We start from the raw sequence: 141,999 nt of genomic DNA on the forward strand, positions 1-141,999 counted from the left end.
ACGGAATGATTTGATGATCTTTTTCTTCATTGGAATACTTTTATGATACGATATGAGACCTTGAGGTGTCATGGAAGGAGGTCTGAACTGGAGATCAGAGCTTAAGTACCTAAATTCAGCAGATATTTATTTCATACCTATTATATACCAGACCCTTAAGCTACTACATGCTATGCTTCTGAAAATTGAAGTAATTTTAATTATTATTTAGAGAGGAAAGCAGTTAATGAGACCAAGAGGGAGTATAGTATAGAACAAGAGTCCTGAATTGGCATTAAGGGTCCCTGCTCTGTCCTTCCTTGTTTGTGTATAATTTTAGACAAATCATCTAACCCTTCCTAAACTTGGTCTGATTAGGCTTTGGGGGGTAGAAATGAGTAATGGATTGGGAGGGGTAGGCATTGTCATGGGAACAAAGGAAAAGTAGGAACAACAGACCTCTGGAAGAGCAAGAACTGGATGGTGGCTTTGATCCCAAGGCAGCCCTAGTGAGGGCCTCTGCTGCTCCCTGTGCCCACTTGCCTCCCTACCTACCCCATAGCTTCCTTCCCCTCAGTAGTATGCAAATTCTGCAATTCCATGCAAAGTTTGTTTATAAAGGGGTTCTCTTGCTGGGAGAAAAATGGTTTGAACCAATGCCATCCTCTTACATAATTTCTGCTGACTCAGACCTCTGCCCCCCTCCCCCACCCCTGCCCCTCCAACTATATGCCAGCATCCCTTTTCTAGCTGCATCTGGGTGGCAGGGAAGTGGGTGAAGCAGGCTGGGAACAAGAGAAGTAGAGAGTAGGGAGTGGCTGGGCTTGTGGCAAACTTAAGTGCATGCCCTGTCTAACAGGAAAGAAGCACCGTCACACCAGCTAATTGTGGCTGTGCAGGCCTGCACCATGGACAATGCCAGGTCATCCAGAGTTTTCAAGGCAAGCTGAAAATCCACAGTTTTGCATGAAGTTTGCTGCTTTTTACGTGTTGGCAAGTAATTTAGAAAATGTTGACACCATGGGGTTCAAACAGTATACATCTAATATATATCTAGTTAGTCTACAGACAGTTTTTAGAACCTAGAGTTCAGATAAAGTCATGACCTATCAGCTTTTGTTCTGGATACTAGGTACGTGTGTGTGTGTGTGTGTGTGTGTGTGTGTGTTTTCACATTCCTGAAATGGAATCTGATTGGCCCAATGTACCTTTTCAGGCCAGAGTTTCTCAGAGTTTATCACAGAGTTTGGCTGCATTTGGGTCAGTGACCACTGGGGCTGCCTAAGGCCTACCCTTTCAGCAGGAACCTTGATTGGGCCAATTTCCATTTCAGAGGCTGTAGCCATGGTAAGCTGTGTACCTGATATATCTAATAAAGAACTAGAATTTCCTCCTCCATAAATGAATATTTAAGTAGCATGATCTGTATTGGTTTCTTCTAAATAAAATTCTATTTCTTAATAAGAAAAAACAATGTTCCACTGATATTTAGTTAGAATTTTGGTAAAAATGTGGGTGGTAACAAGTATAATATATTGGTATTACCGGTCCTTAGAGCAAAGCTCTGATTTGCACCAAAATGTTGGCTCTTTCTTATTTTAAGAAAATTCTGTTCACAAAATTAGCAACCCTTAGGGTTAGAAGAGAGTTTAACCTCTTTAAAGCTCCCTTCCAATCCTTGAATATTCTTTTATGGCATCCCCACCAAGCTGGCATCGCCTATATTGTGAATACTTCCCTTTACAGGGAGTGTAAAGGGAGCCACTTTTAGCCTTGGATAGCCTGGTGATTAAGTTTTTTCTTATTGCACAGAGCCCAACCCACCACATGCAGTCAGCATGGCATAAATGTGCTAAATGAAATCTATTCATGTATTCTTTCATACGATATTTACTGGGGAGATACTATAGGCCAGGAACTCTCCTAGGATCTTGAGTAATATCAGAGCAAATCCACGTTCTTGTAGGGCTGATGTTCTAGCGCAGAAGCAAGAGGTGGTGGGAGAGACAATAACTTTTTTTAGAAAGTAAATCACATACAGTGTTACAAGGTGATAGGTACAATGGAAAAAAGACAGAGTAGAGTTGAATGAAGGGGGTTGGGAGGGAGGAGTGAGCTGCAATTTTAAGTAGACTGAATAGGGTAGGCCTCATTGAAGGAAGACTCCCTTTCCACTTCCCAGACCTGCAGGATAATAATAGTAATAATAATAGCTTAGTATCTGTTGAATCCCAGCAGAGATTCTAAGCACTTTCTCTGAATGAAATTCATTAAACCCTCATAACAACCCTCAGCTAGCTACTAATTTTATCTCCATTTTCATAGGAGCACACTAAGGGGTAGCGGTTAAGTAAGTTGGCTAATATCATGCAACTAGTAAGAGATGGTGGTCGACTAACCTTGACCTTCCGGCTCCAGGCTTTGGCTCTCAAATGCTCAGCACAGCTGCTTTTCAAGGCATCTCCCAAGTCTCCTCGTTGACCACTGCCCTCTCAAGCATTTCTTTCCCAGGCACGTGCTTTGTCCAATGCCTTTCATTGTCTGTGATTCTTGGGATGAGGTTTAAAGTCTCTATCATCCTGGGGTTTGTTGAGAATACTTTAGCTTTATCTGATATCACTGGACAAGGTGTGGGGGGGCACCCAGAGCTTCACGAAACCCTCCTTGGGCACACTCTGACCAGCCACCCTTACATCGGTTTTGTAAGGTCACAGTGATCAAAATAAACACGAATTTTTTTTCAGAGTTTTGACATAAAAAGACATCTTTTTTCAGCAAATGTCACTGTGGTTTCAAAGCCTAAGTGTGATGTGTGAACGGGCAGCATTTGTAAAGTATTTCCTGCTCAGCCATAGGGTGAAATTATGCAAACCAGTGAGTCCTGAAAACAGCTGCATCAAATGCTTAACACCTGCAAAAAAAAAAAAAAAAGGTTTTGAAAATAATTTTTCATTGTTTTTAATTTGGGGATTGGTTGGTTTTCTGCTGTTTCAAACTCTGAAGGACACTCCAAATCACTAAACCTTCCGTTGGAAAGAGAATTGGGGAATTTTAAGAGAGTTTTGCAAATCTAAGGGAGAGACTTCACTGGAATTAGCCTCAGGACTGCTCCTTAAAGCAACGACAAAAGCCCCAGGCTCTAGTCCTCTAGTGCGCCCTAGATCACTCCCTTGGCTTCTTGGTAGAGTTTCTCTTCGTAGGGGTGGAGGTAGGTGGGGAGTCTCGTCTTGTGCGCGGGGAACGCAGAGCCAAGCTCCCATGACCTGTTGCATCCTCCCCAGCTTTTCAAGTTAAAGCGCTGGATTTCCTGAAATTGTTGAACTGGATCTAAGCGCAGGCGCCCCCTTTCCCCTGCCCCCCTCCCTAGCAAGGTGAGGGCTGCTGCTGGGGAGGAGAAGTGGGAGGGGGTGAGGTGGGGCTGGGCTGGGGGCTGTTGGAGAGAAACTGAAGCGATGAGCACAGGACAGGAAAAGTGGGAGGAGGAGGAAGAGGAGGAGGGGGAGGAGGAGGTCGTAAGATGAGAGAGGAGGGAAACGTGTCACCAGCTCGGCTCCGGGAGCTCCGCTGCCGCCGCGTTTGTGGACTCGCGCGGGAGAGGACTTGAGTCTGGACCGGACCCCGCGGAGGGCAGAGCCGGGAGAGGAGGGAGAGAAGGCGGCTGAGCAGAGCGCGGCGGCGAGAGCCATCCAGTTCGCTCACTGCTCTCGGGTGAGAAAACTTTCTCGGGAAGACCGGAAACTTTTCCCTGGGCGCGCGGAGTCTGGGGCGGAGGCGAGCTGCGGGTGTGCGTGACTCGAGGTGACTCAGGAGGGGCTGGAGTCAGGCTCAGCAGTGGCACGGGATCTAGAACAAAATCGCCGGGCACACCGGGCACAATCCGGCGGGGCACGGGGAGGGGCCTTGGGGAAAGCGTTACATTTGGGGGCAACCGGGTGGGGGACCCGGCGTGGTTAAGGATCCTCCGATCGGGCGCTGCAGGCGGGTATAGAGGAAGGGGCTGGCGACCACCGTGGGGGGCGCGGGGGGGCGGCGGGAAACGCGCCCAGCGTCCACACCTTAGGGTGGGCGAGGGATCGCTGTGGGGTGGAACGCGGGACGCCGCCGATCCTGGGACCCAGGCTGTGCCAGGAGATCGAAAAAGAAACTTTGCTTGTCGGTCTTTCTCGTTCTCCTCTTTGGCCTGAGGGGCAAATCTAAAGAGCTGACCCTACTCGGGCGCGGGCGATTCAGCGCCCCGAAACACCCCATCTTTTCCTGCCATTTCCCCCTTTTCCGGAGAGAGGCGTGGGAGGGGAGGCCAGAGAAGTGAGCCGCTTTGTCCCGAGCGCCGCTGGACTTGCGCGCTCTGCCGACTGGGGCGGGCCCGGGCGCAGCTTGAGGAGACCCGGAGGGGCGGGCGGCTCTCCTCGCTGGCGGCATCCCCCTTCTGCTTCACCTTTCCCGCCAGACCTCCTTTTGGAGAGGCTTTCCCCTGTGCGCCTACTGTGCGCGCGCAGACCTCCTTGCGCGCACAGGGGGCGCCCTGGAGCCTCCGCCCCTGCAGCCCGCACCCTCTTGTCCCCAGCTTTCCGCCCCTTTTCCGAGGGGCGGCCGTCCGAGGGCAGACCAGGTTGTGTTACTTACAAACCGTGCTTCAGGAATCGGCTGTGGGGTGCCTCTGTGGTTGGCAACAGGGTTTTCCCCTTGTTCTACCCACCTGCCTTTGGTCACATGCCACCGCCTCTTCCCCCGCGGTGCCGGGAGCCCGCGTTTTGTTTGTCAGCAGTAAGGCGGTGAGTATTTATAGACGCGCTACAGTCTGCGGAGTGCAAGGTTTCAATTACTGCGATGCGCCCCACAAGACGGAAGGCTCACGCGAGGCCGCTCAGCGGCAGGTCTGCTTCGGAGACTCGCTTGCAAATAGTTCTGGGCCGGAGTCTGCGGGCATCCCTGCTGGGGCAGAGTTCTGGACCTGTTGCCCAGACGATACGTGCAAATCCAAATGACCCACTGCAAAGGACCAAAGCAGTCAAGGACGCCAACTCCAGATTGTCTCCATCCCCTGCCCCTCCCCCATCAAAGGGTGCTCGCTGATCAAGCCTCAGAGACTGCCCTTTAGTGGCCACCGTGGGTGCAGTCATGACATTTCACTGGCCTACATGCTGCAATATTTCACGGTGCTGCGCTCTGGTAAATTGCTCTCTGGCTGGAAGGCGCTGTTACTGACAACATGAAGCAGCAAGAGGGTCAGGAGGAGAGGTGGAACTTGCAGAAACTAATTTAGCCACATTTTAAATTTAGCCCCTGATGAGGCTCCTAGTGCGACCGAGGAAAGTGCAGCCCTCCTCTCGGGGGAACCTGGCCGGCCGGTCTTCTCTGGTTGCATTCAGCCCAAGAATCTGACCAAGGGTGCTGTTCAGAGTGTTTCTGTAGAATGTAGCAGATAAGGGAAACAATGCTTGGTCAGTCCACAAAGTTGCCTTTCGTTTTTTCAGCTCCAACCATTGTCCTTTCAATATTTTACTGAAGCTTCTAACAGCCAGAACCATTAGTAGTGTAAAAAAGAAAGGCATTAGAAATAGGCTTGTTGGACTGGGTTCTTTCTCAAGGGCTTAGTTTAGACAAAATTGTTTCTCGAGGAAACCTCGTTTCTTTCAGATCCAGAGGGTCATGGACGTGTATTTATTTCAATGGGTGAAATTTCAATAATGGTCTGTGTTTGAACATTACAAAAGTGTTCCCTTTATTTTAAAAAAGGGGAGCGGGCAAGCGCCTATTGTGGTCTTAATATGTCTTAAACTTTGCATTAACAGACTCTGATAATATTATATAATCTGCACCAAAACAATGATGAAATAGGTACTATCATATTCCCATTACATAGATAAGCCCACTGAGGCTTAGAGAACTTAAGTAATTTGTCCAAAGCAACACACACAGGGGTGGAGCTGAGAATGGGTTCCAGATCTGTTACTCCAGCCTTGTAGTGCCAGCCTGTTCTGGAGATGTCTTTCCTTTCAGGGCCTCAGTTGTTAATTAGATCATCTTATAGTTGATTAACTTGGTGGCTTTTTTCTTTAAATGTCGCATAATATCATACAGTGGCTCAATAACTGAAAAAAATAATCCCAGTCTTGTCTTTAGAAAACTATCACACTGCTATCTGAAAATTTCATGCTGGAAATCCAGAGCTAATGTCATAATCTTCAATTCGTTCATCGACAATGTATGTGCAACATTTAGACCATTCATCTGTAGAAAATTGAAATCAGTAAGGGCTTTGTGGATTTCTTAATGATTTCTCTATCTTAGGGAATTTGTAGGTGTGCATGTGTATAATCCGCTGTGGTCATTCCTTTTGTATTGCCCTTGTACAAGGTAAAATATACTGAAATCTTTCTTGAATTGTAGCCTTTTTCATGTTCATCTTTTTTGCAGAGCTAGACCAATACAGAATTGATTTGAGAAATAGAGTGTGAGGCCCTGTGAAAGATCCCTACTGTGTTTAGCATTCATCATTGAAAGTTTATTCCCTAGAGTTGCCTCTGTATGTGCAAAATGTAAATGCTTGCTAAAAGCAATGCTTATAGAAAGTATCATTTGTGAACAAGTCAGTGGGAATTAATATTTCAGTTGCTGAAAGTTGGGAATAAAATATTTTGTGGGCTTTGTATGGGGAATGAGGTTAGTAATTTTGTAACAGAGACAGTGGTACCCCATTAAGCAGAAGGTACTGTTTTACAAGGGAAGATTCCCCTTTGGAGCTAAGAAGGAGGTTGGGAGCATAGATGATACAAAGCAATAATGCGGCATCAGAGATGAACTTGAGTTATTTACGCTTTTGTCAGGGGCTGAAGATCCAAGGCAAGGTTTACCTTGAAACTGGTACAGTTAAACGAGCCAACTTATTTACTGAGCAGTAACTGTAAGCCAGGTCCAGCCATGGTAATGTTATTTGAACCTCCCAGCAACTGTGCAGGTAACTATTCTTTTCTCTATTTTAAGATGCGAAAATAAAGGCTCAGAGAGGTTAATTACTTTCCTGATGTCACACAGCTATTAACTAAAGCCCCTTGTTCTTTCTAGTTCATTTTGATATTTGCCCTTGAAAGCCTTCCATGAAGAACCCAGGGTCTCAAGTACTCAAGAAGGTCCTACTTGTTCACATGGAAGTTTCTGGAAGTTTCTGGATCAGAGCAGTGTGGTAACACTACAATGAGGGCACAGGAGTTGGGTGAACAATGGAGGAACTAAAGGGACAGTCTGGATAATTCTGACAGTAGTTATCCCATGGAAGAAGGAAAGAGGCCCAGAAGGTATTGTGAATATAAGAATTACTGGCATTGGTCTGGCAGGGGATGGCTGTCACATTGCTGGGCAAGACCTGGCGATTAGCCTGCCCGATAAGGTGCTGACGGGGGAAAATGGGGGAGGAAGTACTGCCACCTCCCTTGGCATGGCTTCTGTTGTGAAGAGGCCTTGTTAGAAACCCCAGGTTATAGTCGATATAAATTAGGGAGTCCATGAGACCTGTTTCCATTTTAATTGGACTTGGCTCTTTGAGGTAACAGTCTCCCAATCTCTCTCTTTATTTTTTTCTTACGTTTTGCCAGTTTATGGCCTTTGTAGATCAATCCTTGGATTTCATTTAGAGGCGAGAGAGAGAAAGAGGAAGAAAAAAAAAAGCAAAGGTTAGTGATTATCTAAATTGGATTAAGCTCTGTCTAGCAGCCGTTTAAAGAAATACTACTTGCTCTCTAATTACCATCAACTAGGAATTTAAACGGTCTATTAAATTTAAGCTGACTTTCTTTCTTTCTCTTTTTTTTTTTTGGCCCTCTGATAGTTGCAGCTTGAACATATTCTGGAAGTTTGGGGACTTTTTATATATTCTTCAAATGTGTGGAGGACATTCTCTGCCTCCACCCTTTAAAAAATATTACATTTCGGGGTTTCCCTGGTGGCGCAGTGGTTGAGAGTCCGCCTGCCGATTCAGGGGACACGGGTTCGTGCCCCGGTCCGGGAGGATCCCACATGCCGCGGAGCGGCTGGGCCCGTGAGCCATGGCCGCTGAGCCTGCGCGTCCGGAGCCTGTGCTCCGCAGCGGGAGAGGCCACAACAGTGAGAGGCCCGCGTACCGCAAAAAAAAAAAAAAAATTACATTTCTGTAACAGAATAATAAATGATATTATTATATACTGGCTTGGTTAAAAAGCAGAAGCTCATAGCCAGGTTCAGCCAGCTCTGGCTGGCTGGAGAGCGAGTCAGTTAACCGAGTTCTTTGTCAGAAATGTAGAGACACCTATGTTAGGCTTTCAGGGTGGAGTATGGCTCGCTTATTTTTTCTCTGTAGTAAAAAGTTAGGCTTAGAATCAAAATCAGCCACCTTTACTCTGTGTGGAAGCTTTGAGTCAAAAATATGAGTGTTCTTTATCAAAGTGGGTGGTATGTGTGCTTTGGGGCTGGGACTAAGGTGAGGCGAGTGAGGCACTGAGAGCGGGGCCCTGAGAGAGATGCCTCCCTCGCCTCCCCCTCTTCCCAGCCCTGCTGTGCTTATGGTGGCCTGTGCCCAGAAGGGTTCTGGAGAGCAGTGGAACTCACCAAAAGATCTCTCTCCCTCTTGACCATGGCCTATGGAAAAGCCAGGTCAACAGCTACCCCTGCCACTGCCCAAACAGCCTCTCATAATTATTTGTACAATTTATTTTGCATATAATCATACGTTACAAAAAGCATGTATTTACCTCTAAGCTTTCATTCTCTTTCCCTCACCTCAATTTTAGGGTGTAAATATGAGATTTCTCTCAGGCACTCATCAGTGTTCTGGTTTCACTTTAGCTGATCACCAAACACGAGCAGCACCTCCAGTTTCTTGCTTCTCTCATTTCTTACAGAACTTCCTTCAACTTTGCTGGTTCTTTTGGACACAGGCTGAGTTCTGTGTTTTGTTGAAGGCATCTGTGACAGCGGTTAGGTTTCTAGCAAATACTAGGATTAAGGGGACACTTAGGGGCTCCCTTGGCCATTCAGGAACTAGAGTATATGTCCGTTTAAGCTGAGCCTGGGAGAATACGTGAAGGAATTTGTTTTCCTCTTCTTCCCAAGGACTGGGGGCAAAAATCCAGTAAGGGCTCTGATGTGTGTCTGTATTATTCTGAACTAAGCTGCCTCAAACCCTGTTACAACCTGCTCGTGACCTCAGCTGCGTAAATCCTCCGTGTAAACCCTTTTACGCTTGCTGTTGAACTCTAAATACTCCTCTGGAACGGGTTCAGCATCATTCCCCAGATGTCTTTGGGGGAGACCACGTCAGCTGCTACTGTCATTTTGGAGAACTCCACTACAGCTTGCTGGCCACTGGAGTCCACCACTGTGCAGCTGTATCGCCACTTTCATTGTAAAACAAACATGGTAATCCTTTGCAGTGTTCTGAGATAATTAAAAAAAAAAATTTTGACCAGCAGGATAATCGATTCCTTTCACGCTTCAGAAAAGCCCCCAAGACACCCCCAAAGGTTGGAATCAAGTCTGCAGAGGGGAGAGTTTTTCAGAGAGGGCATGCATTGGTCCTAACTGGCATCTTGGAGACAACACAGGTCAGGGATTTGAGATCTGGAATCTGATCCCGACTCTGCTGTGGGCAAGCTGTCTGACCCTGGGCCAGTTGCTCAGTGTTCCTCTCTACAAAATAATGAGATTGGTCTCCTGTGAAGGTTCCTTCCTATTCTAAAATTCTGTGATGGCCAAGGAAGTGTGGTTTAGAGCAGTGCTTCTCCAAGTGCATACGAACCACCCGGGGATCTTGTTAAGCCACAGAACTTTATTCAGTGGGTCTGGGTTGGGGCCTGAATGACTAACAAGCTCCCAGGTGATGCTGATTCTGCTGATTCTCAGGTTGCTGGTTAAGTAGCCAGGCACTAGAGTCTGGACCAAGGTCTCTCAACCTTGGCCCTATTGACACTTGGGGATGGACAATTCTTTGTTGTGGGAAGTTGTCCTGTGCATTGTAGGAAGTTTAACAGCATCCCTGACCTCGACCTGCTAGATGCCTTTGGTACCCTTCACACCTCCCCAGTATGGCAGCCAAAAAAGACCTCTAGACATTGCTGAATGTCTCCTGCAGGAGGAGAGGAGGGCAAAATCACCCCTGGTTGAGAACATTTGTTCTCCCTAGAACAGTGTTATCAATCCTGGCTGTACATCAGAATCACCTGGAAGATGTCTAGAAAATACAGTAGTCTGGAGTTCTTCTCTTAAATTCTAGAAAAGTACTAGTCCCAGACTTGAGTCCTGGTGCTCTTATCCTTCTATAGCTGTGGGACCAGTTGTTCCTCTGGCCTCCGAACCAGAAACTCTTCACTTCTAAAATAGAGGTCATAATGATGCCTACTTCCGAGGGTTGCTGGGAAGATCAACTGAGATGACATGAAAATGAGCTTTAGAAACTACAGTCATCCCTCAGTATCTGCAGGGCACTGGTTCCAGGACCTCTCCCCGCTTCCCTATACCGAAATCCAAGGATGCTCAAGTTCGGCCCTCTGTGCCCGAGGGCTCAGACCCCGCAGATGTGTAAGGCTGAGTGTATAAAGTGCTGTGCAGATGTCAGTGGTGAGTGTTATACCACAGGCCCCTGGAGTTTTATTTTATTTGTTCAATTACTTTATTTATTTTTCCCAGGACTGGATTCATCTTCCCACAGGTCTGCCTAAGTGACCTCTACACTTTTTCCTCATTATTCCTTCAGCGCTGGCAGTTAGGAGCTGTGCGTGTTTTTCTGCAGTCAAAAACTGGCAGCCCGGGAGCCAAACTTTGGCATCAGAAATGTCTTGTTTGGTTTGAGTCGTGTTTTGAAAAAAAAAAGATTCTTTTTTCCAGTATTTAAAAATTGGGAGATTTGACATATAAACACAGGTTTCCAGCTTTTCTTTAAAAATACAAAAAGAAGACTGAATGTTCTCTTTAGTTTGGTGTGGTCCCCACCTGGCCTTCTAAGCGTGGTTGTGTTTTCTGCCTTGGGCCCTGTAGGCACTGAGTTTGCCATCTCAGCTTTAGGCCTTCCGGTGTTTTTCTTTCATCGTGACCAAATTACTATTCCTTTTTTCTCTTTCCTTTATTACTGGTAGGACGACATCTGGCTCATCTTTGTATCCTGGGTAGTGGGTGCTCACTAGCTATTTATTAAAATGCGATATTTTGTCCCATCCTTTTCTGTCACAGATGAAAAAAAAAAGGATACTTGTTGAGCTTTACCTATGAAAGCTTGCTTTTCCTTCCCCAAATTTCCTTTCCAGTGTCCAGCGCCCATATTCTTTAAAGAAACACAAGAAAATGGAGAGCATGTATTTTCGGTTGACCTTTCATTAACTTTACTTTGTAACTGGAGAAGGTGATTTAACCTTTCTGCGTCAATCTTGTCTCAACTGTCCATCTTCAGTTACAGCCCTCAGTGTCGACTTGCATTTATAACATTACTTCTGAGTATTTCCTGCGAGCCCCTGAGCCCCTTGGGGGCAGATACTTTATTCTTTGCCCCATATGGCTTCCTCTACTTAGATCCTGGCACACAGCGGACCTTCTAACATGTGGTGGTTGCATGAACTTGAATCGAACTCATGACCTCCCTGAAATGATCAGATCCCCAGAGCCCCTTCAGGCTTCTGACTCTCTATCCAGTGCTGTTTACACTTGGCCCCATGACATAGGAAGAAGTGCCCTTTCCCTTCATCTCCTTTTCTTACGAAAAGGCGCTCCATCCTGTTTCCGCAATGGGAGAGTGAAGCTAATTTTTAATAAATCGCACATGTTAATCTAGAGCACATTTCCCCACACTGAAAACTCTTGTTGGCTGCCAGACAGTAGCTTTTGACCGCCCTGTCACCCCCCAGGGGTTTATGTATGTTCCATGTCAGCAATGTAATTGCTGACATCACGGTCCGTCTCGGCTACTGCTGGTGTCTAGCCTTTTGGTTTATCATCTGGGAGGCACTGCAGAATTGCTCTAGATGGCATTTATAGGCCACACCCAAACAATTTGCACTCCAAGAAACTCCCTCCTCAAAGTGGGGCTTATAGAGGAGTAGATAAGATGTGTGGTTATTCCCCACAGTTTTGCTTGACTTGTATCACAGGAGGGGATTTTTCTGGTGATTATACTGTGGTTTGCAGGCCTGGGTGATGATGATGATGGGATGAAATAATTACTTCTAGATGGATCTGAATTGTCAGTGCTCTGAGTCCTGTGGACATTTAGCCAACACTTTGAAACAGGGAGAAACATGCGCCTGCATCCTGTTTGTGCCCATATTTACTCTTGCACAAATTCAGACTCCCAGACTCTTCTGTCTGCGCTTGGTTTCCAGTGGAGTGCTGAGAAAGTTGCCTCATTCTTCCTGTTGAGCCTTTTCCATAGTCCAGACTTGACCCTTAACATTTTCTTGTTTGTGGGAGTGTCTGTCTCTCGGCTGTCTTTTGTCTCCTCAAAGTTGCGAAGTTTGGTCCTTAATCCCAACAAGTGTGCTGTGCTCTGCAGCAGTCACCTTCCTCTGCTGTGTTTGTAGGATCCACTGACCAGCATGCAGACCCAGGACTCTGTGCCCGCGTGACCCAAGTCCAATAATGCTTAGGCGGACCCCAGTTCAGGCAGAAAGAAGGAAGGGCATTTTTCTGGTTCCCCAGAAATGGGAGGGCTGCTCTTTCTGCTGGCTTGGAAGTCCACATTTCATCCCATCATTCAAAATGATTTACTGGGCACCTTTTATGTGCCCAGCACTGTGCTCATAGCGGGATACAGCAGTGAACGAGACAAGCAAGGTCTTACAGGTCTTTAAGGAACTTACGGGCTCTCAGGGCCAGTTAGACAGTGAACAAGTAAACACAATGACTTCAGCTCGCTCGAAGGTACCATGAAGAAACGAAGCTTCCTTCCTGTAAGGGACAGAGCATACAGGCTGCCTGAACCTGGTAAGAAGCTGTTGGTGATGGTTGAGAAGGGAAGGCATGGGTGGTGACTGTGTGGCAGACGGGAATGTTGTTAAAACAGAGGGTTGGGAGTTCAGGCCCTGGAATCAGGTAGGATTTGACTTTTGGTCCCACTTAGTAGTCTTCTGACCTTGGGCAAGTTAATTTCCAGGCTTCAGTTTCTTCCTCTGCAAAATGGGAATAACAAAACCTACTTCCTGTAGGTTGGTTTAGGGTGGAAATGAACTAAGGTGATAGATGCCTGTAGAGGCTCGGCACCATCCCACCGTCATGACCAGCCTCTGATGATGGTTAGTATATTCTTAGCAACAACGGTAGTAAAATCGGCACGGTAGGCAATTGGTTTGCAAAATGGTCCCACTGCTCTTAAAAACCTACTTCTGACTTGGTTTCCATCCCATGGGCGGAGGCTGGGTAGTTCAAATCTGGGTTCCTAGGTTGGCTTAGAGGGTTCTGTTTGGTGTGTGTTTCTTTTAGTGAAATCCCAGGTGCTGCTGGCTCTCCTTGGTGAGAGTATACCTGGGTGTGTGTGTGATACGGGGGTGGGGGGTTGCTTGTGGCTCTACCGAGGAATCGATGATGGGGTAAGAGTGAGATAAGAGAGAGAACTGGTTGGTTAAAGAGGCTGGTCAACCAGATGATGTGGCAGGTGGGAGTTGATACATCGACTGAGGGCTGGTTCTGTGTATGCACTATGTCAGGGTCTGATCCCCCTCCAAGTCTGTCAAAGGCACCCGGTTTTGTGTGGCTTACAGGGTAGGGACTGAATGCATGGCTGGTGATGCTGAGAGGTTATCGTAGCCATCAGCAAAGCCAAACTCTTAAGTAGCTGAGAAGTCAGTAGATCTAGGGAAGGGAAGTGACTTACCCAAGGCCACAGTGGCTGGGTAGTGCTGGCTTATGTTACACCCCCATTAGGCTCTGGGTAAAAGGTGTGAGAAGGTTTGGTGGTCATAGCTACGATGGGATAAAATAAAGGTCACCAACCTATATGTGAGGCCCCCACAGTGTTAGCCGGCCTGGTGAATTAGTTGCCAATGCTTATATATCAAGTGATTTCAACATTTTAAGAAGTCTGGATTCGGGACTTCTCTTCGAAAATTCAGATCTGGGACTGCTGGGCTTTTATACTGAGATGGCAAAAACCAGATTGGATTGAGCAATGGCTGGCTCCTTTAGCCTGGGTTGGTCCTGCCCAGTCTCTGGGATGTTCCAGGCTCAGCCCTTTGGGCTTGTTTGTGATGCATGATGCAAAGACAGAAAGAAATTGGTTCTTCCTTTCATCTTCTTTTCTTACCAGGGTGTATTTTCTGGCCCATGTATCCCTAACAAGGCAGCTCCTTTTAAGAGTAAGTGTGCTGAATAAATAAATTTGCGTTGAATGAATGAGTGAATGGATAGTTATGGATAGAGGACTGCACTGGGGTCCGGGAGCCAAGTTTGAATCCTGACTTCCCCCTGATAGCTGAGTGACTTTGAACAAATCATATAACCTCTACTGGCTTTTACTTTTGGAGGAGGGAGGGAAGTAGGAGGCGGTCACTGTTGTTTTTACTTATTTATTTGAATAAGTAATACATCTTCATGTTTCAAAATTCAAAAGGTACAAAAGGGTTTATAGAGAAAAGTGTTCCCCTCTGTATCCCTACCACCCAGCTCCTTTCCTGGGGAAAACCTGTGTCACCAGTTCCTGGTTTGTCCTTTCAGAGATACTTTATGCTCATGCAATGAAATATACAAATACTCTTTTTCATCTTTTTTTATGTAGATGGGAGCCTAATATACAAATGATTCTATGTTTAGCTTTTCAACACGCTTCACTCAGAGTGTCCCCTGGAGAGCATCCCTGTCTCGCCCCTTCTTTCTTAGATTCCAGAGTATGGGATACCATAGTTGACATAGTCAGTCCTCTGTTGCTGAGCAGTTAAGGTCTTCCCAAACCATTGCTGTTATGAAGAAGGCTGTAGTAAAAACCCTGGTTCCATAAGCTCCTTGACATGCCTGGAATAACATTACTGGGAGTAGACTTGCTGTGTCTGAGGGTACAGCCGTTGTTATTTTGGTAGACCTTGTCAAGTTTCCCTCCATAGCAGTTGCCCCAGACTGCTGTCCCTCCAGCAGGGCGTGAGAGTGCCTGTTGCCCCACACCATGGCTGGGTGTCACCTTTTGGGACCTATGAGGGCTTCGTGAAAACCAGTGTTCTATAAAAATTTTAATACTAGCTACAATTTGGGGGACCCCTACTGTGGGCCAGGCCATGGTCTGGGCTGTTGCATTTAATGTTAACAACATCGAGGTGAGTATCACAGTCATTTGACAGATGAGGAAACTGAGATTCAGAGAGGTTGAGCCATTTATCCAGGTCACCCAGTTAATAAATTGTAGAGGCCGGATTTGAACCCAGGTTTGTCAGATTTCAATACCAGGATGTTTTCATACAGTAAAGCCGTATGTAATTTGAGGTGTCGGTATCCTCAGCTGACACTTGCTTATAGTTTCTGTGTCTCCCAGCAATAGTACCTCTCAGGGGGCTGGTTCATTTGCTCATTTATCAAATATCTGTGGAATTCCTGCACTATACTAAGCTCTGGGTATGTACCTGAGAACAAGATAGACATAGTCCCTGACCTTATGGACCTCATAAAAACAATAAGAAATAATTCTGTAGTGATTTATTGAGGTAGATTGTGATACGACAACAAAGGAGGTGAGGAGGGTGCTCTATGGGGTGATGTGACCTGATCATGGGGGAGGGGGAGGGGGGCCTTTCTGAGCAAAGGAAGTTTAGACAATAAAGGGTGTGCAGGTTTGGGCCTGGAGAAGTGAGTGGGAAGTATTTCACACAGAGGGCACAGCATGTGCAAAGGTCCTGGGGCAGGAAAGAGTGGGTGGTATTAGAGGAAATGAAGGAAAGTCAGTGAGCTGGCATGCAGAGTGAAGGGAGGTGAAAGTGTGAGGTTGGGGTTTGGGGATTTATTCTAAGACCTGTGGGGAGCCTTTGAAGTCATTGAAGCAACATCGGCCATAAGCATAAGGCGCTGAGCTGTTGGGTTCTTGTCCTAAGCAGCACGTCCATTTCCTTCTCTGTAAGATGGGGATGGTGATGGCACACAGGGCTTTCCAAACATTTTGAATGTTACAGACAGTAGGAAATACTGGTACATTTAGACTCAGTACGAGTACACGTGTAATATACACGTTTCTCCCAAATGCAGTGCACTCTGATATTTTCTGTTCTAATCTATATCATTAAAGGTTTTTGGTCAAGATCCCCTAAATTTATTTTAGACACACCGAGATAATACATGTCAAGTGCCTGCACCTTACTTCACCCTCAGCGAACGTGCTATCATTCTCCGCTCTCATCGTTATAAAGACCTCTCTGGCCACAGTTAGGGAATGGATGGGTGAAGTTGAACGACAGTATCTGAATCCTGACGCTGCTTAAGGACGTTGCCTCTTCATTTCTGTGTTTGTGTCCCAGGGAAGGAGCTCCACGCTGGGCTTCCTGCCTGCAGGGTCTCCTGGGGGCGGGCGGGGTGGGGGGACGTGTCAGATGGGCTTTCTGTCTGGTTTCCCTGGGAACTGGTTTCTCCTCGTTTTCCATTTTCTGGGCGGCCACATCAGAGTGAGTACCGTTTTCTTTGACTTCTTTGTTATTTACACGCAGAATGGCTTTTTCCTGGAAGCCTCAGAGTCATTATAAGCCACCCACTTCTTTATTTTAAGTTGTGCCATGGTCCTACTTCCCTTTTCAGAGTCGAGGGTTGGAGCCTTAGTAGAATTCATTTGCATTTTCCACTGAGTGTACCACCTTCTTCTGCCCACTGGCCCTGCCCGTAGGCTGCACCCCCTCCCCGTGCCCTGGCCCTGGAAACTGGGAGGAGAAGGCAAGAAACCACATTCTTTTTCTCCAAGAAACACATTCTGGATTGTGAGTGCAGAGGTTTCCAAAGAGACCCCTGTGCAGTGAGCCTGGGAGAGCAAGGCCAGTGACAGCACCCAGTAACCCTCTAACTGCCTCACGCTTCATGGACACAGGACCCCGGCTTTCCAGATTACTGAAGTGAACGCTTCCAGGACCCAAAACTTAACCCCTTAAACCATCTTAGAAGCACATTTTTCTAAATGTTAATAACCTCATCGGTCCTTCACAAGGGAATATCTACTGAGAGGCTGTGGCTTCTGTAACTCAGAGACTTTAGGCAAAGAAGGTTTTGTGGTGGTGACAATGAAGATGGTGGTGGTGGTAGCTGAAGTGTGTCCCCCCCAAATTCATATGTTGAGACCTAGCCCCTAGTACCTTCGAATGTGACTGTATTTGGATAGGGCCTTTACACAGGTGACTGAGTTAAAACGAGCTTGTTAGGGTGGGCCCTGATCCAATCTGACTGGTGTCCTCATAAGAAGAGAAGATTTGGACACACAAAGAGACACCAGGGGATGCACATACACAGAGGAAAGGCCACATGAGGACACAGGGAGAAGGTGGCCGTCGGCAAGCCAAGGAGAGAGGCCTCAGGAGAAACCAACCTTGCTGACACCTTGATCTTGAACTTGTATCTCCTGAACTGCAAGAAAATAAATTCCTGTTGCTTTAACCATCCCATCTGTGGTATTTGGTTATAGCAGACTGAGCAGGCTAATACAGCAGTGATGGTGGCAGTAATAAAAATAAACAATAGGTAGCATATATCAAGCACTTGCTGCATACCAAGACTATTTTAAGCCTTACTCGAATCATCTCATCCAGCCCCCCACCAATCCTAAATCGCCTGCCTTGGCTGGAAGTCGTGACATGGGGCCTGGCTCTGGCCCCTTTGCTCTGAACTGCCACTGCACCTGTGGTAGCACCTGCATAGTTCCAGGAACCATGCCAAGCACCTCGTAGATAACCTTTCTCGTTGGCACCACAACTCTCCAAGTTCCTGTGTTTTAGATGTAGAGACTGCTGTTTAGAGTGGTCCAGGGACACAGAGTGAGTATATTCTCTTTCTGTTGGCTGCAATAACAAATTCCCTCAACCTTGGTGGCTTAAAACATCAGAAATGTATTCTCTCACAGTTCTGGAGTCAAAAGTCCAGAATCAATGTGTCACAGGGTCACACTCCTTCCAGAGGCTCTAGGGGTGAATCTCTTTTTCTTTTTTTCACAGTATACCAACTTCTAGCTACATTGGGAGAATCTATTTCTTTCCTCTCTCAGCTTCCTCTGGTGGCTGCCAGCATTCCTTGGCTTGTGGCTGTATCTCTCCAGTCTCTGACTCCATCTTCATATCTTCTCTGTGTGTATCTGTGTCTTCTCCTCTTCTGTCTCCAATCTCCTGCATCCCTCTTTTTATTTATTTATTTATTTATTTTTTTGCGGGACGCGGGCCTCTCACTGTTGTGGCCTCTCCCGTTGCAGAGCACAGGCTCCGGACGCGCAGGCTCAGTGGCCGTGGCTCACGGGCCTAGCCGCTCCGCGGCACGTGGGATCCTCCCGGACTGGGGCACGAACCCGTGTGCCCTGCATCGGCAGGTGGACTGTCAACCACTGCGCCACCAGGGAAGCCCTCCTGCATCCCTCTTATCAGGATACATGTCATTGTATTTAGGGGCCCACCTGGATAATCCAGGCTAAGCTCCTTCTCTCAAGATCCTTGACCTAATCACATCTTTTGTCACCCGAGGTAATATTCACAGGTTCTAAGAACTAAAAAGTGACTCTATCTTTGGGGACCAGTTTTTCTGCCTCATACAGTCAGTGGGTGGCAGAATGAGCATTGACGCCAGGGTTTGTCTGATTCCAAAGCTTCTAGTGACCACGCCTCCTTCAGAACTACAGGCATTCGCATTAATTTTAATGGTATGTTAACTCTTCCATTTAGGGGGTACCATACTTGATTTAACCTCTCCCCTCTGGGTGGATATTTCGGGAGTTTCCAGTTTTTCGTTACTGCAAAGAATGAGCACATCTGCCAGTCTTTGGGGACATGTGACCATGTCTGTAGGGTGCATTCTTAGAAGTGGTACTGCTGGGCCAAAGGGCTGGTAATTCTTAGCTTGCTTCACTCTGTGACCAACACCCACCCCCGCTGCAGCCCAGAAAGAACGCTGCAGGAAAGGAGTTGAGAGGCATCATGCCTCAATAAATAACATCGTGAGTTACCAAAGACCCTAATGCACTGTGACCACCATGGGCGCTCAGAGGCCTGGCCTGCTCCCAAGTGGAGTATTTTCCAGATGTTTGTGAGGTCGCCATAAGCTAGAGGAAGTGTTGCTCTGTGTCTACGGCTGTCATTGCTTGGAGATTTAGAAATAACAACAAGTTATTTTATTTATTTAACAAGCACTTATGAGGCATTTGCTCTTTGCCATGAGCTGTTCTATCTAAGGGCTTTACAAATATGTACTCATTTTACCCGCATTCAACCCTGAGGTTGTCATGTTAGCAAGCTCATCTCTCGCAGGGGGAAATGGAGCCTCCGAGAGGTCAAGAAACTTGCCAAGGTCACGCAGGTAGTAAGGGGTGGGGTGTCTAAGTAAGGCAGTCGTGCTTTCTCTTTTCATTTTCTCTCCTTGTGCTCCTCTTGTCCGCATCAAACGTGGTCTTAGAGCTCCTTATGCCTGTTTATCTTCTGGGCATGAGATTTGAATTTTGGTAAGAAATCTTGTGACTAGATGTTCCTGACTAACTCGGTAGCCTCGATGCTGATTTTCTGGCTGCGTTTGGTAGCCTGGCAAAGGCAAAGTGGGAAAGGGCCGTAGAATTAGGCCATTTGTCAGTCAGTGATTTGCCGCTTATTAGCTGTGTGACTTAACTGGCAGGTTACTTAACTTCTCTGATCTTCAGATGGCTTGTGGCTGTATCTCTCCAGTCTCTGACTCCATCTTCATACCTTCTCTGTGTGTATCTGTGTCTTCTCCTCTTCTGTCTCCAATCTCCTGCATCCCTCTTATCAGGATACGTGTCATTGTATTTAGGGGCCCATCTGGATAATCCAGGCTAAGCTCCTTCTCTGAGATCCTCGACCTAATCACATCTTTTGCCACCCGAGGCAATAGTCACAGGTTCTAAGAACTAAAATGTGACTCTATCTTTGGGGGCCGGTTTTTCTGCCTCATACAGTCAGTGGGTGGCAGAAAGAGCATTGAGGCCAGGGTTTCCCTACTGAGTAAGTTTCCCTACTGGGACAGAGCTCGTCTTCACGTCAGGCAGGCAGTGATGCCTTATTAGTTGCTGTCCTTTCCTTCATTTTTATCTTGAGCACTGCGCTTAGGCTTGAGGTAACAGAGGTGAGTAAGTCCCGATGTCCATCTTCAAGGAATTTACAAATGGCCTAGGTGGGAGTCAGGGAACCTGAGTTCTAGCCAGTCCTGGCTCTCTCCTACCTCAGACACATTGGACGTTTCCCTGCTCCTCTGGGCCTCACTTTTGTCACCTGTAAATGGGGGCCTGGACCGGCCTCACCCCAAAGCCCCATCCGTCTTGTCACTTTCTGATTTGTCCTATTTAGGTCAGGACAAACCCAGGTCCGAGGAGGCGGCGCCGTAGCAGGTGGATGCAGGGCATGTCAGCTTTTCTCTTTAGACCACTCTTGTCAGCACGCCCAGCAGCTTCCTCTGCGTGCTCTGGGGAGTCCTCCTGGCTCCGTCCAGAAGTGAGAATGGTAGAGACCCAGACGGCTTTGGATTGTCTGGATCTGAGGGTGGCAGGTTTTGCCGGGGACAAATGAGTCAGAGGTGCTCCTGGTTGTGTGTTATTGTGGGGCTAATGCAAGGCCAAGGAGGCTGTGGTCATCATCCCTTTGGCTGAAAATTACCCTTAGTTAAAAAGGTCACGTGTGTGCATGGGTCTGCCCGTGCATCTTGCTGGATGCACACATGGCTTGGAGCAGGCGGCCTGGTGGGAGGCGTTAACTGAGAAGTCGGGCGGGGCCGGGGTGGGGACAGGAGCCCACCATGGGACCCTCAGTGTCGCCCAGCCTCCTGGAGAAGTGGTGTTTCAGCAGGAAGCTGGAAGCTGAACCCCATGATCGATCCGTTCTGCTCACCTTTCTACTTCCCTGTACAAGTGCCCCTGAGTGGGAGGCAACTGCATCACCTGGAGTTTAGGATGCTCATAAAAGGAGTTAATAGCCCGTAATTACACAGATGAATTGCACTTAGCAGGCCCATTTAAAGAAGTGCAGTGAAACAGAGCCTCTCTTAATAGTGTGACCTTTACCGGACAAATCAAATCCCAAAGCCGGCTAGTTTCAAGGCTTCCGAAGGGGCTTCTGTGGTTGTATTACTTCTTTGCCTCACTCACTGATTTGCACAGATCTTTCCACCTTCCAGGGGCACTTGGGGAAGTACTGAGACCCTCTGAAACTGAGCGGGCTTGGTACAACTTCCCCAGCATTTACTGGTAAAGTTTAGTCACTATTTGCTCAGTCTGAGAATGGGTCGGAGGGCAGGAGATTGGCAAAGAAAATGGGACACAAGTCTGCTTTCCTTTAAAAAAAAGAGGTGGGCCGAGTCATTCCTTTTTTGGCCCTTGGTTTTACAAGTTCACTGTCACTGTGCCCATTGTCTGCAGACAGTGCTAGCACCGCCCACACCCTCTGGATGGACGGCCTCTGTGCCCATCTAGCAGCCTCACGCCCCTTCTGACCAGAGCAGCGTGTTTCATTAGAAGGAGGCACCTCGGTTCTGACGCTGCAGTTGGACCTGCAGAACCTACCCCTCCTGCCAACCTGAAAGTTGGCATGTATGGCTGGAATGTCTTTTTCTTTCAGCATTGTTTTCGGGGTCATAGCAGAGTAAGCTGGTGAGAGAGGTGCCAGTGAGAATACTTCTGGGCTGAACCTTAAAGCCTTGGAAGGAAAAAGTAACCATGACCTTGGTGGATTCCTTCTGTCCGTCACTCTGACCAGTTTCAAAACTCACTTTAAGTCGTCCATTTGGACTTGAGAATCACTAAAGATGAAAAGACTGAAATGACAGGTTCAAAAGGGCCGAGGAAAGAAGGAGATGAGTCTGAACAGAAGCACCTGATGCTTGAGAGCCTTGGGTCTGCTGTTCTGCTGGGCATGTCACACCATCTCATTTCCTCTCTCATCAGTCCTGGGAAGTTGGCAGTGCTAACAGGTCTGGACTCTCAGACTTAATGAGTCCAAAGTCACACAGCTTGGGAGTGGCCTTGTTAAGACTCAAACCCAGATTCACTCAAAGTCACTGCCATTAACCATGAAGCCTTAAAGGTTTCCAGGAGACAGTATCTTTGAACCCAACCCTTCAGGGTAAATTAGATTTAGACAAGCAGAGAAGAAGAGGGAGGGGGTTCTGGGCAAGGGAAACGGGAGATACAATCAAAAGCCTGGGAGGGAGTCAGCCTGGCATGGAGCATTGCCTGCCAGTTGTAAGCTCCATGGGGCAGGGACCACATTCTCCAGGGCCACCATTGTATCCCCAGTACCTGAGTGCCTGGAGCATAGTAGGTGCTCAATAAATATTTATTGTGTGAACAAATACATGACCAGTCATCTTCCCATACACCATGAGCCTCTGGAAGGCAGGGACTAGGTCTTAGAAATCTTTGGATGCTCCACAGCTCACATGGTTAATAAATAGTAACCAATAAATATGTTCTGATGGAATGAATGAATGAACAGCAGGTAAGAGAGGGTGAGGAGATGAGCCTGAGTGAAGAGGCACTGACGCTTTGGGAAATACTGAGCGATACACGTGGGCTGCTGTGGTCAGGGCATGTCATGGATGGTCTTCAGTGCCAGGACAAGGAACTCTTGTGTTCTCCATTTTTTAAAAAGCCATCTCTTAACGCGCAGCATCGTGGGGTCTACAGAAACCCAGCCAGCACCCAAACTCTGATGAGCGTGCATGGGAACCACCGTCAAGTACAGCTTAGAAATCACTTTTCTGTAGGGCTGGCCTCAACCCACTGTCGCTGGCTTCCCATTTTGGGAAGCGACCAAAACTAACAAGAGGCCTGTAAACACTTGTGAATGGGACCCTGCAGGGTATAGATAGTGCTGTGGGGTCCTGGAATTGTTTTTAGGATAGTTTGGCCAGGAAGCCCCAGCCAACTTCCTCCAAGATGGGGTCTGCTCAGCCTAGGCGTTTTCAACAAAAGCTGCCCTCTCTTTTCAGGTGTTGGCTAACGTTGTGGTTCTGAGAAAGCCTGAGGGCCAGAAAGCAGTCCTGGGAGAAGCCCTCTGGGTGGGCAGTCGGAACCTTCAGGTCCAGAGGAGAAGCCGTCCCCTCACCTGGACTTATGACCCGCGGCTTCGCCCCCAGCCTGCCTGTCGAGTTCCCCAAGATGGGCTCTTTCCGCAGGCCCAGACCGCGCTTCATGAGCTCTCCGGCGCTCAGCGACCTGCCCCGCTTCCAGGCAGCCCGCCAGGCTCTGCAGCTGAGCTCCAACTCGGCCTGGAACAGGTACAGGAGGCACGGGCGGGCAGAGGGGCACTGCCAGCACCAGAGCAGGGCCAGGGGCTGGCTGAGCTTCAGCATCTCCTGAGATCTCAGCTCCAGAAGGTTGTGAGTATACGGGTGATTGATGAAGAGAGTGCTTTTCCCTACCTCAACTCTATCCATTAGCTTTCCTTTTTTTAAAAATATTTTTTTCTTTTTTTATTGAAGTATAGTTGATTTACAATGTTGTGTTAGTTTCAGGTGCACAGCATAGTGATTCAGTTATTTTTTTTCAGATCGTGTTCCATTATAGGTTATTCCAAGATATTGAATATTATTCCCTGTGCTATACAGTAAATCCTTGTTCCTTATTTATTTTATGTATAGGAGTTTGTGAATCCCATACTCCTAATTTGTCCCTCTCCCGCTCCGTCTCCCCAGCTTGCCTTGTTTTAGTAGAGGGAAAGCGGACCCCTGGGGGCCTCTGGGCTCCCAGAGTCAGTTAACCAGCCCGGGACAGTTGGATCAGAACTTACAGTTACCATTCATGCCCATTAGTCACACGCCAATTGTAAGAGGATCCGGGGGTGGGAACATATAAGTAACCTCAAGTCACCTGTTACCCCTTTGGAGAGCTAAGACAGTATCTGTGAAAAGCTAACTAAGCAGCGTAAACCATGGGTGATCCATACCTGGGAGCCACAGGTGGCTGGGAGAGGAGACACTTAGCCTTTGTAAGGCGTCCAGCTGAACTTTTGTGCACCCAGCACTGAGTAGAGACTGAATCCGTTCTATGTCTCACCCTTCTCTGAGCTGTTTTTCAAATCTGTGTGGTTCCTTTTTGGACAAATCAATGCATCATTATTTTAAAGCATTATGGAATTCTTTGTCATTTAGATTATTATGGATTTTTTCAGTGAACGCCCAACCCTTATGATGGGGAGGGAGGAGGTGTCTGAAATGTTTTGACGTTAAATGGAGGCTTGTTCATTTAAAAAGGCCTGGAACCCTTGGTAAAGACAAGCTTGTGATCAGCTCCTTGCTGAAATGTTGGGCTGGGGTCCAGAGAACGTGGAGTCAAGACTTACCTGGGCCCCTCAACGGATTAACTCTTCTGCCTAGACAGTGGCAGGAGTGGGAGTGGAAGGGGAAGTGAGGCCAGCCCCTCTGGGGTTCTCCCCAGAGGGTACTATTAAAAGGCAAGGACAGGGCTTCCCTGGTGGCGCAGTGGTTGAGAGTCTGCCTGCCGATGCAGGGGACACGGGTTCGTGCCCCGGTCCGGGAAGATCCCACATGCCGCGGAGCGTCTGGGCCCGTGAGCCATGGCCACTGAGCCTGCGCGTCCGGAGCCTGTGCTCCGCAACGGGAGAGGCCACAACAGTGAGAGGCCTGTGTACCGCAAAAAAAAAAAAAAAAAAAAAGGCAAGGACAATTAAAATCCATATTTGAAAAATTTTTTAAATTAAAAATTAAAAAAGGCAAGGACTTATCCTTTCCTATTGGCCCTGGGTCTCTAGGCTGCCCTGTGAAGACAGGTCTCCTAAGTGAAAGAAGCCCAGACCTGAGTCGGCTCCTGCTTGCAATTAATGCCACTGGGGATTCTTTCAGGCCCAGCGGTGGTGGCCACGCAGTTTCCTGAGAGTAGATCCCACTGCCTGCCCTTCATTAAGGCTGCTCCCCAGCGGGGCTGCCAGCCTGCGAGAAAGTGCGGCAGGGGAGAGGGCCTACTTTTGGGTCCTCCTGGCCTCAGTCTCCCTTCCTCTCCAAGGACCCTCAGATGGAAGTGACGGATTCCAGGGATAGAAAACGTGGCTGTGTTTGTGCCACAGGCTTCCCGGCCCTTCCACCCACCTTCAGCTCGGAGCTCCTTGTGGAAATGGCCCCGGGGAGACAGATCCACTCACCAGGGGTCGTTTCTATTTCCCTGCAGTGTCCAGACTGCCGTGATCAATGTCTTTAAAGGGGGCGGCTTGCAAAGCAATGAGCTCTACACACTGAACGAAAACATCAGGTATGTGGCTGGCCAGGCCGGGACCCTCCCACCGTGGGCCTGAGCTGGGGTGGAAGGAGCTACCCCACCCCCAGGAGCTTTACCTTAAGTTCTGTTTTCTGCTTGGTTCCTATTGCTGCTTCTGTTGGCTTTAATGAGACTCTTGTAACTGTTAAGTTCTGAGGTCCTTATCTGTCTAGACTTCTGCTCCAGAGAGGGCTCGTCCATTTGTCCATGTACATAATGTATGTTTGGGTCACTGGGGTGCAGGGGGTAGAGGGTTGACATCTGGTAGCTGCCATTTATTCTGTAAACATTTCTTGTGCCCTGCTTGATTTTTAGGTGCCATATTAGGCCAGGATGGCCTAGCAGTTGGTAGCAGACTGCTTGGGATTTTATTACTATTCTTCCTTTTACTAAGTAGCTTGCCAACTTCTTTGTGCCTTGGTTTCCTCTTCTGTGAAACAGAGATAGGAAATGCACCTACTTCCAATGCACAAGATTCTTGTGAGTTATTGAGTTACTACATAAATAGTGTGTAAGAACAGGGTTGGAACACACCCAGTATTTGGTACTTGGAACTCTTATCATCATCGTTACTGTCATTGCTGTTAGGTTTTGGTGATGAAACCCTCAATAAGACATGGTTCTTGAGTTTAATGTCTTCGAGAATCTTCCCAGTAGTGTCCACTACTTGTTCATTCATTCATCAAGTATATGAGTGCCTCCCTATTAGCCAGGCACTGGAAAGACAACAATGAGCGAAGACAGATGTGGCCCCTGCTCTCCTGGAATTTATATTCAGTTGAGGAGATAATCATTAGTCAACTGATCACACATGTAAAATGTAATAATGCACCTGTGATGGCTACTACACCACAGCTGATGTGATGAGAGTGTATGTTAGTAGGATCTTGATCTTGCCAAGGAGGCCAGGAATGGCGATGTGATACTGTGCTGTCATCCGAAGGATCGGTGGGAATTAACTAGATGAAGAGGGCTCCAGGTGGGGGCAACTGCACTTGCAAAGGTCCAGTGGTAGCATTGAGCAAGGAACTGAAAGAAGGCCCACGTGCGCAGAGTACTGGAGGTTGGGTGGTGGTGCGGTTGGGTTTGTGTTTTGGTGAAATGAGGGCAGAGAGGCAAGCAGGGGCCCAGAGCCCCGAGGTCTCCCTGGACAGGAGGTTGAACATCAGGTCTTTTAATGCCCTGGTGTTCATTCCTCTTGGGTGTGTTAAGTGCAGAACATCAAGGGTGAAGACCTTAACCCTGAAATGGGCAGAACATTAAAGAAGGTCATTATTCAGGTCTTGTTTACATTTAGTTAAGACCTGTGTTAAGGATCAGTGAGGTGTTTTAAGAGCTCTGCTTTCATTAAAACGTTTAGAGCTTGGAAGCAAACAGAGTTGTGTTAAATTTCTAGCCAGGCACTTGAATTTCGCCTAATAATTACACAAATATGGAAAGAGACAATAGAGATCATCTCACCCAAGCCCTCCTTTTACAGAGGAGGAAACTGAGGCCCTGAGATGTTGAGTGACAAGGGCAAAGCTGGGTCAGCCAACCCCCCAGCTTGCAAGAGCTGAATTTTACTCCAAGAACTAAGATCTCGATCTTTTCCGTGAACGTTCCTTAGCTCACAATAGACGTATAAATAAATAAAACGGTGACTCAGGAACGTGCTAATTGTTCCTCACATCAGGGGACTGATCCTGAAATTGTACTTAAAACCTTTGTGGGCAGCTAGGAAAAATACGGGCCACGCTAGATTTCAACAGCCCTGTTAACCCCGGGCTGCTCACTCAGAAGGCCACAGGTACCCAGCAGGTCTAAGTGGGTGAAGCCGGCCTGGAGAGTGGAGGTGAGAGCTCACCCTCTGTCCAAGGGGATCCCCCCTGCCCAGAACAATGCAGATCCAGTGACATACCATCTTATTTCTCAAGAAGAACCAGAAATTGAGATTTTTATGTGAAATTTTCTGTCCTTTAGATGTTGATAAGTAATCCAAATGTCCCCAAACATTGGTACAGGCCAAACAAAACACATCTGTGGGCTGAATTTGACCAACAGGCTGCCCATTTATGAGATCGGCCATAGCATACATGGGGCGGCATCGTTGATGGGGTGTCGTGTCCCAGATTCTAACGCTAAGGACACCCAAGTGGGAGAGAAGGGAACTGACGTGGATGGAGGTGCCAGGAAAAGTGCCAGGCACCTTTCACATACATCATATTCCGCCCTCCTCACAGCCCTGAGAGACAATCATTGTTTTCAGTGCATAGTTTATCCACAAAATGATGGGCAAGAGAAACAAAATAGCTTGTCCAAGGTCACGCAGCGATGAACGATAGAGTCAGGATGTGAACCCCTGTCTGACGTAGGCACCTATATTAGTTTGCTCAGGCTGCCGAATGGTTTTTGTAACCATAGACTGGGAGGCTTAAATGATAGATGTTTATTTCTCACTGTTCTGGAAACTGGGAAGTCCAAGGTCAAGGTGCTGGCAGATTGGGTTCCTGGTGAGAGCTCTCTTCCTGGCCGCCATCTTGCTGTGTCCTCGCACGGCCTCTTTGTGTACACGATGGGGAGAGAGCAAGCCCTCTGTTGTCCCTTCTTATAAGGATGCTAATCCCAACATGAGTGTTGAGGGTCCTACCTTCATGACCTCATCAGAACCTAATTACTTCCCAAAGGCCCCATCTCCAAATAGTGTCACATTGTGGGTGTAGGGCTTCAACCTATGAATTTGGGGGGTGAGGGGACACAATTCAGTCCCCAGTGGAATCTGTGCTCTTTGCACTATATCGTCAGAGAGAGAGTTTCCAGGCTGGAAGAAGTGTTAAGCCAATGGTCTTGATCTTTCTTTCTGCCACTGTTCCTTTCCCAAGGCCTCCGGGACTCCATCTCTACTAAGTGCTGTGATTCTTAACAACCCTCCAAGGATCACAGCACTCCTCCAACACTCCTTTCCAGTATTGGGTTTAGCGGGGGCTGTTAGATGTTCCTCTCTATGTTTTGATCAATTTTCAGGCTAGTGAGAAACACATATGGTTGGGGTTTGAAACTAATTGCCTGGATGTGAACTGAGCCCAGAATAACTCAAAGCTGTCAAAAACCAGAGCTTCAATGACCATGTCCTGGACCGTCTCCCCTCTGTCCTTCTTTAGGATGGTGGTTAGAACGGAGATGGGCTTTCCCAGTGCAGACACTCAGAGTATAACTGAGAACATGAAACACATCCCAGGCATATGTATGACCTGGTCATCCCAAGTTAAATAAAGTGAACCCACGTCTGCAAGAGCCAACATGGGAATAAACACAGCTGCCTTTATTTCAGTAACTAAAACACCAAAACAGGCATACTACTCTCTGGTTACATTTAAATAGACAGGTTTTGGGTTTTCTTCACTCTCTTTTTTCTGTGAAAAGACCTGTTCGCAGAACACAGAGGCAAACTCGCCAGTATTGAGGCCCGACCAGGTGGGGTGAGGAGCAGAGGCGGTAGGGATGAGGGAAGAAGATGCCAAAGGAGAGAAGGCTGTTCATCTCAAGCCCATTTTTCAATCAATTATGACAGTTCTATGTGCAAGAAGATCCCTGCCAGATTCAAGAGAATTGTTTAACTTGTTAGGAGAGTAGCTTTTGGATTCAGAGAGACTAGGGGTCAAGATTAGACCAGCTGTGTGACATGGGCAACTTACTTCATTTATCAATCTCTGTTTTTTCTTTTATGAAACAGGGATAATAATAACACGAACATCATAGTGGTTGGGAGGTCTGAGATAATGCTAAGAATGTCATTATTACAAGGTCCGGTGCCAAATAGATGTCAGCCATTATTATTCCTATTATGAAAATTGAGCAATAATAAAGTGATAAATGCTGGCTGAGTACCATGCGTGAGAGCACAGGGCAGTGTGATGAATTGCCCCATAAACAGTACTGTATACAAAGTTCTCTAGCTGTTTGGATGAGGTGAGCTGACTTTGAACTAGAGAGGTCTAGGACAGGCCCTTCCAAGAATGTGCTGGCCTGGAAGTGTGGGTGAGGCTAAGTTCTTACAAGGAGAGCCAGCTGTTTCTCCTTTCTGCAGAGGAAAGAACAAGAGGAAATGACTCTCTCAGTTCTTCATTCTACTCCAGCCAAACAGTAATAAACTTTGATGGATTATCCAAGTCCAATGTCAAAGCCTAAATCAACTTTCCCAGGTCACCCCAGCCAGCCCTGGCCATCTTTCTAACTGTAGAGTTAGTGTGTTCCCTGGGAAACATGAATTCATGTAAATATTAGCCAATGCAAAGGATGACCAGGAAGGTAAGTTATCTATAACTGGGTTCTGAAATGCAGTCGTTACAAACAATTGATCTTTTCTTCTAAGACGTGTCTCCATGTCTTAAAAATGAACTTCCGTTTAAACTTAAGCAGATAGACTTTGGGGTATCTCTGAGGAGGAACTCTGGACTAAGGATGTTCAACTTCTAAAACACATTACTAGATCAAGAGAAGGATGCGGAGACCTTTTTTTTTTTGAAAAAAAGACTGGAAAGTGTCCAGCCATAGTTTGCATTTTTATTGAAATGAAAATTATTGGAGGTACAGAGATAATGCCTTTCCATGCACTTGTGTGCACATTAATTAGCAACTTAAAGGATACAATATGCTTGTGTATACTATGTGTTTTAGAAAGCAAGAAGACTCCTTATATAGTGTTCCTCAAGCTAACAATGGAAATGTGGTTCTCACGCTACCCGTTATTATTGCCAAGAACAGATATGCTTCTGAACACAACCCTGGAAGTGGTGGTCTAATCTCACTGGTATATTTATATAGCTGTTGAAAGAACATAACAGAATATGCTATTGATACATTGTCCACACCCTATGGATGGAGCTAAGAGTCCTTCACTATTGCCTTTGCTGTTAATTGCACATATTTCTGGATCACCAAATTTACTCAAAGATTTTTTACAAAAAGAATAAATTAAACAGGTTAAAAAAATAAGGACATTTATGATAACATGCATGGTAATTATGGTAAAATTAGCAGTCTGAAATTTCATGCTTTTTCTTAAATATTAATTTAAAAACAACTTTTGCTCACAGTGAGCCAGTTTACCTCCTGATGCAGAAGCCAGGATATAGGATTTTTGTCATCTAACTCCACATGATCTTAACCCCATTTCTCATTAGCATTTATTTCCTCATTAGTCTTTTGTGGTTTTTTTTGAATTTTATTTATTTTTTTATACAGCAGATTCTCATTAGTCATCCATTTTATCCACATCAGTGTATACATGTCAATCCCAATCGCCCAGTTCAGCACACCACCACAACGACCCCCTGCCGCTTTCCCCGCTTGGTGTCCATACATTTGTTCTCTACATCTGTGTCTCAATTTCTGCCCTGCAAATCGGTTCATCTCTACCATTTTTCTAGGTTCCACGTATATGCGTTAATACACAATATTTGTTTTCCTCTTTCTGACTTACTTCAGTCTGTATGACAGTCTCTAGATCCATCCACGTCTCAACAAATGACACAATTTCGTTCCTTTTTATGGCTGAGTAATATTCCATTGTATACATGTACCACATCTTGTTTATCCATTTGTCTGTCGATGGGCATTTAGGTTGCTTCCATGACCTGGCTATTGTAAATAGTGCTGCAATGAACATTGAGGTGCATGTGTCTTTTTGAATTATGGTTTTCTCTGCGTATATGCCCAGTAGTGGGATTGCTGGTTCATATGGTAACTGTATTTTTAGTTTTTTAAGGAACCGTCATACTGTTTTCCATAATGGCTGTATCAATTTACATTTCCACCAACAGTGCAAGAGGGTTCCCTTTTCTCCACACCCTCTCCAGCATATGTTATTTGTAGATTTTCTGATGATGCCCATTCTAACTGGTGTGAGGTGATACCTCATTGTAGTTTTGATTTGCATTTCTCTAATAATTAGTGATGTTGAGCAGCTTTTCATGTGCTTCTTGGCCATCTGTATGTCTTCTTTGGAGAAATGTCTATTTAGGTGCAGAGACCTTTTAAGAACAAATTCATCAGAAATGTCACACCTCAATCAAGTGGCCAATTTTCCCCAAATTAAAGTCAGGGCTTATGGTCTGTCAATATGAAGACCATAAATCAGAATCTTTTCTATTGAAAATGACCCCTCAGAATAGACATATTCTAGTGAAATCCCTCATCATCACAATCTATAATTCCGCCTGCCCCCAGTGTCCGTCTGCACTGGTGTGGGCTGGACCTGAGTGTCTTCTTGGTTTAAATTCTCTATGGGGCATCGACGTGGTTTTGAACGCCCCTCTCCAGCCTCAATTCTAATGTGGCTGCATTTTGGCAGTGGGCACAAGTCTCTGTTAGAGGTTTGGGTTTCATGAGCTTTCCCAGGAACAAGAGCGGCCAAACTCTGACACAGAAGCATGCTCTTGCTAAACATGCCTTTCGGCAACTATTCCACTGATGATAGAAAGTTCGGAAAGCGTGAGAAAGCCATGATTTATTTGTACTGGTTCTTATAAGAACCTATGCAAATAGTTTCTTAAAAGTGCTTTCACTTTTTGGTTGGCTGGTGGGAGTGGGGGGGTACGTGTAGAGGGAGGGGTCATTGATGCTTTTCTTCATTTCATCAGTGAATGTTTGTGGACTCTGCCAGGTACTGGGCCAGGTTCTGGGGCAGCCATTGAGGTGGGTTGTTCTTGCCCTTGGGGGACTTATGGCAGAGTGAGAGTGGGGAACTGAACAGGCAGTTATCATATGATGTTCTAAGTGGGGTGGTGGCTGGGGAATGTGAGGGGCTGGGCACATGATTAAATTTGGGAGAAAGCCATGCCTCCTTTGACATCTGCAGGATGAACAGGTGGGAATCAGGTAGAAAGGGCAAGTGAGGATATAAAGATCTTGCCTCTCCATACCCTTTCACCCCTCCTTCTTTCTGGGGGGGATTTTTTTTTTTTCTCAGCAGAAATAAGTGCTCAGAGATGAAGTTTCCGGAAACCAGAGATGAGTTATCTGCAGCTGGCCTGAGGCAGGAAACTCACATTTTCCTTCTCTCTCCAACCACCCTGCTTCTGTTCTTGTTGGGAGGGAAGTGTCATGAAGGAAACCCCAGAGATTTTCAAGGAAAGAGGAGGTTCCAAGAATTGAGCTCAGTCTCTGACAGGTCGGAGCTGAAACGTCCTGGTTCTGAGTCAGTTGGCTGTCTGAGGCCCGGAAGGGAGCTCCACCTCAGATGCTTCCAGCTCTGTGAGGGAGTCTGTTGACTGTACTGGGACCCACAGCTGCGGGCAGAGCTGGGAGGGGAGGAGAGGAGAGGCCGGATGGAGCCCACAGGCTGGCAGAAGGGACCAGTCTGAGTCAAGATTCTGTGCGGTAATGATAACAGTAGACGTCAGCAGAACATTTATTTAGTGCGTGCCAGGCTCTGTGTGTTAACTCTTGTAAAACTCACCACGCCCCTGTGAGCCGGGTGCCACTGTATCCCTGTCTTACAGATGAGGAAATAGAGGCACAGGGGACTGGAATAACTTGCCCAGAGTCGCAGAGCTAGTTAGTAGCTGACCTGGGACTTGAACTTGAGCCTCCCACGTTCCTCAACACCCAGTAAGTGGGCGGCAAGAGACACATGCCTGGCATTGTCCAGATTTAAGCCTGATGCCCCTGGATGTAGATTCATGAACAGATCATCAAATGAGTGGGGCACTGTCTTCTGAGGACCCTGGTTTGGGAGGCCTGCAGGCGAGATCTTCTCTTTTTAGCCCAGGTCGCTCTGCCTGGCCGTGTGTTGATACCTTGTGTCTGCTCTAGTTGAGAAACAGACTCATCTGTGGGGACAGGAAGAATCGTTGAAGGGAAGCAGTGAATCAGAAACCTCTGGGGTTGGCCCATGAAGTGGTCGGCCTGCACATTTGGAAATCTGGACATCCCACCTAAAGATCCAGGCCTCTCTGGAAAGTCTACATCGGGCAACGCTGCATCTGGAACTGGTCAGTGGGAGCGAGCCCTGGCTGCTGGCTTCAGTGGAGTTTGCTGCAGCCCCGCTGTCTGTGCCCGTCTGCTCCCCTCACTCACCTTACCTGCCTGCCCCTGTGGGGATGGGGGTACCACTGCCTGATGTTCAGGTGGGCCTCTGTTTGAGTTGGGATCTGCCCGTGTATGGCCTCAGGGAAGGCTCTGAGCAACAGTCGCCTCATCTGCAAAATAAATTCCTACCTTAGAGGCTATTGGAGAATTCAAGGTGCTTTGTGCCATCTGCTTAGCACAGTACATGTGACATAATTAGGAGCTCTGGAAATGCTTTTTGTTGGTTTTCTCCATCTTTTTCACTGTCCCCACTGCCACCCACTGGGGTGCAGAAAACAGAGAGGTGTGAGAATCCTAGAATTTTATCTGAGTTATGCACACAACCTTTGATGGGTCCCCATAGAATGGGCCAGCAGAGGAAAGGGATGTTTCCCTGTGTTACTGCTTAAAAGACGCCACCTCCTTGAAACGTGTCCTATTGCAGAAGCGAGGTGGGTGATCTCAGGAGGATTTAATGATCATGTTGGACAGGCGCTGGCTGACGAGCTCTAGCATCAGGCACAGGACCCTGAGGCCCCCTGCTGTTCCTAGACCATGAGGACGTCTGGCTAGATCCCCCCAAAAGGCCTGGGTACTTGCGGCAGCCCCTGATTGCCAAATGGCACAGAAATACTTCACAACTGATATGGTTTCCCCACTCGTGCTGGCTAAACTTTAGCCCTGTGGCACCTGTCTCCAAGCTGTTGCATTATCCTTTGGGATTTTGCTGCCTTGGGGCTTTCCCTGTGCACAAGACAGATCGTGGCTCGCATCTAAGGTGATTTCTCTACACCATTTCTGCCACTCCATATGCCCTGCCTGCCACCTGGTCCTCCCTGTACCTCGTGACCAGCTAGAATCCAGCTTGGGCTGTGCCTCGTTTACCTTCAAGCCCACACAAGTGGGAAGTTGAGTTGACAAGATGGTGTGGGGTGAGTTGATGGTCTGTGTAATAACAGGAAATCCTGTCATCTGGGGTGGTGTCTCACCCAGTCAGCCTGGAGGAAAAGGGGGTGAGATAGTACAGATCAGCGTGTGAGTGGTTCCTCATTTCTCCTTATTACTGCCCTTTTGGCTTCTGACTGAACTTCATGCCCCATTTCCCTTTTGAGTCCCACATAAGCCTTCACTTCCCATTACTCTCAGGTCCCCACTTCCTTCTCTTTCTAGCTCAATGGCTGATGGTGGTGACGGTGGTGATGATGGTGCTGGTGGTGATGGTGATGGTGGTGATGATGGTGGTGGTGATGGTGGTGGTGGTGATGATGGTGATGATGGTGACGGTGGTGGTGGTGTTGATGGTGATGGTGGTGGTGGTGATGGTGGTGGTGGTGGTGGTGGTGATGGTGGTGGTGGTGGTGGTGATGGTGGTGGTGGTGATGGTGATGGTGGTGATGATGGTGATGGTAGTTGTGGTGGTGGTGGTGGTGATGATGGTGGTGGTGGTGGTGATGATGGTGGTGGTGATAGTGGTGATGGTGGTGGTGGTGATCATGGTCATGATGGTGGTGATGATGGTGGTGGTGACACTTGCCGAGCCTTGCTGTATGCCGGGCACTGTTCTAGGAACTCACCGTTCAAGGATTAATTCGTTTAGCCCTTGCAATAATCCTGTGGAGTGGCTACCCTTACTATCCCCAAATTCCAGTTGAGGAAACAGGTACAAGGGACTAAACTGTACAGTTAACGTGCAAAGGTTACTGCTGACCACAGGCTTCAGACCCAGGCAGCTGCCTCCAGACCCTCAAATTCAGTGTGAGACATCTCTCCTCTCCATCCTGAGCTTGCTGCATGCCCTCCTCAGTAACCTCTGCAGTTCCATTTTCTTGTGTATAAAAAGCGGTTTTGTTTTATGCTTAAATGAGGAAATACATATACATTGTTGACAATGGTGCCTGGCACTTAGTAAGTGCTCAGTAAACTTTAATTGGGAAATAAAGCTAGGCTCCATCCTAGGAGCAATTTGTTTTTGTTTATTATTATTATTTGCTCCAATATGTAATTACTTTCCTGTTTCCTGGGAAGAGACCCTAGGAAAGGATGGAAAAAGTGGAAAGAAGGCTGCCGGGTTCTGTGCCTCTGTGCCCAGGAGGAACATCTGTCCTAGGTTTTGGGAATCAGGATTTCCATCTCTTCCGTATCTAGGGAACCACAAGGCACGGGCTCTTCGATTCTGTTGTCTTTCTTCTGCTTTTCTCTTCTTTCTCGTGCTTTACAAGCTAAACTGGCAAATGTAGTGAGGAAGGATATAGGGTGAGTGGTCCCTCTGTGAATTTAGGTCTGTGCATCCCTAATGCCTTGACACTTTCCATTCTTTGGGCGAGATGGTACCCCTGCCTCCTGAGAGAGGGGTCCCGATGGGCAGGAGTCATTGTCTGAGCTCTTGCATCCTTCTCTCCTAGCACCTCACACCACATCTGACACAGAGCAGGTTTTCAGTAGACATTTGTGATTCGATGAATTAACTCATGGGGTCCCGATGTTCTATCAGTCACCCGTTCCTGTTTTGGAGGGAAGCTACTGATGAGTGCCCCCTGGAGATGGTACCTCAAGGTAGAGGGGCGGGAAATCCCTTTCTCTCAGTTCAGCTAAGACCAGGGTAGAGTTTTTGAGAAGTACCCTTTCCTTGTAAACCAAGTGCAAGCAGAGCAAACACAGAATATAGACATAGATGGTGGATCTTGCACTGTGACTCAGCGGCAGACTGTCCTCAGCTTGGCTGAGCCAGCTCAGTCCTCTCCTCAACCCCCTCTCTCTGCATTAAGTTCTCGGGTTACCAGCCTGGGGTGGGTTTGCATTGGCAGATTCTCAGGACTTGTGGGATTCTCTGTTCCCCTAGGACAGTCTGCTTCCTGATATTGTGCCCTTGATGTGGGAACGCACTCCCACAATTCCTTCTTGGCCTCAAGCCATCTGTTGGTAACCCTGATGGTGGTTATTGTTAATTCAAAAAAATTTTTTTAATGTTTTTGAGTATGATGTGTTCACAGTGTACTAAAAATTTACATATACAACGAGATATACATTGAAGAATCTCCCTCCCTTGTACTCCAGAAACCCAGCTCCTACTCCCCTGCCAAAGATAACTTTTATTACGGTAGTTTATTGGTTATTCTTCCAGAGGTTCTTTACGCATATATGAGGAATATTTGTGGAAAAGCAGCTGGGGATACTTGACACTTTATACGAGGTCCACAGACTGGGGTCTAACGAGGTGGTTTGGTGTCTCTAGCACAGCGTTTCCCAACTTCAGGGGATAAAGTTTGCTAAAGTGTTTTGCTGCCCTACTTAATTTCCAGTAACAGCTTCAACCTTCTCCAGCCTCCTACTTGGGAAGATGGAGAGGAGGAGACACAACCCAGTGCATTTATATATAATTTTGAAAATGCATGTGTGTTTTGTGTGTTTAAAAATTAAGATACCGAAAAAGAAATCAAGGTACTGTATATTTCAGTTCAAAGGGCCTCTTGGAAACCAAATCATAGCTATGACACAACAGCAAGTTAGAGCAGATTTGACAAGTGAATTTGTTGCTCTCGTGTAAATAAAAAGTACATATATTTTCTCTTCCCTTCTCACAAGGTAGCACATTATACACACTGTTCTGCATCTTGCTTCTTTCTGACTTAACATAATGTAGATATTTTCATATCATTACTTAAGAGCACTTACTTATTCCCTTTTGTTTTTTTATGGCTACTTAGAACTTCATTGTATGAATGAACCAGGTTTTTATGAGCACTTTATTGGTGCACATTTACGTTGATTCCATATTTCACCGCAGAGGAAGTGCTGTACATGTATGTATTGACCTTGTCTAACTCGTAACATGTTCAGACAGAAATAAGACAGGATTTTGTAAGGAACAGGGTAGCTTACTAATTTACCCACCCAGGACAATAGAATGTTGACTTAAATGATCAGCTAGGGTCTATTCTGTTCTGATAATTCTGTACAACAATACCTAGTAGAGAGGGTTTTGAACATGGAATTCTCTTACAATACCTGGTTATAGTCTATTACATTTAACATATATAAAGCAGATTGCCACACCTGTGTCTGTTTCCGCTTCAGTAAAGGACTGAGGACTACTCTTAATCAGTGTGGTGGAAGCACCTCTTCGTATCCCGCTTCTTTATTCTTATCCATCACCATCTTGCTACCCCTGGTATGGCTGCTGCTAGCTTCTGGGTCCTTTTTGCTATGCCTTTGTTTTGGCAGTTGCAACAAGTTCACTCCTTTATCAGCTAATTTCTACCTCAAGCTTTGTCTTCCTGTAATGCTCTGCAGAATTCTGGCCTTGGCCGGGGCTTGCTGCAGTTCCGGCTGTAACATAAGGGTGATGTACCATTGCTGTCACTGCAGTCTGCAGCCTTTCTGCCCTCCCTGATAGGTAGAGGAGGAGATCTCTTGGATTCCTCAGTTGTGTAGCATCACGACGCTCCCAGGGTACCACCTGTCTAATCACGTCCAGCCCCAGTTTGTTACTTCTCTACCTTGCTCCCAGTGGGTTTCCATAGCTCTTGACCCTGAAGGCTTACCTGTACTGACGACCTCTGTCTCTCTTTCCATTTTACCTGGAGCGTCTACATGAACACAGCGTCCTCCCACCATGGCTTCCTCGGGACACCAATTCCATAGCCTGCATTTTAGTCTCAGAACTGTGTTGACCCCTTAACATTGTAAGTGCCCAAGATAATGCTTAAGAAACTTTGTTAGTAGTAGCCCATTATGACTTGTTTTTCCACTTTTTTTTTTTTTTTTTTTGCGGTACGCGGGCCTCTCACTGTTGTGGCCTCTCCCGTTGTGGAGCACAGGCTCCGGACGTGCAGGCTCAGCGGCCATGGCTCACGGGCCCAGACGCTCAGCGGCATGTGGGATCTTCCCGGACCGGGGCACGAACCCGCGTCCCCTGCATCGGCAGGTGGACTCTCAAGCACTGCACCACCAGGGAAGCCCTGCTTTTCCACTTTCTGATGAAGCTTGGCTTCTTCACCTATGGTTTTGAGACTTCCCAGTGGCCGTGAAGACTTTGTTGGGAGGTGCTTCTCTTTCCGGCAGCCAGAAGCAGCCTCCCTGCCTCTTCCTGTTTCAGGGCCTCCCTCTGGGCCTGCCCACTTGATTTCTGTGTCCCGTCTGAGTGACGCCTCTGGCCTCGAAGACCAGCCATGACCCACCTGCTCTTGGCCCAGTGACCGATGAAGGCTTCCCTGTCTCTGTCAGACCCACCCACATCTGGGTGAACCCCTGGGTTCTGTGGATGGAATGGCCTTCTGAGAGCCTGACATTCGCTTGGATCTCAGAATGCAGTGTCCACTACAGACACATTTTCTGTCCTGGGAAAAGGAAGGTATCTTCCTTGCTCAGCATGAGTTTTCAGCTTTCCAGGGCTCTTTCTGGTGCAGAAATTTAGATCATGGGTGTTTCTTCTTCTTGTGACTCAGTCTTATTGTGTCTATCTTCTGCACCTTGTGACATCTTGTTGTAACTTCCTGTTTATCCTACAGCGACACGTGAGAATGCATTTTTTGAGGAGTTAAAACCCAGCAGGTGTTGTCAGAAGCTTGAGTGTTTGCTCTTCTGTAACCGGGTCCAGTGGGATGAGTAAATGAAATTATTGGAAGTCCTGAAGACTTTTTTTCCCTGGATTCTTGATTTTAGCTTCCTCAGCTTATTTGGATCAAATTAAAGAAAGAGCAGTAGGGATAGTCCCATGATTTCTCTCAGGGAGAAGGAGGTCTGGTGCCAATACCGCCATTTTTTATTTTTATTTTTTCAGCACTTAAGACTCTTTGCACTTACCTCGGGAGTGTATCGATTAACCTGCTAGCTCTCCATACCCCTCCCCCCAAGGATGTAAGCTTCTTGAGAGCAGAGACCTCACCTGTCTTGTTCACTTCTGCAAGCCTGCTGCTAGAATAACGTCTGGCTCATAAAGAACAGCAGAATAAATGTTTGTGCTGGATAAGTAAAATCGATCTGGTCTCCTTTGAAGGACTCTTAAGTCCCTTTGGGATGGGCAGTAAGGCCACCGAAACCATGGCACCAAGCTCAATGTCTCCGATGGATTTGGAGGTGAGACTGGGTAGGGTTATGCAAAGAGATGTTGAATTTGCAGAAGGTCTGGGTTTGAATCTTAACTCTGCCACTGACTTATTTGGGAGACCTCTCTGAGCCTCAATTTCTTTATCTATACACGAGAGATAATAACTGCTCCCCAACACACACACACACTTTACAATCCTTGGGTGAAGAATGTATGAAAAATGCATTTTAAACCGTAAAGTCTGCAAATGAGGGGGAATTACAAAACCATGGCCTTTCTCTTCCTTATTTTTTTGCTGCATGTGAAGCCAGGTGCCCCTGCCTGCCTCCACCTCTGTTAGAATTGGGATCTCCTGTGGCTGAGATGCTTTATCTGTAAAAGTGAACTAAGGAGCAGATGCCTTCTAGGAGTTCCATCCGCCCCAATTCCTAATGACCTTGGTGGGGGTGGGGTATTACTGGGGCCTAGGAAAGCACACTTCCGGCTCAGGCCTGGCCTCGGCCCCTGTGCCACTGGTGAGCACGGCAATTCACCACGCATCTGTGAACTCCAGGAGCTGTAGCATCAAGGGCTGCTTGACGGTTTTTCTCTCTTTCCAGGAGGCTGCTGAAGAGTGAACTTGGATCGTTCATTACAGACTATTTTCAGGTAAGCTGTGTGGGTCTGAGCATGTGTTATATTGTGCACATGGGTACATGTACCTAAAGGGGTGAACGATACTGTACACCTGGACATGCCTTCAACATCCAAAATTATGTATCCTGAGTTCACACTACATGCTGGGCATTGCAGTGCAGCCCTACTACGTGCTGGGCCCTGCAGTGCAGTGGCAGTGGAGGCGTACAGGGCAAACGTGGTCCCTGCTCTTATGGAGACTATAGCCTCAGACAGCGGTTCTCAGGCTTTTTGGTCTCAAGGACCCTTTTATGCTCTTAAAAAGGATCATTTATTTGGGTTATCTCTATGTATTTTCACCGTATTAGAAATTAAGCCTGAGAAAATTTACTGTGTGCCTTAATTCATTCAAATAATAAACCTACTACATGTTAGCATAAACAGCATTTTTATGAAAAATAACTCTCTGAAAATAAAAAGATAGGAGAGTGGTATTGTTTATATGTCTGCAAATCTCTGCCTGCAGACTGGATCCTCGTATCTGCTTCATAGTCAGTCTATTGTGATATTGCCCGTCTGGAAAATATTGCACCTAGACTCTGGAAAATTCGACAGTACACTCACGGAGGATGCAAGGCAAATAACAGCTTAGTGTTGTTAAGGAAATCGTTTTGACCATGAGGAAAAGGTCTGGGTGATCCCTCAGGGGACCCCAAACCACACTTTGAGAACTGGTTTCCTAGTGCCATTCCCTCCCACTTCCCTCCCACTCCGTGTATGGTACCTAACTGAGTGTAATGCTGTGTCCCTTTAGCCAAGTTCTTTCTTGTCACTAAGCCTCTCTGTTCTGTTAAAGATAGATTGAATCAGATAAGCTAACATCCCTCCTGCCTAGACACTGTTGTTATGCAGCTAATGAGTTCAAGATTCCAGGTGCAGTCAGGATGGTTTCTAATCCACTGACACGAGATGCCTTCCTGACTCCATCCAAAGACACGTGGTGGGAAGTCCCCACACAGATTTTTTCAATAGTCATACTATAGTACTGCAGGATCCATGGTTGGTTGAATCTGTGGATACAAAACAACCTCAGATACGGAGGGTCAACTATAAATTATATGCAGATTCTCGACTACACGGAGGGTTGGTGCCCCTAACCCCTCGCGTTGTTCAAGGGTCAACTGTATACATATTTGTTATTCTAAAGTGTAATCCATCCCTTTTAATGGGAAGGTGACATAAAAGTCCATACTAAATTGGTTTCAGGTTGGTGATATTATTCTGTATCCCAGGTGAGCATACTTCTAAGACAGTTTAAAGAGTTTTTAGCTTTTAAAAACAACACAGGCATCCTTCCAGTTTCTTTCCATAAATCAGGAAGCTTAAACTTTTATGTGCACTTTAAAAGAATGACAAGTGTCAGTTGTTTCTCTCTCACATGCCCACACACCCACACACCCCAGAAAATGACCACTTGGCCACTCTAAATCTGGACAAAGCAAGACCCAGCAGAAGGCTGGAATTCAATCAGGTCAAATGTCTCAGCTGCTTGAAAGAAAACCCCTGTCCAGGGAGAGACAAACAAAGATTAAAAAAGAGATAATTAGTCACAAATGTGAATCATTTCAGTTGCCCTTGACTCAAAGGTCAGTCTTGTCCTCACTCTCTTCTCTTGCTGTCTCTAGTGATTGAGTTTTAAATCCAACTACAGAGAAGTGGTTTTTCAGTCCCTCCTGGTGAAACCTGCCAGCCCAGCTGCCTTCCTCATTGACATTTAAAATAGACAGGGTTCTGTGTGGTTTCGGTCAAGTTTGAAATGTCAGTCATGTCTTGGCTTTGGGGGCTACCCCTCGGATGGGTGGGGAAGGGCATTTGGGTGGGGATTTATTTATCTGGAAAGCCCTGAGGTTTGGGGGGCAGTAAGTGCTGCTTACAAAGTATGCCAGACACTTAACAGCTGGTAACCACATGTCATTTTTTATCGAGTGCTTAATCAGAGAAACTGCTTGGTGAATATTGAGTCTCTTTCTGGGGGTGTGGGGTATGAACTGGTTTTCACAGTTTTGAATCTGGGTTTTTCCTTAGTTTAAGGTGTTAGACTGGAGAAAAGCCTATCCTAGACACTGTTTATTAAACTGTAGGTTTTAAGTCTCATGTGGGCACAGAGCCTTTTTTAAAATGTGTTTGGTTCTCCAGTCCCTAGAAATTACCCAGCACATAGTAGATGCTCAATAAACTTTATTGGGAGAGAGGGAGGGGTTGTCCACCACAGATACATGAGAGATTTTAGGAGTTGCGCACAATGGTATTAAATAACATTCGCCTTTGTGCTAAGTGTTTCCTTTCCTTATTTTCCTTTAGCACTTCTGATCGTGCCAGGGAGAGTCTTGGTTTGTGCCCTTGTGTCTGTTAAACTTCTGCAAGGCTTGGTGATCTCTTGTTTAAGGAAGAGAGAGCAGGTTTCAAAATTAGTGTCTTCAGCTAGAAGCAATGTCTAATTAGGATTACATAACATCATTTTGTTGACATTGAGTTGATCCTTGAGTTACATTCTATTTATGGTAAATGGTGTTGCTGTGGTTTCTTTTATAAACATATTTATGTTTTTAAAAAGTGGATTGATTGAAGAAAAATAGTATACAAAGAATAATAGTGTATGTGGCCCTGGCTGTGACCAAGTGGTGAAGGTGGTTCAAGAGAGACTCAGGTTTGGAAAGTCCTTCCCTAAGCACCCTTGAAAATGGGCTGGTTTCAAAGCCACACCAAGAAGAGCTTTTCAGATGAAGAGGGAAATCCAGGAGGCAAGGCTGATAGAGGTGACCTCAGCCTTCACACTCAACTATCGGATGTAGTTTCAAGAGGGAAAGTCACAATGGGCTCCAGAAAGAACATTCCTCCAGCAAGGAGGAGGGAGGAAGGTCTGGGGACAAGTGAGGAACAGAACCGGGGGTGGGGGGGGACAGGTAAGACCCAAATGCCATGGACGTGGCTGTTGGGGAAGATGATGAGTGGGTTCCTCCGTGTGGAGGATGAGATGGCCACCCCCCCACCCCCCCCACCCCCCCACCCCCCCACCCCGCCTGGACATCTGGACTCAGCAATGAGGTCTGTCTCCTGGGACCCAACCCCCCACCCCAGAGATTACTACTTGTAAAAGCCATCACCGGGCTTCCCTGGTGGCGCAGTGGTTGAGAGTCCGCCTGCCGATGCAGGGGACACGGGTTCGTGCCCTGGTCCGGGAAGATCCCACATGCCGCGGAGCGTCTGGGCCCGTGAGCCATGGCCGCTGAGCCTGCGCGTCCGGAGCCTGTGCTCCGCAACGGGAGAGGCCACAACAGTGAGAGGCCCGCGTACCGCAAAAAAAAAAAAAAAAAAAAAAAGCCATCACTGTGGCTCCGCTTTTGAAAGTGAACATTCTCATTTTGCAGCTTTGAAGAAAGACTCACAGAAAGATTGTCTTCAGTGAAGAGTAATGAAAATGACCCGAGGTGAGGGCAGGAGCAGAGCAGGCGGAAAGATGCTGCTTATCTTGTGTCTCTGCACACAGAGAAGACAGGCTGTTTGACTGACGAAAGCACAGATAGATTTCCATAAGACAGCGGCCAGAAAAATCGTTGACATTTCCAGTATTGATTTACCTTTTTCCTCCAGCTGTTTTGAATTGCACCCGGAAGGAAAATTGGGGTTTCCCACAGGAACTCTATATCCTAGAGACAGCTCTGCGGGGATCATTGGTTCCTTTTATCTTTGGAAATGGTTGACAGGAAATGCTCTGCATTTTTCTCTTACCTGATTAGGTGCCTTGGTGGTCTGGGGCCTGGGGATGCGAGAGGTGGCAGATCATACTTTCTGTGCTTCTGCATCTGCTGGTTGTGTTGTGTCTATCGAAAGCTTTTCCCCAAGCCCAGGAAGTTAAATTATTTTTGGTGGAACTAGAGTTTCGCTTGATACAGAGACTCAGTGTGTAGTCAGTGGCTTTGAATAAGATAGTACCTAAGGGGAAATTTGGCCACCATACTTGTCAGTAGGGCACGGATGATGTAAAGTTTGATGTAAAGGTTTCCATCTACTGCTCGTATCTGTGGCAGTCACAAGAGGCCACTTTCCCCTTAGCTCATCATTATCAGAGAAGGTTCATTAAGGGCGTGTGGCACGTGGCAGGGAGCTGAAGGGGAGACCCATGGAAGCATCCTGGTCACCATGGAGTTTGAAATTGGAGTGCAGGGAGGTAGATGCATCCGTATAGAGAACACACGGCATCGTGTTAACCGAAACCCTGAGTGGATGGTAAAGGCTTAAAAACAGGCCCAGTATAATCTTTACTATTCTTTAAGATTATTAATCTTTATTATTAATAATAATCTTATTATTTAAGATTAATAATAATCTTAAAGATTATCTTAATAATCTTTAAGATTATTAAATAATAATCTTCTTTAATCCACCTGGGAAGGCTTCTAAAACAAACGGGATTCCCAAAAGGGGAAAAGAGATGATTAGGTGAGCAGAAGGTAGTAAGGCACAATTCCCATATACTCTGCTTTGAAGGTAAAATTGGGGCCAGTATATAGAGGGGCTTTGAACAAGAGGACCTGGGCTCCAGTGAGAAGACAAGCAAGAGGGGAGAGGATGATGTCTTTAGGTGAGAAGATCGTTAGAAGTTGCATCTTGGATTTGGCCAGTACTTGGAAGAGAGGCCTTGGGGAGTCTGTGAACATTGGGGTAGCTTAAAGCTCCCCTTGTCTGTTGAGAGGGGAGAAAAAAGGTGCTAGTCTGGGGGCTGCCAGGAGGACCCCTGGATGCTTCAGGCTGCCCTCTTTGCCATACTTAATCTCCTCGGCAATTACTTGAATTTTATGCAATTATTTGAATATATTTATTGGACTTTCCTGCAATTTTATGAAGATAAATGGAAAAATGAGTCTTGAAATTGATAACCACAGATCTTAATATAATTGAGAGAAGGATGGAAATCAATGGGTATGCTGAAATGGCAACTCTTCAGACTCATTGGACCGAGGTTATTACACATTCAGTTGTTAAGGAGGGAACATGTAGGTACCAAATGCTGCAAATATATCACCTGAAGACTAGCTCTGAAAATGAGGTGTACCTAGGGATTTTATCATCCTTTTTGGCTCTGTGGGAACAGAACTCCCCCTGATATCATGTAAGTGTCTAGGTCCACATGGGTATGTGTTTTCAGGAACCCACTCTGGATGAAATTGGGTGACTTCCAAGTAGACTAGGCCAGAAATGGCAGGAGCCAGGTTTAGGGAACCATTGGGGGAAGGGATGGAAGGCAGGGGTAGATGCTGGAAAAGTGGAAACATCCAAATACATGGAAACATCCAGCAACTCAGTGGCCATAAGACGTAAAGACCGAGGTGGGAGGTCTGAGAAATACTTGTTAGACTTGGAAAGCAACAGGCGACCTTTCTTGGAGGCTGTTTCACAGCTATAAGGAAGACAAAAACAACCATCATTGTAACAACAGCTAATATTTTCAAGCATTTATGTGCCAGGCATTGTTCAACAGTTCTGAGCGGTTGGTTCTCAAAGTGTGGTCCCTGGACCTGCATCTTCAGCATCACCTGAGAATGTGTCAGAAAAGCAAATTCTCAGGCCCCACCTCAGATGAACTGAGTCAGAAACTAAGGGGACTGCGGCCCAGCAGCCTGTGTTTTCGCAAGTCCCCTGTGATTCTCATGTGTGCTCAAGTCTGAGAACTGCTCTAAGCATCCTTCCTGCACTAAGTCATGTTTTCCTCCTGACAGCTGATGAGGAAAATTTCATTATTACCGTTTAGCACATACTGCAGCTGAACCTGGGTAAAGGAAGGTTATCCACAATCATACAGCTAGTAAAAGGTAGAGCGGAGATCAAACCCAGGCCATCTGGCCACAGAAGAAAATCTTTTGGATTATACTTTAAATGTTAAAAATGCCCTGAAGATATCCCCTGAAAACCCCAGAGAAGTTTCAGTGCTTTTAAATTTTATTTTACTTTATTTTTTTAGTACCCAGCAAAACAGACATGGGACTATTTTCCTGCTTCCTTGTAAAATAACTTTGATAAAAGCCCCAATTCACCCTTTTAGTGAATTTTACCCTTTTACCAGTGAAATGGTGCTAAATGAAGATTAAACTTGTACCAAGTTTCAAATTTTCTTCATTCCCCATCTGGGGCTTTCTCCCTGGTCACATCACACCCACACACACACCCCCCAGGACTGGTTTATTAAGAAGTCTCTGGTCCTGGGGGTGAGTTGTATTTATAAGACTTTTTGTTGCTTATCTAGGAAGGCATCCAGGTTCACAGGAAATGTAGACATCCTAAGAGATGATGGCTGTACTTTCAAAGTTACAGAAGAGAAAAAAAATGGAGGTGGCCCATGATTTCCATCACTGGCTTGGTGCCAACGACAGCAACTTTTGCAGACATTGCTATCCCCAAAAACAAATGCCTAGAATGGAATTATTGGTTAATACAAGTTCTCAGTAGGCAGAGTGACATGCTGCCAGACACCTCTGGGATGGGAAAGAATGTCTCCTGTGGGAATAGCATCCACCTGGGAGCCAGGTGTATGCCTTGCCAGACATCACATATGGTAGTGGAGAGGGAGACCCCAGGAAAGTACTTTTGGAGAGGCGGAAGTTGAGAAGCTAGTAGCAGGATTGGGCAGCAGCAATGACCCAGCTGGATGGAAGCTTTGGTGGAACCCAGTTACATGGCCTGAAATTGCCAAGCCAGCTGCCCCCAGCGTCTGAACAGAATGGATCTCATCTGCTTTCCCTTGTGGGCAAGGGCATTGAAAACCTCTCCAACTGATAGGGCAGAAGAGTGTGATGCCTACCTAAAAGCACCAGCCTTTCTGCCAGGAAGGTCTGGATCCCAGTCCTTGCTAGAAAACTTACTGGCTGTGTGACTGTAGGCACGTTACTGAACCTCTCTGAACCTGAATCTTCTTAGTGGTAATCTAGTTGTAATCATAGGACCTACTTCAAAAGGTTGATGCAGTGACTAGATGAGATGACATATATCAAGTGCTTTGTACAAAAAGTGAGCCATGAATGAATGATAGCCGTTCACCTTAGTATTTTTTTAATCATTGTTGAAGTAAGCCAGAGTAATATCCTGGGGGAAAGATTTGGGCTTTGGATTCCAGCCAACCTGGGTGCAAATTCTGGTCTCACATTTGCTCGTTGCTTCTCTGAACCTCAGTTTCTTCATCTATATAAAGGGGATAAGTTTGTGGCAAAGGTAGAGCAAGATAATGCATGAGAAGGGTATAATACAGGACCTGACAAAGAGCAAAAACCAATAAAAAACTCCACCGTCCTTCTTTGTATTCTCATTATTATCATCACTGCTAAAGCACAGAAGCGACAGGCGGCTAGCAGCCTTAAGCATTTACAGAATTCCTACCTTGTGTGGGAATAGCATCATTCTCCTCACCCCCTAGCTTGTTGGTTCCCCATTTTCCTGAGTCCTTCTGGCCGGGTCGAGGAGGAGCCTGCTTGACTGGAGATGCATGTGGTTGACACTGACAAGCCCTGCACTACAGCGGCTCACCCTCTCCTCTGCCTTCCTCGCCACGTCCTGCCCACCCTCCGTGATTACCCAGGATGAGCTCGGTCTTTCCAACCCCCTGAAGGCTGCATGGTTTTGGATGCCTTTCCACAGACATCCTTGTTTTTTGCATTTTTCCTTTGAGCCTTGTTCTTCTGTTGGCAGCCCATTTTCGATGTCTTAATAAAAACAGATAGGTCAGCTGTTTTTTACTTCCGGATCCTCTGCCATTTCCTTAGAGTGCTGTGTATTCCCCGTCCAAGTTCATTTATGGGGGCTGCATTAAGTGACAAAGGGCCCATTTCCTAGGTGGCTGCTATTGAATGTTAACTAGTAATGTTAGCTAGTTACGTTCACTAGTAATGTTAACTTGTAATGTTTTTTTGGCTTGAAGCCTTTGGGCTGGGGAGGTGATGCGGTTGGTGCCATCAGGCAGGGAGTGGGACAAGAGAAATGTCAGGATCTTCTCCAGCTCTGTTCCCATACATTTTCTCAGCACCTTCTAGAGTCAGGCATTTGTCCGGGGCTGGGAATACTGGCAGGTGAGGCCAGAGGGAACAGACACTTCGAAAGACAAACAGTGCAAGATAGCTGTCTAAATCGAGGCTGGTTTTCTTTTCTTTTTTCTTTCTTTTTTTTTAGGTCTCAGCAGCCTTAAGCCCCACAGATGTCCAGTTGGCGTGTCCTTAGGTGAAGTGACCAGCAGACAGGGTGGGCTTCGTAATTTGCAGGGCCCAGTGCAGAATGAAAATGTGGCTCCCACCAGGGTGAGGAAGGCACTCCCCTTCCCATGGACCTGTGACCACAACCCGTCGTGGACAGGGGGCCCCCAAGAGATTGTAACCTTCATGCTCTCGGTACATAGCTCAGGGGTGGTCGAGAGGCCCCCAGCTGAGTCATCAGCACTCAAGCCAGAGCTCTGCCAGCCCAGGGCAGGGTGGGGGGGCTGCCACCAGGCCTCTCGCCAAGATGCCACAGAGCACCAGGGCCTGGGCCCCTGCCCACGCAACCCTGTCACCACCTTGGGAATAGAAGGATGGCAGTGGTGGGGTAGGGCAGGGGAGACCAGCAGGGTGGAGAGCAGCGGGCGGGCGGGGGGAGCAGGGGCCTGAAAACCCCTCCTGGGGTGACTGTAGAAGGCAGGGCCATGAGTGAGCTGAGGCTGAGCCCCTGAGGTGTGTTCCGTTTCCCCAGCAGGCTTCACTTACAAAACACAGATTCAAAGCTAAAGCTATTAAGAAGTGAAGATGGCAGCTGCAGAGCATTAAACCCCAAGCATGAGGCCCTTCAGAGCACCGGGCCCTCAGGATTACAGGGCCCTTTGGGGCATAGGGGACCTGTGTGACTACAGATTCCCAGGGGAGAAAATGATTGGCTCAGTTTGAGACCCAGGTGTGGTGGAGGGCAGGCACCAAGCCAATCAGCTAAGCTGAAGATGTAGGCTGGATTCAAATGGTTCGAGCATGCAAGATGGGGCACAGCACCACTGCGTTGGTAGCGGGCGATTCTCCAGAGAAGTGGGGCTGTGAGCCAGGCTGGTCCAAAAGATCCTAACTCACTTAGCACGTGCCAAATAAAAGATGGAGACCGTACTTCTAGCTGCAGTTTATTCAACTGTAAAATAAGAGCAAAATCTACAAAGCGTAGGGGTGTAAACATTTTCAAGATGCTTTTGAAAGGTGCTTTAGCTTCCTGGAAAATATGTCCACCTAAAAATTATGGAAACTGTATGTGACCAGCTGATTTGGACCACAGGGCTGGGGAGAGGGGAGAATGACTAGATGATTCTTAAGGCCCCTTTTAAGTTTTTGTTACTGTTATTTTGGCCTAAGCTACAGAATTTCTATGCCGTGTATCATGAGAAAGTTTAAAATGAATGTTTTCCATTTCTCCATAGTACACAAATAACTTCTTCTCCTTGAAAAAAAATTTTTTTTTGCCCCCCAAAAAATGAAGGGGAAAAACATAGAAAAGAGAAGGAAGGAGAACCTAGGCCACTTTTTAAAGTTTATGTCTTAAGATGCAAAGCAGTTTTTATCAAATGAAAATAAATGCCATTTGTAAAATAAGAGCAAGATGTACAAATGCATAGGGGTATTAGAATTTTAAGGACCTATATCACTTTCTCTCCTCTTACAAATATTCTATCTCTTATCTTGATTTCTTAAAACCAAAGAATGGTCTGTAGCATCAAAACAGGCAATATATACTCAATATTTATTAGCTTCTGCTATGTTCTAGACACTGTTCTCAGAGCCAGGAGGACTAAATTAAGTGGTCTTCACTCCTAAGGACCTAAAATCCTAACACATAGGATATAGGGTGTGAATTAATTTCCATTATTAACTCATGATATAACCTGGACTAGGCTTTTATTTCTCTCAGTGCCTTGGTTAGCCCCCCATACCTTTAAAATGTAGATAATTACAGTGATGGAACAAAATTATGAAGCCGGCATCGTAGGGAGGAGTATCTCTTACATTTGTAGGTGCATCTCAGAAACATGAAATTAAGGAGGGTTTGTAGATGTTTTGGAAGAAGGCTGAGGTGTCAGTGTTGGCAGGAGAGGTGGTGACAGAGAACAATGCATCAGGAGTCCTTGCACGGAGTGCCAAGGGGACTCCCTGAGGCCCTCATCTGGGCCAGTGAAAGGGACCCGGGCAGACACTTCAGACCTCAACTGGGATTTTTTCTCAGAACCATTCAGGGGGAGTGACTGCCATCTGGAAACACCTCCACCATCCATTCCTGCCCAGCTCAGCTGGCACAAAGTCTTGATTTGGATCGTTTCAGTTTGGTGCTGTGGTGTTTTCTTGCTGCTGGGATTCATGTGCTTGGCTAGAAAGTAGAGAACACAGAGTTTCACCTTCAGTACCTGTCTGTTCCATGATTCCTAGTAAAGGAATTGATTTTTTAAATTTTTTCCTTTAACAGAGTTGGTAGACTCCTATAGGATGTCACTCTAACTTTGAGTTGGGGTTCCATCTTGAAACTAAATGGTGGCCAATTACTTTTTAAATTTGGTTATAGCTTGTGAATTTTAATAGGGTCTATAAAATTTGGTGTATATGTATTAGTCACAGGAATGTGATAGTACCTTTGATCAAATACTTTAATATATTTGATGTAGGTCCATTCATTACTGACTCTCTTTACCTCCCACTCCTTTTGTGAAGATAGTTGGGCTAAAAGAGCAACGTTTGTCATCCCTACCCATTTCCACTGATTACTGGGAACATAAAACACTGTGTGTGTTTGTGTGTGTGTGTGTGTGTATTTATAATGATTAATTATTATAAGAACTTTATGATATTGCTGTTGTGATGCCATTTTGTAGATGAGGGACTCAAGACTCAGGGAAATGAAGTCCAAGATCACACAGCTAGAAAGTAGCTGAGCTGGGACTTGAACCCCTGTCTGATGTCCAGGTTCTTTCTTCTCTGCCATGTATGCTCTCATCATCACTGTAACAGGGTTTTAGGGTTTTATAAAAGAGAGTACTAAGAAACGCATTAGGTTTTGGGGAGGATATATACCACTGTGTATCCCCTACCCTATAAGCATAGGCCTTTGCTAATCTAAAGATGTGAGGTGAGTGGGGCGGCAACCTTACTCTCTGGGCTTCTGTGACCTTTGGAGAGGCTGCCCGCGTCCTGTGGGACCAGCTGTAGCCTTCTGAGGGAAGGAGGGGTCTGGGTGGGAAGACTTGCTGGAAGGCAGCAAAGCAGAGTGGGCGGAACATGGCTTGTGGAGCTAGGAAGACCAGCTCTGTGTCCTGTGTTCCAGCCTCTTCCCCGACCATCAGTAAAGTCAGGGTAATGGCACCAACTTGACCGGACTCTTGGGAGGGTCAGAATTAGATGAGCTGAAGAATATAAACGCTCTGATACATGCAAAACACTCAGCCATTGTTAGTCGTAATTGCAAAGGGACTTCCTCTTATTCCCTCTTTCCCCAACTTTCCCACGCACACGCTCATGGACGGACACCCACTCACTGCTGCTTAAAATCTTGCGGGCAGTCTCTTTCATGCTAGCATGAGAGATTTATCGTTTTTATAAAAAATCATTTTTATAAAAAACATCCATGATTTCTGCATAATTTCCCATTGCCTCCACGCTCCCTTTTCTGGTTTTACACGAAGGGCTTGAAGGACATTGGGTATCCACCCTAGTCCTTCCAGAGAATTCAGCCACGCTTGGGGCAGCCCACTCCCTGGTCGGAGGGACGGGGATGGCACTTGGGTTTGGCTCTCATCTCCTTCCTTTGCTTCGGGCTGTCTCACTGATGCCTCCAGAAGCCTCGGCCTTCCTAGAGGATAGAAGCCTTCTTCAGCCTGGAGGCATGAGCAGCGCCCGAGTGCCTGGAACCCTGTGCCCTCGCCCACTGGGAGTGGATCTGGGTTTGTTACTTGGTGAAGTAGCCCAACTCTTGTGTCCTTTGTTCTCTTTCGGCAGAACCAGCTTCTAGCAAAAGGACTGCTGTTCGTGGAGGAGAAGATTAAGCTGTGTGAAGGCAAGTACAAGGCAGCCCCCGTCCGGCGGGCCTCTGACTCAGCCTCTGATGCTTGGATGGCTGGAATGCTTGTGGCCAAGAGAGGCAGGGTGCAAGCGCGTGCCTCACCCCGGCCGCCCCTTCTCCAGCTAGGGGGCAGCATTTCCACCTGAGTTCGCCACTCCCAGCAATGCAAGTCAGACTGTGTTTTGGGAACTGAGGGGGAATTAGGGTGACCTCTTTGGAGACCCCCGTTAAGGGGGGTTTTCATGGGATGCATGCTTGTGGTCTCCTTTGAAGGGACAACTTATACTGCAGATCCTGCCATGCTGTTCCCTCTGGTTTGATCCAGGCTATTTCCTATTGGCCTTTGTGTAATACTGTTTCTTGAGGTGGTGCATGTCAGGAGGCCAGCCCACTTGAGGGACAGGAGGCTAAGCAAGCACCTACTCAATGGGGGGTGATTTAATAAACAAAGAAAAGGGCTTCCCTGGTGGCGCAGTGGTTGAGAGTCTGCCTGCCGATGCAGGGGACACGGGTTCGTGCCCCGGTCCGGGAAGATCCCATGTGCCGCGGAGCGGCTGAGCCCGTGAGCCATGGCCACTGAGCCTGTGCGTCTGGAGCCTGTGCTCCGCAACGGGAGAGGCCGCAGCAGTGAGAGGCCCGTGTACCACAAAAATAAAAAATAAAAAAATAAAAAACAAAGAAAAATTTCCCAGCCTTAAAAGATGTTAGAGTCAAGCTGACAGGATAGAAAGGCACTGAATGGATCGGGGAGGTGGCCAAAGGCAAGAGTCGGCCGACCCCATGGCTCCACTAACGGCTAATCTCAGCTCCCACCAATGTGGATCCTGATGCAGCTTACCACCTACTTCTTGGGTGACTTTTGGCAAGTTTCTCATTTCTTTGAGCCTTGGTTTTTTTGTTTTTGTTTCTGTTTTATTTTTGCGGTTCGCGGGCCTCTCACTGTTGTGGCCTCTCCCGTTGCGGAGCACAGGCTCCGGACGCGCAGGCTCAGTGGCCATGGCTCACGGGCTCAGCCACTCCGCGGCATGTGGGATCTTCCCGGACCGGGGCAAGAACCCGCGTCCTTTGCATCGGCAGGCGGACTCTCAACCACTGCGCCACCAGGGAAGCCCGAGCCTTGGTTTTTTTAAATAATTTTTAAAATGATAAAATGGGACTAGGGATCGTAGGGAGTATAAGAAGTATAACTGGCGTAGCTCCATACCTGGCACATGGTAGGTAAGCAAACTGGTTCCTTCTTTTTTTTTTTTTTTTCCTATTCCAGCCTAGAGACCTCTATCTGTAGGTCAAGTTTACTTCTAGATTCAGCCTTATCAGGCAGTAGGTCATTCCTTTTTTCTTCCCCTTCCCTGGGAAAGACACTTGTGTCCAGTGAAGTGTCTCCTAGGAAGACAAAATAGGAAGAAAAATGAGAAATTGCCACTGGAAGGTCCCAGTGCCCAGCACACAGTGAGTGCTCCCCAAACCTTTGGAAAATGAGAGGTTTGAAATTAACCTCCGTCTATTCAAGAATTGACTGAACCTGCAGCCTTGTTTCCCTCAAATGCAACTACGTTGAGATTTTTCAACCTTAGAGATACCCAGTAACCCGAGGCCTTATTTTTGAGTGACTGGCTTTGACAAGAGCTTCGTGGCCCTTTTGCATGTTGGAGTTAGGCTAGTACACCAGTGTGAAAGGTGGCTGCCTGCCCGGTAGTAAGTCATTTGGAGGTATTCCGTGCTCCTGGAAATGCGGAAGGCCAGCATTATGAAAGAGATGCTGAGCAAAACCAGAGCGTCAAGGACCCTTAAAAGGGAAAGTTGACTGTCTGTCGTCCAAGGGACACTTAACATAGCTACGTTCAGAGTGAAAACTCAGGCACAGAGCTAGACGGGATAAACAAAGGGCATCCAAGGTTTGGTGTTTCTGCCCCAAAGCACGACTAGAGAGCAGTGGGCCGGGATATTCTTGCTGGGTCCCTTCTTGTCCTGGGGTCTGGGTGGCAAGGTTCTTTCTGCACAGTGAAGGGCCAGGTGGGACCCTGTAAGGGTCTTTCACATCTTTAACCAGAACGTCTCTACTTTTTCATTTTGTGTGTTATAACTCCAAGAAAGATTTTATTTGGATAAAAGGATTCTTTTGCTATAAAATAGAGTTTTGGATCCATCCTATCACTGAACAACCTTTGCTTTGTTGACCTGGCTTGTACACAGCCACTCCACCTGACGGCTGCAGAAGGAATGGAGGTAGCCCCTCGTTATGTGGTGCCCTTTCGTGGACAGAATACGCCTTGTTACTTTCCGTAATCTTTTCTAGAGCTTTAGTGACCTTGGCTTTAAAGAAGTTTCTCATACCTATTCTATATACCTCTGGTGATCTAAACTTCTATGGCAACTAGAGGACAGTTTTTATAGGACAGTCATCTAGAACCTCCCATCCAAACCCCTTTCATCTTTGCAGGGGGCTAAGGCCTTGACTTGTGGGCTGTTCTTGGAGATGGAGTCACCTCCTTCCTTTAACTCTTTCTTCCCGGGGCTGCTCTGTGTTGTTAGCCTGTGTCTCTCTGATGTTCTTCTCTGAACACTTCCCCAAACCTCCACTCCTCTCTGAAATTTGCAGCAGGCAGTTAGACCCAGGTTCCCAGGAGAGGCGCCTTCCTGCTGCCCGGCTGAAGGATGACTTCGTTGCTGATGAGTATTCCATCTTGGAGGTGAAGGGGAGTAAGTCGGCACCAGCACTGAACAGCAGGCTTCTCTGTCAATTCCCTCCAGTCGGGAGGGCCTCTGCTTGTCTTTGTGATGGAAGACTTAGGATAAGGGCCATCAATAAAGGAGCTGGCATAGCCTTTTCTCCTTTGAGATATACTCTTCAGGTGTTGGGATTCACCTTGGTTTTAGGTACCAGGATGCCCTAACATTTCAGACCATCCTTTTGACTTCCTGACCTCTTCTCTGCAGTGAACTAGCCTACCTTTGAAAAGAGAATGGTGATTGATGCATTCATTCAAACATTTATTGATTATCTACTTTTTTTTGGCTGTGTTGGGTCTTCATTGCTGTGCACGTGCTTTCTCTAGTTGTGGTGAGCGGGGGCTACTCTTTGCTGCGGTGCGTGGGCTTCTCATTGTGGTGGCTTCTCTTGTTGCAGAGCATGGGCTCTAGGAGCACAGGCTTCAGTAGTTGTGGCACACGGGCTCAGTAGTTGTGGCTCGCTGGCTCGAGAGCGCAGGCTCAGTAGTTGTGGCGCACGGGCTTAGTTGCTCCATGGCATGTGAGATCTTCCCGGACCAGGGCTCGAACCCGTATACCCTGCATTGGCAGGCGGATTCTTAACCACTGCGCCACCAGGGAAGTCCCTGATTATCTACTGTTTACCAGGTACTTTGCTAGGTGCTGGGGACACAGTGGTGAACAGAACTTCATAGGATTACAGGTCCTCGAGGCCCTCACTACCTGGTAGTGGAGACAGGTATTAATCAAATCACCATCAGATATAAAACCCCAACTGGGACAAGTACTAAGAATACAATCCATAACAGGGGGATTTGGCCAGTGGGGGAGACTTTCTTGTGGAAGTAACGCTGGAGTTGAAAATATTAAGATAAACAGATGTACGTTAGGCAAAGAGAGGAGAGCGAGAACAGTCTAGCCAAAGGAACTAGCACATGCAAAGGCCCTGTGGCATGGAGTGGGGGGGCATGGTGAGCATGAGGGGCTGAAATAAAAGTCGCACACAAGGGGAATACAGAAGAGGATGAAGACACAGAAGAAGGAAGCAGACTCTCCCCAGCCAGGTTGCCTATGCTGTGGTTTCTTTATCTAAGAGCAAAGGAAAGTGCTGGAGCTAGCTATTAAGTCCTCCTCTGTCCTGTCCCATGGGTTAAAAGGTAACCTCCTTCTACTCACCAGCCCTAGTGTCTGCAAAAACCTATGCACTCAATACTTGCCATTCATTCATTTAAAGATTTCCAAACATTGACTTACTGATGTGTCTGGCTAAGTGCTAGAAACAGAATGGTGAGCAGGACCGACAGGGCCGGGGCCCTCACTCCCATTCTAGTGGAGGAGACAGAAAAAGAAGTAAATGAGCGATTCCAGCAACATGTAATTAGCACACGGTGAGGGAAAGTAGAGGGTGCTGTGGGTTTGCATTTCTCTCCAGTGTATTTCACTCTGACCTTTCAAAATCTGCACAGCTTTGGCCCTGCTAGCTACTAGTCATGCCCTCATTCTGTTTTCTCTCCCAGCCACTGCTTTTGTTGTCCATTAAATTAAGAGATGGACAACACTAAATGAATCTTTCAAGATCAATTCAGTGGAACTGGCCGTGCATTGCCAGACGCATCTCTCAGGGTCTAATCTTGGCTGACCCAGTTTCCCTGCCTCAGCTGAGCAGAGATAGTGCCCAGTCAGCTCTGTTATCTGGGTCATTAAACAGCAGCCACCGTGCAGGCTCTGCTGTGCCAGGGCCTGCCTTTCCTGCAGGTGCAAAGTCCCTCGAACAGCCTTCTGGTGGCGTTGGGTGCCCTATGTCCATCTAGCCTGGGGGTGGCGCTTGGCCAGGGCTCGGGCTTCCTGATCCGGGGGGTGAGGGTAGGCGTAGTGTCAGGAGGTGGGTCCTGTGTTTTACAGGTGATTGTTCAGAGAATGATGCCCTGCCGGTTACAGTGGGTGGAGGTGATAGGTTCTAAGCCCTCTTTCTGTCTCTCTCAAGTGACAGCTCAAATCTAGACTGAAAAGCCAGTGTCTTAGTGATTATGAAAACCAAAATAATTTATAACTGTGCACATGATCTTTCTGGATTATATGGGCAAGAGCACGGGTTCTGGAATCCCAGCTTGGCCTTCTACCTGTGTGACCTTGAGCCCAGATACCTGGCCTGTCTGAGCTGTAAAATGGGGTATTAGCATCTACTCATGAGAGAGCTTATGGATAAATAATCTAGCACAGGGCTGATAACGTTGTAACCATTCTCGTGACGATAGCAGTTATGGCGTGCTTTTCAAAATTCAGCTCCCTTTTCTGGATTAAGGGAGAGAAGGCATATTTGCATGTTTTCGGTCGAGTTTTCCCATCCAACCCCATGTTTACTGTAGTAACACTTCTGGATCAAAAGTAGGTAATGATCTTCCTCTCACGACCATCCCATGCTCCATTTGACGTGGAACTGTCGGCCTCTCCTGCAAGTAATGACCAAGTTCTTTTCTTTCTTTCTCCCCTCCCATCTTCTCGCCCTCATGTAGGTGAAAATCGCATTGAGGTTCTGGCTGAAGTCTGGGACCACTTCTTCACTGAGACTCTCCCCACCCTGCAGGCAATATTCTATCCAGTTCAGGTCAGTCTTATTGGGGAACATCCTCCTGCCGGTCTGGGCAGTCTGTCTTATTCCTTGGCCTTTGCCCCCTGGGGCCTGCCAGCAAATGGGGGAAAACCAGGGGATTGGGTGCTGCCTGAGCTGGCTCAGGACCTCGGACATCTTTGGAAGGCCACTCTGTTCTATATTCAGCATCTAACCTCAAGCAACGAACAGTGCCTGCATACCTAGCAATTTGTCGGCGCTCTCTTCCCTCTTGGTTTTGAGTATGTCTGTATATTCTTGGAGTGGTTTGTTTCTTCTTACTTTTCAGAAGTAGGGAAGATGGGGGAAGGAGACTTTTTCTTTCCTTTTCTTTCTTTTCTCCACCCCCTTCTTTGAAGCACAATTTTCCGGCACGTTTTCTGGGGCTCCCAAATTGTGGGAAAGGGACAACGTTCCTTGCCCTTTGTAAGGGATTCCTGAATACGAGAAGGCCCATGATGTCGCAGAAAGAACTGGGGACCTGGAATCAGTAGCTGGGTTTGGGCAAACTCATTTCCTGTTTCTAAGCAGAGCTCTGTTTCATCTCCTGCAGAATGAGGAATTTAGAGTCAAACCGAGTAACATCTCTTAGGCTTCTTATTCTGTGAGCTCCGCTCATTCTACCACATGCGTTGGTTTCCCTCTACCTTCCTAAAGGGGCTAATAGCAGGACTGGTCAGTGCCGGGTCAGAATGGACAGCCCCTCAGGCAGACTGACCAATAAATATTCTTCTCCAAAATATATGTCTCTGTCACACGCTTAGGCTGCTGTGTGCTCATGAGCGCTCCTCCCACGGCGGTTAAGACATCATATCTAATCAGGTTTGTTGAAGTGCAGGTGTGGGCCCTGCAATAATACAGCCATTAGCAAAGGTAGGAATTATCTTGTACCAGAGGTAAGGGCCCATGTGCTTTGTTTGCTCTGAGTGGTATTTTAAAGGAAGTTGGAATTCTTTCAAATACATGTCAAATATTTAAAAATTGGGAGGTTATGCCTTCAGAGTCCATTTCCCAATTCAGGTTTGCCCCTAACAATTCCAGGAGAAGTGTCTGGCCTGCAGCGCACTGCTCTTTTCATCTCATCTTCAGCTCCACCCTGCACCCCTGCGAGAGGATTTGAAGCATTTATGTGGATGGTTCACTCCCTGTGTCCACAGACTTCTCCCTTCTCTGCAATACTCACTCCTCGGCCAACAGTGGGTCTTAAGAAGACACACCAGGGAGGTAGGGTTGCCAGATTTCGCAAATCAAAATACAGGATGCTGAGTTAAATTTCAGATAAACAATGAATAATGCAGTATTTGGGATATACTTATGCTAAAAAAAGATTCAAATTTAACTGGACAGCCTCCGCTTTATTTGGCAGTCCTACTGGAGAGGGGGTGTAGACCTAGGTCCCCCTTAGGACCATTTGGGCAGGGAACTCCAAGTTGCAGATACCCGGATGGATTTAGAATGGGGAGGGAGGGATCTGAGTGGGCATGGCCCCGTACAGTCATTGGAGGGCCAAGAGGGGCCCTCTTAGCCTCACATCCAGGCAGGAGCCCAGTTGCATGAGTCGCAGGATGATACTGTCCTGCTTCTCTTGAAAAATTCTAAGATCTGGCAAGAGTTGCTATTGCCCCTGTCTGCCCCTACCCCTACAATTTCCCAAGTGCTGCTGCTGGTCCAGACACCCCACTTTGAGAATCCCTGAGCTAGGGACTCTTACTACTGGTAGTAACACCCCCAGAGGTGTCTGTTAGTCCAGCTGGGCCCTTCTCACAACTCGCTGTGTAAATGTCTGTGTGAGACCTGCTTCCTCACTGGACAGTGTGTTTGCGTGCCCACTGTGTTCAAGGGTGTGAAATTTTGCCTGCCTTTTTCTGTCTTGTAAAGTGAAAGGAGTCCTGGTGATGAAGCCAGGGCACAGATACCTACGAGATAGAAAGTCAGTGCCGAGTGCTGGGATGTGGTGCAAAGAATAGAAACTGTAGGACCTTGAGAAAAGTTGGGGGACCACTGTCATTGGAGGTGGTGGGGGAAGGCAATCAAGGGGTGGTTAAACGGAGCCTGTGAAGCATGGGTGGCGTGTCTCTCTTGGGACTGGAGGGTAGGGAGATGCGGGGATGGCAAAACCACTCTTGCCCATGTTTCTGTAAAACCCTAAGGAGTTGCAGGAAGTGCAAAACTTCCTTAAACCTTGGTCAATGTGAGGGATGGGAAGCTATGTCGTCTTTGGGGGGATACCCTAGTGATACCTCACCTCTACCAAGGTGATTTGTGTTGGGTGCTGTATGTATGTGTGCAGAGGAGAGTCCAGGACATGGGCCCTCCTTTCCCTTTCTGTTTTGGGAAACTTTAGGAGCTCTAAAATCAAATAGTTTAGGTTTAAGATCCAGCTCTATCTTGGGTACATTCCTGTCACTCTGGGTGTAGGGTTTTTCATCTGTGGCGTGGGTTTTAGAGTAGTATCTATCTCAGAGGTGGTCGTGAGGATTAAATGTGACGTTTACATCTAGGATATTGAGAATCAAGCCTAGCACATGCTCAGAGCTTAGTAAGGGTCACAGCTCTTATGAGGATTAGTTACAGTTTTCATCCTCTGCCCCCAGCCTACATGGTTGAACAAGTTCCTTTCTTCTACTTTCCCAGTGATGTTTCTTCCTGTGTTTCTTGCATCTGCAGAAGAGTCTAACAGGTCTTATGTTTCCTTCTTTGCCTGGCACATGATAGGTGAGCAGGTATTGAATGGGTGAAGCTGAGGAAGCAGCCTTGACCGTAGGGAGGCGCTGTCGATCTTCCCTCTCGTTTCTCCTCGTCTTCCTCCTTTCTGACCACTAGCACACCACGGCCCCCACTCTACGTGTCTTGTATCACCTTTGGGTCATCTAGGCAGGTTGAGTCACACCTTATCTGAAGTATAATTGATTTACAATATTAGTTTACAATGTTGTACAGCATAGTGATTCAATGTTTTTATAGATTATACTCCATTTAAAGTTACTATAAAATATTGGCTATATTCCCTGTGCTGTACAATCTATCCTTGTATCTTATTTATTTTATACCTAGTAGTTTGTACCTCTTCATCCCCTACCCCTGTGTTACCCCTGCCCTCTTCCCTCTCCCCACTGGTAACCACTGCTTTGTTCTCTGTATCTATGAGTCCGTTTCTGTTTTGTTATATTCATTAGTTTGTTTTATTTTTTAGATTCCACATATCAGTGATAAGGTACAACATTTGTCTTTATCTGTCTGACTTATTTCACTAAGAGTAATACCCTCCAGTTTCATCCATGTTGTTACAAATGGCAAAATTTCATTCCTTTTTATGGCTGAGTAGTATTCCCTTGTGTGTGTGTGTGTGTATTTATATACACACACCACACCTTCTTTATCTGGCGATCTGTCTATGACATTTAGGTTGTGTTCACATCTTGGCTATTGTAAATAATGCTGCTATGAACATTGGGGTGCACGGATCTTTTCGAATCAGCGAGTCACACCTTATCGTAAACGAAGCTTTTGTTCTGCAGGACAGGGGCCAAGTCTTTGACTGTTTGACAGCCCCCCTGGGCCTTGCAGACACCTCGTTCCCCCGACCATCCATTTGTTTTGCTGGCCCCCATGTGGTTGGTGGCAGATCCTGCCAGCTCTCACCTCTCAACGCTGCTGCTTCTCTCCTGCCAGGGCCAGGAGCTGACCATCCGCCAGATCTCCCTGCTGGGCTTCCGCGACCTGGTCCTGCTGAAGGTGAAGCTGGATGACTTGCTGCTGCTGGCCCAGCCCCAGCTGCCCTCGTCCATTGTCCAGATGTTGCTCATCCTGCAGGTGAGGCCGGGCGGAGACATCACCGCAGGTTGAGGGGGAAAGGGCCCTGTGGCCAGAGCACCCTGGCTCAGTTTAGCGTCCTTTAGTGTCATCGGTCACGTTCCAGTTCATTTGTCCATTTGCTGTGTGTCCACTGTGCACCGTCAAGGTCCCTGGCGCTGTGCTGGGTGCTGGGATCCCGGGGGAAGCCAGAGGAACACTGCCCCGTCCTTCAGGGAGTGGACACCCTTCTCCCCGATCCTGTCATGTCAGGGAGCCTCGTGTTGTAAGTTATGACCAGAACCCACTTCATCCCAGCTCAAGCCAGACCAGGAACCCACAGGAAAGGTCCTCAGGGGCTACAGCCACAAGTGAGACCACGTCAGGCCACAAAGCTGCCAGCCTCTCTCCACTTACTGGTCTCTACTCGTGTCTGGTCCACCTGGCTTCTCTGACGCTGCCTCTTCTGGCCTTCTTGGACTTGGTCTCTCTCTCTCTCTCTCTCTCTCTCTCTCTGTCTGCAGAGTTGCATTCAGTGCTTCGGTTTGCACCGACAAACGTGGCATCCCACGGCTTGCATGTTTCCACCAAGAGATGACCCAGGTGGCTGCCTAGCATCTCTTAATCTCAATTCTAAATCAACGATAGGAAGATGAGCTAACCCTGGCTGGTTCCTGGCTACCTGCCAGGCATGGGCCAAGGACTTAAAGTGTGTTGCTTTCTGAATCAAATAATCCAAACCTTATGAGCTGGACCCTGTTGTTAGTGCCATCTTACAGATGAGGAGACTGAAACCCAGGAAGTTTGTGTGTTTGCCTGAGGTCCCGCAGCACGAGGTAGTAAGATTTAGAACTGTGTACGCTCAGGGGAAAGACTGATTGGCCCAGCTCGGGCTACGTGACTCCCTTTTGTGCAAGCGGCTATGACCTTGAATAGGTTCACATAGAATAAACATGGCCTCCGTGAGCCCGGTTCTGTGGATAGGGGTGCACAATTCCAGGAAACAAGGCTTGTGGCCTGAGGACATCCCCAAAAAGGCGGCTGCTATGCCTCTCCGACCTCTGTACCAAGTTCAGATGCTGCGGCCTCAGCTCTGAGCCCGTCCTCAGGGAAGACAGTTTCATTCTTGGTCAGGCTGGTGAGGATCCCTGGCTGCCGTCTCGGTAGGGGTGGAACGTCAGGTGTGGAACCCCTGATCTCTCCCTCCCCACTGGCTGCTGTTTTCTTCCGGTTCTCTAGCTGGGCCGTCCTTCTGGGCCTTCTCCCCCTTTCCTGAGGTCAGAGAGGAGGAAGAGTTACCTAACAGAACGAGAGGGGGTGTCCTTGGCTAGAATACCAGGTCAAGTATGTTTATGAAAAGGAAGGAGAAGGAATGGGGATAGAAGAGCATGCGTATGCAGCTCAGGTCTGTGAAGCATAAAATAGGGCTTGGGTCCTGAAGAAGGAGTCTAGAAAAGGAGGCCTTTGGGATCCGGAGAGGAAGATTAGGAAAGGCAAGTTGGGCTTCCACACTTCCATTTCCATTTATATTCTGGGAAGTCAGGCAAGGAAACAGCCTCTGTTTTCTCATTTCACAGATGAGATGGGGGTTCAGAGAGGTTGGCAGACTAACTCAGGGTCACGTACTGATGTGTGAGAGAGCTGGATCTGTCACCCGTTCCTCAGCTCTTGCTCTTTCTACCTTCCCACCTAGCCTCTCCCGGCTACCACCGCCTCCCCTCCCGCAGTCTCCCAGGGTACTTGGAGACGCCCCATGAGCTTCTGAGATGGTCTCTTTAACACAGGACATTTGGCATCATTTCCCCGAGGGCCTCCTGGGACTGGTTCCCTGGTCCATGTTCTTCTACACTCTGGGAGCTAGGAAGCCGGAGGCGGGAGTGTGACAGTGACAAAGGCAGGTTTTTGCCCAGTCCAGGTCCAGCTCCTTGGGTGGCAGGGGCGGCAGCTTCTGCATCTGAATGGAACGTGCAGGTTGTACTACCCTGGGACCATTCCCGCTGCAGGAAATTTAGGCCCCAGTAGTTAGAATTGCTCTGTTGTCTCCCTGGGCCCCTACGTCCCGCAGCGCCATGAGATCTGGGGCTGGTTTTTCCCTGCCTAACTCATATGGAGAAAAGAGCCACTTCTCAGGCCATCTCTCCCTTTTCCAGTGCTTTTCCAAAATGTCCCTGAACAAACCCCTCCCTCCCCAAAATATACAAGGGGTTCAAACTTTCCTACTGTGGGCCATGAGCTCCTGTCCTTAGGCTGTCCAGGAAGAGGCTGAGCCGGAGATTCTGACCACTGTGGAGATCTGGTTCCCCCTGGCAGGGGCAGACAACCATCCTAGAATGGTCCCTTCCTAGGGGACCTGCCAAACCAGGCAGGTGTGCTCCCTGCCGGGCCGGCCCCCAGGGCCCCCAGTCTCAGCAGGGCCCCGTGCTTGGTTTAATTGTCTCCTGTCGCCATGGGGAAACTCTTAACAATGTTTGAACCAGGAACCCCACGTTTTCCTCTTGCACTGGGCCTTGCAGATACGTAGCCCGTCCAGCGGCCAGGCCAAGGGCTGAGGGCAGCTCCCTCCTAGAGGGCTGTGTGCAAGTCAAGTTCTCAGCCCGGGGAGAAAACCATCCAGCTCCGAATCAATGCATTTGTTAGTTAAGCATTTTCTTCCCGCCTCCTTCCTCTTTTCCGTATTCTGCCATCCCTCTCTGTTTAGTGCTTCGGAGTTGTAGAGGGGGAGAGGCTTAGGGAGAGAAGGCAGATGAGAAATATCAAGGCATTAAAAAAATGAGAAAAAAAAGTTTCCTCAGCTCTGAAACCCAACCAAGGTGGTTTTGGGGCTGAAACTGGTCCGCTTTTGAGGCCGGGGGTGGGTCTCTGGGAGCCTGAATAAGGCTCCCCTCTCCCTTCTACTGCCTGGAGGATCCCCTTCCATGTGGGCAGATTTGTGTGTGAAGCATCTTACTTCCACTGCTGGCCTTTCCCAATGCTTCAGCTCCTGCTAAGCAGTCTTGGAACCTGGGGGCGTGAAAAACCACCAAGTTGTCTCTCCGTCATCACCCCCTTCAAGCGCCAGGCAGCCCCACTTGCATTTTCTCTTCATTTCTTTTCCAAGCCCTTCCCAGCCCTAACTCCCAAGTCTTCTGCACCATAGCCCCTCCTCAGCCTCCTCTGTGTTTCCTTAAGCTTCCACCTCCCTCCCACTGCCCCCAGCCACCTCCTTCACATGGTGATAGCACTGACGAGGGACCACGTCAACCAGTTTCCTTGGGGGCTTACACCTCACCCAGCGATCTCCAGCCTGTAGGACTGGCCTTTCCTGCTTCATGGCCCAGCCTCCAAAACTCCAGTGCAGTGGAAAGTTTTCACTTTTCAAGCGAGGGTGATATAAAATCTCTTCCGTGTTGAGAATTTGATGGGACAACCCTTTGGGCTGAGCATAGCCCCCACAGAGCCCTGTCTCTGCTCCCCCGCAGCCCCTCAACATGAGCACCTGGCTTCCAGGCCTTTCCAGTGAGAAATTGAATTCCCTTGGAGTCTGCTGGTTTTCTAGAAAACCTTGGTGGCTTTCTGGCTCCTTTTAGCTCTGAGGACTCCTGTCACGCTGGGCTTTTGAACGGATCCTCCATCTTGGTGCTAAATGTGTGTCTAGTTCCACAATGACACTCCCTTTCTTCTACTGTTCTGGACTTCTCCATATTCTGTTCCCCTTTCTTTTCTAGCTGATTCACAAGGGGCAGTAACATGGGCTTGGAGCCAGACAGCTTGTGTTCCAGTCCTGGGTTTTTGCCACTTTCCAGCTGTGTCTCCCTGGGCAACTTACATGAGCTTTCTGGGTCTTACTTTCCTCATGTGTAAAAGGCAGATGATGAGGGTTGTTGGGAGGCCTCCGTGCTCTGATACACGTGAAGTGCTTATATAAAGCGCCTGTGTGCCAGGTGTGAAACGGTCTTTGTGACAGCGAGAGTGAGAGTGCTATGGTTGGAACCACTCAGACCTCAGCCCCGGAGCTGGGGTGGGGACAGTTCCCACGGGCCCTGCATCGGGGTGGGATCCAACCGCAGAGGCCACGGTGCTGATCACCGCCACCCACGACAAGTGCCTGAGGCTTCAGTCCTGGCTGTCCTTCCTTTCAGCCCCAGGGATGCGGCCTGCCTTGAATATAGTAGGAGGGCAGTCAGAATCAGCTGGCCATCGTGACTCTGACTGACCTTTGTCTCTCTTGGGTGTTTATTTCCAGAGTGTTCACGAGCCCACAGGCCCAAGCGAGGGTTATTTGCAGCTGGAGGAGCTGGTGAAGCAGGTCGTTTCTCCTTTCCTCGGCATCAGCGAGGACCACAGCGTCTCAGGCCCCACGTACACACTGGGTAAGGGGCACGGCTCTCAAGCTGCCAGGAGCCTCCATGGCAGTGATGCCAGCTATGTTTTACGGAGCCCCGATTATACCCCAAGCCCTTTGCTTCCCATGTGGGTCGTGCAAATCTCTGCATGTCCATTGCTCATGTTTCCCGCTGGCCTGTGTCTTGGTAACCTCCCCTCTTGACAATTCCTCCCAAGGCACTGTTACCGTACCTCCGTGGTGGTGCTTGTCTGATCCGCATCTTTGATTGGTGGCTTTGATCTTGTTCGGTGTCTGTGATGTTAATTTTCCTGTATCTCATACCAGAAACCGCCTTACTGCACCCCATCTCCCCATGAATGGAAAAACCACCAGTGATGAATTTCCCTTTGAAAGCAGCTCAGAATGTGAAGCCAGCTCATTGTGTGTGTGGCTGGAGATACAGCTGCTGGCTGCCCACTACCTTTCTATAGTTACCACCAGGGCCTTCACACCAAGGACAGGGGCTCCTGGACTGGGGGACAGATCCCGTTGTGGCCTTTTTCAGCAGCTGTAAAGCTAGCATTCAGGCTCTGTACTAGTCACCCTGGCGAATCTAGAGATGAACTGGGTCTGTTCCTTCTCTCAGTGAGACCACGGCCTAGATGGGAAAATAGCTACAGAATATCATAAAAGGTATGGCTCAGTGACCCTCTGAAATGAAAATCCCCCAAATGCATGAACATTGGGTTCGTGGTTCTATCTCCAGCATCCAGAATGGTGCCTGGCATACAGTAGGCACTCAAAAAAATATATTTGTTAGATGGATGGGCTGTGTCTGTACCTGGGGCTGGGGTGACCAGCACCCACAGACAGGTGCAGAGGCGGAAAGAGATTCCCCAAATTTGGAACCTTTTGCCCCTCTTCTTGCTTGAATAGAGACCTAGCTGAGCTTCAAAGAGAAGCGGGGAGGAGTAGCCTCTAGCAGCCTTCCCGCCCCTTCCTGGGCCTCAGGACTGCAGAAAAAGGCAGGGCCGGCCACAGTTTTCAGGCCCTCTTTATGCTTCTCTGGAGACACCAGTATAACCACAGCCACCACAGGTCCGAGGGTGCTGGCCCGAGCCTGGTCCTCCACACTCCCCCCTTCTCTCCCTCCCTCCCTCATTCCACCCCGCTGAAGGAAAACAGTCCCCTGCCCTCCCCGTGAGGAGGCCTGGGCGCCATCTTCCTGCTTTGGCCCGGCAACTGGCCCCCGAGTTTTTCGGGCAGGTGTCAAGATGCCAGCGGGTTAGCCAGGCCATGGCACGGACCCCACCATCCGCTGGGCCTAGAGCCAGGAACAAGAATAGATTTGGAAGTTTGTTCAGTGAGGACTTGCTCTGAGAAGGGATACCTTCAGCTTTTCGGCTATAATAAGACTAAAACATACTTTCATCAAATTATAAGCCAAAGGCCTGAGGTTTTATTCTTATACCAAGGACAATCCTTTTCTCTGGGGCATTGTCACAGTAGGGGCAGAGAGGGAAGGAAATGACCTTCTTTTTTTTTTTTTTTTTTTTTTTTTAATCTTTTTTTTTTTTTTTTTTTTTTTTTACTTTTTATTTTATATTGGAGTATAGCCGATTAACAATGTTGTGATAGTTTCAGATGCACAGCAAAGGGACTCGGCTATACATATGCATGTACCTATTCTCCCCCAAACTCCCCTCCCATCCAGGCTGCTACATAACATTGAGCAGAGTCCCCTGTGCTATACAGTAGGTCCACTGGTTATCCATTTTTTTTTAAGTTTATTTATTCATTTTTTTAATTAGTTTCTGCTTTATAACAAAGTGAATCAGTCATACATATACATCTGTTCCCACATCCCTTCCCTCATGCATCTCCCTCCCTCCCACCCTCCCCATCCCACCCCTCCAGGCGGTCACAAAGCACCGAGCTGATCTCCCTGTGCTCTGCGGCTGCTTCCCACTATCTATCTACCTTACGTTTGGTAGTGTATACACGTCCATGCCTCTCTTTCGCCTTGTCACAGCCCACCCTTCCCCCTCCCCATATCCTCAAGTCCATTCTCAAGTAGGTCTGCGTCTTCATTCCCGTTTTGCCCCTAGGTTCTTCATAACATTTTTTTTTAAAATTCCGTATATATGTGTTAGCATACGGTATTTGTCTTTCTCTTTCTGACTAACTTCACTCTGTATGACAGACTCTAGGTCTATCCACCTCATTACAAATAGCTCAGTTTCGTTTCTTTTTATGGCTGAGTAATATTCCATTGTATATATGTGCCACATCTTCTTTATCCATTCATCCGATGATGGACACTTAGGTTGTTTCCAGCTCCGGGCTATTGTGAATAGAGCTGCAATGAACATTTTGGTACATGTCTCTTTTTGAATTATGGTTTTCTCAGGGTATATGCCCAGTAGTGGGATTGCTGGGTCATATGGTAGTTCTATTTGTAGTTTTTTAAGGAACCTCCATACCGTTCTCCATAGTGGCTGTACCAATTCACATTCCCACCAGCAGTGCAAGAGTGTTCCCTTTTCTCCACACCCTCTCCAGCATTTATTGTTTCTAGATTTCTCTTTTTTTTTTTTTTTAATTAGTTTCTGCTTTATAACAAAGTGAATCAGTCATACATATACATCTGTTCCCACATCCCTTCCCTCATGCATCTCCCTCCCTCCCACCCTCCCCATCCCACCCCTCCAGGCGGTCACAAAGCACCGAGCTGATCTCCCTGTGCTCTGCGGCTGCTTCCCACTATCTATCTATCAAGGGCATTTTTTAATGGATGGTTCTTTAATGAGGTCCCTGCTTCTTTGAACTCTTCCGGTGCTTCTGCTTTATAGTTACCGATTTTTGTGATCATAAAAGTAATACATGGTTATTGTAAAAATGTGGGAACCTTATAGAAATGTGCGGCTTGGCACGTACAAGCACCCATGCTTCAGAGAGGACCTCTGCCGACGTCTGGCATCGATTCTTCTGTCCTGGTGGCTCCTTGGCATTCTGTCTCCTATTCATTCTTCCCCAGAGAAGGGTCTGATGACGCAGCCTCTGTCTGGTACTACTGGAGGCCGTGTTTGCTGTTACCTGACCTCAGAGAGTGGGCCGGCTCAAGCGCAGCGGCGGAGCCCTGAGAGGCAGTAGTGTGTAGTGGGGAGCGTCTGGGCACTGCCATTTAGAGCCTCAGAGGGTTGAGCCAAGTCTCAGTCTTCCTCATCCGAGCAATGGGGATGATGAGAGCCGTCCTAGTGTTTCAGAGGGAGATTGGGACTCAACAGTGAGACGGCAGATGGGAACACTCTCAGTAAGCTCTAAATTCTATGTATTATTATTTGGTTTTGAGAAATATCAGTTATTCCTATTAGCACCAAACAGCTCCCTTGGGGCTCTGAGCCCGTAGTCTTGGTGAACTTAGTCCTAAGGGTTAGGATTTCATTCTCTTGTCATTGTTTATACCTGTGTGTGTGTGTGTGTGTGTGTGTGTGTATGTATACATATAGACACACGTATGTATATGCATATGCACATATACGTAAATACATATGTGCCTATATGGACATGGAAAATCGTCCAGTGCTGGGAACTGCTGAGAGCTTTGCAGATGGACATGGCAGCCTCACTGCGATGCCCATCTAGGAGCACGTGCTGAGAGCATGTATCAGGGCCTCCAGATCCATGGGAAGAGCTGACACTAAACTAGAGCAGCATGGGCCGAGTGTCCCCAAGGCCAGTGTGTGACCAGCGAGCACTGTCTGCTCTCCCTTTAGAGACTAGTTTCCCCCCTCCCCCTCTGTGATCCTGTCAGGGGTGGTGGGAGCACCAGCGCAGCCAACCCTTCTTCATTTCTCCCCACGGCATCCCCTGCTGAGGGAGGGATGTGCTGGGGTCTTTGGGGTCTCAGGGATGAGGGAGCTGGGAAAAGCAGTGACACACGCAATGGGGTGGGCGGTTGGAAGGCTGGGAGATGTGTGCACTGGCAGGAAGAGGGCCAAAGAAAAGGAGGAAAGGCTTTGACCAGAACCCACCGCTCCTCAGCCCTCCATCCTCACCTCCTCTGCCTCGCTGGGGTCTTTCATCCAGTTCGTGATGCAGACGCGGTGCCTGAGCGGGAGAAGAGGACAGTGCCTGCAGAGGAGGCTTCCCTGGGACCTTGGGGATGCAGGCTTACCCTGGTCCCTACTCCGGCCACACTGTAGGTCTCTGGACTGGCCTGGTCCTTGTGAAGGCGGGAGATGAGAGGCCCTCAGACCTGGGTGTTGCTGGTACACATGCTTCCTCCTTTGGATTCTTCTCCCTGGATTTGAACCCCATGTACCTGGCTTGTCCTTCCCACGAGATGCTCAGTCTGCTATCACTATGTGTACTTTGTGTGGGCAGCTTGCAAGAGTGAGGTCTGGAGTGAGACAGACCTTGTTTGCATCCCAGCTTTACTACATTCTCTCCGTGTGAGCATAGGCTAGTTACTACCTCTCTGATATTCATACTGTCTCCCACTTTACAGATGAGAAAATGACCATAACTTAGGTTCAGTTTAAGGAGGATTCAAAAGACAAAAGCATGTCGAGGTTGAGCATATTTTCTAGAATGTGGTGAGAATTCAAGAAGCAGCAGTTTTATAATAATTCCTGTCCAGCCCTCTCTGTCTTCCTCAATGGGGCCATCCACGCAGCGTCATCCATTCTTTGGTGCTGTGAAAGGCTGGTTGAATCCAGAGTATTGACTTGAACAGAACACGGGTCTCAGACCACTGACCTGCTGGGAGCGTTGATAGTCCTGCTTCAGGACGATCTGGAGGACGTCCCACTGCCCTCGCTTTGATAGCCGAGCTCCCCCCACTAAACTGTTCCTCCGGACTTAAGCTTATGAGGCCTTTTCCACTTCCTCTGTTGACACTGCTGAGGGCACGTCATGCTGAATAGAGCCGAGGGCTTCTTTTGGCAGCTGGTCCAGCCAGTGGCCGGGTCTTCCGAGGAGACTGGTTGAAAGGGAATTGAGGGCAAATCCAAATAAGCTCAGGCAGCAGCGGGGAAAGCGGGGGAGACTCCCTTGGACCTAATCAATCATGGAAAGTCCTATGGTGACCCCTACTGTGGGGGACAGTGTCAGGCATAAACAAGTAAAGTTACAACAGAAGCCTTTAGACATAGCCGAGTTCCTCCCCTACGTTTCAGGGCTTCATCTAAAGCTCTCTCTGAAGGTGGAGCCACCACCTCCCTCGTCCCCCAAATTCATTAGGAGTTTTTGACTCCCACTATCCCCTCTGCAATCACAACCTTCGCTGGTCTTTCTCTTGCAGCCAGGCGCCACTCCAGGGCCCGGCCCAAGGTCACGCTCTTGAACTACGCCTCCCCGATGACCACCGTCAGCCGGCCCCTGAACGAGATGGCCCTGACCCCCCTGACAGAGCAAGAGGGGGAGGCCTACCTAGAGAAGTGTGGCAGTGTCCGGCGACACACGGTGGCCAATGCCCACTCGGACATCCAGCTGCTGGCCATGGCCACCAGGATACACTCGGGCTTAGGGGAGGAGCCTGGCGGTGAGGACAAGTGCCTGCTTCTGCCACCCAGCTTCCCGCCACCCCACCGGCAATGCTCCAGTGAGCCCAACATCACTGATGGCCCCGATGAGCCGGAGCAGGTGGCAGCGGGCAGCCAGGAGGACTCAGAGCTGAACTGTGCATCCCTCAGCTGAATGCCCACCTCGGGGACCTCCCAGCTCCTGCCTGGCCACCAGGATGAGGGCGGCTTCATCCCCGAGGACCGCCGAGGGGAGCTCTTCCTTTGGGCAATGTCGCCTTATGCCTTTCCAGGTACAGGCTAGTCTGAGTGCCCTAGGGAAAATCCCTGTCGTGAGCCTCTCCATTTTCGTGACTGTGACCACCTACCTCTTGGCGGCCACACAGATTCAACTGCCTAATGTTCACCTTCTGACTTTCAGCCTTGCCTGCCTGACTCAATTCAAATCCTCCTCTCTGGGCTTTTCCCCTCAGATATTGGACTCTCTGATCCTCCCAGCCCTATATTGCAGTGCCCCTGGCGTTCCCATAGCAGGAAGTCGTCTGACCCACACACACAGCCAGCAAGGATGTGTTGGCGTGTGGAGTTCCCCTTGAGGGTCCTTGTGATGCAGAGGCCGATGGGTGAAAAGAGGCAATAGAGAGAGGTACCTCTTCTCTCCGTCTTGTGGGGAGTAAAAGTAGACTGCAGCCCCTCCCAAGCCTGACTCTGGGAATGCAGCTTTCATTTAAGTTTCAGAATTACTGGGAAAGAGTGGCCCCACTGGGGGGTGCGGGTCCATCCTCACCTATATCCAGACCCTATGTGTGGCCTTTGGCTTTTGGTCCGGGAGGGCCACAGTGCTGGAGGAACCCCATCTTTGATTAAGCCTCAGCATTCCCCTCTCAGGCTTCCTCCCCGATTCAAGGAACTAACCTTCCCGGTGGAGTAGCTGGTGCCTTCCTCCCTTTCTCATTTCAGAAACCGACCCTTTTCCAATTGTGGGGAAGGGGCGTGCTGACACCAACCAACCAGTCTGTTCCTGGATTTGACTTGAATTTTTTTAATGTGCATCATTTCAAAAATAAATTGCTTGCAAGTATTTGCACGTAGGATCTTGCACCACTCATTTCCAATGGGGTGTGTCTTCAAACTGAAAAATAGCAAACCCCCTAGGAAAGGAGACTGGAAGTGGTCCAGGGTGAAAGTGATCCGTGGTGGGCAGGGCTCTGGAAGCAGCTGGACTTGAATCCAGTGTGGCCTGTGTTTGTGAGTGTTGTGGTTTATAGGAAAAGCTGCATTGAGATAGAGAGACTCAGCTTGCCTCATGAGCAGAGAGTTCTAGTAAATGGGATGTCTCAGCGCTCTACAGTGCAGGGAGCTGGGAAAGATGTGGGCAGGACCTTTTGGAGAGACGTCCATTCCCTGTGATTAAAGAAGTGCCTGGAATGTATAACCTGTGGGGCCTTGAAATGTTTTTTGGGGCAGCAGGCTTTGGTACTGTGCTATATATATCCTCAGCACTCCTCCCTCCATCCAGTTCTGGGCTTTTTATCTCCTTTGGCCTCCCTGTTCTTTTTGTATTTGCCTGTTGGCCCCACTGATAACAGCTCCAGAAGAAAGAGAAGGCCCCTGGGCCCTTCTGATACCTTCTAGGTATCCTGTTAATCTTTGGAAACTTTGTTTATGAAATGTCAGAGACATGAGCCAGTTTGGCTTCCAATATGGCAGGAGGTGGCCGGGAGAGAATGAGGACAGTTTAAGCTGCCAACAGAGGAGGAAACCTTCTAAGCTCATCTAAGCCTTGACAGCATTTCCCCTCTGGGTGAAGATTTGAAATATGACTAGAGTCATGCTTTTGATGGCTTTTGATTTGGAAAGTTTGTTTAAAAAGTTGTTTCGTTTTCATCCTTTTAAGAGATTGATAGAAGAGAAATGTCCAAAGGAGATCTTCTGAGAATTTCAAACAAAAAATAATCTGTGTATGCGTTGGATAAAGTCCACAAATTCACTAACAGGTATCAGTAGGTAACAACATGATGATTTATTTAACTGATGGCTTCTGTCCTTATTGGTACACTTAGCACTTGGGACTAGTATTTATTGATCCAGGCAAAGTAATTAATCATGCTTGGGTTTGCTTTTTTAGTTTACAACCTGAATGATATATATGTCTTGAAATGCTTTTTCCACACACTAAATGCCCCTGATGGGGACATCAGTCATCAGTTAAATATGTGAGCTCTTAGGTTGAGAATGGGAGTGTCAGTACAGACCCAGTGTACTTAATTGCTAATGAATGTTAGCCAGTTTACAACTTTACCTTTGATGTACACACCTGATATTTGTACAGTATTTCACACTGTACATATAAAAATTGTGATGTCTATGAGCATTCTAGCCATCAGAGCTATTGCAAGAGCGACAACCATAGTGTTGTTTTATGTTTTTTTTTTTTAAGTTTTATTATTATTTTTGGCTGCATTGGGTCTTTGTTGCTGCGCGCGGGCTTTCTCTAGTTGTGGCGAGCGAGGGCTACTCTTCATTGTGGTGTGCGGGCTTCTCATTGTGGTGGCTTCTCTTGTTGTGGAGCACGGGCTCTAGGTGCGCCGGTCTCAATAGTTGTGGCATGTGGGCTCAGTAGCTGTGGCGCACGGGCTTAGTTGCTGCACGGCACGTGGGATCTTCCCGGACCAGGGATTGAACCCGTGTCCCCTGCATTGGCAGGCGGATTCTTAACCACTGCGTCACCAGGGAAGTCCAACCATAGTGTTTTAAACCATTTTTTCTCCCCTTCACAAGATGAAGATTCGTTTTCGTTATTTAAGCTAGGATCTTCCGGTGGCTGAGGTTTAATGACAGGAAATGATCATGACTCTTAAACTCCGAGTGGGCTCGAAACCAAAAACCTTTCATGCTGTCCGTTTCCCAAATGGATTCAATAAACATCATTTTGTACATGCTGCCCTGCTCCCAGGCTGCGTGTCTTGATTGAATGCAAGCGCAGAGCGTCCGTTTGATCTTTTCTCCCTCCTGTCCTCACACTCCGTGTGAGGAGCCTGCCTTCCCTGGCGCCATGTTCCGTTTCCTGTTGCCCCCACCCCAGGGTTAGGCAGCAGCCTGACCTCAGCCAGTCTCCCCTGGGCTTGGCTTGCCTTGCCATCCTTGTCTGGATTGGCAAGTCATTTCCTGGAGGAACAGCCTGTTTGCAAAGGAGCTTGGAAAACACCGAACAAAGTCTGAGAAGGCAAGGCCTCTTCTGAAGCCAGCTTGGTCTCTTTCCTGAGTGTTTGACCTGAGGGAGCACTTACCGTATTTACTTGTAAACTGTCTCCTCATATATGCCCCTTCGGTTCTGTTGAGCAGAGGCAATTTATTTATTTTTTAAATTTTTATTGGAGTATAGTTGATTTACAATGTTGTGTTAGTTTCAGGGGTACAGCAGAGTGAATCAGTTATACATATACATATATCCCGCAGAGGCAATTTGTAATCTTTTGCTCTCTACATATATTGGGTTGGCCAAAAAGTTCATTCAGGTTTTGCCATACGAGCCTATGGAAAACCCGAACGAACTTTTTGGCCATCCCAGTATTTTCCTGGGAGGGCTGCAGCAGTGTTAGCTTGAGACCTCTGAAGCCTTTGTAAGAGGCTTCAGAGAGGTGTGACCTGAACCGATTGAAGATCCTGGAGGAGGTCAAGGAGAGCGTTCACACTTTTTATTGTGCCTTCAGAGGCTGGAAGTATGAATTATGAACACTGAGCATTCTGCCTTGGTAGATGTCATGCCATTGGTGCACCACCTGTATTCACTCAGCCAGCCACTCATCTTCCGGCCAAATATTTGTGGAACTGCCACTGCTTTGTAGGCATTTGTGTGTGCTGGGGATGCAGTGATGGATGGATAACCTGCGTGCCTGCTCTCTTGGAGCTTACCATTGAATGCGGGAAGGCTGGCAAGAGGGTCAACACAGGCATTTCAAAAAATGAACAACACTGGATGACACAAAATGGCAAAATGCAGTGACTAGAGGGTGATGCGAAGGTGACCCTAGGTCAGGTGGCTAGAGAAGGTCTCTCCAAAGTTGCAGCTGGCTTTACAACCTGCTTTTGTTCCCACTCGCTGCCATAATAAATTACCACTAATAAGTGGCTTAAAACGGCGAACACTTACAATCTCACAGTTCTGTAGGCTGGAAGTCTGACCTGGGTCTCACTGGGCTAAAAGTCAATGTGTTGGCAGGGCTGCATTCCTTTCTGGAGGCTCTGAGGGAGAATCCATTTCCTCGCCTTTGCCTGCTTCTAGAGGCCACCCATACTCCTTGGCTCATGGCCTCTTCATCTTCAACACCAGCAACAATGGGTTGAATCCTTCATGCCAGCCTCCGTTCTGCCTCCCTCTTCCACTTTTAAAGACACTTGTGATTCCATTGGCCCACCTGTATAATCTTTATCTCAAGATTTCTGTGGGGAAGGCCTCTCCTGCCCCCTCTGCTGATGTGTCAGTGGGAGAAAGGCCAGCCACCTGGTATGCTGGGGACCCCGAGAAGATGAGGCGGTGTCGAGCGGGTGGGTGCTGGTCTCCAGGGAGACTGGCCCACCTAGCCCAGGGGCCTTTAAGCCTGATTTCTACCCACTGGCCCAGACTCCCATGGTGACCATGATTCTGGAGTCCCTCACTCAAATCTTATTTCCCATCTCATATGCCTGTCAGGCTCACATCATCCCTTGAATGCACTTCTATGACTTGGTGCTCCCCATATTGGTCTCCAGATTCCATTTCACCCTATGGACACCCCCCAACTGATCTTTCTAAAGTGCAATCCCTGCTTAAAACTTCTCCCTGGCTTCCAATAAAATCCACACACCTGAACTTGACTTTCCAAGCTGACCCCCATCTGCCTTTCCCGCCTCCTTCATTGCTCCCTGACTGTCTGTTATCCCAGGAAGCTGCCTTCCACCTCCACACCTCCCGCCTTGCCCCTGCTGGTCCTTCTCCCTCATCCAGGTAGAAGCCTCTACACACTCTCAGGTACTGTCCTAGGAAGGTGAGGATGTGTAGGATTTCTGTTTGCATGCCTGCAGCCTAGCAATACAGAGAGGGATCCAAGTCTTGCGCACTGAATGAATTAATGGGGTGGTGATAACTCTGATCTGACCCCCTCCCTCCCAGGTATTTATAGAAAGCACCTTCATCCCCTTTCCTTTCTTCCTCCGTGGGGACCTTCCCCATGATGCTCTCTAGGGATGTTCCAACTGAGGCTGCGTGGCCAGGTGACCCTGTGAGCAAGGCAGGGGTTGGAGGCAGGTCTGAGTCCGTCCCTGTATCCCTGCCCCCTCCTGCTGCAGCCAGTGGCTGCCGTGGCCCTGTGGACAGCTAGCCCTGTCCACAGGGCTGCTACCTTGCTCCTGAGCCAGCCACCTCTTTCTTGGCCTTTCCCCTTTCTGTCTGTGGTGAGAAATTCCTTTGGAGCCTCGACCTTGTGCCTGAGGGAGAGAGAAAGCCCTTGTTTGTCGCAGGGCCATCTCCTTGAAGAAACCCTCCTGCCACAAAGTAAGAGGGAGCGGCCTAGGCCCCTGTGCTCAGGCAAGAACCTCCTTGTCCTAAGCCCCCTGCCCTCAGGATCCAGCACAGGGGAGGTTCCAATGCTGCCACCCTGGTGTGCCCCGCACCGTGCTGATCCTCGTGGCAACCTTGCAAGGCAGGTGTCCCCTCATTTTGCAGATGGGGAAACTGAGGCTTGGGTTCTTTAAGCAATGGAGCTGGGACTCAACCCCAGGTTCTTTCACCTCAAATCCAGTGGTCATCTCTATCTATTCCATGGGGTATCCCAGCTTTAGAAAATGAGAAAGCAAAACAGATAAGCCAGGGGCATAATCTCCTTTGCCTGCTGCAAGGTGAGATGGTTTCAGGGTTTCCAGAAAAGCAGAGAAACAAAGCTGCCTCTCTTGCTCTTCTCTAGCTATTTCTAGAAAACCTGAGAGTAGAGTGGGGAGAGGGACCCAGGAAAGTGGACTTCTTATGCAGGAAAGGTTTCAATGGATATTTTTATTAATGAGTTTAATTTTGCCTTTAAAATACTATTTTAATAAGTTTAATAATTAGTAATCATTTAATAAATAATACAATTAATAATTTTGTCTTTAGAATCAATATTCAATTTAAGATACAAGTTAAACTTTTTCAGGCTTTTAATTTTATTATCCTACAAATTTTATTATTCTATTTATAAGTCTAGCAAATCGTAGCAATAACTTTGGAGGAGCCTTCTGCATAATGCTTGGTCCTATTTACAAGCTTAGCTCAGCACTTGAAACGCTTTTAAATGCATTTATAAATTTAATATATTAATTTCTTTTTAAAGTACTTCAGTTTTTCTGACAGCATGCAAAATGTTCCCCAATCCTAAATTCTTATAGAAACTAATAAACTTATAAATAAGGGAAACTTTCAATGTTTTCATACTCTACTTAAACTTAGATGTCACCATAAAAAATCGCAAGTCTAAATTAATTACTCAATTATACATTTTAAAGTGGAATTATAAAACTATCATTCTAACGGACCTTATTCTCTTAAATATCACGTGTCTAAAATACCAAACACGCAGTTTCCTTTCTAACATAAAAATATTAGAGCTATAGTTTTGTTTCTTTTAAATCTTTCTCCACTTAAGCCTCAATCTTCCTGGTGTGGTGGTTGATAAGCTATTGTCTCAGCTTCGAGACTTTTCTATATTTGGGGATTCTGGGGCTGGGATCCTGCACATAACACATCTGATTGTTAGCTGGGTCCCTGTTAGCTCTGCCAGTGGGGGCCGCTAGAGGGAGCCTGGGAGGCTGGTGGAGTCTCTGCTTCCTGTCCTGTCAGCATTGCACTGACAGTTGAGTCCAGCGGCAGTAGCTACCTCCAGTTTGCAGGTCTTCCTCCCCCCCCCCTCCCCCCCGAGAACCCGCCTCAACATTCTTGCTCAGAGACAGCAACACCGCTGGCCTGGGCCCCCCTCAGATGTCTGCAGCCCCGCTCTCAGCGGCCATCCTCCAACCCTTTACATCTCAGTCATCCCCAGCTCTTCCTTCTAAGGGTGGTCGTTGCCTCCTGTAGTTACTTCTGTGATTCCTCGGTGTCCACTCTTTGCCGTTTTACTTGTTCAATACCTGATTAATAATACTTCCTATTAAATGCTCTCTGTTAAAATGATGGATGTGGCTTTTGCCCCTGACTAGACCCAGGCTGACGAACCAGGGTTGAAAACTACATGCCTGCTAAAGAAGACAGTAACCATCCCAGCTAACCAAGGTTATGCATTACCAGAAATTTCCTTTGGACGTGAGACTCAGACCTGCAGACATGCAGAGTGATTCTTCTCACCTCCACCTAAGGAAACCGTAGTATTTCAAGTAATTTTGGTGATTGTTCCTCAGCATTCTTGAAATTATGAGCAAATTGTACTGGATTCTTGTCAGCATCCCCAAGAGACACTGGATGCTATTTATGATTGTTTAGTCAATGACTTCAAAACCTAAAAGAAGTGTAAGACAATTGCCTACTTCTTCAGTCTACCTTCAGAAGTATGCCCTTCTCACCAAGTCACTCATTAAATTGGTTCTTAATTTCCTTGGTTTTTCTGGCCTAAGTCTAATCACCTTTGAGAAGAATACTAAGCAATGTAAATATCTTGAACCTAACAGCCTCCTGAATTCTTTCATATTCTCAGGAACACATAACTTTTAACAAATACCTAACTTCAGTCTGATATCAGTTATATATCTCAGATAGCTTTGTCTGGGGTCCAAGTTATGAGGTCATTCCATTCTCTGTAAACTGAACTAGGATCAAGTCAATTGCTTGCCAACAGAAACTTTTGCTGCCCACTCCAAGGCAGTTTTGAGAAGAAGGGCTCAATAGGTGGAAATAACATACGGCTTCTGGTTCTGGCCATAGGGGAATGGCTTGTATCAGATGAATCTTTTTGCCAAAATAATTATAAAACCTGGATAAAAATATATAAAGCAACTGTTCAAAGGAATTGGAGAGCACCCAGTGCAGGCAGGATCTGAACTGCTATGATGCCTAAGAGAAGGGAAACAAATGAGGCAAAACTTCACATTCATCCTGGTTTTTCCAAAGGGTTTTTCCCAAAATCACTGATAGAGGTGGGAGTAAGAGGGAGTGGGTGACAGCGGCAAGCAGCAGTCTTACTGTGCTGAGATCAGAGGTTCACGTTGCCAGAGTAGCTGGAACTTGAAGGGAGAATGATGGAGAGGACTAAAGGGGAAATCTGCATACTAGGTCCCCTCAAGTTGTTGGCTCACTCCTAAGTTGATCATGCAGTGAGAACTCCAAGAAACCCAGCAGAAAACAGCAACTGGGACCCTAAAGAGCTGAACAGATTTCAGCTGTTGCAGAATGCTGAGGAGACAGAGGTTCAAGTCCCACCAAAGTGGAGGGGCTTTGGCAGACATCCTAGGCTTTTGGTTGAGGCCCAAGAAAGGCCACATTCTGGGAGTAAGGGTCATGCCCAGTAGCAAGATGGTAGACTAAACTACAATGATATCAGAAATTACATCAAATGTAAATGAACTAAACACGCCAATGAAAAGGCAGAGAAGGTCAGACCAGATTAAAAAGTAACAATATGCTGTTTATAAGAGACACACTTTAAATCTTAGAACAGAGAATGATTGAAAATAAAAGGTTGGAAGCATATACCACATAAATGTTAGCAAAAGAAATTTGGCCTTGCTAGTTTAGAATCGTGCAAATTTCATAATGATAAAAGGTCAATTCAAAAGAGAGATATATATTATAATACATAAGTTATCATTTATTGGTCATCAACTATATGCCATGCACCAGCCTAGTATTTTACATTTGTTGTTTTGTGTAATCCTCTGAGAAATTTTATGAAGTAAAATTTATCATCCTCATTAGATGAGGAAATTGAAGCTCAAAGGATTGAGCAATTTTCCTAAGATCATATAACCAGAAAATCATAGAGGCAAGATTTAAATCTAGTTTGGTCTGACCTCTTGCCAAAGAGATTTTCATCACTGCTCTGCTTTCTAAGTACCATATTGCTTGTGGTATGCTCGCTTGAACTAGTTGGAGAGGCCCCTGAAAGCACAGGAGTACATTGTAACCTAAGGGGAAGATAATTCCGTGGGGATTCCTGGAATTCTGGACTGAGAACCCTTCAAGAACTAAGATCCTAAGACAGTCTGTTCGACTCCTACACACACACACACACTCACACACACACATACACACACACACACACTTCTGTATAAATATTCTACTCTTTTATGCACATGATCCCTGAAAGGTACAGAGACCTTCCAGTTCATGACTACTGCGGCCTGACTTCTTTGAATTTCTCAGTCCAAATTCTCAAGAATCTGGTCTAGTTCAAGAATCATGTGCCCATCCTTGATTCAGTCAGTAGGCTGCTGCTAAGGAGTGCCATCTCACATGGTTTCAAATTTAACTGTTAAATCCTTCCCTTGGAATTTAAGGGGAGGCTCAGCAGTTTTCAGGGAAAAGGAGAGACTCGTCTCTGAATCCATGCATATGTGGGTAGTGGGAACCAGAGCAGGAAAACCCCAGATAATCCTTCCCAACTCATCTCTAGCACTGGTCTTCCCCCAAATGCTACGATGCCTGGAGGGGAGGGAAGGACGGGTGGCAGGCTCATGCAGAAGGGGCTGGGGGAGCCTAGAGAGAGAGAGGGAGAGAGAGGGAGGGAGGGAGGGGGAGGGAGGAGGAGGGAGGGAGGGGGAGGGAGGAGGAGGGAGGGAGGGGGAGGGAGGGGGAGGGAGGGAGGGATGGGCCTATCATGAGGGTGGGAGGGAGGAACCTGAAGGAAACCATGAAATGAAGCGTCTCCTAAAGTGGGCAGCCTGGGGCTGAGGTCTCTGCCCTTGAGCTACGAGGGAGCATTTCCTCTCAGGGAGTATTGTCATCAGCTGCCAGTCCTCTTTCTTCCTGGGCAGGTGCAACTGGAAAAGCCTACAGAGAAAACAGGCTGAAGTTTGGGGCCTAATGTGCTCAGGTGATGGACAACCAGGATGATGTAGGGGCCCTAGGTGTCTTCCAAGCTTCTGGGACCCCCCTAAGGATAATTCTGTAGCAAGTAATTATAATAACAACATTTAATACTTACTCAGAGCTTACTATGACTTGGTGCTAGTGTAACCCTTGCTCTTTTTATATTGTCTCATTTCAACCTCGTAACTACACAGTGAAGTAGACACATTATTATTCATTTTACCCATAAGGAAGCTGGGGCACAGAGAGGATAAGTAACTTGTCCAAGGCCACAGAGCTAATAAGGGGCCACACCAGAATGTGGACCTAGGGTAGTCCAGCTCCAGAGGCCTTGCTTTTAACCACTATGATAAACTCTTCTTCCACTCTTTGGAAAATGTAATCTAAATTACTAAAACAAATTACAGTCATTGAGAAAAGTGAGAGCTTGCTGGGTGGCCCCTTGAAGCCCCTGATTTTCCATAGGGAAGTTGTTCCACTGGAGGGAAATTCCCTCTTGAGGCTCCCCACCAGTGTGTGAGAGCTGCCCTGAGGCTCGGCCCCCCAAACTGCCCCCAGAGAGGTGGTGAGCACAGGAAGAGAATTAACTCCACAGGGAAACCAGGGCCACTATCTGTAGTTTCAATTTTTCTCCTCTGTCCTGCTCCACTGCAGTCAGACAGACCTTTTTCTATGCCCAGCAAGACTAGCTGGTGACCTTTGACAAGTTACTTAACCTCTCTTTTCTTCCACAAAATGCAACTAATTATGCCTACCTTGCAAGATTAGAGGAAAAATATATATATATATGTGCATGCACACACATATACACATACTTACATACACACACATGCATGCATACAGATGGCATAGAAAAGGTCCAGGCTGTCTCTGGGTTAGGTAAAATCATTAGTGTTCATAGCAGCCTTCTGTGTAATGGTCAAAAACTGGAAACCACAACATCTGTCGATTGATGAATGGCGAGACAAAACGAGATATATCCACACAGTGAAGTTCTACTTGGCAACAAAAAAGGAATAAACTACTTACACAGGCTACATCATGGACAGACTTCAAAAATGTCATGCTAAGTGAAAGAGACAGACATAGGAGACCATACACTGTATAACTGCATTTATATGAAATGTCCAGAAAAGGCACATTTATAGAGACAGAAGGCAGTTTAATGGTTGCCTGGGGTGGGGAATGGGAGTGGGGGTTAACGATACACAGGCATCAGGGGTCTTACTGCAGGGAGGAAAATGTCCTAAAACTGATTTATGATGATGGTTGCACCACTTGGTAAAGTTACTAAAAGTCATTTGAACTGCACACCTGAAACTGCATTTTTCTTTTTTTTTATTGTGGTAAAATATACATAAAATTTGTTATTTTAATCTTTTTTAGGTGTATAGATCAGTGGCATTAAGTACCTTCACATTGTTGTACAACCATCACCAGCATCCATCTCCGGACCATTTTCATCTTCCCCAGCTGAAACTCTGTCCCCATTAAACAATTATTCCCCATTTCCCTCCCCCAGCCCCTGGCAGCCACCACTCTACTTTCTATCTCTATGAATTTGTTCTAGGCTCCTGATGTAAGTGGAATCATACAATCTTTATCCTTCTGTGACTGGCTTATTTTGCTTAGGATAATGTTTTCAAAGTTCATCTATGTTGTAGCATGTGTCAAAATGTCCTTCTTTTTTTTTTTTTTTTTTTGCGGTACGCGGGCCTCTCACTGTTGTGGCCTCTCCCGTTGCGGAGCACAGGCTCCGGACGCTCAGGCTCAGCGGCCATGGCTCACGGGCCCAGCTGCTCCGCGGCATGTGGGATCCTCCCGGACCGGGGCACGAACCCGCGTCCCCTGCATCAGCAGGCGGACTCTCAACCACTGCGCCACCAGGGAAGCCCTGTCCTTCCTTTTTAAGGCTGAGAAATATTCCAGTGTATGTATGTACCACATTTTGTTTATTCATTAATCCCTTAATGGCCATTTGTGTTATTTCCATCTTTTGACTATTGTGAATAATACTGCTATGAATATTGCTGTGTAAATATCTAGAAACTGGTAGGGTCTGTGATAAGTAAAACATATCTCAATAAAACTTTTATTTTCCAAAATTTAAAGAGCCAATAAATGGTAGATGCTGTTATATCAATAACTTAAAGTGGCAAATTTGATCAATGAAGTGAGTTTTTAAAAATAAAATTCATTTAATAAAAAAGACATGGTTTAGGGCTTCCCTGGTGGCGCAGTGGTTGAGAGTCCGCCTGCTGATGCAGGGGACGCGGATTCATGCCCCGTTCCGGGAGGATCCCACATGCCACGGAGCGGCTGGGCCCGTGAGCAGTGGCTGTTGGACCTGCGTGTCCGGAGCCTGCGCTCCGCAACGGGAGAGGCCACAGCAGTGAGAGGCCCGCGTACCACCAAAAAAAAAAAAAAAAAAGACATGGTTTAGAAAAAGGAAAAATACAGAAAAGTACGAAAAAGAAAAAAAAATCTGTAATCTCACTTGGACATAAACCGTTGAAAGACTACTTTACAAGAACTACCAAATTTTAATTTTACTTGAAATTAGTAGAAGGAACTGAACTGAACTGAAATGAAGAAGTTGCTGAACTTCAGATGTTTATCTACAACAGAGAGATTCATTCCTAAACTCTCTCTCTAAAGGCAAAAAAAAAAAAAAAGCTATGAGAAAATCTTGAGGTTGGGTTGGGACCCATGGTTTTTCTATGTCAGTTCATGTTTCTTAATGGTCAAAGTTTAATCTCCCAGATGGACAACTGTTTCATAAAAATAGAGGATATTTCTGATGTTTAAAAAAATTAAGTACCTGAATTTTTAGATGAAAAACAAAAGAACAACGTTGAAAACCTCAGCCAGGGGCTTCCCTGGTGGCGCAGTGGTTGAGAGTCTGCCTGCCGATGCAGGGGACACGGGTTAGAGCCCTGGTCTGGGAGGCTCCCACATGCCGCGGAGCAACTGGGTCCCTGAGCCACAACTACTGAGCCTGGGCATCTGGAGCCTGTGCTCCGCAACGAGAGGCAACGAGAGGCCGCGATAGTGAGCGGCCCGCGCACCGCGATGAAGAGTGGTCCCCGCTCGCCGCAACCGGAGAAAACCCTCGCACAGAAACAAAGACCCAACACAGCCAAAAATAAATTAAAAAACAAAAAAACAAAAAAAAAACACCATAAAACTTCAGCCAACTTATAAGATAAACTTCTAAGAGAAATTATTAGGGAATGACTAGTTTGTAAGCCAAGTAACTACAAAAATGACAAATCACTTTCAAAGCAGGAGGAAGTGACTGTAGCTAGTGTCTAAAATAAATCCAAGGAGGTTACACGTGAATTCTGAGTATCTGTCAGTTTTCTCCTCCCTTGAATTAACTGGTTCTTGTTTTTGAATATATCTGCTCCAGCCTGAATTTTTTCACCCAGAGGTGTGGAGTCCACACGTTCTATGTTCTACTGTCTTTATTCACTGCAAAATAGAATTAACCGAAACTTGAAAATAAGGCAAAAAGTTGGGCTGTATGTCCTTTCAGAGTCACACTGGGGAATTATTTAACAAGTTGCCCGAGGATTATTTAATTTTCTGGGAGAATATTTCTCTGTTTGACTTTGCTATTTATTATTTGATCATAGCCCAGATACTGCAAAGTTACATGTTAATTTGTATTTTTCTATTTGGTAGGAAAGATAACCCCAAAGGTTATGGCTTTATTAGCTTGCAAGACATTAACCAGTTTTTTTCTGTAACCTAGCCATTTTATTCTAACATTCTTTTTTTGTTGTTTTGAAAATGCTTTTCCTGGTAGATTATATAAACTCTTTTTACCCAGATGCTCTTGGAATCAGCTTTACCATCTAATGGTTCCATCATAAATTAACGAGCTCAACAAAACCTTTGACATATTCTATATTTGAATGAGAGCCATGATTTTACCATCTTAACAATTATGCTTTGATATAGCTGGGAGACCTCAGATCATACTCTCTCCTTCCATCTCCTGTGAAGAGTCACCTGGAGAGCCTGTTTAGAATGTAGATTCCCCAGCCCACCACTCAAAAAGTCTAATTCTGGGGGTTTGGCCAGGGCCCAATGATATGCATTTTAATAAGCACCCCAGAAGATTCTGAGGCTGATGGTCCTCAGGCCCAGACACCTTGCGAAAGCCCCCAGTGAACTGCGTGGTGGCGATGGTACTGATGCTGACTTGATTCTCTCGTTCAGTGAGGACAAAGATGACCGGGGTTAAAGGTTGAGGCCTTGGGATGTGCTGGAGCCCAACAGTCCATTTTCCTAAACTTCAACTTGGAGATGGCAGTTGATCTCAAATGTTCATCCACCCATTGGCTATATCAGAACAGGGGCAGAGGAGTGAGGGTGACCAGGAATCCGAATACATAAGTTGAACCTCGAGAAATTGCTGATACTCAACTCTTTATCGACCTTACAAAACAAGGTGATTTTGTATGGGTCGACCTAATAACTCCTCAGGTGTTTCTAATTTGAAGCTAATTTGGCAACCAACCTGTGAATATGATAGTTGGGGCGTGTAATTTCTAATATGGGGGAAAGTGCTTTGTAGCATGCATCAGACTTGAAGCAAAAAAAATTAAGGACTCTCTTCCCCTAAAAAGCCACAAAGTACAACTTTTTGCATATAATCTAGGGGAATTTATGGACTCCTTAAAAGTGCAAGGACTCCAGGCTAATCCTATTTTACAGATTTCCTTCTGAAGGTTGCTTGCTTTAGGGATGAAGCTTTGCTGCCCCCTACTGCCGAATGAGGCTCCAGCTGGCTTTGCTCTACTCAGGCCTGTCTTCCAGTTCGGAGTTTTGTAGAAGCTAGAACCCGCTGTCATCTCACATCAGTTGGAGTAGTCCAATTCTAGGCAGGAATGGGCCCCACAGATGTGTTTAATCATCATTCACACACTGCAGTGAATTCTTGTTAGTGCAGGGTGCAGGGGCATTTTGTGCTCTAATGGAACACTATGCATTGTCTAGTCCAAAGCACACCCTTCAGGGTTATCAGAGTCTCATTCTAAGGAAGCTACTTTACAGCTCTGTCCCGTAGATAACCGAGAGCAATGCAAAATGATTCTTGTTTCTAGAAACGGAAATTATGTCCTGTGGGGAGAGATTTGCTTGACTTCCCGCCCCCCCCCCCCGCCCCACACCAAGGAAGAAGCTGGGTTTGCTTCCATTTGGACATTCACGTAAATGTTCCTGGTCTCTAGGTGTGTCTGTTCTTTGGGTTCTCATTTGGACGGTTATAGCATCTGCCTGCTTCCCTCATTAAGAGTTAGAGAAAATCTTTAACACATGCTCATTTGATATCTGTATGAGAACCGTAATTTGACTCTTTTTTGAAAATTATCCTTTAACAAAGGCCAGGATCATAGTAGAGACCTCTGATTCCCATCTGATTCCTTTCCTTGAAAGCTCACAGTCTGATTCAGAAGACACTCAGTGTTGCCAGTAACTCTTTGAGATATTAAGAAATCCTCCCCTCCTCTCCCTGTACCCCACCTGCCTCTTTCAGGTGGCATGCCACCTCTTTGTCTCAGGGGAGGGAGGTATATGGCAAAAGCAAAACAAAGGGCAACAACTGAGGATTTTGTAAATCTTTCTGGGTTTTGTTCTAGTAAAGCTTTAGTCCATAGAAGAATTCAGAGGAGCGGTGGCGCAGGAGAGGACCTGAATCTTGGAGAAACAGGAAGTGGACTTTTCCTTCTACGGAACCATGAGGTTCCCTCAGGCTGAGAGGAGAGGGAGGCAGGAGCATCAGGACCAGGCCCTGAGAGGCGAGGCTGCAGGGTTGGGGTGGATGGAACAAGAGCAAGGCACAGGCTGGAAGGCCCCGCTAACCCCAGTGGACACGTGTGTGCGTGTGCATGTGCGTGTGTGAATGAATTTGGCCTCTAGCCTTCTGGGCTATTTAAAACCCTCAGATCTTGACTCATGAGGCAAGCTGAATTCTGTTAAAGTCGTTTGTGTTCTGGGGGCTACATTTTAAGTGAAGAAAGAACAGAAAATGTCAGAACGGATCAGGTGTAGTAAAAGCAAGTGTTTCAGAAACCTTTCATGTCAGGTGAGTTGGTGTACATATTATTTATTCATTTATCTCTATCTAATTTACTGTGGGTAGTGAGAAAAAAAAGATTGCAAAACTGATCCTAAAAGCATTAATAAACGGTCGATTTCTGTTCTATCGGTCTAGTTGTATTCAATAAACCTGCCTTCTTTCCTCTCCTTTCACAATGGCTCCAAAGGAATTTCAGATTAGATTGGAAAAAATTTTACTTTCAGGTTCCTAACTAGTCTAAAGGGAACGACTGGTTACCCTCTTTAAGCACTTTTGGTGGGGCTTCATCTACTTTAGACACCTCAAGAGAAATGAGCAGCCGGGGGGAAGGAACCTGGGATTGAGACAGAGGCCAGACGTCCTCAGACAGAAGCTCACTATTTTTTTTTTTTTTTTGCGGTACACGGGCCTCTCACTGCTGTGGCCTCTCCTGTTGCGGAGCACAGGCTCCGGACACGCAGGCTCAGCGGCCATGGCTCACGGGCCCAGGCGCTCCGCGGCACGTGGGATCTTCCCGGACCGGGGCACGAACCCATGTCCCCTGCATCGGCAGGCGGACTCTCAACCACTGCGCCACCAGGGAAGCCCAGAAGCTATTTTTAAACCAACCCCTGCCTGCCAGTCAGGATAGAGCAGCCAGTAGGAAGGTGGGGTAAGGAGGGGAAGGATGATTTTTCAGGAGTTTGAGATCTACTTTTCAGCGCAGTTTTATTATTTATCTTTCAGCAGTATAAATTCTGTGAAGATCAGATTTGCTGACCCACTTTTGGATTAAAATGTACAAATCCCTGCCCAGACCAAGCAAACATTTTGTGATTATGCCTCATTTTCTGCCAACGCTACAACTGTCACTTTATAAAGTAATCCTATTCCTGCTGGTCCCTTAATTACAAAAGTTAATTTTGAAAACGTGACAACAGCGTAACAGACACCCGTAAGAATGGACTAGAAGTAAGACGTGTTGTTAAACACAAATGAAGACCACACTTGAAAACTCCCTGAGCAGACACAACCGGTTTGGTCATGTAAGAAAAGCTTAATTTAGCTTATTTTGCAAGACAAGCAAGGCTAACTTGACCTGAGTCATTTCTTGCTTATGCCTCTGAAAATCATAAGCAAAACTTAAATTGTTCCCCAAAATTGATATGAAGTAACCACTAACCAATTTCCTTTAAGAAAATTCTAATATTGTAACCAATGACTGTGAAGAATAAGCATTATCTCCACGCTAGATAAGCTGCATTATAACAATAGACAGGAGGGGTTAGGTGTGTCAGTCTGGCATTTGTTTTCATCTAAATTAATATTCAACAAGATCCCAATCAAGGAGCACTGTTTTGGTAATATCTTTGCAACCACTACTAAGATGCTATCTACGGTAAAAACTCTAAGTGCCTTTGGAGATAAACGTGAATCTACATTCATCACCTGGGCTTACAAAGAACAGAGCACACTCATCTGCTAAATGGAGAACACAGACCCTGCTTAGCCCTTGGCCGACCCTGTAATTTCATCGCATCGACCTGATGGAGACCACCTGAGGCCGGGCTGGCAGGAGCAGGGCTGGTGCTGTGTGTGGTGTGGGTTGATGCTCGGGGAGCAGAGGAGGGTGTGGCAGTGAATCGGGACGACTGCGTTAAGCCCGGCCCTTCCACACAACCTGTTCTTAAACTGAACACTGATTTTCTATCTTTCTGTGTTGAATGTCCACCTCCTCCCATCTTTGTATTCACCCCCCCCCCCACAAAACACATTATTTTCAGAGTTCAGATGGATTAGGAAAACACTCACAAATTCTGTGGCAATAGTAAGTTCTAAGCAACAGCTGGTTTTTGATAAGACACTTTGACCATTTCCCATGATTCAATTTTTCAAAAGTCAGAGTTCATTCCGTAGCTTGTCATACAGTTAGAGAATTATGAGAGCCTCCCAGGATTCACAGTGTATTTTTTTTCTTTTTTTTTAAAGTAAAGTGTCTTTCTTAATAGATCCAAGCATTAATAAATGTTACCCATTACTTAATAATATCTAAATTTCAAATTCTAGTCCCCACTTTACAAGTAGATAAATGGACACAATGAGAAGTGATTTGCCTGTGGTCAGTCAGGAATAAAATCTAAATCTCTTAGCTCCTAATTTACTGGTTTATACGCTAAATTATCCTGCCTCTTCAAGCCCTCTGGGAACATAATCCTGGAACGCTGTATAAGCAAAATGGGGCCAAAATTGCACTCTCACCAGAGAAATTAATTGGATAATTAATCAAGTGTGGAAATAACATTAGAATATTCTGTATAATTGATCAAGGACTTTCAAATAATTCTATCATAAAAACATCCCTTCAGGCAAAATAAATAAGATTGAAATTCAGCATGACAGATTTACAAGTTTAAAACTAGCTTAAAGTAAGGACTACAATTTTAGCTATAAAGCAAATGTCATGTTTCCCCGAGGAGCTTAAGACAACTCAATTAAAGGTGTTCAATTATCTTAGCAGTGAGATTTTTAAAGAGAAACCAACCTTAAGAAGTCTCATTAAAAGGAGCATCTCTGAAGTGATAAGGCAAATGTAACAAAATGCTATTTGTGGATTCTAGGTGGTAGATGGCCACTGTACAATTCTTGCAACAATTCTGCATGTTTGGAAAATTTCATAATAAAGCGCCGGGGGAAAAAAGCAAAATAAAAGTAACATTTATTTCTTATCACCGAAAACTCACATGACAAATAACCTGCCAAAAAGTGGTGCACCTCAACCAGTATTTTCACTAAATGTTCATTGTTAATATTTGAGTGTGTGCTGCGTACCAGGCACTGTGCTAAGTCTGGGGTTTCAGCTATGGACGGAACCTTGCCCCTGCCGCTCAGTTGATGCTCCCCTCAGGGCCACTGATAGCATCTCTTCCTTGGAATACAGAAATCCATCTGCCCTCCTTCCCAGTGGCTTTCGATTTAGCTTTTATCCTGAAATCTATCTGGGAGAAAGCTGGGATAAATGCAATTCGTCAGCAGAGACAGGGAAGCTCTATCAAGAGGAGGTTCTCCCTTTGAGAGACCACATCTTAGCGAAGCAACTGGGCATCTCCTTGCAGGTGTTTGCATTTGACTAAAAGTGAGGGCTGTGATTGAACATCATGATCTGCAGAGATGCATCTGATTTGATTTCATCAGATCACCTTTTTGGATACTAGGAATTTGGAAGTGCCAACTCCATTCTACAGACTCTACAATAGCAACTGTGAAACTAACTACAGTTTATCATATATATGCACCCGGGAATTTTTTTAAAAATGTATTTCAAAGGAAAACACAAATGACTATTTATTGTCCCTTTTTCATTTCCTCAAGGCACTGCACTGCTTAGGTTCTATGAACTAGGCATCACCAAAAACACCTGATGGTATTTCTCATAAAACAGTGAGTAGAATTTAACTGAGGCAAAACAAGAACAGCAGTGACTGAATTAAGGAAAGCTATTTCAAAGCCTGAAGTTAGAAAAACCTCTCTAATAATTAAAAATGGTTTCTGGTCACCAGAGACTTGAGGATTCCCTGGATAAAGGAATGACAAGCAACTGCTCCTTTTTGATGAGAACGTACTCTAACTGCATTAATTCATAAACATGCTCTTAGTTTATCTAAGACTTATGGTATAAAAACAGCAATGGGGGACAATTTTATAATTTTATACCTGCCACAAAAACTAATTGCTAGAGATCATTCAACATCTCTATGTTAGTCCATCTTTAGGGGAAAAACCCCTCAATTTTCATCCTATTTCACTTTTTTCTATTCTACTTTTATTCCCCCCAATAAAAGTTTAATCATTTTGTAGTATAGTCAGAAACTGTCATTGCTGCAACCGCTAACGGACAGTAAAAAACTACCAAACTACCACAACATCCTGACTTTGTTTTCCAATAACAAAGGGTATGACCCGCAGCAAGTTTCATCCAACACTGGGTTGGACACCTCTGGGAAAAGAAAAAACAATTTATTTTTAATTTAACAATGTCTAAAAGCAATGTCCAAAGATAAATGTTAAAAGGTTAATAAAACATAAATACACAGCTCAAATACTTGTTAGCCAACTGGGTGAAACCAGCATGTTTCAGAGTGGGGCAGGAGGTTTGAAAAATGAACAGGAGAGCCACTTTCCAGCTAAGAGTGGATTCTGAGTTGAAGTCACCAAAAGTTTCTATGTGGATAGTTTGACCATTACTTTTATTCTATATTCACAATGAACGACCAGTATAAAATAAGTGGCAGGTTTATTACAAAATGCCAAATGTTGGGGGTTAAAAAAATTGTTCAAATTAAAAGGAGACCCTAAATTGATACTAAATTGAAGTATTATGTCAGCAAAAAAAAGTAAGTTAAAGCAATTTTTCTACTGGCAAAATCCTCTTGTAGATATTGCCAACTTTCTGCTGGCTAGCACTTCATTTCTTAAAACAGAATTTTATGGTTGACATGGACCTTAGAAACAGCTCATCCAACTCCTTCAGGGAAACCTGAAGCTAAAAGTTGAAGTGAGGCAGAAAACTGTTTTTGTTTGGATTAAGGCTCCCAAGTTAGTAGAAAAAAATAACATAACCAAAGCAGGAAATGGCTCGCCTCAGTACCTAATGCACAGCCAAGCTTTTAATAGAAATTTGACCAGGAAGCTTTTAAATACTATTTCCTTCTCTGTGAGGGTTGAACGTTTTGTGGCAACATTTTTTTTCTCCGAGAAAAGGACATGTTTATTGTAAAAAATATATAAAACATGTAAGAAAGCACAAAGAAGAAAATAAGTCATCAAAAAGAGTTCAGTATATTTCCTTCAGGCTTTTTTTTTCTATACAAGAGTAACTGCCATTTATTTTTTACACGGAACTGGACAGCTATTTATTTTTGGAAAACCATCACAGGAACAGTAGCAGCGGTGCCGGGCTCCTCACCTAGAGGGCCGTGCTGCAGTGATCCTCGGGAGCTGGCTGGAGAGCTCAGGGGCCACGGAGCACAAACTGCCAGCAAGCAAACTGTGAGCTAGTGACAGGTAGCTGCCGCTGATGGTGGCACTGGGAACAGGGTCCCTGTATGACCTTTTTTTCCCCCACTTTATAGAATAAACCCACCAGAGCAGGTGCCTGGATGTGGGGTGGGTAAGGAGAGTAGAAAGAAAAGTAAAGGGAAAGGTCAGAGTGCCACTTGTTGGGTCTGCCCGGAACCGAGACCATTCCTTTGCACGGTCTCTTGGATTCCTCTTGAAATGAAGGCTGATCCTGAACACCGGTCAGGGGCTCTGATTTGGCCTCTCTGGAGTTGCAGGACTACCTCAGACAACTTTAAACAATCTCGTGTAAACATCATGGTGTATGGCTCCTCTCAGATTCTTCATAAGAGCCTGTACTAGTTGTGGGACTCCCTGAGAACTACATTTCACCATAATCTTTAGTGTCTATAAGCTTTTAACAAATATCTAGTGGCACAAAACCCATCTCTCCCTGTTAGGAACTGGCCACTTCAATACATTCGACATGATCCTCCTCAGGTATCAACTGTTGGACTAAAGCTACCCACTCCAGCCAAGTCCTGATATAATCACTATGACTTCCAACCTTGGTTTGGTGACCTCTCAGGTACACCAATGATCTCCCAAGTATTAAGAAATTCTGCATTTAGGACAACAATTTTCTTCCATTAACTGAACTAAACGAGAAGGTGTTCAAAAGAGCTGAAAATTTCTGGCTCAAATAGCTTTTCTCACCACCAATGAGCTGCCCTATTGGTTGACTAGTTGAGCCATTTTAAATTTTTGTTGGTGATTATGTGTGTGCATCTCCTTGTCCTACAACCATTAGGCAACAGAGAACATAGGTAGGGCTGTGGAATTCACTCTGCCTGGAATAGACAAAAGGGATTTATAGCATAACACCCAGCAGCTGGTTTCCACATGGTTCTCAGAGTTCTAAACTCTGGACAAGATGCTACTTCGTAGTCTCAAGGAAATAAGTAAGCAAGGTACAATGAAACAAGAATTATTCAACAAACAACACATCCACACTTAGTAAGGTTATATTTAGGGTTTAAACTAGTCCCTGAATATCCTTAATAACACCCTGTAGGCAGAAAAAACAGGGTTAATGAGAACTTAAACTTTCCAAGGATTATGGTTCAAATCCTCTGAAATCTATAGGAGGTCAAATAAAATGAGAACTCAAGAGTAGTAATTCTTCTTGCTGGCACCAGCACGAGGCGGTAGTGATTCTCAAGTTTAATATATTGCATCTAACGCTATAAGAATACGTGGAAATTTTATGGAACGTCCATTATTATTAAAAGGTTTGAGCTTTTACTACTCCAACCCTGGGTTTGACAATAAACCCCCCTGGAGCAAGAGCCCATGAAAATAAAACAAAGAGGGCTTCCCTGGTGGTGCAGTGGTTGAGAGTCCACCTGCCGATGCAGGGGACACGGGTTCATGCCCCGGTCCGGGAAGATCCCACATGCCGCGGGGCGGCTGGGCCCGTGAGCCATGGCCGCTGAGCCTGCACGTCCAGAGCCTGTGCTCCACAATGGGAGAGGCCACAACAGTGAGAGGCCCGCATACGGCAAAAAAAAAAAAAAAAAAAAAAGAGATATCCTACTAGACAAACAACTGCTGCAGTAGGCCACAGGCACTTTGAGTGTAACAATTTTTAAAAGGCATGGAACACGTACGTTCCCGAGAAAACTGCTTCAGATATATATATATATTTTTACTGTAATTCAAAAGTTAGATGGGAATATTTTTAGGTGACTAAGGAGTTCTATACAGGACAAAAAAAATGGAAGAAGTGGGGGAATTTTAGGTTCTTCAACTAATAAGCATCTAGTCATATTGGTGAAATCATTTTTAAGTAGGTTAGCTGGATAGTCACTCATCTTGTAAGTTTTTTTCTTTCGACTTTTTTTTTTTCTTTTGCGGTACGCGGGCCTCTCACTGTTGCGGCCTCTCCCGTTGCGGAGCACAGGCTCCGGACGCGCAGGCTCAGTGGCCATGGCTCACGGGCCCAGCTGCTCCGCGGCATGTGGGATCCTCCCAGACCGGATTCTCAACCACCGCGCCACCAGGGAAGCCCTGCTTCAGATATTTTTAACAGGAAAGTGGCAAGTGACCTCTCTAACCACGTTCACTGGTGGGTATATCTTCCCCATTGCTTTTTTGTTTGTATGTTATTGAAAACAGGGCAAGTTTTCTCCAGACGTTTTTTCTGTTGTTTTGTTTCTTAAACAAATGAGGGGATGCTATATCCCCAAGTCAGTACTTCGTGGCTGAAAACCCTCCCTCCGAAGACTGCCCACGTCGAAGCGGGTGGAGACCTCACAGCGTACTAATAACGTGTCGTCCTTGATGAAGGTTCTTTGTCTTAAGGCTTCCAGATGCATAAAAGTCACATAGCCAAACCCTTTGGGGTTCCGTGGGATTGTGGGTCTCTGGAAGGCAAGCAGCTCTGGTTTGGCATCCATTATCTCTTCATGGTTTTGCCTTACAGGTGCTTCAGACTGATCAAGGATGGTAAGGCGTATCGTACCCTGGAAGGGCCAAGGGAGGTGGCTGTCATACTCTCCTTGCATCGTGTGGACAAAGAGGGATATGTAGTTGGCACAGCGCTGCGCAGTCGGTAGCTGCAGGTGCAGGCGCATGCACAGTTTGTAGCCGGGTTTGCCTGTGTAGAATCCGGGGCTGTGAATGACAACAGGTTTCTCCTCTTCTTGAGATTTCAAGTGCATCCCAAAATTGCCAATCTTCCAGATGTAAATTCCATTGCACTGCTGTGCTTCTATTTCAGCAACTTTGTCCTCAAGGGTTCGAATAGTTCGTTTTAGCTCATTTACATATGTGCTCTGAGTTTCCATTTTTGCAGTCAGCTCCCGGATTTGATGGTCTTGTCTTACAAGGCGACCCTCTAACTGTTGAATGGTTTCTTGGAAATTCTGTACCTCTGAGTGACACCCAGAGGAAACCCGGGGCAGAGAGGTAGAATCACATGGCAGCATGCCACGCTGAGGTGCGGGAGCTATCGCAAGGCTTAAAGTCTGAACAGCCTGGGCCATCATTCTCATGTGCGACTGGGTATCCTCTTGCAGGTGGCGTGCCAAGTGATTCCTCTGCATCTGAAAATCATGCACAGGCCTTAGGTTAGGAACAGAGACGTGAGCACCAGGAAAGGGACCTAGCCAAGCCAAATAAAAGGATTTTAAGTCATGTCATCACTTCCCTCAATCCCCTACAACTTTCTTTGACTTCATCAGATTCTCGATCCAGTAAGATGATCTTGCCTCCTAATTCCCTGAAAAACCGAGAGGCTATCTGCTGAATACTCATGCAGGGACTCAGAAAAAAACCTCCCTCCCACCTGTAAAAGTATCAGGATCTATACTCGTCCTTCTTTTCTGATTCAGAGCTGACTCTCCTCTTGTCCTAGATTAATGCTTCACCTGGGCTCTAACTGGCATCTGCCCCTTTTCAACACCTCAGAGATTCTGCTTAGCTATCCCCTTTCTCCTTTATCTTCAAACATTCTCTCCTCTTAACCCTTCCCCTCAGAACAGAATTAGTAAAGTCTTTCCTGTTTAAAAAAAGGGGCAAACCTCTCTGTTGATCTTGTATCTCCCTCTAGCTAGTATCATTTTCTCCCTTCTCCTTTTATAACCAAGAGGAGTCCACCTGCACTGCCTGCCCCCAATCCCTCACTTATTTTTACAAATCTGTTGCAAAGTGGAATCTTCCCTGTCTTCATACTCTTCTAACATCATCAAGAATAGCCTGTTATATGAAAAAAAAATCATATAACAATTTTTATTGTAAGGGTAATTCATGTATATTACAGAAAAATAGGAAGTGTAGATGATCAAAAAGGAAATAAGTTACCTATTATCTCACCTAACTACCATTAACATTTTGATACATTTCCTTTAAGTCTTTGTCTCTAGGCACACAAATACAGAATTTTCTCACAAAGTGTAACCATACTATACAGTATTTGCTCATTTTATTTTTTAAATTATTAAACACATACTTACTGTAAAAAAGTCAGATGAAAAGGCACAGTGGAAAAGCTGAAGTGTAATCGCACTCTCCAGAAAGATCCACTTATCATAAACAATGCTCCCTCTCAGACATTTGACACAACTGATCACAAGGTCTTGAAACTAATTTTGGAGATCATAACAATAACTTCTCCTTGTCTGTTTCATCAACGTCTGAGACTGTTCATTCATGGCTCCTTTCCTGTTCTACTTCTCTTTCCTGTACACGCTATATGATACCAATCACACCTCCCATTATCATCACCAACTACTTCCCAAAATTAATATTCTGAGTCCCAATTTCTTGGAGCTTAAGACCACATAAACAATGTGTGTTGGCCATCTCCAATCCCACTGGTATCCTCCACTACACTATATAACTTAATTTTCTTGATCTATATTCAAGAATTAAAAGAAAAAAAAACCTTACCTTTTCATGGCAACCAAAAGTACTGAAGGTGCATGGAACTGGGGCTGTAGGACAGTCTAGATCATAATGATTAGGCATCTGAAAACCAAAACAAAGGTTGAAAAATGTTTTTCCCTGCATATCATAGTCCAGTTTGACAAGATCACACTTGAAATGAAGAGTTACACTTCATCTAAACAAAATCATATACTGTCTGTGGCTGATTTTGTTACAATGGCTGAGTGAATAGTTGCAACAGAAACCAGTTAGCCCACAAAGATTAAAATCATATTTACGGACATCCTCCAGCTGGATTTTAGCTTGGACAAACTACTCTCCCTGCCCCACTGTTGGTCCACCACTGGAAAGAATAATTAGGAACAATAAGATGTCACTGAAATATCTGCAGCTGAAGAATGAGATGATCAGATTGGCATCTGAAAAAGCCTGATTTAGTGTAAAATGATTGTGAGAGGATCAGCTTGGTACCTGGGAGAACAGCTCTGTGGCTGACAGGGTCTTGGTGCTCGGGCCGGGTGTCAGGCCTGTGTCTCTGAGGTGGGAGAGCCAAGTTAAGGACACTGGTCCACCAGAGACCTCCTGGTTCCATGTCATATCAAACGGCGAAAGTTCTCCCAGGGATCTCCATCTGAATGCTAAGACCCAGCTCGACTCAACGACCAGCAAGCTACAGTGCTGGACACCCCATGACAAACAACTAGCAAGACAGAAACACAACCCCACCCATTAGCAGAGAGGCTGCCTAAAATCATAAAAAGGTCACAGGCACCCCAAAACACACCCCTGGACGTGGTCCTGCCCACCAGAAAGACAAGATCTAGCCTCATCCACCAGAACACAGGCACCAGTCCCCTCCACCAGGAAGCCTACACAACCCACTGAACCAAGTTTAGCCACTGGGGACAGACACCAAAAACAACGAGAACTACAAACCTGCAGCCTTCAAAAAGGAGACCCCAAACACAGTTAGTTAAGCAAAATGAGAAGACAGAGAAACACACAGCAGATGAAGGAGCAAGGTAAAAACCCACCAGACCAAACAAATGAAGAGGAAATAGGCAGTCTACCTGAAAAAGAATTCAGAGTAATGATAGTAAACATGATCCAAAATCTTGGAAATAGAATGGAGAAAATACAAGAAACGTTTAACAAAGACCTGGAAGAACTAAACAGCAAACAAACAATGATGAACAACACAATAAATGAAATTAAAAATTCTCTAGAAGGAATCAATAGCAGAATAACTGAGGCAGAAGTACAGATAAGTGACCTGGAAGATAAAATAGTGGAAATAACTACTGCAGATCAGAATAAAGAAAAAGAATGAAAAGAATTGAGGACGGTCTTAGAGACCTCTGGGACAACATTAAACACACCAACATTCGAATTATAGGGGTCCCAGAAGCAGAGAAAGAAACAGGCACTGAGAAAATATTTGAAGAGATTATAGTTGAAAACTTCCCTAATATGGGAAAGGAAATAGTTAATCAAGTCCAGGAAGAGCAGAGAGTCCCATACAGGACAAATCCAAGGAGAAACACGCCAACACACATATTCATCAAACTATCAAAAATTAAATGCAAAGTAAAAATATTAAAAGCAGCAAGGGAAAAACAACAAATAACATACAAGGGAATCCCCATAAGGTTAACAGCTGATCTTTCAGCAGAAACTCTGCAAGCCAGAAGGGAGTGGCAGGACATATTTGAAGTGATGAAAGGGAAAAACCTACAAACAAGATTACTCTACCCAGCAAGGATCCCATTCAGATTCGACAGAGATATTAAAACCTTTACAGACAAGCAAAAGCTAAGAGAATTCAGCACCATCAAACCAGCTTTACAGCAAATGTTAAAGGAACTTCTCTAGGCAGGAAACACAAGAGAAGGAAAAGACCTACAATAACAAACCCAAAACAATTAAGAAAATGGTAATAGGAACATACATATCGATAACTACCTTAAATGTAAATGGACTGAATACTCCAAGCAAAAGACACAGACTGGCTGTATGGATACAAAAAGAAGACCTGTATATATGCTGTCTACAAGAGACCCACTTCAGACCTAGGGACACATACAGACTGAAAGTGAGGGGAGGGAAAAAGATATTCCATGCAAATGGAAATCAAAAGAAAGCTGGAGCAGCAATTCTCATATCAGAAAAAATAGACTTTAAAATAAAGACTGTTACAAGAGACAAAGAAGTACACTACATAATGATCAAAGGATCAATCCAAGAAGATATAACAACTGTAAAATTTATGCACCCAACACAGGACCACCTCAATACATAAGGCAAATGCTAACAACCATTAAAGAGGAAATTGGCAGTAACACAATCACAGTAGGGAACTTTAACACCCCACTTTCACCAATGGACAGATCATCCAAAATGAAAATAAATAAGGAAACACAAGCTTTAAATGATACATTAAACAAGATGGACTTAATTGATATTTATAGGACATTCCATTCAAAAACAACAGAATACACTTTCTTCTCAAGTGCTCATGGAACATCCTCCAGGATAGATCATTATCTTGGGTCACAAATCAAGCCTTGGTAAATTTAAGAAAATTGAAATCATATCAAGTATCTTTTCCGACCACACACTATGAGACTAGATATCAATTACAGGAAAAAATCTGTAAAAAATACAAACACATGGAGGCTAAACAGTACACTACTTAATAACCAACAGATCACTGAAGAAATCAAAGAGGAAATCAAAAAATACCTAGAAACAAATGACAATGAAAACACAACGACCCAAAACCTATGGGATGCAGCAAAAGCAATTCTGAGAGGGAAGTTTAGAGCAATACAATCCTTCCTCAAGAAATATCTCAAATAAACAACCTAACCTTACACCTAAGGCAATCAGAGCAAGAAGAGCTCTAATTAGAGCAATTAGAGAAAGAAGAACAAAAAAACCCCAAAGTCAGCACAAGAAAAGAAATCATAAAGATGAGATCAGAAATAAATGAAAAAGAAATGAAGGAGACAATAGCAAAGATCAATAAAACTAAAAGCTGGTTCTTTGAGAAAATAAATGAAATTGATAAACCATTAGCCAGACTCATCAAGAAAAAAAGGGAGACAACTCAAATCAATAGAATTAGAAATGAAAAAGGAGAAGTAACAGCTGACACTGAAGAAATACAAAGAATCATGAGAGATTACTACAAGCAAGTATATGCCAATGAAATGGACAACCTGGAAGAAATGGACCAATTCTTAGAAAAGCACAACCTTCTGAGACTGAACCACGAAGAAATAGAAATTATAAACAGACCAATCACAAGCACTGAAATTGTGACTGTGATTAAAACTCTTCCAACAAACAAAAGCCCAGGACCAGATGGCTTCACGGGAGAATTCTATCAAACATTTAGAGAAGAGCTAACACCTATCCTTCTCAAACTCTTCCAGAGTATAGCAGAGGGAGGAACACTCCCAATCTCATTCTATGAGGCCACCATCACCCTGATACCAAAACCAGACAAAGATGTCACAAAGAAAGAAAACTACAGGCCAATATCACTGATGAACAAAGATGCAAAAATCCTCAACAAAATACTAGCAAACAGAATCCAACAGCACATTAAAAGGATCATACACCATGATCAGCTGGGGTTTATCCCAGGAATGCAAGGATTCTTCAGTATACACAAATCAATGTGATAAACCATATTAACAAACTGAAGGATAAAAACCATATAATCATTTCAATAGATGTAGAAGAAGCTTGCGACAAAATTCAACACCCATTTATGATAAAAACCCTCCAGAAAGTAGGCATAGAGGGAACCTACCTCAACACTATAAAGGCCATATATGACAAACCCACAGCCAACATCATTCTCAATGGGGAAAAACTGAAACCACTCCCTCTAAGATCCAGAACAAGACAAGGTTGTCCATTCTCACCACTATTATTCAACATAGTTATGGAAGTTTTAGCCACAGCAATCAGAGAAGAAAAGGAAATAAAAGGAATCCAAATCGGAAAAGAAGAAGTAAATCTGTCACTGTTTGCAGATGACATGATACTATACACAGAGAATCCTAAAGATGCCACCAGAAAACTACGAGAGCTAATCAATGAATTTGGTAAAGTTGCAGGATACAAAATTAATGCACAGAAATGTCCTGCATTCCTATACACTAATGATGAAAAATCTGAAAGAGAAATTAAGGAAACACTCCCATTTACCACTGCAACAAAAAGAATAAAATACCTAGGAATAAACCTACCTAAGGAGACAAAAGACCTGTATGCAGAAAACTGTAAGACACTGATGAAAGAAATTAAAAATGATGTAAACAGATGGAGAGATATACCATGTTCTTGGATTGGAAGAATCAACATTGTGAAAATGACTCTACTACCCAAAGCAACCTACAGACTCAATGCAATCCCTATCAAACTACCAATGGCATTTTTCACAGAACTAGAACAAAAAATTTCACAATTTGTATGGATACACTAAAGACCCCAAAGAGCCAAAGTAATCTTGAGAAAGAAAATCGGAGCTGGAGGAATCAGGTTCCCTGACTTCAGACTATACTACAAAGCTACAGTAATCAAGACAGTATGGTACTGGCAGAAAAACAGAAATATACATCAGTGGAACAGGATCGAAAGCCTAGAGACAAAACCATGCACACATGGTCACCTTATTTTTGATAAAGGAGGCAAGAATACACAATGGAGAAAAAACAGCCTATTCAATAAGTGGTGCTGGGAAAACTGGACAGCTACATGTAAAAGAATGAAATTAGAACAGTCCCTAATGCCATACACAAAAATAAACTCAAAGTGGATTAAAGACCTAAATGTAAGGCCAGACACTATAAAACTCTTAGAGGAAAACATAGGAAGAACACTCTATGACATAAATCACAGCAAGATCCTTCTTGACCCACCTCCTAGAGAAATGGAAATAAAAACAAACAAATGGGACCTAATGAAACTTAAAAACTTTTGCACAGCAAAGGAAACCATAAACAAGATGAAAAGACAACCATCAGAATGGGAGAAAATATTTGCAAATGAAGCAACTGACAGAGGATTAATCTCCAAAATTTACAAGCAGCTCATGCAGCTCAATATCAAAGAAACAAACAACCCAATCCAAAAATGGGCAGAAGACCTAAATAGACATTTCTCCAAAGAAGATATACAGATTGCCAACGCACGAAAGTATGCTCAACATCACTAATCATTAGAGAAATTCAAATCAAAACTACAATGAGGTATCATCTCACACTGTTCAGAATGGCCATCATCAAAAAATCTGGAAACGATAAATGCTGGAGAGGGTGTGGAGAAAAGGGAACCCTCTTGCACTGTTGGTGGGAATGTAAATTGATACAGCCACTATGGAGAACAGTATGGAGGTTCCTTAAAAAACTAAAAATAGAACTACCATACCACCCAGCAATCCCACTACTGGGCATATATCCTGAGAAAATCACAATTCAGAAAGACGCATGTACCACAATGTTCACTGCAGCTCTATTTACAATAGCCAGGATGTGGAAGCTACCTGTGTCCATTGACAGATGAATGGATAAAGAAGATGTGGCACATATATACAATGGAATATTACTCAGCCATAAAAAGAAAGAAAATTGAGTTATTTGTAGTGAGGTGGATGGGCCTAAGAGTCTGTCATACAGAGTGAAGTCAGAAAGTGAAAAACAAAAATACTGTAATGCTAACACATATACATGGAGTTAAAAAAAAAAAAAGGTTCTGAAGAACCTAGGGGCAGGACAGGAATAAAGATGCAGACACAGAGAATGGACTTGAGGACATGGGGAGGGGGAAGGGAAAGCTGGGACAAAGTGAGAGAGTAACATTGATGTATACACACTACCAGATAGCTAGTGGGAAGCAGCTGCATAGCACAGGGAGATGAGCTTGCTGCTTTGTGACCACCTAGAGGGGTGGTATAGGGAGGGTGGGAGGGAGACGCAAGAGGGAGGACATATGGGGAGATATGTATATGTATAGCTGATTCACTTTGTTACAAAGCAGAAACTAACACACCATTGTAAAGCAATTATACTCCAATAAAGATGCTAAAAAGAAAAAAAAAGAAGAGCAGCTTCCAAGATCACTAGAGTCTGGTGGGTCTAGGAACATGAGTCCTGTTAGTTTTCAGAGTTAGATATTTGGGGAGCTTATCTCTCCAGTGTATGTCTTAAAAATTGAAATGCCTGAGGAGTGGGTTTGGACCCTTCAGTCCTCAGGGAGAAGCTCCAGGGTTTGAGTTCCTTCCTGCTTGTGGGTATATGGTGGGATTGTTTCCTAGCCTTTCCTACCCACTTTGATGTGATTTTCTTCTCATTTGCCTAATGTGTAGTTATTACTCAGCCAGCCTTTAGGTTTTTATAAGAGGAAGTTGTTCCGTGTGTAGCTGTAGACTCTTGGGAGGAGGTGAATTCACAGGCATCATATTGGGTTGGCCAAAAAGTTCGTTCGGGTTTTTCCAACCATTTTATGGAAAACCCGAATGAACTTTTTGGCCAATCCAATACATAGCTGTCTTGAACAGGAACTGCAATATGATGTTCTTAAGCAATTTTTTCTTCATTTTCAAATTAACTCCAGGTATCTAAGGGCCTCTTCAAAGCAACACCTGGCTGGATTTAGATTGGCTAATGCATATATATAAAAGTTGTTTTGCAGCTCTGTTAAGCTTATTTTATAATTTAGACTTAGCTGATTTAGACTGGCTTTGCATCAACATAAAACGTATTTTATCAACTTAAAAAAAATAATATTTACTTCCAAAAGTCACAAAGAAAGGAAATATCAACGTCTCATACCATGCCCCCAAATCACTCAAAATTCATTTCAAGAAAATGAATTTATTCCTATTGCCGGGGAACTGGCACCCTCTAGCGGCATTTTAAAGAAAAAGTACCTTCTGATGTCAACCATGACCCAACTAAGACTCTCACTGTGGTCCAGGCCACTGAATCCCTATTCAATAAACTGTATACATTAGAGCCACTGACTGCACCCTGTCTCTCCCTCATGACCACCTTTCATAAATCTTCTTACTTTTTGTTAACCTGCGCATGCTTTGACTACAATGGAGAGACACAGATGTTAAAAGATATCTTAAGCACTTTAATGAAAGTTTTAAAGAAAGTCTCAGGCTTTGATTTGGGGACTCTAAAAAACATTCTTTAAGGTAAGATCCATTATGTAGAATCATGTTCTTTGAAAGTGGTACTAAATTTCCTTCAGAAATTTAGTTTAGCTGTAATCATAGATATTTCAAGCAGAAACAACATCAGAGACCATTTAATCCAGTCCTTCATTTCACATAATCTAGAATAGTGGTCAATAAAATATTTTGTGAAGGGTCATATAGTAAATATTTTCAGCCTTGTAAGCCCTATGGACTCTGTCCCAAGTACTCAGCTCTACCATTGTGGCACAAAACCAGCCACATACAACACATGGGCATGGCTGTGTTCCAATAAAACTTATTTAAGAAAGCAGGCAGCAGCCAGATTTGGCTGGTGGGCTGGTTTGCTGATCCCTGATCTAGAATGTCCACTTTCTTGTCAGAGATCAGTGGGCAAGTTAGTGGCACAGTCAGGGTTAAAATCTAGGTTTTCTGACTCTAAACCTAGGGTTTTTTTCCTACGTTAAGTTTTACTTTTGCTGGATTTTAGATGTGCTGTGTGGTTTCCTTTAAGTATTAAAACAGAGCAAAAAGAAAAACCCGGGAGGTGAGACTTCACAAGCAAAAAGTTACTTACACCTTCAAATTAAGGCCCTGTTGGAAAAAAAGCTAAAGGACTCTGTTAACAAATGAATGGAAAAGTTTAGTTGAGGGACAGGTTTTGCTTGTTCCTACTTAGTAAGGTAATCAATTATGATCTCCGGGTTTGCAGATTTCATGAGTGTATAAATATTTAGTGACTAATATTCATATTTTGTGGGTAAACCCTCCAAATGTCAGAAGATAGCAATCAGATGGAATTTTCCTTTCTCTATTAATAAAAAAAATGACTAGTTTTCTAATATAACTACTACTTCTGATGATGCCCCATCAGTGGTCTACAGGCAACTGAACAGAGGGGCTACAGATCCTGGAAATCTCAAAATCTCCCAACATGCCTTGGGGACATGGCTACAAATAACATCCTGCTACTGAATAGACTTGTTTCCTTCTATTTCATTGTGTTTACTCTTTCAACTGGTTTCTGGATACCTAAGATCCTTATTTCACAGAGTCTAAAGATGTACTGATATTTCTTATAAAGTTTCTGGTGTTTAAGTGAGCATTTTAAATTATTTTTATCTAAAAATTACTTGGCTTTGGAACTTCTATGAATATACATAAACACAGGTATTATATTAATGACTTAGGAATTTTAAGTACTCAGGGCTGAGTATTTTGTTCTTTCTGAAATTATTCATTATATTAATTTATTTGAAAAAATTCAGTTTTCTTGAAATTGAAATATAGATTTACAATATTGTGTTAGTTTCAAGTACGTAGCAAAGTGATTCAGCTATGTATATATTTATATTTTTCAGATTACTTTCCATTATAGGTTGTTACAAGGTATTGAATATAGTTCCCTACTGTGCTATGTATATCCTTGTTGCTTATCTATTTTATGTATAGTAGTTGGTATCTGTTAATCTATACTAATTTATCCCTCCCCACTTCCCTTTCCCCTTTAGTAACTCTAAGTTTGTTTTCTATGTCTGTGAGTCTATTTGTTTTGTATATAAGATTCATTTGTATTTTTTAGATTCCATATATAAGTGGTAACATAAAGCAACTGTCTTTGACTTACTTCACTTAGTATAATATTCTCCAGGTCCATCCATGTTGCTGCAGATGGAAGTATTTCATTTTTTTATGGCTGAGTAATATTCTATTATCTATATATATCACATCTTCTTAAACCAATCGGTTGTTTCCAAGTCTTGGCTATTATAAATAATGCTGCTATGAACACTGGGGTGCATGAACCTTTTCTTTTTTCTTTTTTTTGGCCATGCCATGCAGCTTGCAGGATCTCAGTTCCCCGACGAGGAACTGAACCTGGGCCCTCGGCAGTGAAAGCGCAGAGTCCTAACCACCAGACCACCAGGGAATTCCCCGTGTACCTTCTCAAATTAAGAGTTTTCATCTTTTGGGGATATATGCCCACGAGTGAGATTGCTGGATCATATGGTAGTTCTATTTTTAGTTTCTTAAGGAAACTCCATACTGTTTTCCATAGTGGCTGCACCAATTTACATTCCCACCAACAGTGAAGGAGGGTTCTCTTTTCCCCACACCCTCTCCAGAATGTTATTTGTAGACTTTTTGATGATAGTGTGTGAGGTGATACCTCATTGTGATTCTGATTTGCATTTAAAATTCACAGTTTTAATTCTTCTTCAACCTGTGTTCATTTTGCCTTATTGATTTAAATTTTCAATTAAAAACCTAATTCACTTAGGTTTTATCAAAGGGAATCGTTATACCTGTTCTCTGATGAGCATGGTGTTGCAGTATTCACAGATGACATTTGCCAAAGGACAGTTCTGGTCATGAATCTAAATTTTATTAAAGAAATATAAGAAAAAAAGTGAGAAAACCTGAAAAGGTAACACCAACCTATTTTTTTTTGATGTGTGTAAAACAAAAATGTGAGAATAATCTATAAAGGTTATTTTCTCTCCCTTTGCCAGTGTAGTAATGAGATTCATCTCACCCTCCAGCTCTTTAAAAGAATATGATAGTATACAAAAGATGCATCTGTGACTGTTTGGGCATCATTTAACAACATTATAATTCTCCAAAGACACCTTTCCAAAAACTTCCAGCGGCAGCATGGTTCAATTAAAACTCTTATCAGGAGGGTAAGGAACAGAAGCATGATTAGGGCAGGAGGCCCATGTTCTCAAAGGCCCCAGAAAGGTGAGCCTTGTTTTCTAGAATACAAAAAATTTTAAGAAATAATTAACCCTTCTGGTTAGGTCCATTTAATTTACTGAAGTTTAAGAAGACACCAATTCGCTCTAATTATGCCTCAGACTTTTTAACAAGTTAGCTGACATATTTTTGAATAATTCATCAACTTAATGAGCATAATATGCTTGATCTCATAAGAAAGTAGGGAAAATTAACAAGATAAATTTGTAAGAAATACAGTTTAAGGAAGTATCTTAATAGTTACAAAAGAACATAAATTGTATGTACACTATTTTAGTAAAAGGGACATAGGATACGGATCCAGGATCTAGGATCTCAGTGCTAGCTTTGCCATTGATAATATTAATATAAAATTACTTAATCTCTCTACATCCCAGTTTATAAATGGGAAAAATATTCTATGATCATGATGCTGTCAAGGGCCATAAAGTTTCTTTTTAAAAATAAATGTTTTAATTGAAGTATAACATAAGTACAGAAAAGTGAATTCATCACATGTGTTTGATGAATTATCACCAAAGGAACACACTTTGTAGGATTTAATTTAATCTCCTAAAAGTTTAAGCAACTCATTCTCCTTTTTAAAGAGAAAAATAGAAATCTTACACAGTAATTATTTTATTTATTTGTCTCTAATCCAAGACTGGTCATTAAAATATCACATAGGGAAACAGATCAGCATATACCTTTCCTAAAAACTTGTTACTTGTAGATCTACTACTGTGGTAAGCAGTAGAAACAATGCTTTCTCAGAAAGAGATGAAAATATAAACTCTACACTCATTTACTAGAATGGTTTATTGAACTTACTTTCTTAAAAATCAGTCTTCTCACAACTTCTAATACAGACTCAGAACTGAATTAACATCTTCATCTACGGCTAACCCCCTCCACTGTACGTTAAAAAAAAACAATAGTGGAATTAACAAATCCAAGTTAGTACATGCCTCTTTATCTTCAAATGCCATCGATACAGCACAGTTTACACAAGAAACCTGTCTCCTTGGACACTCCTTGACAATGTGAATATTAAGTTGGCATTTTTGGAAGGGACGTTGGCATTGGGGACAATTCATAAGAGCAAACTCACAATGTGCTTGATGATCCTATGATGGAAAAAAATTATCAATTAGTATTTGCCAATCCTTAAGAAATCTAAACATAATCTCTTCTAAGAATATACTGTTCTCTTCTATAGAATTGTCCACTGAACCTACTTTGTCTAGTACACACCACAGAACCACAATATGAAGGCTTTAATGGGTTTTTTTCAAAGAGTGGTTGTGAATTGAAAGTTTATACAAAGGATGTGACTTTTCAGGTTCATGTATCCAATCAGGGAAGAAAGTTGGAAAGAAGTCAGATCTTCTCATTATCAATTTAGTAGTGTCGAAAAGGTCGCTCCTCCAAAAGGAGCTAAGTAAAGGGGTCAAGTTACAAATATATTTTAAATGCTTAATTTCAAATGGAACATAAGCAATATTTAACTTCTTGTAAAACCACCACACTAAGGATTGATTAATTTAAAAGCAAATTATTTTATCTCGTGGCTTCAGTTAATCTCAAGCTATAGGAGAACTATATTATAGTTCATAATAAAATGAATAATTTAGAAAACCAGAGAAAAAAGTATGAGGGTGCTAAGATGATGGCGCTAAGATGATGGCTACATGTGACTTGCTGCTTATTTCAAAATGAGAGAAATGAAGCTATGGAATTAAAATGTGACACTTGTATTTAAAATACTCTTCAGTTTTATTGCAGATAATGCTCACCCAAAAAACTTACAGAATACTGATTTATTTTTTATCATCACTGGGGCAAAGCCAGAGTAGATGGAAAAAGAAATTTCTGGTTTCTACTTATATTTACACTCAATAATGAAAGGGAAAGGGTTGGTATTAATTCAGCAAGAATTTGCTAACCAATCACTATATGCTAGGCACTGGCAATATCCAGATGGACACAGCAAAGTTCCCATTCTCTAGGAACTTCCCTGCCTATATGCTAACAGCTAGAAAATAACTTTAATACCTCAAGATGCCTCAGTTCCATCTTGTGCAGACAACCTTCATTTGGACACCTCACCATCAGAGAAAGAATCTCTCGTTTTGCAAAATTGTCAGGAAATAGTTGATTTTCCAGCAGTATTTCATTGTCAACTGGACATTTGTGACCTGCATCCCTAAAAGAAACGAATAAAATACATACATTTGGTGGATTTAAACAAACATTCACATTAGAAAATACACATAACTTTAATTCATTCACATTAGAAAATACATACAACTTTAATTCACCACATATAAATTCTCCACTTATTTCCTATAGAAAATAACTTAACACATTATATTGTATAATATCACTAAAATAAACTGTCCTTTTATAGACAGTTTATGAACCATGCTTTTATGAAACGGATACAACCAGCACCATATGGATTATCTATCAAAAACTAGTATGGGATTTCAGATTGTGGGATAGATTTCAACCAAAAAATGAGACATTAATTGAATAAAATCATAGTTTGAACAAATGAAGTGAAAGTTAAGGATGGGAATTTTGGCAGTCTAGCAGGTCTCTGTTCTATCAGCAGCTATTCAACATACTAGGGAGATGTAACTAATTATATGCTGCTCAGAATATACTAATAACATGTCTATAGTTATTAGTCATAAGTAAAAATTAACCAATTAGCAGTAAGTAGCCCCACGAGGCCACATTTTAAGGTTTACTTTGAACAGTCATCAACACTGGCTCATGGGCAACAAAGGTTTCCTTTATTTTTATGTCTAGGGTACATACAATGCAATCAGGAGTTAAAGGACCTCTATGTCCTGCTTCCCAATGGTTTATTCTATCTTACAATGGGAAAAACTATCCCCAGGAAGCTTGGGTGTCTGTCACTCCCCTTTAACTTTTTGGGATGTTTCAATCTTCACTCACAAAATGTGGCAGGTCAGATAGGCTACAGAGCGTCAATCACTCAAACATTTGTTGCACACCTCCTATGTGTAAAGCAACAGTGGTGGTTCTTGTGCACGTAAAGGTGCTGAAAGTGGGAGTCTGCTGTCAAATGCCTTAGAACTAAGAGGTGACCAAGATAGTCAATCTTTATAAGGCTTCTCTCACACTGCATGATGTTATTCTACTGTCGAATATTTTTTGAGAACCAGGGACGTAAACAAGTTTATTGAAATATATTCCCCAAACGTAAGTGATGGATATCTAAGAGAAAATAAGAAACTTTCAAAGTAAACTGGAAACCATTATCTACCGCATTAGCAATCACTCCAAAGGAAAATGGAATTGGATTGAGATGCTGCCTTTTGATTCTCTGAATGACTATAACCGATGAGAAATTTCCGAGCCACTCCTTTAAGAACATTAAAGTTGAGGTAAGTGGTCATTTCTAGCTTAGAGGGAGATAGAAAAAAAAAAAGCCTCACACTTCCTTTTGTAGGTTTTACTTCCTTTTCAGACCACTGTTCCACTACTTTCATGAATATCTTGCTATTAAAAAACTGCTAAAGATTAGCTACCTTGCTGAGCATGGGTGACACTTGGGTTTTTCTGTACACCTCCACCTACAGGAAAATCAACGATCCATAATATGGTCCTATTTCTACCTAAATACAATATAAATTGAAAATCATTATAGACAAACAAAAAGGTGAGCCTTTAACACTGCTCTCATGTATACCCTAAACCAGTGGTCTCAACTAGGGCAATTTTGACCCTAGGGGACATCTGGCAACGTCTGGAGACACTCTGGGTCTCACAACTGCGGAAGTGGGGCTATTTCACCATCCAGTGAGCGGAGGCCAGGAATGCTGTTAAGCATCCTACAACACCAGGACATTCTTCCACAACAAAGAAGTATCTGGCTCAAAATGCCAATAGTGTGGAGGATGAGAAAACCAACCCTAAAGAGATATTGCCAATTCACCACTGAGAACATATTTTTCCCCCAACTTGAAACAAGACACATGCTCCCTTGTAACTTAAATTAAGCCAATTCCCAAGTATGGATGTAGTTACCACAAATTCAAATTTTATAGAAAAGTTTAGCTAGACTAACAAGAAAAAAAAAAGAGAGGACTCAAATAAAATCAGAAATGAAAGGAGACATCACAACTGATACCACAGATAGAAAGAATCAAAAGAGACTACTATGAACAATTATATGGCAACAGATTTGACAACCTAAAAGAAATGGATAAATTCCCAGAAACATACAACCTACCAAGACTGAACCAGAAAGAAACAGAAAATCTGAACAGACTACATTACTAGTAAGGAGAGTGAATCAGTAATCAAAAACCTCCCAACAGGGCTTCCCTGGTGGCGCAGTGGTTGAGAGTCTGCCTGCCGATGCAGGGGACACGGGTTCATGCCCGTCTGGGGAGATCCCACATGCCGCGGAGCGGCTGGGCCCGTGAGCCATGGCCGCTGAGCCTGTGCTCCGCAATGGGAGAGGCCACAACAGTGAGAGGCCCGTGTACCGCAAAAAAAAAAAAAACAAAACCTCCCAACAAACAAAAGTCCAGAACCAGATGGCTTCACCAGTGAATTCTATCAAACATTTAAAGAAGAATTAATACCAATCCTTCTCAAACCCTTCTAAAAAACAGAAGAGGAAGGAACACTTCCAAACTCATTTTATGAGGCCAGCATTACCCTGATACCAAACCAAAGATGCCACAAGAAAAAAAAAAAAAAAAAGTTAATTTAAAAGTCAAAAGAAGGGGCTTCCCTGGTGGCACAGTGGATGAGAGTCTATCCGTCTGCCGATGCGGGGGACACGGGTTCGTGCCCCAGTCTGGGAGGATCCCACATGCCGTGGAGCAGCTAGGCCCATGAGCCATGGCCGCTGAGCCTGCGCATCTGGAGCCTGTGCTCCGCAATGGGAGAGGCCACGGCAGTGAGAGGCCCACGTACCGCAAAAAAAAAAAAAAAAAAAAAAAAAAAAAGGTCGAAAGAAAAATACTTACAAGATGAGTGAATAGCCAGTTAACCTACTTAAAAATGATTTCACCAATATGACTAGATGCTTATTAGTTGAAGAACCTAAAATTCCCCCACTTCTTCCATTTTTTTGTCCTGTATAGAACTCCTTAGTCACCTAAAAATATTCCCATCTAACTTTTGAATTATAGTAAAATGTATCTACTTCTTAGGAGATGAATTTTAATCATCTGTGGAAACCCCATATACTTTCGTTCAGTTGATGCAATCATGATTTACTGAGCACCTACTATGTATCAGGTGCTATTTCCGGGACTTAGGAAATATCAAGAACTAAAATAGATCTCAACCCCTGCTCTCAAGGAGCTTATACTCCAGGTGAGCAAGCAGACAATAAACACACAAATTATCTGTATTTTTAAATATGAAAAGTGTTAAAGAAAAAAAGAAAGGTAGGTAAGGGAGATAGAGAGTGTGGGGAGAGGTGGGGGAAGGCACGCTGCGGTATAAACAGGGTAGCCAAGGTACCTACGGGAAGGTGAGATCTGAGACACACTGGAGGGAGTAGAGGGCACTGACTAAGCAGTTAGCTGAAGTAAGATGCAGAGAGAAGAGCTGAAGCCAACTCCCCAAGAGCAGGCTTGACAAGTTCAAGGAACAGCAAAGAGTGAATTGGTAGAGGGGAGGGGAGCCTAATAGAGAGATGATCAGAAAATTTATGGACCTATCATATAAGGCCTTACAAGGGCTTTGGCTTTTACTCCCCGATGACCTGCTGCAATGCTCTGAGCAGAGATGACATCATCTTACTTATTTTACCAGGTTCATTCTGGCTGCTATATTGAGAACAGCCTGGAAGAAGGCAAGGGTGGAAAGAGGGAGGCCCGTGAGAGAGCTGATGGTGATTCAGAACAGGGTGAGGCAGGGGTTGAATTTTGGATATATTAGGAAGGCAGAGCCATCAATCAATACTTCCTTTAAAAATACTGGTTCTTTTACAGTTGTCCATAGGCAGCAGGTAGCAGACAAAATTTAATGTGGCTAGAATGAGAATAATGATTACTCATAAAGTCAGTTTTATTTGTATGGTTGAGATTATCATAGTCTACTAGGATCATCACTTAAGGTACATTATTGTAAGTTATTTCCTTAAAGCTTAGAGACACACCCTCGTCTACAATACAACTGCTTTAAGTAGAAGTAGCGACTTATTGCTTATTTACCTGAGGGTCAAAGGAGGGGAGGACATAGTAATTACCTTTCATACTACAGCAGGAACTGGAACAAGAATGTAAACCTCTCAGTTTTCTGTCCAGTGTTCTTTTTCCTGAAGTAGCTTTTTATGTATAAGACTATTCTTGGGATGCCCTGTGTTCTATGTAATAACGTTCCATTTGGTTGTTATAGGTTCCTCTTCTGCTCACGTACCTTATTGACTGGATGATGCAGGCTTTGCAGAACCTGTGGCCGCATGGCGTTTGGACTGCTTCCCGTAACGCCATCAAGCAGATGGGGCATTCATACTTGCTTTCCAGCGGGGGGTCAAATTCCACATCGTATCCCTGCATCTCTTCCATAAAAGAGCCGGAAAGATGCACTGTGCTGGTAGTTCCACTCACACTGTCATCTTTTGCTGCGGCACCACAGGAGCTGGCGGCCATGGCAGCACAGCAGTCGCTCTCAGACTGGCTGGATCCACAGCTGTTTTCACAGTGTAGCAGACTCATAGTAACGTGATTATCGACTGCTCTGAAGAAATAGCAAGACAAAAAATGCCTTCTCACACACACACACACACACACACACACACACACACACGTATCATAGCTATCTATGCAAGCCACCTTTTCGTTGATAAACATTAGCTCTGTTAATATGATTTACAGAAAACGTTCAAAGTTTTTTCAGCTTTGCCTCATGACTACTATTTTACAAGTTAAGGAGTTCATGATCTAGTAGAAGGATGGTTGGAATATAAGGTTAAAAGAAGAAACATACCTCAACTGTAATAATTAGCATAATTATCTGTTTAAATATCTGTCTCTATGACTGGAGTTTCAAGAATTTTCATTTCCTCAGTACTCAGCACGAGCCCTTTCACCTAACAGGTGTTCATTAGGCAGCTGCTGCTGAACTTCCTTCAAGTATCCAGAGCTGAAGAGAACAGCTCGACCAGCAGGCAGTGTGAGGACGAGCAATGCATAAGGGATCAGATGATCATGAGAAACTATTAGATATGTGATTTTGGGCAACTAGCCATTTGGATCTGTTTCTTCTTCTAGATCTAAAACTCTATTGACTACAGTTGAGCCCTGAACAAGGCAGGTGTTAGGGATGCTGACACCCATGCAATGGAAAATCCAAGTTGGCCCTCTGTTCCCAAAGTTCCACATCCTCGGAGTCAATAACCACAGATCCTTTACTGAAAAGAATCTGCGTTTAAGTGGACCTGTGTAGTTCAAACCTGTGTTGTTCAAGGGGTCAACTGTACCTCCAAATGTTCAGTGTGGCAATTTCTATTACACAGAAAGAACGGAATTGAAAAAGTATATCTGTATGTCCTCGTGCCTTCAGTCATGTCAAGTGACTATGTTTCATTACTAATGACTGGAAAAACAAGTGAGGTTTTGTTTGCCTATGGAAAACTATTGCTTTCACGGTAGGTGGGATGCTTTCAAATTCTAAACCATTACCAGAATTTACAAGTGAGAAGCTAAGGTCTAAAAGCAGTTCACGGCCTAATTAACCAGGTCTCTCTTGTAGGTAATTACACGTAAAGAAAATTCCCACTATGTGCCAGATATACAGTTGACCCTTGAACACAGGGGTTAGGGGTGCCGACACCCACGCAGTCAAAAATCCACATATAACGTTACAGTTTGCCCTCTGTGTCTGTGGTTCTATATCCACTGATTCAACCAACCTCTGATAATGTAGTGCTGTAGTATTTACTGGAAAAAATCCATGTATAAGTGGACTCATACAGTTCAAACCTATGTTTTTCAAGCGTCAACCAGAGTTCTAGAAAATAGAATGTAAGCCTCCAGCCAATATGGTAGACAATGTATCCCCCGCCTGTCTCATTTTTATATAAAAATCCTGGCTGCCACCATGTCAAATAGGGGGTTAAGACAGTAATCCTCCATTTTTTTTTTACCACTATAGATACCTTTTTCTTCTTCTCAAAAAGATTTTGAGTAGCATTTGATGATCACCTACAAAGGATGAAGCACTGTTCTGGCTGGAGAGGCAGTATCATGAAGTGGTGAAGAGCTTAGATGCTGGAATCGGATGATCTGGGTTTAACTCTTGTCTCCATCATTTGGTGTATGACCTGGGCAAACTATATAACCTTTCTGTGCTTCAGTTTCCTCATCTGTAAATGGAGGTAACAAAAGAATCCACCTCAGAATTACCGAGAGGATTAAATGTGTTAATATGTGCAAAGCACTTAGAACTGTGCCTGGAAGTAAAAATGAGTTGTTATTATGTGTAGCTCTATAGAGTTATTTTATTTAACAATTTTATTGCCCGCCCCCCCCCCCCCGTTATCAAAGTGCAAACCCTGAAGCTTTAAAAGGCTAAGTAACTTGCCAAGGATTACCCAACTAATAAGAAACAGAGTTAGAATCAGAACCCAAGACTACTTCACCCAGAGCCTGTGCAATTTGTACTATCCTATGTTTGTCTATGTTTTGATAACTTTGTCTATAAAGCTGAACTTAAAATCTTTCCATTTATTTTTATTACACTAGACTAAGATGCTGACCACAGCTTTTGTTAAACATGAGCTGTCCAGTGTTATCAGGTTGGGTTGACAGAATTCCAAAAAATCAGTAAAGAAAAACTCACGTTTTGTTCTACTTTTTTAGTTTCAATAATATTTTTGAAAAGTTAAAAACAGTTTGCAAAGCCTTGTTATAACTAATGCAGAATCCTGTGGAAGACTCATAACAAGTTGATAAGAAGGAAGGGATGGCAAGATAATGGCAAAGAGCGGAACTAGTTATTACGCCTGTGCTCCAGGATGGGGTATAAGGCCCCTGTTATACCCTCCAAATCTGTTGACAGATAACACTGTAATGCTATACTAGGGTTTATATCCTTTGTTATTTTTCTTCCCATATACATTTTTGTGTTCAATTACTACCTTAGTTAAATTTCTTAGAAGTAGAATTATTAGGTCAAAAAGTATATAACTTTTTATAGTTTCTGATAGATGCTGGTTATCCAATATGATATGTTTTGATATCCAATATCAAAGGCTTTATAATTCCCACTCCCCAAAGCAGAGTAAGTATGAGAGAACACATTTTATATACCTTTGATAATTCCAGGTATAGTTACCTTTTGAAACTTTAACCATTTAATTTTTTAAAGTAAAATCACTTTTGAGAAATTAATATTTGTTTGGTTGTACAGCATATATCAAAATGCTAGCCAGGAGACAAAAGCAAAAGTCCCTGAGCTAAGTCTACCTTTGCTGCCCATGTCCAGTTAACAATTCAGTTTATTGGATAGTTGATACACTGCCCTCTTGCTATCCAGTCCAAAAGACTTGAAGGTCTTTAGATTTAGAGACCTTTTATAGCAAATGTGTTACTAAGAAAATCTGTCCAATCAGTCACAATTCCTTAAAAGGAATTCCACTGCGGGAATGCAGTGTCAAGATATGAAAGTGAGCACTCTTAAAAATATAGATGCCATTATTTTTCATGCTTTAAGAAGTAATACAGAAGCTTTACATCTTTCAAATAAACTTTTTTAGGTAGTCACTCTGTCTACAGTATGTAGTCCCATGTAACTATACTACAAAGGGAAAATTAAGGTAAAGCAGCATTCTGAGTGCCATTCAGTATTTTTAGGTTTACTCTTTCTTTTTGGCAAGTTAAAACATTTTTTCCCTTTACTTTTAGGGACCGTGATGACTTAATTGAAAATCACTTTCTTAACTACAGTGAGTAACTATTTTAATTAACACCAAGAAAAAAAACCCCAAAGTGCTTAGTGTCAGCTATAGAAGACGATCTGGGGGCTTCCCTGGTGGCGCAGTGGTTGAGAATCCACCTGCCAATGCAGGGGACACAGGTTCGAGCGCTGGTCGGGGAAGATCCCACATGCTGCAGAGCAACTAAGCCCATGGGCCACAACTACTGAGCCTGCGCTCTAGAGCCCACAAGCCACAACTATTTAGCCCGCGAGCCACAACTACTGAAGCCTGCGCACCTAGAGCCTGTGCTCGGCAACAAGAGAAGCCACCGCAATGAGAAGTCCGTGCACCGCAATGAAGAGTAGTCCCCGCTGGCTACAACTAGAGAAAGCCTGCGTGCAGCAACGAAGACCCAACGCAGCCAAAAATAAATAAATAAATTTATTTTTTTAAAAAAGAAGATGATGACGATCTGGCAACCGTGTAGAAAATACTATGCTTTATTAGTATTTTTTTTTAACTTCATATGGTGCCTTAGGTATCCACTTCATGAGATGCTACAGAGGTACGCTTGGCTTTACATAAGCTAAAATAAATAAGAGTAAACAGATATTCTTACCTTCAAAGATTTCTTTGGCCTCTTTTCTATTCTAACATTCAGAATTCATGTGGCTTTCTATATGAATTACTAGAAGAGACAGCACAAAGGTTAAATGGTTCCTTAGTACATTAAGAGCTTCATGACTGTAATTCCCTCTTTGTAATTGTGAATCTAGTACAGTAAGCACTGCCTTAATTAAATATTGTGGGATGTAACCACTGCCAACTTATTTTGACTGCAAAATGAATATCAAAAATAGCTTTATAAGAAATCATGGCTTAAATTCACCTATTAGTATGGGGTTACATATTATGCTCCAAAGAGTATACTGTTAAATATCTTGTGGGAGGGGGAGTAGGGCGATACACAAAACTTTGTTCCTTTAAGATCAACAGATGCTAATGAGAGAAACGTACCAAGCTAAAGAAATCAGTAAGTTATGTCTTGAACTGGTCAATTTTAAGTTTTAAAGTAAAACCACATAATACAAAACACTGAGAAATTACCTTTAATTTGCTACTAGCTTTAGAAACAAGAACTATTTACCAAATCCTTAAGATCTATTCTTAAAATTGCAAAGACCTGCAAAAGGGCTGCAATGGCCAAGGTGCTGCAAAGGAGTCAACTACTATGCCTTATTTTTGAACACAAATTTGAGGAGACATTCCCCTTCCTAGGCATGATTTGTTCTCCTCCAGGAGGCAAAGATGTGAACTTCTTTCAAAATCTAAGTGGCCAAAAATTTATCAGCATCACGTATCCAAATTTGTCACAGAAAAGACTTCAAGTTACAATTCTTAAATACTGTGATGTATATAGTGCGTGCAGGTTGAAACTCTGATCATCACATGGGTAACAAGGGCCTGAGACACATTCCTTCCTAGAGTCACAAAAGAAGCCACAGCGTCCTCACCCCACTCCCACATCAACAGCAGAAAAGCCCCTTCTCCCTTCCCTAGTAATCACAGGGGAATGGATAAAATACCAGTGGTCAGGTTCACAAGGCCAACACTCAGAATTTCAAGTTTTTCTTGTTTCTATGCCTGTGTAGCAAGACATTTAGTGATTTACACTCCCGAGAAACCAGAGAAAACACGCAAATACTATACGTTGAATGAAGCTCCTAAAATTTGTAGGTGCTTTCTGTTCACATTCAAGACAGTCCTAACTCAGCTGGAGTTCCCCTGAAGCCAAATACTAGGAACAGCTTTATCAACCCCAGCGTCTGGAACAATCGCTAGAACTGCCGCGTGCAAGGGCGGGGGAGGAAACATTCGTGTCAGCTGAACCTTTTCTTTAAAAAAAAAAAACTTGCTGCCTGGGACGTCTACCGAGTTCAACAGGGAACCCAAAAATATCTCTCCCATGACAGTGACAGAGGGAGTCGCTGAGAACCTAAAAGGGATTTTTTTAAGCCGGTAACATACGAGCGACGGGAAAATACAGGAGGCGATTTCCTTTTCTGGGAAGGGGAATGCGCGGGGTGGGGGAAGTCGGGCCGAGACAGTTGGCGCGAGATTCCAGCTGGGGGATGGAGTGAGCCGGGGAGGTGGTCCCCACCGGCCGGCGGAGCAGAGGTGAGGGGACAGGGGGCGGCGTCCCCAACCTGTGGGAATCCAGGGGAGAGGAGGCGGCGTCCCCAACCCGTGGGAAGCTAGGGGCCAGGGGCGGCGTCCCCAAGTGAGAAACAGGAGAGGAGGAGGCATCCCAGCCCGTGGGGAGAGAGGCCGCCACCGCCGGGAGCCGTCAGAAGGAGACTTACCGCTCCGGTCCGCTGGGCCGCCGACTACGCCCGGCCGCAGCACTCCACTCAGCCAAGACGCCAGGAGAGAAAGGCACCGCACTCCAAGCCGAGGGGGCCAGGACGCCAGTCTCTTGATCTGAAGGCCGCCGTTACTGCCTCCCGCGGGAGCCCGAGACCCATCCGCGGACGCCCCTACTTCCGCCTTCTCCGCTCGCCCCGGGGAGCGAGAGGCGGGGAGCGGACAGGGGAGGAGACAGAGCGGCCCAGCCGGGCGTGAGCGCCCCCTGGCGGCGGTCCTCCACGGGCGCGCGCTGCGGCGCAGGCGCGGGCAGGTCCAGCTGTCAGTCTAGAGCTCTCCCGCTGCGCTTCCGCCTCGCTTGGGTGCGAATCCCACCTGGGAATTCCTTACCCAGCAATCCTGAAGTGAGATCTGTCCCGGAGTAACTGTGATCTAGTGAGCAGCAGCAACAGCAGTAATCCCAAACTGTGTTTTTATAGTTTCCCAATCCGAGCAGGAGAAAAACCCCAACTCGGCGAGATTACTTGACCTTCGAAAAATCTTCACTCCTTCCCTAACTCCACCCTCCTTGCCAAGGAAGTTTACATGATACGTAGAGCCCTCTTTTATCACCTGGTCCTTCCCCTTCAACCAGTCCAAGGCAGTCAAACCCATATATTTAAATATTTCTTTGAAACTGCTGCCATACACATGATCTCTTTTTCTGTCAACGTCACAAGAAAGCTATTTTTAATTCCCTGTTTAACTGCATGCAAACCTCTAAGGATTGTAACAAGAAGATGCGTGAAAGATTTTGGCCCACCTCTGCAAATCTGACTCATCCTTCACCTCTTCGGGGAGGTATTACAGGGTGTTGGGTTTCATATGTACATGTCCTGAAACCAGAGTGCTTCATTCCAATCTAGTTTTTCCCCTTTATAAATTATTTGACTTTAAATAATTTACTTAATCTGACTTCAATTTTTTCATCTCATTAAAATAAGGATAACGATAGTACCTACCTCACTGGTAGCATTGTTGGAAGGGAAACATAAGTTAGTACATGTTAATACATTATTTAAAACCAGGACATAGTATGTGCTCAATAAATGTTAACAATACTGTATTTCCTGCTTTCTGGCTGCTGATATTCGTTAAAAAATACGTATGTTTTTAAGGTAAGAAACTGTCACAAGTTTTCAAACTCACTCTGCCCCCCCTTTTTAAAAAGTATTTTGAAATAGTTAAGACGTAAAAAGAATGATACACACATCTGTGTGCTCACCACCCAGCTCAATAAATAAAACATTGCCAGTAGAATTGCCAGCTCTTGTGCATCCCTCTCCACTGATTCCCAGGGCCCTGTAAAAATAAATCCCCTATGTGATGGTGAAGAGATCATTATATAAAACTAAGAGATGGAGAAAAAGAAGAACAAGGGAGGTAGACTTTCCTCCACGTATTAATATGTGCTCTGGGGCAAGTTTTGTAACTTCTACGAACTTCCGTTTCCTAAACCATGAACTAGGGGATAATATTTACCTTCCAGGCTGTTGTCAGCATCAACTAACAAAAATGTACGTGAGAGAACCCAGCACTGGGCTTTCAGAAAGATTAGGTGTTGTGTGTGTATTTCACCATTTTCACACGTGTCCTTGAGGGGCTTCCTCCCACTTCTACAGATCCTATTTATTCTTCCCTGTTTATACTGGTAGAGAGTGTTGGTGCTCACCCATGCCCTGGGCACGCAGGAGACTTACACTACCCTGTCCCCTTGCAGTCAGATGGTGCCATATGACTAGTTCTTACCCACAGGCTGTTCAGGGGAAGGGGTGTGTGTCATTTTAAGACCAAAGCATTTGATTTTCATTGAAAGACCCTCTTCCCCACGTGACAACCATGGGGCAGCTGTAAGAGGCTGGATCGCTAAGTTTCTGTATGGAGGGCAGTTGCCTTGGAAAGTCAATCCACCTTCATTGGACTTATATGAGCAGGAAACAGATCTCTGTTGTTTCGAGCCATTGAGATGTTAGGGCTGTCTTTTCTGCCGCACAACCCAGCCTATCCTATGCAAATTCCTCCTTAAAGTCTCTTCTGATCGTTCACACCCCTACTGGACTAGGAATCAGAAAACAAAGTTTTCCTCTTGGCTCTGCCTCTTATTAAAATTGGACCTGGTCAAGTATCCTCATCTGTAAAGTTGGAATAAAATCCATCCTGTCTCCTTCTCAGAGACTTTATTAGTTCAAATGAGATCATACATGTGAAAACTCTTTGTAAACTAGGAAGCTCTATACAGGCGGAAGGAACTGAATATTCTGACCAGTAGGGTTATCTGATATGTACAGCAACCACAGTACCTATGTTTCCTGAAATGTCACTAATTTAAAATATTTTCCAGTGTCCTATATAAGTATTCAAAGTGGGCAAAAATATCATCATGGTATCATTTCTGGGTTGCTGTTTTTCACACTCTATTTGAAAACTGAAATAAGGTTCACCTTGTAGGCTGTCCCAGGTAGGGGTGGGAGGGTAAGAGATTTTCCCCCATTTAGAAAAACGACGGCTCTCTAAGTTTTAAATGATAAAAGTAGAACACAGTTCTTTAGTTCAAACTATATTTGTTGAACAACCCTCATGTATGTTTGGCAGTCAGCCTTGAAGATGCTATTTATGCCCATATGTGAACTCCTTGCACAATGAATAGGGTACAACCAATAGGATGCTGTGAAAATGACAGAATGTGACTTCCTAGGCTAGGTTGTCTCCAGCGTTCCAAAGGAACCAATTAAAGAATTCATAGCTGGCAAGAGAGAATTTCTTCGTGAACAAGGACAGATTCAGTAAGAAATATTCTAAGTGATTCCATCTTATTTTATTTAGGTAACAAACTCAAAAGAAGTCTCAGTGCTCTATCATTTCTCTCTCTCCTTTCCTTCCTTCCTTCCTTCCTTTCTTTCACATCCATCCATTTGTCTATCCACCCATCTATGTGGATATCTGATATGTCTATTTTAGAGTTAAAATTCATAAATGAGATGGTTTTCATGATGCATATTATTAGATTTATTTTGATTGAAAACTGATGGAGAGTGAATCTGATTGGTTGAAATGGTTTGTCAATAAGGACTGGCTTTATTAATTAGGTTGTGTAGATTTCCCCATAAATGGAATGAGACTTGAATGAGCTAAATGTGCAGAGTTTTGTCAAAAAATATGTACAGACTTGTAAAATATACACTATGGTAGAATTACATCTTTCACAATTATTTAAACTTATCATAACAAAATTTACATATGCCAACCTAAGAGTATGCAATGGACTATATCACCTTACAAAACACTTTAGAGTCAGAAACTTTCTCACACCAGAAGCAGGAAGGGCAAGAAAGTAAATATGTTAACCTTGGATAAAATTACAGACCAAGAAAGACTGAGTCAGTCAGAGGAGGCATTAGATATGATGGAACCTAGAAAAGGTCAAAGAGATCCAGTCTGGCATCTCCCATGTACATTCAGTGTGGGGGAGGAAGTGTCCTGGATCAAAATCTCCGCTTAGCTATCCATGTTCAAAGGCAGGAGTTTTGGAGACGTCCTGATGTCATTAATCGTTGAGTTGCAAAAGCAATTTACCTACTGAATGATTTCATGGTCACTAACAGTAGCTAAGTGAAGCCAGAGGAGCACAGGAAGGAAGGTTACCCAACAGAGGGTTCCGGTCTTGGAATATACTCCGAGTACAATAAGTTTCAGGGCAGCCTCCTCCACCGTTTCTCCCTCTCTCCTCCCACCCCACTCCACCAAAATAAGGGAAAGTTCTCAGAGCAGAGGAGGGCATGAGTGATGAGAAATGAAGGAGATGGGCAATAAAGGAAGATGAGTGAGGCGTGTGGACATGTGAGTGTATATGAAGAGGTTCCTGGGGAGATTGCAGACGCTAGTAACAGGATTTGGGACTATGCCCTTGGCTCATTTCACTGTCTAGGTTGAGAGCAGACTCTGAACCACTAGGAGGCAGAAGCTTAGTTTTGGAACCTACCTTGGAATCTATGGAATTTCCCAATATTGTCCATAGCAGAGTTTTCTTTGGTAAAGCCTACCCACTGGCAAGGAGTAAAAGTACTCACCATTCCTCTCCACCCTCTTCCCAAATCCCAAGCAAGAACCTAGACTTTCTGTGGCCATACTCATTTTTCCTGCTCTTGGAGAAAGGAGGAGATGTTTTTCCACCCTTCATTTGGGAAAATGAGGAGGGTGGGAACATTTCCACTGCATTGCAGCTAGATTTTCCTAGCTAGTTTCACTAGAGATCATCAAGCAACATTGAGATGGTAAGTGGACCCAATTTACTGCTTTCCTTGGGGGAAAGAATGTACCAGCCATAGAATATAAGAATCTGATCTATTCATGAGTTATATTTTTAATGAAAACAAATTGCTTTTGTCTGATTTGTAGATTTGCTTCCTGTGAGCTGAGTTAGTGTATAGGCACACTGGGTGGAAAAAACACCAGCTTTTGAACTTACAGAGCTAAGGGTCAGAGTATTTCACCAAGGTAAACAATACCTTATGATTTCTCTTGGTACAGTCTCTTCTAAACACTTTAAAAAGCATTACTATGAAGAAAAATCATCCAAAACCTGAAATAAAGTAAGAGGAAGGCAACAGTGTCATTGTTTAACATGTCTGCCTAATAATTAATTATGTCTGAGAATTCTCCTGTTTGACTTTGCTATTTACTATTTGATTAGAGACCAGACACTGAGGTTATACATTAACTCATAGATTTCCATCCAGTAAAAAAACACACCCCCTGAGGTTAATGCACTATGGGATATTAACTAATTTGCATCTATTAAGCTGGTAAATTTCAGCATTCCTTTGACTGACTTTAATATCTCTGTTTCTCCAAACTTCCTTTGGACCAGCTTTATCATCTTACTAATTCTCTCATTAATTAATGGGCTGTATAAAATCTTAGAATGTGTTCATTCTCGATTTCTGTGGCAGTCTTGTGCTGAAGTTTTTGAAAATTATACTTTAACATTACAACATTCCTGCTTAACTCTGCTTCTATACAACATCTGCATATTGAATGAATTTCTCAGTCAGATTTTTGCATGGATGATGTTTGAATGGAAGAATGTTAAACCTTTCAGAACATTAGGATCCTTAAAAAACAAAACAAAAACAAAACCTTAATCATGGCACTGGAACACAAAATCAAAAATGTATAGTTAAGCGTTTGGCTTATTTACATTTTGAAACAAATAGGGGATTACCATTCAGGAAGGCTCTTGAGTTCAAAAGTCTCTTGTGTGTGAGTTCCTGCTCGTTGCCAGGTGTAGAAACTCTCACAGAGGCAGCGGGAAGCAGAGAAAATCTGAGGTACAAAAGAGGAAGTGTTCAAGGAACCTCCATACTGTTCTCCATAGTGGCTGTACCAATTCACATTCCCACCAGCAGTGTAAGAGTGTTCCCTTTTTTCCACACCCTCTCCAGCATTTATTGTTTCTAGATTTCTTGATGATGGCCATTCTGACTGGTGTGAGATGATATCTCATTGTAGTTTTGATTTGCATTTCTCTAATGATTAATGATGTTGAGCATTCTTTCATGTGTTTGTTGGCAGTCTGTATATCTTCTTTGGAGAAATGCCTATTTAAGTCTTCTGCCCATTTTTGGATTGGGTTGTTTGTTTTTTTGCTATTGAGCTGCATGAGCTGTTTATAAATTTTGGAGATTAATCCTTTGTCAGTTGCTTCAAATAGAACTACCATATGACCCAGCAATCCCACTACTAGGCATATACCCTGAGAAAACCATAATTCAAAAAGAGACATGTACCAAAATGTTCATTGCAGCTCTATTCACAATAGCCCGGAGCTGGAAACAGCCTAAGTGTCCATCATCGGATGAATGGATAAAGATGTGGCACATATATACAATGGAATATTACTCAGCCATAAAAAGAAACGAAACTGAGCTATTTGTAATGAGGTGGATAGACCTAGAGTCTGTCATACAGAGTGAAGTAAGTCAGAAAGAGAAAGACAAATACCGTGTGCTAACACATATATACGGAATTAAAAAAAAAAATGTCATGAAGAACCTAGGGGCAAAACGGGAATAAAGACACAGACCTACTTGAGAATGGACTTGAGGATATGGGGAGGGGGAAGGGTAAGCTGTGACAAAGCGAAAGAGAGGCATGGACATATATACACTACCAAACGTAAGGTAGATAGATAGTGGGAAGCAGCCGCAGAGCACAGGGAGATCAGCTCGGTGCTTTGTGACCGCCTGGAGGGGTGGGATGGGGAGGGTGGGAGGGAGGGAGATGCATGAGGGAAGGGATGTGGGAACAGATGTATATGTATGACTGATTCACTTTGTTATAAAGCAGAAACTAATAAAAAAATATATAAATAAAAAAAAAAAAGAGGAAGTGTTCAGAACTGTGGTATGAGCTTGCTTGGTGGGAAGAACAGGAGATATATTTCCAGTGTTCCTCATTAGATTTTATAATATAATTTCCCCAAAAGACAGTTAAATAAATAAATGTTTAGTTTCCCTGAATTGCCCACAACTGAAGTTGAAATAATGTGTCTTTTATGCAACAGTATTATTTTCCATAATTGTATCTCTTTCATTGCAAACATTTTTTCAGATACAGTATGAGTCAAATAGTCCTTTGTGGGGCAGACAGCGTGGGGAGAGGGAAAGCCAGTCCCAGTTAATAATATTGTTTTTATAGAGTATGTAGTTTGTTGCAAATAACTCAATAAAAATGCTTTGGGGAGAATATACAATTCTTTTATAGGTTGGAAACAGCCTAAATGAGGATTATTACAATGACAAAATTAAGTAAATTAAAAGCTGCTTTACTATGAAAGGGAATGGGAGGTGTGTGTGTGCTTGGGGGTTAATGCTGTCACTCTAAGTTTTTCATCACATAGAACCTGGACACATTCCAGGTTCCTGAAGCCTTTGCCCACGTTTGCCTTTTCATATGGTGCCGAAACAATTTTCAGTTTCAAATTGAAATTTCAGCATTTCATCTACCCAAAATATCCTACTTTCACCTCAGTTTCTGCCAGAACAGAATATATTTCTTTCTGGATTTTCTAAATAAAACATTGTTTTGATGAATAACATGGGACTGACTACTTTCTTATAACAAAGTAATTTTCATGTTCTGAATGATAGCTAATCCTCTAGGCTTTCCTGAAGGAGTTTCTGTAGGGGGTACAACATGTAAGAATTCTGTTAAACTAATAATGATCTTTGAAGATTCTACATGTGCACATTGGAAGATTCCCCAAATAGTTTCTTGAGGATGGTGGTGGTAATTTCTTCTCAAGACATTTATTAAGGGTCATTTGCATTTTTTGTTTTCTGCACCAGTGAACTAGGGATATAAAGGGTCAACACTAGAAATCAATAAATGAGAGATCATTTTTTTTATTATTTTCTGCTTTATAACAAAGTGAATCAGTCATACATATACATCTGTTCCCACATCCCTTCCCTCATGCATCTCCCTCCCTCCCACCCTCCCCATCCCACCCCTCCAGGCGGTCACAAAGCACCGAAGGAGAGATCATTTTGCCCATGACCAGAGAGGCATTGTTTTCTGATAGGAAATTCCTCAAAACTAAATTAGGAAAGTGCCAAATAACAGACTCCAAAGAGGAAACAAAGTATTCAAAATTGGAACACAGTCGGAAACTGGAAATGATTCATCAGCTTTAGTTCTGTTGCCCATAAAATAGTTTATATTTATCTCACTTCTTACCTCAAGCATTTCCTAATTAATTAAAAATGCCTCAAGATAATATTAAAAAATGTGCAGCTTCCTATCTAAATGCCTGCATCTATAATAAATTAACTATTCCTCTAAGTTTGAATATTAGATTATTTCTATTATAGTATTTGCTTTTATAATGTGTCAGTGAACTTTTGTGGATGAATCTTTGCCCACATTTCAAACTACTTTGAGATGGGTTTCTTCAATGGAAATTGGTAGGTCAAAGGCTATGGATATTTATGACTTCTGTTTCAAATGAGTTCCCAGAAAGACTGTCAATTTTTGTTCCATCTAGTTCTTGGTATGTATCTTACTCATTCTCCTTAGGATTCTAGGTTAGTGTATTATTTTAAAAAACAAATGAACACACACACATACCCCAACAACTTTAAAAACAAATTAAAACTCACATACAAGATAAAATATTCATTACAGAAGGTAAAAAATATAAAACAAAAAATGTCCCCTTACATTTCTGAAACTCAGTTCTACTTTCCTGAAGCAACCACCGTGAAGGAAAAAAAATGACTAACTTAAAGTTTTTAAACATGGCCTTGCTATTTATATGACTACATTCTGGAAGGAGGAGAGTGCTTATTGCTCAGACCTGGGGACCACTACACCCCAATCCCTGCATTCATCAACGTCACAACACTTTAACGAGTACAATCTAAAGCCACCTTTAGGAATTGCCTAGCAGCTTACTGACATTCCACTGGGGAAGATGAGACCCCAGGACATCCAGACAGGAGGGGAAGGTATACTTTGGAGACATAAGTTGGCAAACTTGAAAAAGCCTATTTAAAGGTACTGAAACAGGTCACAGTAGCTGATGAGTAAAATGTTTAAGATTTATAAAAACTTTACAGCATTTATCTAAAGGACTAGAAAAGGAGATAGTGTCTGTCTATGCAAATAGGACATTAAAGATTCTTAGTATGGGACAGAGTTCATAACTACTGATTATGGAGGCTGTTTCCCTCATCATTACTCTTGTCTATTTGCTTATCTTTCAGGAATGTTCCATGTTGGCTGGCTGGCTTGCTCAATCTCTTTTTCCCTCCTTCTCCCACCTCCCTTAGTTATTTGAGAGTTTTTAATAAAAACTTATTTAGGAATTACTTGAGAACTAGTTGCATATTATCATATTGTCCCTAAATAATTCAGTGTACTAAGAACAAGGACAGTTATATAGGTTCCTATATAAACACAATGCTATTATCACACTCAGAAGTTTAACTTGTACAATAAATATTATCTAACATACAACCATATTTAAATCTCCTCAGTTCTACCTCAATAATCCTTTAGAGCTGTTACTTTGGTTTGATTTTCCATCCAGTGTCCAGCCCAAGTTTGCAATTACATTTGCTTGTCATTAGATAATCTTAAAAAAAATAAACTTTAATTTTGAGATGATTGTAGATTCATATGCAATTGTAAGATATAATACAGAGAAATCTCATTTACCCTTTACCCAATTTCCACCAATGGTAACATCTTGTACAACTATAGCACAATATCACAATATCTTGATATTGATCTAGTCAAGATACTGAATATTTCCATCACCACGAGGATCCCCCATGTTGCCCTTTTATAGCCATACCTAGTTCCCTCCTCCTTGTACCCTCCTTATACCCTGGGAACCACTAACCTGTTCTCCTTTTCTATAATTTTACCATTTCAAGAATGTCACATGAATGGAACCACATAGTATGGAAACTTTTGCATTGGAATTGGTTATAAACATTCCTATAAGGTTTTTTGTGTGAACATAAATTTTAATTTATCTGGGTCAAATGTCCAGGAGTACAATCACTGAGTCATATGGTATTTGTATTTTAGTTTTTTAAGAAACTGCCAAATAGTTTTCCAGAGTGGCTCTGTCATTACACATTCTCACCAACAATGTATGTGTGATTCAGGTTTATTGCATTAGCCTTTCTGATAGATGTGTAGTGATATACTACTGTGGTTGTAATTTTCACTCCCTTAATGGCTGGTGATGTGCAGCACCTTTCCATGTGCTGTTGCGACCTGTACATTATCTTTGGCAAAATGTCTCTTCATGTCTTTTGCCTATTTTCTAATTATATTCTTAGTCTTTTGACTGTGATCCATTTTGAATTAGTTTTTGTATAAGGTGCAAGACTAGGTTTCTTTCTTTCCTTCTTTCCTCCCTCCTCCCCTTCCATTTCTTGCTACTTTCTTTTCTTGCCTTTGGATGTCCAATTACTCCACCATCACTTGTTTAAAAGGCTATCTTTCCTCCATTGAATTGTTTTTGCACCTTAGTAAAATAAATGAGTTGGGTATATTTGTGTGGGTCTATTTTTGGTTCCTTTATTCTATCCCATTGATCTCTATGTCTATCTCTCCAATAATACCACAGAGTCTTGATTATTGTAGTTATATATTATCATGAAATCAAATAGATGAGTTCCTCCTACTTTTGATTTCATTAAAAAAATTGCTTTAGCTATCCTAGTTCCCTTGCTTTTCCATATAAATTTTAGAATAATATTGCCTATCTGCAAAATATTTTACTGGGATTTTTGATAGGAATTGTGTTAAACTTATGTTTCAATTTGTGGGAGAACTGACATCTTTATTATGTTGAATCTTTCAATTAATGAACATAATATGTCTCTATTTACATCTTCTATGATTTCTTTCATCAGCACTTTGGACTTTTTCAACTTGATGGAGTGTTTACAAGAACCTACATCTAACATACTTAATGGTGAAAGACTAAATGCTTTCCCCTAAGATTGGGAACAAGGTAAGGAGAGCCAATGGCGCTGCTCTTATATTAGATCGTTCTGGAAATTGTAGCCAATGCAACAAGGCAAGAAAAGGAAGTAGAAGGCATACAAATCACAAAAAAAGAAATAAAACTGTCCCTACTTGCAGATGATATGATTATCTATGTAGAAAATCTTACAGGATACACACACACACTCAATTAAAAAATGAGTCAGGAGATCTCAGGATATAAGATAACCATTAAAAAATGTTGTATTTCATTATGCTAGCAGTGAGCCTGTGCACACTGGAATTTAAAATATAATATCATTTACAATAGCTCAAAAAACTGAAAAACCTTAACCATTTTTAAGTGTACAATTCAGTGACACTAATTACATTCACATTGTTGTGCAACCATCACCACCATTCACCTCTAGAGCTTTTTCTTCTTCCCAAATGGAAACTCTGTCCTATTAAACAACAACATTCCATTTTCCCCCTCCTCCAGCCCCTGGCAACTACCATTATATTTTCTGTCTCTACAAATTTAACTATTCTGAGTACCTCATATAAGTATTTAGAATCATACTGTATTTATTTTGTGTGTCTGACTTATTTCACTTAGCATAATTGAATCAAGATTCATCCATGTTGTAGCATATGTCAAAATGTCCTTCTTGGGCTTCCCTGGTGGCGCAGTCGTTGAGAGTCCGCCTGCCAATGCAGGGGACACAGGTTCGTGCCCCGGTCCAGGAAGATCCCACATGTCACGGAGCGGCTGGGCCCGTGAGCCATGGCCACTGAGCCTGCGCGTCCGGAGCCTGTGCTCCGTAATGGGAGAGGCCACAACAGTGAGAGGCCCGAGTACCACACACACACACACACAAAAAAAAAAGTCCTTCCTCTTTAAGGCTGCATAATAATATTCCATTGTATGTATATATCACATTTTGTTTACCCATTCATTCTTTGATGGACACAAGAGTTGCTTTCACCCCTTGGCTATTGCATTATCTCATTGTTTCTGTATGTTAGGAATTCAGGCAAGGCTTAGCTATACCCAGAGTTTCACTGGGTTGCAATTTCATCAGAAACTTGACTGGGGAAAAATCTGCTTCAAGCTCAGGCTGTTGGCAGAATTCAGACCCTTGAGGTTATAGGATTGAGATCTCTGTTTTCTTGCTGGCTATTGCCTGGTGGCCTGCTCTCAGTTAAGAGAGGCTGCCGGCCTTTCCCTGTCTGGCGACATTCTCCATAGGCCCTCTTGCAATGTGGAAGCTTACTTCTTCCAACCAGCGAGGAAGAAAATTTCTCTCTCTGGGCTACTAAGACAGAGTCTTATATGATGTAGCATAGTCAAAGAACATAATTATCACCTTTGCCATATTCCCTTGCTTACATCAAGTCACAGGTTCTATCTGAATTCAAGGGGAAGAGAGTTACACATGAATGTTTTTATGCACTCTCCTGTATGTGTAATATATTTTATAGCACATTAAAAAAATAAGTTAAAAAGAAAAGTAGCAGAGATAGATAAAAGGATGGAGTCAGTCTGTTTGTCTATTTATCTATCTATCTATCTTCATCATCATCATCTATGGTAAATTAAAAATAAAAACAAAAATAAACCAATGCAGGGCAGCAAGAGTTATCCTAACCACAGTAGAAATCAAGGAAAAAGCATAACTGGTATAATGAAGGTCATTTTATATTGATCATATTTCTTAATTTTTCCTTTTCAAAGGTAATTTTTTTCCATGAATGGATATTTTCATGATCTTTATTATTCTTTAAGTGTTGACATTTTAATAGCCTATACTTTGGAAGAGATTTCCCTGTTCATTATCTGTTTCAGAGTATGGTGATGAGCTCTCCTAGAGCTAAAGCTTTGTTTAGTGCTGGAAAATTCAATACTATCTTGAGTAATGCTTTTATTCCATGTGATTTGACTGGATTCAATTATCTTTGGGGGAACACCCACCATTCTGTGGGTTTCATTTCACTATTTCACTTATTCTATAATATCTATCCCTAACCTTTTCCTCATTATTTTCATCTCTGCATTCACTTCCTATGTGATCTCAGAGTTTTTCTCCAGTTTGTTTTCTATATCAGTAAGTTGCAAATTTGTCTCTTATGGCATCCAGTGTATTCATTGTATGTCTTCTCCTTGGGTGTTAGTTTCATTACACATCCTTCTTATCTTGGTTTATCTTCTCATCAAGGACACTGCTTGTTCAACAGAGGCAATTCCTTATAGGAACATAAGTAAATAAATATTTTCCCATTTGTCTTCTGTTTCAGAAAAAGCCCATCCTTTGAAGCTTTGGTGCCAAGTATTGACTTTTCCTCTCTAGCTATGAAAGTCTTAGATGGCATCTTCTTCCAATATAAGGCTGTTTTCTCTACCTTGAAAATCTGTTGTTTAGTGTAGCCACCTTAATTATTTACCTTAGCTAGATCTTCTGGATAATTTGCTGCAGCTTCTACATCAGCACTTGCTGCTTCACCTTGCACTTTTACGTTATGGAGATGGCTTCTTTTCTTAAACCTCATCAACCAACCTCTGCTAGCTTCAAACCTTCCTTCTGCAGCTTCCTCACTTCACTCAGTCTTCAGAGAATTGAAGAGAGTTAGGGCCTTGCTGTGGATTAGGCTTTGGTTTAAAGGAAAGTTGTGACTGGTTTGATCTCCTATCCAGACCACTCAAACTTTCTCCATATCAGCAATAAGGCTATTTTGCTTTGTGTGTTCACTGGAGTATCACTTTTAATTTCCTTCAAGAAGTTTTCCTTTGCGTTCGCAACTTGGCCAACAGTTTCATGTAAAAGGCCTAGCTTTAGACCTATCTCAGCTTTTGACATGCCTTCCTCACTAAGCTTAATCATTTCTAGTTTTTGATTTACAGTAAGAGACATGCAACCTTTCCTTTCACTTGAACACTTAGAAGCCATTGCAAGGTTATTGATTGGCCTAATTTTGATAATTTTGATAATTGTCTCAGGGAATAAGGAGGCCCAAGGAGAGGGAGAGAGGTGGGAGAACAGCTGGTTGATGGAGCAGTCAGAATACACACAGCATGTATCAATTAAGTTCACTATCTCATTTGGGCGTGGTTCATGGATCCCAAAAACAATTACAGTAGTAACATCAAAGATCACTGATCGGGCTTCCCTGGTGGCGCAGTGGTTGAGAGTCTGCCTGCCGATGTAGGGGACGCGGGTTCGTGCCCTGGTCCAGGAAGATCCCACATGCCGTGGAGCGGCTGGGCCTGTGAGCCATGGCTGCTGAGCCTGCGCTTCCGGAGTCTGTGCTCTGCAGCGGGAGAGGCCACAACACTGAGAGGCCCACGTACAGCAAAAAAAAAGAAAAAAAAAAAAAAAGAAAAAAAAGATCACAGATCTCCATAACGAATATGAAAAAGTTTAAAATATTGCGAGAACTACCAAATTGTGACAGGGACATGAAGTGAGCAAATGCTGTTGGAAAAATGGCACTGATAGACTTGCTCAATGGAAGGTTGTCAAAACCTTCGATTTGTAAAAAACTGCAGCATCTGTGAAGTGCAATAACATGACGTGCAATAAAAATGAGGTCTCCCTGTAAGAAAAAAACAATGGTAGCTTTCTTTCCAAACTTAAAGCTCTTCAATGCAAATGCAAAGAGACTCAGTAAAATTGTTCTTACTTGATTAAAGGGTTCTTATTTGACAGGATTAGAAGGTAAATAGGGATAGGTTCCTGGCTTATTGTATATTCTGCAGGCTCCTTTTAGTTTTGTAACATATTTTTAGTATGGTAAAACAAATACACCATCATTGAACTGAGAAAACTTTTATATGCCTCTAAAGCTGTGGTTAGGCAAAAGGGGTTTTAGGGAGAGGCTTTTTGAGGGGCTCCTTAACCTGTCCCCTCTGCCTGATTTCCTGGCTTGTGCATTGCTGCTTGCCTGAAATGGATTTTTATTCTTGCCTTTGGAGTTGGCTTCTAGATACTTGGAACAGCTGTTTCTATAAGTGGATTCTCTATCCTGATCTTTGCCTATCTGCTTTGGGCAACCCTGTTCATCATGGCAGCCTCCCTTCCCATCTCCAAGTTGGAAGGTATCCCTGAGGCTGTTAAGAAGGGGGCTTCAGGTCAATCCTCAATGAGCTTTCCCTTTCCTCCCTTTTCTCCTCTTCCCCTCCCTCCCCCTTTCTTGCCTATTTTCTTTCCAGACTATTTTCTCTGCAAAAATTGAAGAGTGCATTGGAACCCTGTTATGGGCTGAATTATATCCCCCCCCCCCCCAAATTCATACGTTGAAGCCCTAACTGCCAATGTGGCTATATTTGGAGATAGGGCCTTTAAAGGGGTAATTAAGGTTAAATGGGATCATGTGAATGGACCCTAATTCAATTGGACTGGTGTCCTTTTAAGAAGTAGAAGAGACAGCAGGGATTTGTAAGTACAGGGGAAAGACCATGTGCGGACACAGCAAGAAAGTGGCCTGCAAGCCAAAGAGAGAGGTTCTGGGAGAAACCAATCCTGCTGACACCTTGATTTTGGGCTTCCATCCTCCAGAACTGTCTGAAATAAATTTCTACTGGTTAAGTCACCCAGTCTGTATTTTGTTATGGCAGCCCAGCAAACTAATACAGACCCTATCATCATTCTGCTCATCTATAGAGACTCCTTCTGGGGATCTTGGCATATGTCTAATTTTTATCACTTATATCTGGTACTGCTGAAATTTTGGATGATTTTGTGGGCACTGGGAAAGAAGGGCCCCCTTGGCCTTCCCTCAATCTCCTCTGAAACTTCATATTTCTCATGGTCTCTAGCATGTAATTTAGCAGTTATGCCTTATCTGTTCCATTCATTAATAGCAACAGCTTTAATATCATCTGCCCAAATAAGCTAGCTCGCAAGCAGCAGGTTATTAACTTCTTTAATCTCTGTCTAACACACTATTTATGCTTAAAAATGCTGAAGATTTGGCTGATTGGTTTAAAACCTCAAATTGGATCCAGGGCACAGGGATCTTCTTGATCCTTTCAATTTCCTGTGTTTAAATGATGAAGGCAGATTCCATGAGGAGTGAAGGAACTGGGGGCTTCTTCCAACAAATGTGTGTATTTTGGGGCCCCCAGTCTGGTTTCCACATGAAGTGATGTGCTGGTCTGTTGTTTTTCTCGGGGACCTCGAGGCAGATGTAGACAAACAGCAGATGAAGAGGGAAGAGCTGCGCACTGGGCAGGCTGAGAGCTGTAAACAAGGGGAGCTATATTAAGAAAGGTCTCCATCTACAGCGCTGTCTCAATCCTGCCACCCACTGGGCATGTTCCCAAATTGACTTTCCGCAGTCAGCTGCTCAGTGACAGGTATGCAATGATTTGTAACAGACACAAGTCTCAGCTTCTTAGAGTTGGGAGGATTCTCAGACACCACATCCTTTGACGTTTAACAAAGTCTCATTGCGGTGCATGAAATGAGTTTAGGTAGCACACGAGCTGACTTCAGGTGGAGACATTAACATTGGGGGCAGGTTAACGCTGAATTGCTTTTCCAATTTTCTTTCAAACCTTTTTAATTTGGGAAGGAAAAAGTGTCTATTTGATGCCAGTAGACCTTGACACTCACTCGCCTTTCTTTCTAACAGAGAGAGCATTTTCCTTCCTACCTTGTATTTCTGCTACAAACCTTTGATAACGTATAAAATCCTTCTCTAAGTAAATTGATTTAAGTAAACAAGGTAACTTCCTTTAAAGACAACTATTAAACAAATAATAGTGCAGGTGGTATTTGGATAAGGCAAAAATCGTGAATGTGGTACAGAGTGAAATTATAAAGATACTGGCATTCCATCCCCTCCCTTTTGCTTCTACAAATGAAGAAACTGAGGCCTCTTTTGTAATGTTTCACTGAGAGGTTGAGTTCAGAGAGTCGACATAATTGACTAGTGGCACCTGTTATGACCAGTATGCCCAAGAGGAAAAAGAGGCTGCTCCAGAAATAACCAGAGCTTGGCATTGGACCTTCACGATGGCAATGCCTGACACACAGGGAGGGTCTCTGGCCAGCCACCCTTCCACTGGTCTCTCTGCTAGGAGAAAGCATATTAGTATTTGGGAGTGTGGTCTTCATGGCATTAAGAGGCATGAGAAACCTGGTACTTTCAGTGATATCAAAGGGACATAAGAGCTGGCAGTGCTGTGTGAAGGCAATAGAGCTTGGTGTCAATAGTTGAACTTGGGGCCTTAAATTATATTTTTGATTTTTCCCTTTTAATTGATCAGTCAAATAATTATTGTTATAAATTTTATTTACCTTCAATATAGAAAAATATGAAAAAATGGAAACTATATATACAATCATGTGCAGAGCAGTTACACAGTTCAGCTGCACATAAGTGAATGTCTTTATCCTCAGAAGCCAGCAGCCTTACCACTAGGAGCCCCCATTCAATCCAAAGGCAGGAAAATTAATCTAAACAATGCCTAGTTTTCCCTGTCATTTGAGATGAAACTAGCCAGTCCTTGTGATTTTCTCTCTTGTTCTCTCTCTCTCTCCTTCTTCCTTGGTGGCTACTACATGTCTGACATCATGGCTGGAGATGGAGGGTAGGGACCTGGCTGACATCTGTTCAGGTTGTCGGGTGTGGTCTTGGTCGCATCCCAGAATCTGCAGACGTAACTTTCATCACCGGTCATCTGACTCTAGCTCAGCCTTCTCCTCCTTGTGGTGGTGAAGTCCTCTCTTGACCTGTCTGTGTCCCTTTCACTGTTCCAGCATCAGAGAACCCGTGGCTTGTCTCCAACCTCTGGTCCCCATTCGGTGTTCTCAGCTCTGCTGCGTGACCTCATGCAATCATGCAGCAGTGAAACTGTGGGAGTTTTTTGCTCATTTTCCCAGGCTCAACCCAGGAAGTTACTCTGTGCTCTCAGATCCCCAAACTGACTGGGATGTGGTTCTATTCTCCCCTCCCCTCCTTCTATGTAGCACTTAATATTTATTAAGTACTTACCAAGTGTCAGACTCTTGGGCCAGGCATTTTCATTTAATCATTTGATCCCCCGGGGATGCTGGAAAGTAGGTGTTACCCATTTTTATAGAAACTAAACTGAGAAAATCCTCACTCGAGTGGTTACAGGAATGGTTCAAAGTCACAGAGCTCCATAGTGACAGACCAGAAAGCACATCTCTTATCCCTTGACTCTTGATTCTCTATCTTATTATCTCTATCTACCCTACCTACTACTCCAGGTTTATCTTTTTTTTTTTTTTCCTTGCGTCACGCGGGCCTCTCACCGTTGTGGCCTCTCCCGCCGTGGAGCACAGGCTCCGGACGCACAGGCTCAGCGGCCATGGCTCACGGGCCCAGCCGCTCCGCAGCATGTGGGATCTTCCCGGACCGGAGCACGAACCCGTGTCCCCTGCATCGGCAGGCGGACTCCCAACCACTGCGCCACCAGGGAAGCCCTACTCCAGGTTTATCTGAATTCCACATTAGAATGCAAGTTCCTAGAAGTCAAAGGCAGCTGTGATGGTTAATTTTATGTGACAACTTGACTGGATTACAGGTGCCCAGATATTTGACTAAACGTTATTTTTAGGTGTGCCTGTGAGGATGTTGCTGGATAAGAAAAAACATTTGAATCAGTAGACTGAGTAAAGCAACTTGCCCTCCTCAGTGTGGGTGGGCATGCACCATCCAATCTGTTAAGGGACTGAACAGAACAGAAATGTGGAGAAAGGGAGAATTTGAGCACTTTCTCTCCCTTCCCGCCCCCTTCTCTCTCTCTCACTGTTTGAGGTAGGACGTCAGTTTTCTCCTGCCCTCGGACTGGGTCTTACACCACTGGCTTTCCTGGGTCTCTAGCTTACAGATGGCACATCATGGGACTTCTCAGTGTCCACGATCATGTGAGCCAATTCCTCATAATAAAGTTCTCTCCTAGATAGCTAGGATAGAGATATCTCCTACAGGAGATACCTTTCTCTGGAGAGCCCTAACATGGCAGCGTCTAATGTAACATTTCAGTCAGAGAGAATAGCAAGTGGCAGCCTATATGGACTTTTTGAGGACCAGCACAGAGGCCAGTGTGGCTGCAGTGAAGTGGGTAGAAGAAGAAATGCTCCTTGTTAGTCCTTGTGAGGTCCTTGGCTTTTACTTTAACCCAAGATGGGGAACAACAGGAAGATTTAGATCAAAGAAGTAAAATGAATAGGATGAGAATTTGGTGACTGATTGAATGTGAGGATTTAGAGAAAGAAAGAAATGAAGGATGACGTTAAGAGTTTGCCTTGAAATGGGGATTTACCTTTGATGAAAAAGGTTGTGGGGAGGGTGGTTTTGAGCGGGAGGATTGGGGGTTCTTGAGGCAACGTTGTGCTTAACAATGTGCTAAGCAGCTTACATGTATTAACTCATTTAATTCTCCCAAGAGCATTACCAGGTACATATGATTATTCCCAGTTTTAAATGAGGAAATGGAGTCAGAGAGGTTAAGAAATATGCCCAAGGTCACACAGCTTGCAAGAGGTGATGCTAGAATTTAAACCCAGGTTTATGTCACTCCAAAGCCTGGGGTACCCCACACCAGAGCCCAACATTATACGGATAATAGTGGCCATGATAGCCATATTTGCTCATTAAGACTGAGGTCCAGTGAGCGTCCTCAGACTTGACCATCCAAAGAAACTCTTCCTCCTTGAGTGGATGAGTGAAAGGAGTGTACAAAATGAGAGACTGATCTCTACTTTCTTAGTCTTCTCGGGCTGCCGAAACAAAATACCACAGACTGGGTGGCTTAAACAATAGAAATTTATTTTCTCACAGGTCTGGAGGCTAGAAGTCAGATATCAAGGGGTCTTCAGGTCGGTTTCTTCTGAGGCCTCTCTCCTTGGCTTGTAGACAGCCACCTTCTCACTGTGCCCTCACGTGGTCTTTCCTCTGTGCTTACAGATGCCTCAGTGTGTCCCAATTTCTTCTTGTAAGGACATCAGTCAGATTAGATTAGGGATCATTCTAATGACCTTATTTTAACTTAATCACTCCTTTCAAGGCTCTATCTTGAAATATAGTCACATTTTGAGGTACTGGGGGTTAGGATTTCAGCATATGAATTGAGGAGAACGTAATTCAGCCTACCTTTAGATCAATAGGCATAAACCACAAGTTACTTCAACATTATACTATATTATTGATTACTACCAGGAGAAATAGCTTTGTTGGAGAAAGGGAGCTATGTATCCAGGTGACCAAAAGGCCCCGGAACCTGGAGTTGATTCCTGGAATTTTATGCAAGTCTCTACATAATGGTCTGTGGTCCATGAGGAACAGAGAAGCCACAAAGGCCCTGAGGAGGTCTGAGGACTATCCTGATATCATGTTACTAAGAACCTTTTTTTTCTAGTATAACATATGTAATATGTACACATTAGAGATAATCATGGATTTTTGTTATGGCTGGTGATTTTGGGGGATTGAAGGGGGCATTGGAGATCCTAGAAATGTTGAGGGGGTCTTGAGGAGAATGACGGTAAATTCTTCTTCGAAAGAAGTACAAGGAACAGCCAATCTTAGTTAAAGCTGAATTCACTGGTCTCACCTTATTTGTCACAAAGCAAAGTTACTTTTTATCTTTATTATTTAAAAAATTTATTATTTTTTTTAATTTTTAATTTTTATTTTTTTGGCTGCGCTGTGCAGCTTGTGGGATCTTAGTTCCCTGACGAGGGATCGAATCCAGGCCCAAGGCAGTGGAAGTGCAGAGCCCTACACACTGGACCGTCAGGGAATTCCCCGAAGTTACTTTTCAAAACTGACATGTAGACAAGAAAGAGTAGAATCCAGACTTTTTTTAATAGAAACTTATATAATGAAATAAATAAAGTATTACTATTAGTAATACTATCTTCAGATGTAGAAATAAAGATACAAACTTCTTTCTGTAATGATAGTGGTAAAGGGCGCTTTTATCCACATTTGAAAATTGTACTCTTTTTGGGAGGGAGGAATGTCCCAGGAAAAACTTATAACAAGATATACATTTAAATCACATAGTAATTTTTAAAGTTTTTTTTTTTTTTTTAATCCTTTATTTATTTATTTTGGCTGTGTTGGGTCTTCGTTTCTGTGCGAGGGCTTTCTCTAGTTGTGGCAAGCGGGGGCCACTCCTCATCGCGGTGCGCGGGCCTCTCACTGCCGCGGCCTCTCCTGCTGAGGAGCACAGGCTCCAGACGCGCAGGCTCAGTCGTTGTGGCCCACGGGCCCAGCTGCTCCGCGGCATGTGGGATCCTCCCAGACCAGGGCTCGAACCCGTGTCCCCTGCACCGGCAGGCAGACCCTCCACCACTGCGCCACCAGGGAAGCCCCTAAAGTTTTTTTAATAAACATGTTATCGACAATTCAATGGCAGGTTTTTGAACAAATATAATTAGAAGCTGATTCTACCTATGCCTTTCCAGAACCACTATTCATAAGTTGAAAAGGAATATAGTTTTTAATTAAAATTTGTTAAAAACTTAGCAATTGTTCTCATTAGATAGAAAATTAAGCCACATAGTAACTATAGATAGAAACACAAGTCAAATGAAATTATAGTTAAATCCCCTTTGTTTAAAAGTATTCCTTTCTCACTCTCCAAAAACAATTATGAAATTTTTGGAGCCCCCAAACTGTAGAGCTTGGGATAGTTGCCCAGTTTGGCTATTTGTAAAGATATCTGTTGCTGTCCTGCAATTAGTCGTTTCAGGCCGTTATGTTTACTCTAGGCTTGAGAAAGCCCATTTCTCAAAATTGAATTCTAACCCTGAGACATTTAGATCAAATTCATTCTACATTGATGTTGGAACTCATTCTTAGACTTTATACAGCTGAATGAGATGAGGAGGAAAGAAATGGCTTTCTATATTTGGGGTCTGAAAATGGAACAGATGTCTCCAGTTTAGAAAGGATGTCTAGTAGAGTCCAAAACACTGGACATCACTTCTCTTTCCTCAGACTCCCTCATGAAGACATGTTCCTTACATCTTCAGTTGTTTGAGGAATGGGGAGAAGGCATTTATTACATATTTTCTGGGACCAGTTAGCAGTAGCAAAATAGTGAGTTCCATGTTAGACCCTTGATTTTAGTGGAAGACTAGAGTTAACTAGGTCTGGGGTCCTGAGCAAGTTACTTTGACCGTCTCAGCTTTTGATGTTGTTTCATAGTCAATAGGAATTATGGGAGATTCCTACAGAGGCAGGTGATGGTGGAGGGGATGGGTAGGGAAGATAGAGGTTGGGATAAATGGAGGAGAGAAGAGAACCAAACTTATTGACTACTGAACTAGTTCATGGACTTCTTGAGACTTTTCCTGATAACTCAATGATATAGCCTTTTTTTGCCCACATGATGGCACTAGTTGTTTAGAAAACAGCTTAGCTAACGGCAGAAAGCCCGCCAAGGCACTCCTGAATTTGTGGCGAAAGAGCTGCAGCTGACGTTGTCAGCAATTAATAACACATTAGAAAATTTACTAACAGGGATAATCCACATTGAGTTAATTAGAAAGTAATTTTAAGACTGGAGAAGTGGGGGAGAAACGAGCGTGTGGGGATGCTCGCTTTCTACCACCAGCGCTGTGGCAAGTTTGCATTATCACTGAAGGCTCTAATCTAGCAATGATCTGTTACGGTTCTGCTTTGATGCCAAGTCGAGTTCCTTTCCGGGCTAAGAGAAGCAAGAAGGCATGGGGTGGGCGAGGGAGGGATGCTCCCTTTTCACTGTAGTGGGAAGAATCTTGTCTTGGGACTCCAGAGACCAGCTTGTGATGCTATTTTTGCTACTAATTCCCTCCTGTGACATTGAACAGGACACTTTGCCCTTCAGGTACTGTTTCTCACCTCTAAAATACATCCATTGAGTCAGATAATCTCTAAATTCCCTTCTAGCTCTGGCATTCGATTTGGTGATGTTAGAAGACAAGAGTTTTGTGAGCTGGAAATATGTAGATACATGCTTATATATGTAATCACAGTGTCAGTAAACAGCATCTGCTGGATTATGATAAGAGCACAAAATGCAGCGTTCACACTCAGACCACAGCTGCAGGAGTAGATTTCGATTGATATCAGCAACTGGAGTTCCAGGCTGTCTGGGAGGAAATTGAATTTGAAAAGTTCTTTTAAAAGGGCCTGCAGAGAGCCCAGGGGAATAAGTGTAGGCAACCTGCCTACAGGTTTGGGGCTTGGGTGAAGAGACAGGTTAGGGAGGGACAGCAGAGTGCATGTGCCCAGAGGGAGCAGGGCCAGTGCAGACCCTGTCCGCACATCTAGGATTAACCACAGCTAGTCACTCAGCCGGGAGGGCTCTACTCAACACTGGGACCTGGCATCAAATCATCCAAACTCTAGTTTGCCCTTTTCCTACTGCTAAATTGAGCCAAGATCTGTCGGCCATATTTTATTTTTAATTTGCTTGGAACAACATGGAAATCTTGGCAGCTTTGACTTTGCTGTTTGATGATGGAAGTCAGGGTTTGCTCTAGGTGGGGTCTGTCACATGGAAA

The 141,999-nt window shown here is 44.4% G+C and overlaps 2 protein-coding genes across 7 annotated transcripts; one reads left to right on the forward strand and one right to left on the reverse strand.

The window, feature by feature from the left end:
* The first annotated feature begins 3,483 nt into the window (after positions 1 to 3,483).
* On the forward strand, positions 3,484 to 74,027 carry PRR5L (proline rich 5 like). Of its 3 annotated transcripts, none has more exons than XM_081240074.1 (10): positions 3,484 to 3,687; positions 23,071 to 23,358; positions 25,265 to 25,345; positions 40,046 to 40,094; positions 52,091 to 52,148; positions 57,377 to 57,468; positions 58,513 to 58,695; positions 61,144 to 61,284; positions 65,486 to 65,612; positions 70,872 to 74,027. In XM_081240074.1, the coding sequence occupies exons 2-10, from the start codon at positions 23,195 to 23,197 to the stop codon at positions 71,264 to 71,266; spliced, it is 1,290 nt and encodes a 429-aa protein (XP_081096200.1). In that variant the 5' UTR covers positions 3,484 to 3,687; positions 23,071 to 23,194; the 3' UTR covers positions 71,267 to 74,027. The 3 variants fall into 3 exon arrangements, with proteins under 3 accessions (XP_081096200.1, XP_081096201.1, XP_081096202.1); XM_081240075.1 differs by having other exon boundaries at positions 58,561 to 58,695; XM_081240076.1 differs by lacking the exon at positions 58,513 to 58,695.
* A 17,156-nt stretch (positions 74,028 to 91,183) lies between these two features.
* Positions 91,184 to 119,266, reverse strand: TRAF6 (TNF receptor associated factor 6). Of its 4 annotated transcripts, none has more exons than XM_081241362.1 (9): positions 118,924 to 119,266; positions 117,180 to 117,236; positions 114,850 to 115,006; positions 113,059 to 113,379; positions 108,697 to 108,847; positions 107,610 to 107,768; positions 106,212 to 106,283; positions 96,693 to 96,770; positions 91,184 to 95,347 (listed from the first exon to the last, which is right to left on the reverse strand). In XM_081241362.1, the coding sequence occupies exons 4-9, from the start codon at positions 113,355 to 113,357 to the stop codon at positions 94,478 to 94,480; spliced, it is 1,629 nt and encodes a 542-aa protein (XP_081097488.1). In that variant the 5' UTR covers positions 113,358 to 113,379; positions 114,850 to 115,006; positions 117,180 to 117,236; positions 118,924 to 119,266; the 3' UTR covers positions 91,184 to 94,477. The 4 variants fall into 4 exon arrangements, with proteins under 4 accessions (XP_081097488.1, XP_081097486.1, XP_081097487.1 ...); XM_081241360.1 differs by having other exon boundaries at positions 113,059 to 113,406; positions 114,800 to 115,006; XM_081241361.1 differs by having other exon boundaries at positions 114,800 to 115,006; positions 118,924 to 119,265.
* Positions 119,267 to 141,999: the final 22,733 nt, after the last annotated feature.

The sequence above is a fragment of the Mesoplodon bidens genome (assembly GCF_964165515.1).
Source record: "Mesoplodon bidens genome assembly, chromosome: 7".
NCBI classification, from domain to species: domain Eukaryota; kingdom Metazoa; phylum Chordata; class Mammalia; order Artiodactyla; family Ziphiidae; genus Mesoplodon; species Mesoplodon bidens.

Excerpts from the sequence above, each read along its gene's own strand:
- PRR5L (XM_081240074.1), top strand. The coding sequence starts at position 23,195 with ATGACCCGCGGCTTCGCCCCCAGCCTGCCTGTCGAGTTCCCCAAGATG. Across the intron at positions 25,346-40,045 it reads ACACTGAACGAAAACATCAG|GAGGCTGCTGAAGAGTGAAC; the intron begins GTATGTGGCTGG and ends CTCTCTTTCCAG. Across the intron at positions 58,696-61,143 it reads TAAGAAGACACACCAGGGAG|GGCCAGGAGCTGACCATCCG; the intron begins GTAGGGTTGCCA and ends CTCTCCTGCCAG.
- TRAF6 (XM_081241360.1), bottom strand. The coding sequence starts at position 114,834 with ATGCTACTCAAAATCTTTTTGAGAAGAAGAAAAAG. Across the intron at positions 107,769-108,696 it reads TGGAACTGAGGCATCTTGAG|GATCATCAAGCACATTGTGA; the intron begins GTATTAAAGTTA and ends TTTCCATCATAG. Across the intron at positions 96,771-106,211 it reads CCATGCTCATCAGAGAACAG|ATGCCTAATCATTATGATCT; the intron begins GTATAACGATTC and ends TTTGGTTTTCAG.